Here is a 128,103-nt window from a genome sequence, read left to right as displayed (position 1 = left end):
TAATATGGTGTTTTCCAATACAAAAGCATCATTGCATTGACTAAAATTCCTTTAACCATTGAATATAGAGAGTAATAATAGGTCCTTGGTAGGACCAAAAATAAAAGAGGCCATTTTTTTCAAATGAATGATTTTTTAAAACACATTTTGTACACTCCCTCTCTCTCTCTCTCTCTCTCTCTCTCTCTCTCTCTCTCTCTCTCTCTCTCTCTCTCTCTCTCTCTCTCTCTCTCTCTCTCTCTCTCTCTCTCTCTCTCTCTCTCTCTCTCTCTGTGTGTGTGTGTGTGTGTGTGTAAAGATAATCATGTACAAAATGTGTTATCTCGAAATACCAAGGCACACGACGATAATATATGTTCGGCTGTGCAAGAGACGACACGTGCTCTCCAGCGCTACCTCCTGATACGTGGGAGAGGGTAGAAATGATCGTGGACATCTCTCTTCTCCTGGAGGAGCCACTCTTGAGGTGTAGATCTGGGTTACCGGGATCCCAAACCTCCTTGTAACTCCATTGCTCATTGGTTCAACTAAGTGGTGGCATGTGTTGCTTTAATGGTGGCAATGGATTTAAGTTACATTCAATGCCACCATTTGCTACCTTCCATCCAGTTGAGCTCACTACTAAACTTCGAGTTCACACAGGCCCTTTGTCACATCTATCTCTCAGTTGCATAACCTGATTTCTTGTTACCTTCTACTGCTCTATCGACATCCTACAGATGCCCGCCATCATCACCTTTACAACTGTTGAGGCCGTGTTGTTTGCTACACAAGGAGGGACCTTGCAATTGTTGATGTTGGCAACTGGTGTCTTCCTCAGACTGAGAACTAGGACTTTCAATGACCTATATACTGTGAAAGAGAGATTTCTTATTTCCATGTTTGCGATGTAGATGGGGGGGGGTGAGTAGCATATCTTCGACCTAGCTCATATTGTTCTTGATGATAATAGCACCTTGGTTGTCATTTGAACAATGGCGCAAGTTGCAAATCTAGTGGCAAAAGTACAAGTACGTGGCTCCATAATGATTAGTCTCTTGAATGTTCAGTGTAGGATTGAAGTAAGGCGAGTGTATGGAACTTTGGTAAGCTCAACTCTTACAAATTTTTGGTATGCTTTGAGCATTTGCATTTCATTAGTTTCCTATTTATTGACACTTGTGACCTACTTTAAGGTCTATACTCTCATTTGCACTACTTTCACAAACGTATTCATCCTCCACCACCCATGATTGATTTTATTTATTGACACTTGTGACCTACTTTAAGGTCTATACTCTCATTTGCACTACTTTCACAAACGTAGTGACAAGTATTCATCCTCCACCACCCATGATTGATTTTATTGTCGATAATAGTGTCCAACCTAACTGGGTGAGGCCAAGAGATGGATGTCATCGGTGAGATGTAAATTAGTTTGTTGTACTTATTTTATGTTTGGAATTGAAGGATCTTACCGTAATATGGTTATTCTAATTGATTGCTTGTAGGAGGCTATGACCGTGGAAGAGAGTTCTAGAATTCATCGTAAAGACATGCTTAAAAGAGGGAAATGTAGTTGTTGAACTATATTCAGGAGAGTAGGAGATTTTGCAAGCACTGGTGGCCCGTTATGCGAGCAGACATGTTATATGTATGGAACCTGATGAGGCTATTGTAGAGAGAGAGAGAGAGAGAGAGAGAGAGAGATTGCATGGGAGAATGAGAAGGGGAGAATAGAGTTAAAGAGACAGAGAGAGGGAGAGAGATAGACAGCAAAGGGAGAGCACCATGGTGGCAATGAGGGAGAGAGAGAGGGAGCACTACAGCACATCGGGAGCATAGCATCATTTTTTAGCAGCGTTTTTGTAGCATTTTTTGAAGAAAAATATCGGGGGTTTTCAAGATGCTCAGCAACGATATATCGCTGCTCCGTAGCGCTTTTTCGTTGCTAGGCAGTACATTTAGTAGCAAAAAATCGCTGCGGCTCAACAACCCAATATCGCTGCTTAGCACTATTTTGCTGCCCAGTAGGAAAAAGCATTGCTCAACAGCGTCTATAACAGCGAAAAAACGCTGCTATGCTGTAAAAATATCCCTCTTCTTTCCTTCTCATTGAAGCTTGACCCTAACCCCAGCTTCTACATAGAAACCCTACTAAAGAAATTTGATGGAGAGCTCTCCATCAAAGCTCTCTATTATGTTTTCTATTTAAAAGCTAGGGTTAGGGTTAAGCTATAATGAGAAGGGAAAAAGAAAGATTCAATAAGTTTTCTATGTTACGCAAAATCTTTCATTAAGATTTCTATTAAGATTAGGGTTTTGTATATGCTTTCTATTAGGGTTAAGAGTAGGGTTACTAATACTTTTTTTCTTTATTTGGTTTGATTCTGTAGGTTATCCACACATACAAGCCTCATAAGGTAAGAGATCTCTCCCTTTTATGTTTCCTCTCTTATGCTTTTACATGTTAGGGTTTGTAAGTTTTATGATTTGTTATTTTTTCTCCCCTACATGGATAGCATAGCTCCTCTAGAGGTGGCCATATGCCTTAGCCTCATGTATGAGGCTAGTGCGCATAAAGCTTATGCATTAGCCTTATGCATAAGCCTCATACATAAGGGTAGTGCATAAACCTCATGCATAAGACTTATGCATTACCAAATGTATAAGCCTCATGCATGAGGCTTATACTACATAAGGTTTATGCATGCGACTTTTGCATAAAGCCTCATGCATAAGCCTCATGTATAAAACTTATACATTAGCTACAAGCCTCTATGTAGCCTTATACATAAGCTTATGGATGAGGCTTATGTATTAGCCGTATGCATAAGCATCATGTACAAAGCCATATGCATAAGCCATGTATATAGCCATATGCACGTCTTATGTATAAAGCTTATGCATACGGCTAATGGATAAGCTCCGTACATAAGCTTTATGCATGAGGTTTTATGCATAAGCCTCACGCAATAGCCACATACATGAGGCTTATGTACAAGCTCATGCTTGCATAAGCCTCATGCATAAGTTGCATACATGAGGCTTATGTATTAGGCTTATCCATATGGCTAATATGTATAAGCCTCGTGCATGTGGTGGCTTGTGCATAAGGTTTATGCATGAGACTTATGCATAAGGTTTATGCATGAGGCTTATGCATAGCTTTATGCAGGCTATGAATGCGTAGCCTCGTGCAAGCTATGAATGCTATGCATAAACCTTATGCATAGTATGCATGAGACTTATGCATTAGGCGAGTGCTAGGCATGCACGTAGCTACCGAAATGCACCGAAAGCTTCCATGACATGCCAGGTGCTACCTAAGCATGCTGGTACTTACCGATATACCGATAGCTTACTATGCATGCCAGTAGTAACCAACACATGCCGATAGCAACTAATGCATGCCGGTAGCAACCTACGCATGCCGCTAGCTTCCAACACATGTTGATAGCTTCCTACGCATGCCGGTAGTTGACGCATGCCGGTGCTGCCGACGCATGCGTAGCATCCTACACATGCCGATAGTTTCCTACGCATGCCGGTAGCTCCCTACATATGCCGGTAGCTTCCTATGCATGCCGGTAGCTTCTTACATATGCATGCCAATAGCTTCCAACGTACGCTGGTATAGCAACCAACGCATGCCGGTAGCAACCATACGCATGATGCCAATAGCTTCCAACGTACATCGGTAACAACCAACGCATTTTGATAGCTTCCTATGCATGAGAGTTTTAAGTATTTATAGTTTTTCTTGGATAAATGGCAAATAACTTGAGGTGTGATGTGACACGTGGAGTCAATATCCCAATAATATTTGTAAGTATATATTAGCCTCAAATTGTATCTTATCTTTTAATTAAAGAAGGTTATCTTAAATAACAACTTTAAAAAATGTTCATTTGTTTGTATGTCTATAGCTTGAGCAGTGGACCGCTCCCCTATGCAAGAGGAATATGATTTTGCATTACAACAGGGTTTGCAAGCTCTATTTGATAAGGTGCAAGATAAAGGATATATTGTTATTATTAGAGGAGATGCTTGGCAAAGCATGGCAAGTAAGTACATTCCTAAACCCTAAGCCTCTTTGTTTTTGCAAAACTGATTCTCACTTGTGTTAGTTTTATTATGTTTTAGGATCATATAACTAGAAACGGTGGTGCAAATGTCCATGCCAATAGCAATGGAAATGTGAGAAGCAAAGGGGCTAGAGCCTCAAGGAACAATACCAATCGCACAGCATAAGATCTAGATAGCCCCTAGCTCCATAGGTTTTTATTACACTTTATCTTCTATGAGTTTTTTGGAAACATACACTTATGTAATCCGCTAAGTATTGTAACTGAATTTTGACATTCCTAAAACCATGGTTTGCAAATGTCTTTTCATTTTGGTATTTGTAAGTTTTACATTACACAAGTGTCCATGATGATGTAAAGTTGTGTTAGTTTTATTATGTCTACATTAGAAAAAAGAGGCAGACTGGGGAGTCCGTGCAGACTCCCCAGTGTGCCCTAGCTTTTTTTTATTATGCCAGTACCTTCACTGCTGAGCAGCGAAACTAACAACGCTATTTTGTTTGTTGAGCAGTGAAATAGCGCTACTAGTTTTTTTGCTGTGCAACGAACCTGTTGTTGCAGAAAATAGCAACGTGTTAAGCAACAATATAGGCCCAACATCTTTGCACCCTTCTAGGTTTAAAAGCGCTGATGTTTTTGCTGCTAAACCCTCATTCTATTGTAGTGGAGAAGGATAGGAGCATGCATGAGAGTGTGTAGGAGGTAGAGAGAGAGTGTGTGTGTGTAGAGGGAGAGGGAGAGGGAGAGTGTGTAAAGAGAGAGGGATAGGGAAGATAGAGACATGAGATTAGGCAAGAGAGGCGTTGTAGAGGAGAAGAGACATGATAGTAGGACATTAAAGAAATAAGCATAAGATAGGTGGAGAGAGGTGGAGAAAGAGAGAGGGAGAAGGATGGATAGAGGTGGAGAGAGCATGCATGAGGGTGTGGATTGAAAGAGGTAGTGAGAGAGGGAGAGAGTGTAGAGAGAGAGAGAGAGAGAGAGAGAGAGAGAGAGAGAGAGAGAGAGTAGAGGGAGAGAGAGTGTTGAGGGAGAGAGAGGGATAGAGACAGAGATGGAGATGGAGAGAGAGAAGGAGTTGGTTTCCGTGGGTTATAAATTGGCAGAAGGGGGGAGGAGGTGGTGAGAAAGTGATAAATGAGCATAAGACAGGTGGAGAGAGAGAGAGAGAGAGAGAGAAGGGAGAGTGTATGGTGGCAATGAAAGAGATAGGGATAGAGACACAAAGGGAAAGAGAGAGAGAGAGAGAGAGAGAGAGAGATCAAGTTGGTTGTTGCAGTGGGAGGAGGGGGGAGGAGGTGGGCTGGTGGGCTGTTAGGCTGAGCTGAGGTGGGAGTAGGGAGGAGGGGAGAGGAGGTGGGAGTAGGGAGGAGGGAGGGGAGAAGAGAGAGCAGACAAGGTTATAGAGAGATATTGGTCGTGAAAAAAGACCCTCTCCAAAGCTCGCTCAAAGAAACCCGCTTTGTGCTCACACTCGATGGAGCGCTACTACAGATTTCCCAGCCAAGGCTTCCCACCTCTTTACCAAATTTTATGATCCAATGGTAACGACCAAGGCCGCCGACCAAGGCCAAGTCTTCACCTCCATGTACCTGATCCTCCATCTATCCGCTTTTCCAAGGCACTCACGGATAGACGCATTCAAGCCATGCTCCCCTTTGGCCTCTTCACCAATGCCAAAGGTACCCTCTCAATATAATAGATTCTACAAGAATTTTGGGAATTGAGATTTGTATATAACCACAAGCTTGTAATCAAGTGTGTAAGAGTTCACTTATAACATAGGCACCTATAATGGTATGCCAACATGATCCATCTCAATATAAGATTTTAATGCCGATGGTGAGGCTTGCAAAGGTGAGCTCCAAATGGTTGTTTGCCAATATACAACTCTAAGCATTACCTTTGCATATTTTCCAATGCTATAGCCAATCCTCCAATACCAACTATGCAAACTCAAAATCAAATACATGCACAATTCCATGAAGAAGTCGTGTCTTTGATCAAATGAATGAGAGAGAATCATGCATTGATGTTCATTAAGCTTGATTAGGGCTGCGATCGCTGAAAGGATGAAGGGAAACCCCAATTTTTAAAGAAATGCCCCAAATTTATAAGTCTAGGGAATGCATATAATCAAAATCTTTTAAGATTTTCGCTTAATGGATCATTAATTGGTACTTAGCCAAGATTATGATGAAGAAAGCAAGATTAATGATCATGAGAATCCCCAAATCTCGATTCATTATCTTCAAATTTCTAAAGAAATACATCTACCTCAAAAGAGAGCATATGAACGCAATGCTCAAGATCTCTTTGGCTTAATAGATCATTAGTGTAGTTAATCCATGATTAAAATAATGAAGAAGCTTAATCTTCATGTGCAAAACCCATATTCTTGATGCAAGAAGTAATCATGTATTTCCAAACATGATGGAATCAGGGTATGAAGTAATCAATTAAGAGAATATGTGGTAAAGGAAACTTCATTACACCTAGATCTTCTCAAAAAGCCTAGTAAACATGGCATAGCCCGTTTTCCCTAATGTGAGCCAAAGTAATGCTACTCACAAGCATGATAGGTGTTTTATGCCTTGTGACATGAGTAAAAGACATAAGAAACCAAGCTTAAGTGATTATGGTAGCTAGGGTTTGAGAAAAGCACTCAAACAACACAGGCGGCAAAATTCACGAGCAACCGTGGAGGGAAATAACAGTAGCCTGCATCATTGTTTACTATAGAAGCCTCCAATCATTGCTAATAGACTCCTCGGTGCCTTTCCTGGTGGTTATTCTTGCTCCATATTTGCCATATCTTTAAAAACATGAGAGAGGGATGAAGGGGAAGAAGATGCGGGTCCATACCATGAATATTTGTCAATCGCACATCAAAAATTTTGGCCACACCATTCTGGCTATCAAAAATTGGTCCTATAATTTACTAAAAATTGAGACCAAATCATGTACTAATGCCATGGCCATCACTTGTAACGTACTCATATGTACGTATTTTTGGGTCCATTTGACTCGGCGATTTTTAGCATCTATATTTAATGTTGAAAAGTAGGAAATACTTAGAGGACATAAAATATTAAGTTTGGTCACAAATTTAGTAATTTAGATATGTCGATTTTGGGACTTTTTATGCATGTTTTTGTGGTGTTATTTGTATGTGATTTCTATTCTATACTTAACCATGTTAGATAATGTATAAGAGGGTCATAGTGAGTGGTTTAGCCTAAAGGAAACTCATATGGGGGTTTACATAATAAGTTATTTGTCTGTGATTTCTATTCTATACTTAACCATGTTAGATAATGTATAAGAGGGTCATAGTGAGTGGTTTAGCCTAAAGGAAACTCATATGGGGGTTTACATAGTAAGTATAACCACAACGAGCGTCCGAAACAGGGCTCAGATACCAAATTGACCCTTAATCTTTAGTAACGATCTCGCATGAGGGTGTAGATAACTTTATTTGTCACATGATGAATAAAGTCCATGTTCAGATAATTGGGAGATTCCGCATGGGGTGACCGGTATTCGTGAAACAAATCCAACACCACTTTCCAGTGTTTTTTTTTTAAATGTATCTTCTCTACTTTGGTTCGAATGCATGTTTTTAGAAGAGATTTTCTATCTTTGACGATTTTGTGCATCTACTAATTCTCGTGGGCTGTTTTTTTTTTTGGCTTATTCCAGAGCCTTGAGGATTTTTCCATACTTGCGTTCTAGCCACTCTAGAATCTATTCTTCCATAAACACCATAGAATTTATATTGCCATTAAACATGTTTTATTGCATGTATTGAAAATGTTGTTACAAAATCTCACGATAAAAATTCATCCCTGGCACTTTTAAATAACCTAATTAATGTATCCACCATCATTGGCAATATTTTAATCATTGATTGGTTGCACACTCATGAGAGCGTAGGAATCATTGATTTAGCAATATTTTAATCATTAATTGGTTGCACACTCATGAGAGCATAGGAATCATTCATTGGCAATATTTCAATAATTGATTGGTTGCACACTCGTAAGAGCATAGGAATCCCTCATTTAAAAATTTTTATCTCTATTCTCACACTCCACAATTTTTCTCCTTTACACATAAGGTCATAAATTATGGACAAGCCAAGCATGCACATGGATGATCCTCAATCACAATGGATTTATGAATGGTGTCAAACTTAGACCAAATTTATTTATAAAGTGTGACTTTCAGTCTACAAATTTTATGTAAGATACCTCTTACCATGTGATAATTTAATCGGAGGTATTGCCTTTTTTAAGTGCATATCCTAGAGAGAGACTAGAGAGAGAAGTGTCAAATTAATGAGGAAATCTCAAGACCCTGTTAGATTACACAAAGGATTAGGGTAAATTTTGAGCAAACTCGATTAAGGCAATGAGTGCACAATTTTATTTTAGGACACTCCCATGTGAACATGTGCACATTTGCACCCCCTAGTACAGAGGCAACATACTAAAGAGAAAATATGATAAATCAAATATTCCCTATGCACATTTAAAAAAAGTAAACCGATGTGTGGGTGTAAAATATTGGCCTTGGCGTTTGTAAATAGGAATGTGTAAATTGATTTCTCTATGGTTGAATGGGTAACATTAATAGCTTAAACGGGAATGTGTAAACTAATTTGTCTAAGTTTGAATGGGTAAGGTTAATAGCCTAAATGGAAATTTATAAATTGATTTATCTAAGGTTGAATGGGTAACGCTAATGGCCTAAATGGGAATGTGTAAATTAATTTGTCTAAGGTTAAATGGATAAAGGTTAATATCCTAAGGTTGAATTTTTTGGGCCAAATAAATTAATTAAATGAGAAGATAAGTATGGAAACTATCAGTTGGAGTGAATTGTGCATACGGAAGGCTAGTTCACTAAGAGTAAGGGTTAATTTCATGAGGAAAGGGTTAGTTGCATGGAAAATGGGTAGTTGCATGCATTTCTAGCTCTAGTTCATGTGGGTAGTTGTATGCATTTCTAGCTCTAGTTGCACACGGGATTTGGTGGACTACTCATCTTTACTTATGTAGAGGAGTAAATGGAGTAACTAGCCTTCACTTCCAAGCGTATAAAGGCCCCCTAGCCCTTGAGAAATACATGAAGTTTTTTACAAAGGAGAGGAGAGAGTACTGTGCATAGTTTCCAACACCTGCACATAATTTTACCTATAGTACAATCATTCTTTTGAACTTTGGTTATTTCAATTACATATGCACAAGAGCTTTCGGACCACTACAACACATTGGGGAGCTCTAGAAAAAATTGTCGACTTTTAGGGGCCTATGTAGCATATTTACTTCTCACAATTATAGTCTACTCCAACCCCAAAGCAAGGACTGAAAGGTACAGTCAACTATCATATTCAAAAATTATGATTTTTCTTGCTATTGCTTGCAATTAAATTGAGTTGATCATCTTGATTAAAATTGAATAATTAAATTATTAATTCTTAGTTTAATTTAGTACATTGTACCCTAGGAAGGTGTACCTACGCCTTATGGTAAGGTTTTATTAAGGCTATATGAATAGTAAGGCTTTAATAGCCTAAGTTGACACTTTATTCTCATAGAAAAATAAATTAGATTGAGGTAGATTAAGGGTGAGTATTTTATTAATTTTTTGGAATGGGACAAGGTTTTGCACATATCCCAAAACCAGATAATTAATTGACCTTTACTTAGCAAGTGAACCTTATGATTATTAAAGAATTAGTAATTTAGGACCATATAAAGCTATGTGGACCTAGATTAATCTAAGTAATGGCAATTAGGTTAAAAGAAATGATCCAACCTTAGAATTAAGAGGAATAGTCTAGGTGTGAATCAAAGAATATAGAGAGAGAAAACTATAATGCATATGCACATGTTGATTTAGTATTAATTTAGGGTGATTACAAAGGAGATTAGATTAATTTAGGGTGATTACAAAGGAGATTAGATTTTAACATGACTTTGAATACTTTGATTTTTTTAAAGGTAAATTGGATCAATAATTATCTTAGAGTTTAGAGAGAGAAAACCACTAATTATCCCATTAATTAAGGGCACATATACATAATATATTACCCTTAAGATGTGAAAGTTCATACCCTAATTTTTAAAAAGAAATGTACCCTAGGAAGGTCTATCTACACCTTAGGGTAAGGTTTTATTAAGGCTGTAATGAACAATAAGGCTTTAATAGCCTAAATTGATCCTTGATTCTCAAAGGAACATAAATTAGATTGAGATAGATTTATGTTGAGTATTTTTAAATTTTCTAAAATGGGATAAGGTTCTACATGTATCCCAAAACCAGAGAATTAATTGATCTTTACTTAACACTTAAACCTTAGGATTATTAAAGATATTAATTTTAGAACCATATAGATTAATATAAGTAAGGGTTAGGTTAAGAGAAATGACCCAACCTTAGAATTAGGAGGAATAGTCTTAGATTTGAATCAAATATTGTAGAGAGAGAAAACTATAATGCATATGCACATGTAGATTTAATATTAATTTAGGGTCCGAATTGGATAAAGAGAGATAATTCTAATGCATATGCACATGTATTTATGATTAATTTAGGGTCCAAATTGGATACATCATTACAAACAAGATTAGATATTTAAATGACTATATTTTTAAGGATAAATTGAATCAATAATTATCTTAGAATCTAGAGAGAGAAAGATACTAATTACCCCATTAATTAAGGGCATTGGTACATAATATATCAGCCTCGAGATGTGCAAGTCCATACCCTAATTTTTGAAGAAAAAAAACAAGGGATAAAAGACTCACGTCGTGAAACCAATTTTCCATTAGCAAAAATTGTTCAAGTTCACTATTTATCTATTTAGAAATCAGTGAAGAAAATAGTCTAACCCTAAGATGGAGGATACACTCTTATAGTTAGTCAAACCTAATGTAGTATTTCTCTAGCTTAAGTAGATCTCTAAGACTATGAACTTAGACCAAAAATGACTAAGGAAGGATCTTAATATGACCTTAGACAGAAATTATAATGATCGTATAAGATCGTAGTAGAAAATCGAGTACGACCCCAAGAACTTATAAAAAGGAATGCTTATAAAAGACCTCGAGGACCAGGATACATGCAGCTAAGTGCACATGTAAGTCTTCAAATAAGGATACTAGAAGAATACTCTTATTCTTGAAAATCTCACAGGGCACTACAAACACGTCGTGTTTTCTAGCAGCATTTCAACAGCGTTTATTTTGTCGAGATGTCAGGGATTCCATTCGCTACTCAGTACTGCTTCTAGCAGTGAAATTTTGCTACTCCACAGCGTTTATAGTAGCAAAATTTTACTGTGCTGGGAGGCAGCGCCTGTATACAGCAAAATTTCACTGCTATACTATAATTTTGCTGCTGTACAGTGAAAATAGCAGCGAAATTTTCGCTTCATGAAATTCCAAAGAGTTGTTGGATGCTGAATTTAAAAAATACATGTCACATACACACAGAAAATGATGTATAGTTTTCAAAAAACATCCATTAGAACCCTTGGAGCCATGTTTCGAGCAAAAAAAAAAGATAGTTAAAAACTTTTGAGAAGCAAAACAATGTCAAGATCGTGAATCTACCCTATCTTGTAATAAATTCATATATGTTGCTTCATCAATGTCTATATCTAATGGAAGCTTAATGAAAAGATGGAGTTCCATATCAATATATTAATATCACTATCATGATCCAATAAAGCATTGTCATAATCGATAGGTGACTCATCATCTTCTTCGGATTGATGTTCCTCATGCTCTTGATCAGCCCCTTGCAAAATGTTTTCTTCATCGTATTCTTCCAATGAGTCGATTTGAAGTAGTACTTTCACCTCATCCAAAGATTCGGCCTCCACATCTTGATCTTGAAAGATATGTTTTGAATAAGGGGAAACTTGTATAACATACCACCACTTTGGATCAATTCGATCGGTGTGAAACACAACCTAATATCACAAAGCAAAGGGGTTACATACTACATCAAGATTTAATTTGGGATTGGTTAGGTTAATAACCTATTGACAGTGTTGAGTAGTACGAAAGTATTTTTCTCATCATTCCAAAACTTGATGGAATCAATTTGAAAGAACCCATTTGGATGTTTCTTCACGGTTACTTGAGCACTTCTATATATCACCTTGAACTATTTGACATCAAAGATGAATAGAATAAATGCTCTAAATCCAACCTCAAGAATATCCTGAATAGTTCCACAATACTCAAGATTGTCCACTATGACATTGGTATCATGTCTACTAGCTCAACTTTCTTGCTCAAAAGTTGCCATCATACCATAATCAAATGTGTTTCTTTTATAATCCACTCGCTCCGTGCAAAAGTTCCTTCCCTCTAACCATATTGCATTATACAGTTTGTACTAACATTAAACAAAAGCATGACATTTAGTATGGTGCATTAAACAAGGTATATACGTGAGTTAGAGATGAAGAATGTACTTACTTGAGGGTCACATCCTCTTGCATACTCATGCTCTTCTCTTCTGATCATCTCTCCATTTTGCGATGCCATTGATATTGCCATACGAAGCCATTCTATATTGATCACATTTGGTAGAGGTTCCAAGCTAGGCAGGAATGGCAAGCATCTATTTTCTCTTCTGAAAACTCTTCTCTCATCCTTTTATCTATTGATTGCATCCTTGTATCTCTCAATCCACTTCTCCATGATGGGACTATTTAGAATGCAGAATGTATTCACCTTGCGGCGTAATGCTTCATCCAGTCTTTGTTGCCTTCCTTTTCCCTGAGACACATTAGTGATTAGTCAATCATCGTCCTCATTGCTCCACAATCGTGGCATGGAAGGATCTATATGAGACATATGTTTTGAGATATACACAAGAGACTCTTACATCAACCATCCCTCTGCCATGCTTTCTTTTGGCCTTGCTCTTTATCTCACAAAGTCCTTTAAGATTTTCATGAACCTTTCAAGGAAAAACATACATCGAACATGAACAACACCACACAACGCCACTTCATCAACCAAATGCACCATAAGATGAAATTGGCTAGCACTTGAGAATTGTTCTAGGAAAGTTTTTCTCGATCATACACACTACCTCAATAGCATTGAGACGAGCCATCACAATGGATGTAGTATCTATCTCCTTTAAGGATATGTACCTACATACATAGCAATCATGTGTACTATTTACCATTACATAACTTGTGAGCGTATGAGAATACCAAATAAGCAATATAACTTAGTGAATTGAAGAGAAGATTCATACATCACCAAGCTTCCCATTTTCTAAATAGACTCTCTCACCTTCTTGTCTCCACAACCAACTATAGAAATTGGAAGAATAAATTATGCATAGAAAAAAATGGAAGCTAGTATATGAGCTTACAAATTATGTACCACAAAGAGAAAATGAATAAGCAAATATTTATATACCTGTAATATCTTGTGCCAATCATGTGTCTTGAGGCCATATAATTGTTCCTCTCCTTTCTTTTTGGTCTTTGTAAGGCACCCTTCAATGAATGCATTACTCCTGTTGGTGTAAGAAATGAGGCAATCACACTTTTCACCTTATTGTCCTCCCTCTTGGTTAATACCCATGGTGCCTTTGGTAGGATTATGTTGCCACTCTCACTTTCAATTGGCCATGCACTTTGAAGGCATCCAATGTTTTGTAAGTCATCCCTTGCACCCTTTGTATCTCTTTACCAATTAAATGGTTCCAAATATTTGTTGCAACATTCTTGAAGATATGAATGGAATCTAAGAGATGATTGATCTTCATGTCACACCAATATGGAAGTCGAAAAAAGATTCTGTGTCTAGACATCCCATTTGGTGGTGGATTGGGAGTGCTTCTCCATGTCTCAAACCAATCTCTACCTCTCATCAGAAGTGGTGAGACATCATGTGGCACATACTTGGGTTGTGAAGGAGGGAGAAATCGATGATGTTTGTCTTACACCACCTTCTTAAGTGTGGAGAGTATTTTCGAAAACAAAGCTAGTAGTGAAATTTCGCTGCTAAGCAGCGACCTGCGAACTGTGACTTCCAGCTAAATCACCGCCGACGGGTTTCAATATCTACCTACTTCCCTATCATGCACATGCACAGGCTACGCTTGTATCCCGACTATTCCTCCCACTATACCTCTTCTCTCAAGGGTTTTGCATCAATCAACTCTCCCTCTCCAAGGTAAGCCCTCTTTCTTGCTTTATTCAAGTTTTAATGGAAAGCTTCAATCTTTACTTCATAGCTCAATGTGAGCTTTTCTTCCCCTTCCTCTCTCTTTCCTTCCCCTTTCTCCCTTCCCTTATCTTTCCTCTCCCTTGTCCTAACCCTAGTCTAATGCATAGAGCTCTAATAGAGAGCTTTGATGGAGAGCTCTCCATCAAAGCTTTCTATTAAGCATTCTATGCATAGAGCTAGGGTTTAGCTTAACATAAACTAATTGTTTCATTCACTTATGCATTAAAATTAGGGTTTAGGATACTCATCTCTTTTTGCTCTTGTTTTTCTTGCTTGCTAATGTGTTAATGAGGACTAACATTTTTATTTATTATGTTTTTCTTGCTTGCTAATGTGTTAATGAGGACTAACATTTTTATTTATTATGTTTTTTTTTGTAGGTTTATTCAAATGAACAAGGGTTTGGGCATAGTCTCTCATACGGTAAGCCCTCTTTCTTTATTTTAGCTTATGGTTATTGTCTTTGTGTTTTTGCACCCTTGGGTGCCGAGGATTAGGGTTAGGTTAATAGACCTCTTGCAATAGGGTAATGCATAGCCCTTATACAATAGGGCTTATGCATAAGCCCTATGCATAGGGATTATGCATAAACCTTATGTAATAGGTTCATGCATAGCCTTATGCTGCATAGGGCTTATGCATAAGCCCTATGCAATAACCTATTGTATAGGACTTATGCATATCCTTATGCAATGGGGCTTATGCAATAGGGATTATGCATAAGCCCTATGCAATAGGTTTATGCATAGCCTTATGCATAGGTCTTATGCATAAGGCTTATGTAATAGGTTATGCATAGCCTTATCACAATAGGGCTTATGCATAAGGCTTATAATATGTTAAAATGAACTAATTTTATGATTTTTTATGATAATCTTTTATAAGTCTATTCAAGCGAACAACCACCAAGGGTTTAGGCCGCGGGCGGCTCAAGATGTAAGCCCTCTTTTTTCATTATTTATTCATGCTTATCCTCTTTGTGTTTTTGCACCCTTGGGTGTCAGGGATTAGGGTATAGTGCCTATGCATACCTTATGCATAGTGTATACCCTATGTATAGGGCTTATGTATAGCCTATGCTAATGAACTAATGTTTTGATTTATTATGATAATTTTTTGTAGGTCTATTCAAGCGAACAACCACCAAGGGTTCTGGCCATGTAGCGGTTCATACGGATTCCGCTAAAAGAGATAAGACCTCTTTTTCCATTCTTTGTTTATGTTTCTTCTCTTTATGTTTTTGCACCCTTGGGTGCCAGGGAGATTAGGTTTAGGTCAAGAGCCTATAGCCCCATAGGCTATACATAGGCTATGAATAGGCTATGCATAACCTATGCATAGGGTATGCATAGGCTATGCATAGGGTATGAATAGAGTATGCATAGCCTATGCATAGGGTATGCACAACCTTATGCATAGAGATATGGAGCATTGTTATATGCCATCTAGAATGTTGCTTATGTTAAGCTAGGAGTGGCTATCCGGCGAGTAGGTGGTTATAGTGAAGGGGGAACCCTCGATCTTCTCACTATCCTTCTCTTGTAAAAGAGGAGTTGCCTTTGGCTTTAATAGTGAGGAGCGTGTGGAAAGTCCTCAGAAACTATCATTTGAAAGTGGCACTGTCCACCTTGCTTGTCGAAGCAGTATTGTAGGAGGTCTTAACAATGTTCTAATATCACATGTTACCTTTATTGTCTAAGCTTGTGTTGTTGTTTTCTCTTGGTTGGCTTGACATTGTCGAGGTAAGATCTCTTGTTCATTTAACCTCATGTTTATTGCACCCTTAGGTGCCGGGTTTAGGATTTAGACTTATGCATAGAGATATGGGGCATTGTTATATGCTATCTAGAATGTTGTTTATGTCAAGTTAGAAGTGGCTATCACGAGTAAGTGGTTATGGTGGAGGGGGAGCCCTCGATCTTCTCACTATCCTTCTCTTGTAATAGAGGAGTTGCCTTTGGCTTTAATACTGGGGAGCGTGTGGAAAGTCTTTATAAGCTATCATCCGAAAGGGGCACTGTCCACCCTGCTTGTCTAAGCAGTATTGTAAAGGTCTTAACAATGTTCTAATATTACATGTTGTTTTTTTTGTCTAAGCTTTAAGTATGGCTTTTGTTTGCAGGAATTTTTTATGGTCTGAAAATGCAGAAGAAGACAAATTCCCCAAAGTGGCTTGGAATGTATGTACACAACCGAAAAACCAGGGGGATCTGGGTCTGCTAAATATCACAGACATTGCTGATCGTATGGCAGCCAAGTGGATTGTTCAAAGTTTTTATATGCCAGAGGTGCTGATCGATCGGGCAATTTTGTTACGCCGTAATCTTGACCAATTCAGTCTGTCAGAGTTCCCTAGGTGGAAAAATTTACCTTTGATGATGCTTTTTTTAAATCCAATCCCCATCAAACCATAGGAAAGTGCACTGGTTAAATCCGTATGGCAAGCATGGAACAGATGCAAACCAGAAATTGTAGTGCATAGAAATACACGGAAACATACCCACATTGTACACTTGGACTCCATCTGGTTCTCTTCAGCGTTCTCTATGAACATTTTTGCAAAGCACTACAAACATGCCTTTAAGCTCCATAAAAAAGGCATACAGATATGGGATGATATATGGAACAGATCTGAATGCATCTGGCTTACATGACAAGAGCTAAAATCTCTCTTCAGAATATCACATGAAGACACTCTCCTGATTCAGAGTAGAATGCAGTTGTGGCCTAATGATAGAAAGGCTCAGATCCAACTCAGGGGACCTTTTACCCACAAAGATTTTGTGTGGAACATCCTCTGGGATAGGAAACAATGGGGTTTCAAATTCAAAGGCCCCCTGAGTTGGATTTGAGCCTTTTACCCACAAAGCTCAGATCCACAAAAAAATGAAGGCGTGTGAAGCGCATCACACAAAAAATGCAACAGAAGAGACCCTGCAGATGACCAAGGCTAAAGAGGACTTCCAAGAGAAAATCAGGGAAATCCAATATGAAAGGAAATTTCAGGATGGTCTGGTGGTTAATGAAGAAGTCGAGCTCTTGATTAAAGATTCAGATTTGGAGAGTTACTTTCTTAGCCTTTCTGAGATGAGGAATGTGTTAGCTTAAGTTAGAATTAAGCTTCTTCAAAGCTTGGATGTACTCCCTGACTAGACTTTTGGGCCTGATTTTGTTTTTTGCTATCTTGCTCCGTTAATATATTTACAGTTTCTCTTTTAAAAAAAAATTCTCACATAATATATATATATATTTAATGGAAATATATATATTTAATTCTCACATAATATATATTTATATTTAATGGAAATGCAAAAAACATTTATATTCGAACGAATTAGTGCCCTTCGAAGCTCTTTTTTTTTTTTTTGGGAGCCATGAGTGGTGGAGCAACTGATTTCTTCTACAGAGAGGCGCAGCGACTTCGCTATGTAGCCCGCTCTGCTTTTAAGGCAAGAACCTTTTGTCATGTTTATTACGATGTTCTGTGTAACAGTCTAGCATGGTGATTAAACAACCACATTTCGTTTTTGTTTATGGCATCTTTCATATACATAACTGGGATTTTTTTTCTCTCCTCAAAATTTTTAAAATAAAAAAATGAACATTTTAATCGTGCAGCTTCTGCAAATCCAAAAGCAACATCAATTAATAAGGCCAGGAGCCTCGATTCTTGATCTCGGATGCGCTCCAGGGGCCTGGATGCAGGTACACCCTAAACCTGTGTTAAACTTTTAATATCTCATTAATTCATTACCTTGTACCTAAGATAACTGCTTATTTCATTTTCAGTCATCTTTTAGTCGAAAACCTAGACATGCAGGGTTTAAGTCATGATTTTAATGTTTTAGTTTATATAATCAAAGATCATTGAAGTTTGAAAACGTTATGATCCGTAAATATGTTTGGCATGTTCAGTCATTGCAAGGGATTTTATTTACAATTTGTTTTCGATTCCTTTTCTTCTGTTGTGAGCTCCATATTATATTTAGTGGCTCTATCAAACGAGAGCAAAAGATTCTATGGTTATATTGGAGGTATTACATCCGAACAGTCATCTCAAAACGGAGTATTTTGAGGAGATACATGATAGCAAAAGACTTCATGCAGGCTGGTATCATGCAGTGATTCAGCCAATTCATGAACAGGTTCAGTGTACCCCATTAGCATGCCAACTTTAAGTTTATTATGTTTATTACATGGTTAAAACTTACGTCCCCTTTTGGGCAGCATTGTAAGATAGCCACATGTAAAGAGCTCGGACTTTTTATCGTTGTTGTACAACTCATTGTCCTTCAATAAACTTGTTGGGTTACAGGGTTAAAACTTACGTATGTAACGAACTCGGACTTTTTATCGTTGCTTGGTATAACTTGTTGTCCTTCGATAAATAAAACCCAAAAGAGTTCTTAGCACATGTGATTCCTTTGCAAGTGTGTACTCACCACTTGCCAAACCCAAAAGAGTTCTTAGCACATGTGTAATAAAGCATAAGCTAAGGTCTAAAACATGTAAATAATGGGCCATGAACAAGACAACTATAAATAGGGCCTTGGGTTCATTGTAGGGATCTTTTAGTCATTCATATCCTTGACATCTACATGTACTCTTGGCTCACTTCTTGGAGATGGCCACTCATGGTCTAGGACTCATATGGCAAGCTTGATAGCCATCCTCATCGTGAGAGGTTAAATCACTTAGGCCTTATACATATACCTCTTTTGCCGCATGTGCATATGGATTTTCTCTATTTCCATCATAATCTCATGTATTTCTCATGTGTGTTTTGTCATGTGCACAGTGTGTATCTACCGTGTGCTACACGCACGCAAGACTAGCTTCGAGGTTTAGGGAAGCTTGGAGCTAGGCAGGCTGATTGGCGAGCTGAGTTAAGGATAGACTAACGGGCGGACATCCAAGTATGGACGGGCCGACGTCCAAGTGTGGACGCCCGATGACCGGCTAAGAGCCTATAAAAGGGTGGCCAAGGTTAGTCATTAGTCATATAGAGTCTCGCATGTTTTGTGAGAGCTCTATGGTTTGGAGCCTGGATCTAGTGCAGACGTGCACCTGCTTTACGCAGCCGAGGCCGGCAGCAGTCTCGAGGCCCGCGAGGGTAGCTTCGTGGCGGTATGGGACGTCGCGAGGTAGAGATTGGTCGGTACGTCAACCTAGTTAGCTTAGCTCGTGGCTCGGTGGGGACAGTCAAGTCTGTGGGATTGCCCACGGCTGTCATGGTTGGGTGGTGAGTAAGGCTTGCACCCCCTTCTTGTTTGTTTGGTTTGTTTGCAGGTTTTGAGTCTCGTACCAGGAGCGTTCTACGAGGAGATCTATGGGGATTTGATAGTGGTATCAGAGCGTGCCTCGTGAACGAGCAAGTCGGTAGGTAGAGAAGATGAGGTCGAAGAAAAGGTATGAGTTCAAGAAGCTTGCTGTTTTTTGTCTATGCATACTTCTGTTTTTCAGATTAGTATGTGCTTTTTTCATCAAAGAAACCCGTGATGAGGGTGTAGGTGGTTAGCAGGGTTGTTTGCTTTGCAAGAAGAAGGCTGAAGATGTGTTTTGTAGTCGTATAAACTCTTGAGAGAGAAAAAAGAAAAAAGCATGTTCGCTTTTGTTGGAACGAGAGAGAGAGCGAGAGAAGTGATCGCCGGGTGTTTGCGGGTGCTGGTCGAGTACGGTTGGCCGGATACAAGCATTGCTACCGGTTGTTGTAGGCGCAAGCGTGTAGGCGGCCAGGCCTGCGCAGGCGGGCAGGCTGGCAGTCGGCCAGGCCTACGCAGGCGGTCAGGTTGGCGGGCGCCTAGGCCTACGCAGCCAGGCGCCCAGGCCTGCGCAGGCGTAGACTGGCGCAGGCCGCCCCGGACGCTTGAGCGAAGGCAGTGTCGGAGGAAAGCATGTGACGGCAGCCAGGTGGGCGACTGCAGCAACGCAGGCGCCGACAGCGCTAAATCCAGGAGGGGAGAGAAAAAAAAAACCAGTAAAAGCATTCACGCCAACTTTAGTTTGCTTTTGTTTTTTTTTTTTGTTTTTTTGTTTTTAAAGATTAAACTTTTTTTTAAAATAAAGGAGTTTAAAGGTCCCCTAAGGTTTAAAAGTGTTTTTTTAAAGAAAACAGAATATATATATATATATATATAAACACAAAAGCAAAAGCTCAAGTTGCTTTTGGGGAAGATTATATAAACCCCTTAAGTGGGCTTCTTGCCACACATCTCTCAAGTGTTTAAGCTCTCAAATTCTCTCGCACTTTTCTTGTGCGAGATCGAACTTTCTCTCCACTTGTCCTCACGATGTCGACCCAAGAATCCGAGTTGGAGTCCCTTGTCGAACGCGAAGGCTTGCTGGCTACGGAAGATACCGACGCCGATCTTTTTGACGATTATGTGTCAAAATCTGATTTCCAAGAGTTCAAAGTAGCTCTTGAAGCTTCTTTTTCAGAACGTCAGGCACAAATCGCCACGCAGATGCAAGCTTTCCAGAACTCCATCTCTCTTTTGACCACTACCCTATCTACTCTTTCGGATATGGATACCTTGGCCTCTGCTTTAGGCCCCAACATTACTCCGGAACAGTTCGGGGGCGAGCAAAAGCAGCGTACCAAGGAGATCGTGGACACTTGGCTACATAAGTGGCAAGTCCATTTTCAGTTTCATCCATATGATGATGGAAAAAAGATCCAGTTAGCAGCAGGTTTTCTCTCAGGCAAAGCTTTGCTTTGGTGGAAGGAACTCAACCCTAAGCCAACGACTTGGGTACAATTTGAAGATGTCTTCAAGAAGGAATTCCTCAAGAAAGAAGATGATTATGATGTTGCCCGGTTTACAGCTTTGACCATGACCTCGTAGCACCTCACTTATGAGGTCTACCTCCAGAAGTTTAGGGACTTGGAGATGAAAGCTACAAAGATGGATCCCACTACTCTTTTGGGGTTCTTCGTAGCCGGTTTACCAGACTCATACCGTTTACAGGTTAAGAATAACAAATGCAAAACCTTGGACGAAGCCATTCATTCAGCTCGTATCTATGATGATACAATGGTCTCTTCCAAGTCTAAACCCGTTACCGAGTAGGGGAACAAGCACAAAAGGAAGTTCTCCGCACTAATGGCTAACACGACTGAAGGAAAGTCTTCGGACTAACCTTCGAAGAATTCAAGTTCGACACCAGCGAAGAAGAAACGACTCCTTAAGGCTTTGAAGCTCAAGAAGGAGGGACGTTTCATCTGCGAAGAAAAAGGACACATGCGTAACAAGTGCCCGAAGCAAAAGGGTGCAAAGACCAACGCAGGACCCAAGCCAAAGGCAGCTAACTAGTTGTCTCTGACAGGTACGTCAGTTACTGTACTTTCTCACCCTAGTACATGTTCTGATTGTCTGTTCAACTCTAAAGTTTTTGGCTTGCATGATCTTCTCCGAGTTTATGGAGAAGTGAATGGCCATAGAATCCACATTCTTCTAGACCCTTGCAGCTCACACAACTTTGTTAACTACAAACTTGTGCAGAAATTGAGTCTTGATACGACACCCAACGATCATACCTATGAGGTACGCCTACCTGCGGGAAGGCAATTATGGGATCGAAAGGTGGAGATGCTACCAATCCGGATTCAGGATTACAAAGATACTCTGGAATGCTATGTTATGCACCTAGAACATGTAGACTTGTTATTAGGGATTGAGTGGTTTAAGACTCTTCAAGTCCAGATAGATTGGTCTAGTCATATTTTTTCTTTTCAGCCGAGGACATCTATGATTTCTTGAGTAACTAACTGGTTTGTTCCACCCAATACTTCCTTAAGTCTACTGACATGAAATACAGGATGAACTTTCACATGAGAAGGCAAATCCAATTCATATGTAACTGAACCAATCGATCGTGTAATACGAAACGGTCCACAGTATCTAGGGGATAGTTTCGGAGATCGACCTGTCCGTAAAGTCTCGGAATCTTTCGAAACTCGCAAATATACCATCGTTCCTTCAAAGTACTCTCTGGGTGAATAATGTCTATTAGTATAAAATGTGTCTCGGTCTTGAGCACTTCTAATAGATTCCTTCGCAACTTGTAACATTTCTTGCATACTTGCCAAAAATTACGTGCTGCATCATGCTGAAGTCCTGAGAAACCCACTGTAACAGGTGATCTAGGTTGAAAACCATACATAAGCATGAAAGGACTAAAACCTGTACTCGTATGCTTAGTACTGTTATATGCAAATTCTAACATAGGAAGATAATCCTCCCATGAACTCTGTCTTTTGGATACATATGCCCGAAGCATATCCTCCAAAATTTGATTCACTCTTTCAGTCTGGCCATCATATTGAGTCAGATTTGAGGAACTCAAATTCAAAGTTGTTTCCAACTTCTCAAAAACAAGTTTCCAAAAATCACTCGTAAACTTAGAGTTCCTATCACTGACTATGTCCTGCGGTAATCCGTACAGTCTAAACAATTGCTCGATAAACTGCCTTGCTAATTGCGTAGCTGTAATAGTCTTCCGGGTCGGTAAAAATCTAGCCATTTTTGTCCAGCGATCTACCACAACCTAAATAGGATCGTGGCCTTGATGTGTTCTTGGCAATCCGGTAATAAAATCCATGGAAATACTTTTCCATTTATTACCTGGGATTTGCAAAGGATGCAACAACCGAGCCTGTCTAAAGCGTTCAGCTTTATTTGCTTGACAAACTTGACACTTGAGAACATAATCTTGTACATACCCTTTCATCTTTGGCCAATAAAAAGTGTGTTTCACTAACGATAGTGTCCTGTGTACCCCAAGATGTCCAGCAGAAGGGGCGTCGTGACACTCCTTAAGAATCTTGGACCTAATGTCCGGGATCTGTGGTACATCCACTGGTAAACCATTCCGAATCATCCACTGGTCTCCTGCAGCCTGAATGGTAGGCTGTTCAGTCATTGAGTCTTGGTCAATCAATGAGCTCCCGTCCTGGATCTTCTGCCAAAATGGACCAAAATAACTATCAGTCCTGCAAAGCCCTCTCAATGACTAAAATAAGTCAGTAGAAATCTCGGTGAACGACAAAGTATTCACCTCTCTAATTCGACTAAGCGCATCTGCAACACTATTCATGGACCCTTTCCGATAACGAATCTCAAAATCAAAATCTTGCATTAACTCAGCCCAACTTCCTTCCTCTCAATTCACCCGCATCACACACATACTTGATTGACTGATGATCAGTCAATACCACAAACTTGGAGCCATATAAATAATGTCTCCAAACCTTGAGAGCGTGAATCACAGCATAAAGCTCCTTCTCAAGGGTTGGCCAACGAGATTGAGTGTCGTCTAGCTTTTTACTTTCAAAAGCAACAGGTCTACCATCTTGAAATAAAGCAGCCCCGATGGCATAGTCACTGGCATCAGTTTCAAGAACATAAGGCCGACTAGGATCGGGTAATGCCAAGATAGGTTCTTCTTTGACTTTATCTTTCAAAAGTCTGAAGGCCATATCCAAATCGTTATTCCAAGTGATAGGCTGATTTGACTTATGTCCATGACCTTTCAACAAGTCGGTCATTGGTAGTGTGAGCTGAGAGTACTCCCGCACAGATTTCCGAAGAAAAACAACAAAACCGAGAAAAGAACGAAGTTGTTTCACTGTTCTTGGTATAGGCTAGTCCAGAACCTTCTAAACTCGGTCATAGTCAATGCTTAATCCATCTCTAGTGATCTTGTGTCCCAAGTAAATGATGTCTGTCATAAAAAACTCGCATTTACTTAATTTAGCATATAGTCGATTCTGTCTTAAAATAGATAAGACAATCGTGAGGTGTCTAACATGATCCTCAAGAGTACGACTATATATCAAAATATCATCCAGGAACACCACCACAAATTTCCCCAAATGTTCACGAAAAAGATCGTTCATCATTTGCTGGAAAGTGGCTGGAGCATTGGTTAATCCAAAAGGTAATACGAGAAACTCGTAATGGCCATACCTAGTCCGAAAAGCGGTTCTTTCGACATGCCTTTCATCAATACGTATCTGGTGATAGCCAGTACGTAAATCTATCTTCGTGAAATATTTCGCTCTTGCTAACCGGTCAATCAGGTCATCTGATCTAGGGAGAGGATAACGGTTCTTAATTGTCAACTTGTTCAATCTCTTGTAATCTATACACATTCTCCAGGTGTTGTCCTTCTTTCTCCTAAGCAACACAGGTGCACCCCAAGGTGATTTACTTGGACGGATCTGGCCCATCCTGAAATAATCTTCGAGTTGTTTAGCCAACTCATCTTCCTCGGCTTGGCTTATCCTGTAAGGTGGAATACTAACATGTAAGGTGAAATACTAACAGGATGAGCACCAGGGATCAAGTCAATACGATGATCTACTGCCCTTTCAGGTGGTAAACCTGATGGCAGTTCTTTAGGAAATAGATCTTGAAACGAGTCAAGTATCTTCTGTAATTCTTTGCTTTCAAATACACTTAATTCATTGACATCCATGGAAGGAATGAGAAATGAAGAAAGTGGAATCAATACACAATGGAAAGCGGTATACAAAGAAGAATCCATTATATTTTCAAAATCAACAGTATTTACAAGAGGTCCCTGAAAGGGATGTATACAATCACCTAAAATACTATACTGGGTGTTCCTATGCTGAAAAGAAAAAATATGACTAGACCAATCTATCTGGACTTGAAGAGTCTTAAACCACTCAATCCCTAATAACAAGTCTACATGTTCTAGGTGCATAATATAGCATTCCAGAATATCTTTGTAGTCCTGAATCTGGATTGGTAGCATCTCCACCTTTCAATCCCATACTTGCCTTCGCGCAGGTAGGCGTACCTCATAGGTATGATCGCTGGGTGTCGTATCAAGACTCAATTTATGCACAAGTTTGTAGTTAACAAAGTTGTGTGAGCTGCCAGGGTCTAGAAGAATGTGGATTCTATGGCCATTCACTTCTCCATAAACTCGGAGAAGATCATGCAAGCCAAAAACTTTAGAGTTGAACAGACAACCAGAACATATACTAGGGCGAGAAAGTACAGTAACTGACGTACCTGTCAAAGACAACTGGTTAGCTGCCTTTGGCTTGGGTCCTGCGGTGGTCTTTGCACCCTTTTGCTTCGGGCACTTGTTACACATGTGAAAGTTCATCCTGTATTTCATGTCAGTAGACTTAAGGAAGTACTGGGTGGAACAGACCAGTTAGTTACTCCTCAAGAAATCATAGATGTCGAGGACATGACATTTGTTCCACACGAACCTGAAAAGATTCTTGGATTTTGTGAAAGAAGATTGCGTAATACGCTTATCACGGAATACAAGATCAAGTGGAAGGATCGTGTTGAGGAGGACGCTACATGGGAGACATTGACTACTCTTCAGAGAGATTACCCTGGCTTTTAGTTAGAGGAAGGCATGTGCACAGTGTGTATCTACGGTGTGCTACATGCACGCAAGACTAGCTTCGAGGTTTGGGGAAGCTTGGAGCTAGGCAGGCTGATTGGCGAGGTGAGTTAGGGATAGACTAACGGTGGGTGGGCACCCAAGTATGGACGGGCGGGCGCCCAAGTGTGGACGCTCGATGACCGGCCAAGAGCCTATAAAAGGGTGGCCAAGGTTAGTCATTAGTCATATAGAGTCTCGCATGTTTTGTGAGAGCTCTATGGTCTGGAGCGTGGATCTAGTGCAGACGTGCACCTGCTTTACGTAGCCGAGGCCGGCAGCAGTCTCGAGGCCCGCGAGGGTAGCTTCATGGCGGTATGGGACGTCGCGAGGTAGAGATTGGTCGGTACGTCAACCTAGTTAGCTCAGCTCGTGGCTCGGTGGGGACAGCCAAGTCTGTGGGATTGCCCATGATTGTCATGGTTGGGTGGTGAGTCAGGCCTGCACCCCCTTCTTGTTTGTTTGGTTTGTTTGTAGGTTTCGAGTCTCGTACCAGGAGCGTTCTAGGAGGAGATCTATGGGGATTTGACATGTTTATTACCCATCAAATGGATGCTAGATTTGGACTTTTGTGTGTTGATTTCTTGATTCTTGGTCTAGATCCATTTCAATTGGTATCAGAGCTTTGCTTTTGATTTTGAAAATCTTTTGAGTGTTCTTGATTTTCTTGATCAAGAAGATAGATATGGTGACTTTGGATGGTTGAATCCCTTTGTCTTTGTTTTATCCTTAGCTTTTGGGACCATGGGTTTGAACGGGGCCAAATTTTGGGAGAGCCGCACCAAAAATTTGAATCTCGGGACCAAAATTGGGAAAAACTTCACTAATCTTGATAAGTGTCTTTAATCCTAGTGTTTTTCTCTTTCTGCTTGATTTCAGGAGTGTAAGGTGCTTCAATCCTTGCCTTGAGCTTAGCCATAGCTTAGGGCTTTCATTTTGCATGGCAAAAGCATCATAAAGAGTCATTCAATGAGAAATTTCATGGTCGATTTCTACCCGTGAGAGGGCGTTGGACGGCTGGTCGATTTTCTCACCTGTTGGAGCTTAATTCTTACTATTGAAGCTTGCTATGGCTTATGGAAGGCACTTAGCTTTGAATTGATGGTCCAATGGAGAGAAATGGCGCTGATTTTTCTTTCCTACAGTCTCACGGCTACTCGCGCGCAGCGCCGCCTCATGGAGGTACTTCTTCTAGTCTTTGAGTCATTAATCATGGTGTTTGTCTTTTAAAACCTCAAACTATAAGCATAATATACTCCTAATTAGGGTTTTAATTCTCCTTCTTGCTCATAAGACAAAAACGGTTGCGTTTTTTTTTTCTTCTTCTAGGGTTCCATGGATATGAGAAAACACAATGGAGACTAATTAGCCGCTTATTAAATTTCTAATCATGATTAAGCTTTGATCAAGTTTCTACATTAGCTAACTCTCAATTTTTCCATCTTTCAAGTGATGGATTTGGGCTTTCATAACAGAAATCCTAATTTCATGTAATCGCTCAATTCCTCATGTCATTCACATGTATTGGGAGCTATTCCATATTCAATGATGATCATATGCAATCACTATGCATCAAATTTTGAGCTAAATCTTGATTTTCTTCATACTTTTAGAGGAGGTTTCTTGAAGGATTAGAATTTTGAGAGCCATAATCTATATTTGAATGCTTTGCTTCATTAAGCCTTGCGTAATCTTGATACCTTGCATTTGATCAACAATCCCATTTAATTGTATAGCTTCTATTTTTAGGCATTGTGCTTTTGGATTTAGTTGCATTTACATCTTGTATGCATATGCCACACTATGGTTATATTTGGGAGCTTACTTGCATTAAACGAAGACCTAAGCTTGCATCAAGTGGAGGTTTGAGAGTGTATAAGCCATTGGAGATAGTAACTTCAAGCGTTGGAGACAAGAATCATGAAGAAGTGGACTTGACATTGACCCAAACCTCATCACCGGCATGAACCTCTTGTATCGAGTGATTTGAGGCATGCAATTATGAGTGCCATGTTGTGAGGACCCTACACCATTTCTTGCAAATCAATTTTGTACTTCAATTGTGTGGCATGGTGATGATGTATGTGTGAGGGGTACCTTGGTAATTGGTGGAGAGGGCGACGGGAGAATGTCATGAATCTGGTGTGTCATGATTGTCTTGGGAAAGTGGTACATCGGAGGATTAGGTACACGGCGTGAAGATATGGTCTCAACTCTTATCTTTGAAATTCAAACTTTGGTAAGGGGGTGAGAAGGCTTGGCCTGGAGATCGGCAAGCAAAAGCTCTCGCATGGTAGTCAAATGGAAGATACTTTTGGTTTCGGGATAACTCTTTAGGACAGTGGTTGCTTACTCTTGGTACTAGTAGCATTGTTAGCTTCGAGTTACTCAGATGATCCATTTGCTCTGGATTTGGCTTTTGTGACTAGGAATTGACTCTCATGTCATGTTACTTGAGCAGGTCGATCTCTTAGTCGGATTGTCCTTGAGACTATTGGTTTCGACCGATAGAGGGTGTTGTGTTTCTCTAGTGTTGCGAGTGTGACAACTTCTCCTTGAGTTCTTTTTCTTGAGCTCAAGAGTGAGCTCTTTTGAGGAAGGGGAGTATGTCATGTGCACGCTAGGGGCAGGCAGATTGGCGAGCTAGAGTGTGATATGTTGTGGGTGGACATGTGCTTTTTGGTCCGCTATTGATAGCGTGTGTTTTTGGACGTTCCTTCCCTATTTATTGAGGGGAGGGGTACAAGTTGGGCACACACCACAGATGGAGCACGGGAGTGCAGAGCGCATGGAGCAGGAGCACCATCGCGCAGGAGACCGTCGTCCTTTGGAGGTCACTGGATGAGGACAATGGCAGGGCACTCATGAGAGTACGACACTCTAGCTCGTGGCTCGGTGGGAACGGCCAAGATTGTGAGCCTTGCTCACGGCTGTCATGGTTGGGTGGCGAGTATGCCTGCACCCCCTTCATAGTTTATGGTTTGTTTTTGTAGGTTTGCCTTACACGGAGATCTTGGAGGCTTTACACTTTTATAAGGGTTACCCATGAAAATCCTACAAAGAATGCTACAAGTGGAACTGAACCTGGAAAATTCTAGAACCCAGTTGGACTTGGTTAGTGGCCTTCCTCACCTATAAATAGATCAATGGGGTACACAGTGACACATTGGCATGATCATCAGTGTAGCATGGGCTGATTTGCTGGACAGCCACTTGCAGGTGTAAGTTCTTCTTTGTTCCCACCTACCCACCCTTTTTCAGAGTACATCCCCGCAACGGCAGATCTGTTAGAGATGGCCGAGAGGCATGTGAAGATCCCTACACTCTCAACGTTCCCGGTGGACCGTCAGTTGGACGGGAACAACTACAGCATATGGAAGGTTATGATGGAATCTGTTCTGGAGTCTTATGACCTTGCTGATTTCATTGTTGTTGGGGTTCCACGGCCGGAAGTAGAGGAAGGGGAGCTACCGTCGATCCGAAAGGACCGGGAGGCCCAAGCATAGATGTGGGATCGTGTCAACGCCAGGGTCCTTTCGTTTATCTTCCTCAACTGCACACCGCAGGTAATCAATCATGTAAAGCATATGACGCTAGCCAAAGGTATATGGCAGCATTTGGCTTCTCTCTACAACAGGGTATCGCCCATGAAGAGGATTTCCTTGGAAGTACAGATGCGGGTTATGAGCCCTGCAAAGTCGTCAGCATATTAACAAGCTGAAGGCTCTTCAGCAGGAAGTTCTTCAGGCTGGGAAGGAGATTGAAACCGATCTTGCAAGTGGGAAGAGTCCGTTGGACACCCACACGCTTAATAGCACAACTTTAAAACCACAATTTGAAATGGACAACTTAATACAACTTGAAATTGAAATGAAATGAAATGGAAAGATGGACACCAGCACTGGGGCCGGAACGAGCCGACCCCCCCCTCAATATATGATATATTTATTGGGAGTATTTAACAAATACAATGCTCCATGGGTTCCAAGAACTAGATGATGTCCATGTACATATGAAAACAGTACCAAACCAATAGGCTCAAAGTCGACGTTCGAAGTAGATACTCCAAGCAGAATGACCACTAGCGTGGTCCAGTCTCTACGGTCTTGTGCTCTCACTGGAATCCGCGGAGAGCGCCTCACTGGTGTTCCGAGACCACGCACAAACAGGCGCTCTCGTACTAACGCCTGGCTCTCCCAATCTCAGCACCTTTGGACCGAGGTTCTCCAATAGAGCTTGGACTACCCGGCACCGAACGGGTGTTGGCTGTATAGGGAGTCGGGAATCCCTTATCAGATTTAACACAAAATACTTTACTTAAATCTGAAATTCACTTACTTGTGGATGGCAGATAGAGGATCAATACCCGAGATCTCTGTCTGTGTGCAGCTATTAGTGGAGGATACCAAGGATGTAGCCGCCTGACTGTAAGAATTCACACACAGTCGCCTGGCTGTAGATGAACACCTTGGCTACAAATAGAAGATGGAGGCGGTGTAGTCACTTGCAGCCTGCTGGACAGAAGGAGCAGCCACGTACAGTCGCCTGCTGCTGGAGATGGCGTAGAGGAGCAGCTGACTGTGGAAGAACAGAGGCGTGGTCTGTTTGTAGAAGTCGTCTGCAGCCTCTGTTGCTTGTAGTGCAGGAAATTCAGCCACTTATATAGACCCCAGCCTGGTTGTGTGCAGTCATAAACAGCCGCCTGAGATAACTAGCGCTGGGGTAGGCGCCTGAGAGCATTAGCGTAGCCTGTTATGAAGGGAAAGCACACGCACAGCTGCCTGCAAGAGGAGGCAGCCCAGCCTGTTATGAAGGGACAGCACACGCCTGGCTGCAGCCGCCTGAGAAGAGGGAAGCATGCGCAGCCGTTCAATCGGAGATGGCAGCCGTCTGTCAGCAAGCAAAACGCAGAGATGGTCGCCGGTTCTTGATCTTCACGAAGATGGTGGAAGCGGGTGACAGTGGCGCACAAAAATAATCGTGTATCTCCAAGGTGGTCGCCGGCTTCTTTTATTAAGGTTGGGAAGAGGAGTAAACGAAATGTGCTGGCTGGCTCCCCACGCTTGCATGTGGGCGGCCAGCTCTTTAGGAGCGTGGGTAGGTGACCATGCACCCACCCCCACACACTCACTTAAGTGGGGCTCCCCACCTTGGCCCCTAAGTGGGTGCCCAAAGTGGTGCCCACATTTAAGTGTGTGAACAAAAGACCTTATAAATCAAAAGGGTTAGAAATATGAAACATTAAAATAACATGTGCCATATACTTACCACCTGTTCACATGCACTAAAACTCGTCAGAAGACAGAGCAGACTTCACGACTCACTGGCAGGCGTCCCCGCTCAGTAAGTAACACGTCAAGCAGGCAAACAAAAAAATACAAGTCATGCGAAAACAGTTTCAAACATGCAAATCTTGTGTGCATGTGCAAATAGTAACATGGACATATCTCCCGTTCATTGAACAAGTACAAAATATCTGTCGGCACAAAACTGGCACGACGTAAAACATAAAAGCTTGGTCTTCCTATGGAGTGACAGTCCCATAGGTAAGACACAGTTCCAGGCACGAGTCTCCCTATGGTGTGACAGTCCCATAGGCAAAACACGGCACGAAATACTGGCTCTTCCATGGCGTGACAATCCCATGGGTCGAACACAGTCTAGGTCATACACGGGTGGCACCAGTCTGGCTCCCGTCCATACGACACCATCCTGCTAACACACGGGTGGCACTAGTCTGGCTCCCGTCCATGTCAACAAAATACTGGCCTCTTCACATGAGACACCGGCCAGGCCTCAAGTGAATGAGACGCAAAAACTGGAGATGGACCAAATGGTCGGCTGTAACGGGAGGCGGACGCGTGTATTGGAATCGTATAAATGTGAACAAGGTTCTGAGCACTTAACACTTGAGCATTACAACCACAAAGCTGAAAATGACAGTACACCACATAAAGGGGGCGATGATAGGCTGACCCCCCCCCTTTAGGTTATATTACCAAAAGAGTCTGCAAGTACAAGTTTACGGGTGCTTGGGGATTCACCACCAGCCTGCACCTGATTCTTCCAAATACATCATGAATGAATACATTTCAAACAAGAGAATCTGTAGGTACATCCGCCCTACACACAGGTACATCCGCCCTGCACAAGCCTCTTCACAGGTACATCCGCCCTGCACAAGAGTATCACAATCCTCACAGGTACTCCGCCCTGCACAGGATGTAAATGGATCTTTAGGCCCTGTTTCCACGCGAGAAACTGATCCAGAAACCTGTGTTCTCCGCGAGCAAGTGTCCCCAATGCTTGCCCTAAGCACCTGCTATACCAGGAATCCTTGAGACACATCCATGCTCACATATTCCATTGCTGTCCGGCCTGTTTTGTGCAATAACCAGTCCAAAACAGCAACTTTCTATCGCGAGAAATCCACCTGTAAGGGGTCCTACAGCCCTGTGGAGGTCCCTAGAGCTGTCCTGTACTGTCCAAGTTGACTTTGGACACCTGAAACCAGCCCAAAACTCGCAATAACCAGAAATTACAGGTCTGAAATTTACCAACCAGCCCTTTAGAAGAGTGTGGGGATCATTATCCAAGCTTGTGTGAGTCCGGGAAGCAAGCAACCAGCCCTGTAGCAACTCCCAAAGCTTCAATCAGCTCTCCAATGTGTTGAGTTATGAATAAAACAGTCCAACAGGCCTCTTGAAGGAGGCGCCTTTCTCCAGTGCCACCTAAGGGGCTTGGTGGGTACTCAAACAGGCTGACAAGTGTCCCCATAAGGTGTCCAGGTAGGTGTCCAGCCCATAGTGCTCCATTTGTCCTGTTTGTATAAGTTTAGGTCCAACCAAATGGGAAATGGCTATAAGCTGTCCGGACTTCATTAATTTTGGTCCAACCAAATGCGAACGCATTATAAGTTGTCCGGCCACTTATTGATGAGTGTGGACCTGCAAACCAATAAACTTTAGTAGTAAATGAAATAAGCTGTAAATTGAGTGTGGACGCACTTACCACCTGCAAAACCCATAAGCCCACAATTTTAGGCCCAAACAGGAGTGCACACACGTGTCCACAAGGTACCCGGGCGTCCCCGGTCCCTCGGACTTCACAAGCCAAAATAACAAGCATTGTCCAGGCAGCAAGACAATGTCACACAAAGTAAAATAAAGTTATGGCATGCATCATTTATGCATTGTGCACATGTAAACTTGGAGAACCACCTATCATCATTCTTGTACTTGAAAATATTCCGCCTGCCATCATAACACACCATGTGTGCATGGCCGGAATCCACACGGGCACCGCCCGAAAGTCCACAAATGTCCTGCCATGTCCTTGGACTCATATGCATCCACTCATATGATCCATACACATGCCCAGGTATAATACATACATGCATCCGCATGTTTCTAGGCCTGACACGCATCCGCATGTCCCTAGAATATAGGGATTTGTGACATCCCCCCGGCTTCTAATCAGTTGACCGCAACTGAAAAGCCTCCAGATAGGCCTTCAAAAGATCTGGGTAATCCTCGAAGTAGGCCTCATCTATCCATTTCGCATCCAAAGCTGAATAATTCTTGAACTTCACAAGGTACCTACGAACAAGTTTGCCTCCCGCAAGCTTTCGTTCCTTGTGAAAAACAATCTGTTCAGGTTGAAGAATCTCTTCCAGCTCATCCACCTCGGGTGGGTCTTCCAAAACCGGCTCAAACGGTGTCGGTCCCACATAAGGCCTCAATAGGCTCACATGAAAAGCATTATGCATGTTCCAATGATCTGGGATTACAAGCCGAAATGCAACATCATTGATCTTCTCCAAGATCTGAAAAGGTCCATAGTACGTGTTGGAAAGTTTAGGATACTTTCCCTCTTTTCCTGGCCTCTTCCGAAGGTGTGCCTTTTCGAATTTCAGCAAGACCCAATCACCTTGTTTGAATTGTACATCCCTTCTATGCTTATCAGCTGCCTTTTTATTCTTGGTTTGAGACCTCTCTATGGCTGTCCGTACCTGTGCAAATGCAGTATCCAAGTCTCTGACATACTCATCTGCTGCAAAAATCTCATCCTTTGTACGAAGGATGGGTGGTAGTACCACCTTGCCATAGATAATCTCAAAGGGCGCCTTGCCCGTAGAAGTATGTACCGTATTGTTGTAGGCAAACTCCACAAGTGGCAAATACTTCTCCCAATCCGATTTGCGGTCGGATACATAAGATTTCAGCAAGTCGAGGACGGCTGAATTTGCTATTTCACTTTGCCCATCTGTCTGTGGATGGTAAGCTGATGAGAAGTTCAGCTTTGTACCCATATTGTCAAACAATGCGCGCCAAAATAAGCTTGTGGTTCTAGGATCTCTATCCCCCACAATAGATTTAGGCATGCCATGGTGTTTGAATATCTGTGCCAAAAACATCCTAGCCATATGATCTGGCTTTATTGTCTTGCGCACGGGAATGAAATGTGCCTGCTTGCTAAACCTGTCAATAATGGTCCAAATAGCATCATTTCCCTGTGGCGTCCTTGGCAAATCCATAGCAATGCTTTCCCATGGTTCATTTGGTATAGGCAAAGGTTGAAGCAATCCAGGTGTTTTATGTCTGTCAAATTTGACCTTTTGACATACCATACATTCACGTACATATGCTTCAATATCCTTGCGAATATGTGGCCAAAAGAAATACCTCTCCAAAGCTTGTGCTGTGGCCAAAATGCCTCTATGACCTGCATATGGAGGAGCATGGCACTCATCCATAATCTTATGGCGAAGGTTCTTTACCACACACATACGATTTTGCATCATGAGATATCCATCTCTTATGACATAAGATGGGACAGCAATACCCTCTTGCAAATCAGCCCATACATGTGCAAAATCCTCATCCAAATGATAAGTATTACGCATATCCGATAAGTCCTCATGGTATGCAACTGTAATAGCATGAACCTGTGGTCGTCTAGATAAGGCATCTGCCACCACATTCTTTTTCCCTGGAGTGTGTAAAATCTGAAAATGAAACATTGAGAGGAAATTTGCCCATCTCATATGCTTCTCTGAGAGCTTACTTTGAGTCAAAAAGTATCTCAAACTTTGATGATCAGTTTTGACCATAAAATCAGCCCCTAAAAGATAGTGTTTCCAAATAGTAAGGGCATGAATTACAGCCAACAACTCCTTCTCATAAACCTGTAAGTGAAGCTCTGCATGTTGCAAGCGTCTGCTCTCATAGGCAATGGCATGTCCTTCTTGGTTCAAAACAGTCCCTATGCAGTCCCCACTTGCATCACATTCCACAACAAAAGGTTTGTGCAAATCCGGAATAATGAGCACCGGTCCCGAGATGATTGCACTCTTCAACTTTTGAAAGGCATCTCTCTCTTCTTGTGTCCATTTAAAGATTGCTTTCTTCTTCGTTAAATCATGTAACGGAGCGGCAATGAAAGCAAAATGCTTGACGAACCTCCTGTAGTAAGCACATAAACCAAGGAAGCTCCTCACTTCATGGACTGATTTCAGCTCTGGCCATTCTTGCATGGCTTGTATCTTTGCGGGATCCATGCGCACACCATCCTTTGATACAATGTGACCAAGATAGTGAATCTCTGGGAGAAAGAATTCACTCTTTTTTGCATTTATGTAGAGCTGATTTTCCTTAAGCTCTTTAAACACAATAGCCAGGTGCTCACGATGTTGGGCTTCATTCTTTGAGAATACAATAATGTCATCAAAGAATATACCTGTGAACTTTCTATGCTTTCTGAACACCCTGTCCATCATCCTGTTGAAGGTAGCGGGTGCATTTGTAAGGCCAAAAGGCACCACCAAAAACTCATAAAGACCAAAGGCTGTCCTAAATGCAGTCTTGTGTACATCTTGAGGTACCACTCTCACTTGATGATATCCACTCTTGAGGTCTATTCGGCTGAAACATGCCGAACCTTCAAGCTTGTCCAAGATGTCATCAATGCGCGGAATGGGAAACCGATTCTTGCTGGTTATCTTATTGAGGGCACGGTAATCAACACACATCCTGTAAGTACCATCCTTCTTTTGAACAAGAAGTACCGGCGAACAATATGGCGAGGAACTAGGTCGAATCAAACCCTTTTCCAAAAGTTCATTCACCTGTGCCATAATCTCTTCTTGTTGACTAGCACTCACCCTGTATGGTCGCCTATTAGGTGGAGAGCTACCGGGAATTAGATCTATGCAATGATCTTCCGGCCTCTCTGGTGGCAACCTTGCTGGCAAAGCATTCGCAAAACAATCTTCGAACTCATTCAAAAAGTCAAGCTTGTCTTGATCTAATGTACTAACATCAACACTAGAATGTTCAATGGTATCACGTACAAAAACCAAGTAAGAACAAGCTGATTTCTTTATTGCCTTATTAATTTGTACATGGCTTACAAGAGGTATGGTACTTCCAGTAGTACCAGCATCTATAGAGTGCTCACGGCCTCTATGTACAAAGCTGATTTTCTTCTCTTTGTAAGCCTTAGTAGGCTCTAAACGGTGATGCCAGGGCATCCCCAACAAAACATCACAACCTGTAAGAGGAGCCACTAAAAAGCTCTCATAGTCGAGGTAGTCCTGTATATGTACACGGAGCTTACCAATGACCGGAGTTACATCAACCTGTTTGCCCTCAAAGGCGGCATCTGCATTCATTTGCATTCCCATGTCTTCCACATTAAGACCTATGGCGGCAGCCATCTGTACGGATATAAAGTTATCTGTGGAAGCATCATCAAAAAGAAACAAAGCCGGCTGATCCTTCAATTTGCCCCAAGCCTTGCATATGACTCTACTCTTGGGCTCATGCCCTGTATTACCCTGCACATCGGGTACAACATTCACAAGAGGCTTTTGCACATTAGGCTCAGCATTCTTAGGATTCTGTGGGCATTTAGGATATATATGATCTTTACTGCCACACTTAAAGCATTTTCCAGCCTTCCTGTACTCTTCCAATTGCTGTTTTGAGAGCCCAAAATTGTGGCGTTTACCCCCCGGCTTCTTTTCGGAGTCATCCTTTGCATCTCGGCCATCTTTGGGAGCATTCTTAGGTGGCTGTCCACCCTTTTTCTGGTCATAACCAGCCCTGAATTTGTCTTGTTTTGACCTGCAAATGGCTTATTTGTGGGTGCTTTTATGTGCAAGTTCTCCGCAATCATGGCTGAGTGTATAAGCTCTTGTATGGTCTTATTTGGGTACACTCCCAAGCTTTGTTGGATGATGTGATGGAGCCCCGATTCAAACTTTCTCTTCTTGTCGTCCCCTCCAATCTTCATGAAGGGAGTAACCTTGAGAAGAACTTTCCAAAACTTTGCTATGTATGAAGCAACGGACTCTCCCTCATCTTGGGACAGCCAATCCCACTCCTTGCGTACATCCTTTGCAAAGTTTGGTGGTAAGAATTGATCATAAAACTGAATTTTGAAAGAAGACCAAGTTGAGGCAGCACTTCCATCAAGTATTTTTGCAAGCCACCAATCACTTGCCGTATCCTTGAGATGCATTCCCACATGCCTGAGCATAGACTTTTCCGAAAAGTCTTCATTGCAAAAAGCTATCTCAAACTGTCTGATGAAAGCAAGTGCTTTGGTAGAGTCCATCCGTCCCTGAAAGTTTTCAAACTTTACATCCTTGTCACCGGACTTGAACTCTCGAGGCTTCTTCCTTCTATAAGCATCCCTATGTACATCCTGTTCATCTGCATGATGATGATGCCGCGATGAAGATTCACGATCCCTCTTCGTTCTCTCTTGAGTCACACTCTCCAAATGAGTGGAAAGCTCAACACGAGAATGGACATGTCTTCTTGGAGCAAAGCGGGAATGAGTAGAGGATCCCTCATCCTTACTCTTCTCTTGACCTGCATCAAGCCTAGCACCAGAGACTCTTGTCCTTTCAGCATTTGGCACTTGCTGTGCTCTTTCTGCTTGTTGTGTATCATGTGCATCACCACGGGCAGCCATGAGGGGTGGCTTCTTGAAAGCCAAACTACCATCTGCTTTGGTGTATACATCACCCTTAACCATTAGGTATGCAAGTGCAAGCTCTCGGGGTTTCTCAACGTCCATTTTCTTTGCAATTGCTTCAAAAGTGACTTCATGGACCGAAGCCTTTGCCTTCGCAGCCAACACCCTTTGTACATCCGGGTCATTTTTCAATGACCCTTAAAGCTCTTCGGTTTCAGCCCTATAGCGTCGCACTTGACGCCTCAAAGATTCCAAATCAGAATGCATAGTGTCATGAGTACCTGCATCTCCATAGACATCATTGCCTGCAGCATCTCTTGCATCCCTTGTACCATGAAATTCACGGTCCTGTGTGTTCTCCACACTGTCAGAAATGTGGCTGTCCATGATACTCAAATCAGGTCACCACTTATGATTCCAAGCCTCAGACCGTTTTCCAATGAGGGGAAAAACTGAGCTCTGATACCAATGTAACGGGAGGCGGACGCGTGTATTGGAATCGTATAAATGTGAACAAGATTCTGAGCACTTAACACTTGAGCATTACAACCACAAAGCTGAAAATGACAGTACACCACATAAAGGGGCCGATGATAGGCTGACCCCCCCCCTTTAGGTTATATTACCAAAAGAGTCTGCAAGTACAAGTTTACGGGTGCCTGGGGATTCACCACCAGCCTGCACCTGATTCTTCCAAATACATCATGAATGAATACATTTCAAACAAGAGAATCTGTAGGTACATCCGCCCTACACACAGGTACATCCGCCCTGCACAAGCCTCTTCACAGGTACATCCGCCCTGCACAAGAGTCACAATCCTCACAGGTACTCCGCCCTGCACAGGATGTAAATGGATCTTTAGGCCCTGTTTCCACGCGAGAAACTGATCCAGAAACCTGTGTTCTCCGCGAGCAAGTGTCCCCAATGCTTGCCCTAAGCACCTGCTATACCAGGAATCCTTGAGACACATCCATGCTCACATATTCCATTGCTGTCCGGCCTGTTTTGTGCAATAACCAGTCCAAAACAGCAACTTTCTATCGCGAGAAATCCACCTGTAAGGGGTCCTACAGCCCTGTGGAGGTCCCTAGAGCTGTCCTGTACTGTCCAAGTTGACTTTGGACACCTGAAACCAGCCCAAAACTCGCAATAACCAGAAATTACAGGTCTGAAATTTACCAACCAGCCCTTTAGAAGAGTGTGGGGATCATTATCCAAGCTTGTGTGAGTCCGGGAAGCAAGCAACCAGCCCTGTAGCAACTCCCAAAGCTTCAATCAGCTCTCCAATGTGTTGAGTTATGAATAAAACAGTCCAACAGGCCTCTTGAAGGAGGCGCCTTTCTCCAGTGCCACCTAAGGGGCTTGGTGGGTACTCAAACAGGCTGACAAGTGTCCCCATAAGGTGTCCAGCCCATAGTGCTCCATTTGTCCTGTTTGTATAAGTTTAGGTCCAACCAAATGGGAAATGGCTATAAGCTGTCCGGACTTCATTAATTTTGGTCCAACCAAATGCGAACGCATTATAAGTTGTCCGGCCACTTATTAATGAGTGTGGACCTGCAAACCAATAAACTTTAGTAGTAAATGAAATAAGCTGTAAATTGAGTGTGGACGCACTTACCACCTGCAAAACCCATAAGCCCACAATTTTAGGCCCAAACAGGAGTGCACACACGTGTCCACAAGGTACCCGGGCGTCCCCGGTCCCTCGGACTTCACAAGCCAAAATAACAAGCATTGTCCAGGCAGCAAGACAATGTCACACAAAGTAAAATAAAGTTATGGCATGCATCATTTATGCATTGTGCACATGTAAACTTGGAGAACCACCTATCATCATTCTTGTACTTGAAAATATTCCGCCTGCCATCATAACACACCATGTGTGCATGGCCGGAATCCACACGGGCACCACCCGAAAGTCCACAAATGTCCTGCCATGTCCTTGGACTCATATGCATCCACTCATATGATCCATACACATGCCCAGGTATAATACATACATGCATCCGCATGTTTCTAGGCCTGACACGCATCCGCATGTCCCTAGAATATAGGGATTTGTGACATCGGCCAATTGGTGACATCCCCCCGGGCTTCTAAAGAGTTGACCTCAACTGAAAAGCCTCAAGATATGCCTGCTACAACTGTGGATAATCAACAAAATAGTCTTCATTTACCCACTTGGCATCAATAGGCAAATAATTCTTAAACTTCACAAGGTATCTCCTGGAAAGCTTTCCTGCAGGTAGCTTTCTTTCCTTGTGAAAAACAATCTGTTCTGGCTGGAGGATCTCCTCAAGCTCTTCAATCTCTGGTGGATCTTCTGTGACAGGCTCATCAGGATCTGGCCCCACATATTTCCGAAATAGACTCACATGAAAAGCATTGTGAATCTTCCAATGACTAGGTAAAGCAAGCCTGTAGGACACTTCATTGATCTTGTGAATCACCTTGAAGGGTCCATAATAGCGAGGAGAAAGCTTAGGATATGATCCTTCTCGTCCTGGCCTCTTCCGAAGCCTAGCCTTCTCAAATTTCAGCAAAACCTAATCACCTTCTTTGACTTCCATGTCCCTTCTGTGCTTGTTAGCAGCCATTTTATGCTTATCCTGAGATCTTGCAATGGCTGTCCGCACCTGACCAAAGGTTACATCCAAGTCACGAACATATTCATGAGCTGCAAAAATCTCATCCTTTGTAGGAAGGATGGGTGGCAAGACCACTCTGCCATAGATAATCTCAAACGGAGCCTTTCCCGTGGAGGCATGGATTGTATTGTTGTAGGCAAACTCAACAAGTGGAAGATACTTCTCCCATGCAGTCTTTTGATCTGCCACATAACATTTCAACAAATCCAACACGGCTGAATTTGTAGCTTCACTTTGGCCATCCGTTTGGGGATGATAAGCTGATGAAAACTCAAGTTTAGTACCCATATTATCAAATAGAGTCCTCCAAAAGAGGCTTGTAGTCCTGGGATCTCTATCCCCAACAATGGATTTAGGCATACCATGATGCTTGAAAATATTAGCAAGAAAAAGCTTCACCATATGATCAGCTTTAATGGTTTTCTTGACGGGGAAGAAATGAGCTTGCTTGCTAAACCTGTCCACAATGGTCCAAATAGCATCATTCCCATGCTGGGATCTAGGCAAATCCATAATAAAATCCATAGTAATACTTTCCCAAGGTTGCGAGGGAATTGGCAATGGCTGAAGCAAACCTGGAGGTTTTTGCCTGTCAAATTTCACCTTTTGGCAAGTAATACATGCACGCACATAAGCCTCAATGTCTTTACGCATGCTCGGCCAAAAGAAATACCTCTGAATCATGCGAGTAGTAGGCATGATACCTCGATAACCAGCATATGGTGGAGCGTGACATTCGTCCATAACCTTTGGACGCAAATCCTTCACCACACACAGGCAATTATCTTTCATAAGATAACCCTCGTTGATAACATAAGAGGCATGTGAATGACCAGCCATCAAATCAGTCCATATATGGCAAAAATCAGCATCCAAATGATACAAATCTCGCATAGCAGATAAGTCTCCATGAGAGGCCACTGAGACTGTAGCAACATAAGGCCTCCTGGATAGTGCATCGGCCACTACATTTTTCTTTCCTGGAGTATGCACAATCTGAAAATGAAACATGGAAAGAAAGTTTGCCATTCTCATCTGCTTCTCTGAAAGCTTTGTTTGAGATAGAAAGTATCTCAAGCTTTGATGATCTGTCTTGACTACAAATTCAGCCCCAAGAAGATAATGTTTCCAAATCTTTAAGGCGTGAATTACAGCCAAGAGCTCTTTCTCATAGATATCCATATGAAGCTCAGCATCATGCAAACGACGGCTCTCGTATGCAACTGCATGCCTTTCTTGATTTAGGACAGCTCCTATGCAATCACCACAAGCATCACATTCAACTACGAATGACTTGTGCAAGTCAGGAACAATCAAAATTGGACCACATATGATAGCATGTTTGAGCTGCAAGAAAGCATCATGTTCCTTTGAAGTCCATTTGAAAGCAGTTTTCTTCTTCGTGAGATCATGTAGAGGAGCGGCAATCATAGCAAAATGCCTTATGAAACGCCTGTAATACGAACATAATCCCAGAAAACTACGTACTTGATGTACGTTTTGCAATTCGGGCCAATTGCGAATAGTCTCTATCTTTGTAGGATCCATTGTAACTCCATTCTTGGATACAATGTGTCCCAGATAATGAATCTCTGAACGGAAAAACTCACTTTTCTTGGCATTGATGAAAAGTTTATGCTTGCGCAACTCTTCGAACACTGTGACCAAATGAGTTCTGTGTTCCTGCTCATTCTTGGAGAAAACCAAGATATCATCAAAGAATACTCCTGTAAATTTGCGATGGGGTTGGAATATCCTATCCATCATTCGATTAAATGTAGCAGGAGCATTGAAAAGGCATTACCAAAAATTCATATAGTCCGAAGGCTGTCCTGAATGCAGTCTTATGGACATCTTGTGGCACCACGCGTATCTGGTGATAACCACTCTTCAAATCAAGTCTGCTAAAGCAAGCCGAACCATCAAGCTTATCCAAAATATCATCAATACGTGGAATTGGGAATCTGTTCTTGATGGTAAGCTTGTTTAAAGCTCTATAGTCCACACACATACGGAATGATCCGTCCTTCTTTTGAACAAGAAGCACAGGAGAGCAGTAAGGTGAGGAACTGGGCTGAACCAAACCTTTCTCTAAAAGCTCGTTTACCTGCTTCATGATTTCTTCTTGTTGTGTAGCACTCACTCGGTATGCGGGTTTGTTAGGTGGAGAACTACTTGGCACAAGATCTATGCGGTGATCTTCGGGCCTTTGGGGAGGTAATTCACCTGGCAACGAGTCAGCAAGACAGTCGTTGAATGCATGAAGAAAATTCAGCCTATCATTAGACATAGCATCCACATTTTGATGATTTGGTACAAGGCTATCACGAACAAAAACCAAGTACGCTGAAAGACTCTTTTTCATTGCTTTATTAATTTGGATGTGAGATACAAGTGGGATAGAATCCCCTTCTTTGCCAGCATCAATAAAATGCATGCGGCCTTTATGCATAAAAGAAATCATATTAGACTTGTAGTCTTTGCGGGGCTCAAGCCTATGATGCCACGGCTTGCCCAACAATACATCACATCCATTCAGTGGAGCAACTAGGAAATGTTCATTATCAAGGTAGCCCTGTATATGGATGCGCAACTTCCCTATCAATGGGGTAACCTGCACCTCTTTACCAATAAATGCAGCTTCGGCTTCAATCTGAGGTCCCATGTTCTCAACCTCAATACCCAATGCAGCTGCCATTTGCATAGAGATGAAGTTATCAGTTGCACAGTCATCAAACATGAATAAGGCGGGCTAATCCTTGATTTGCCCCCAAGCTTTGCAAACCATTCGCTCTTTTGCATCATGGCTTGTATTTCCTTGCACATCAGGAACTGCATGTACATTAGCCTTGCTCTGCTTGTCCTCGTGCTTTGGTTTGCGATCTGGGCATTGTCGAAACATGTGGTCTTTACTACCACAAGAAGAGCATTTTCCATCCTTGGCATATTGCTCTCTTTGCTCCGGGGTTAAGCCGAATTTGTTCTTCCTTGGGCCCTGATCTTTAGATGTGTTATTTTCAGCTTTGCCACCCTTGTAGGGCTCCCGGAAGTTCTTTTTAGGTGGCTGTCCACCCTTTTGCAGATTTGGGACAACCTTGTCCTTCCCCTTGGAACCTCCTTGATCCTGTTTAATCTTGAGCACCAATTGCTCCGTAGCAAGAGCAGAAGCTGTGAGTTGTTGCAAAGTATGTTTCGGGTGCAATTCAATGCCCGATCGATATGCTGGTTGCAGTCCAGAACGAAACTTCCTCTTTCTTTCATCCTCAGTGATTTGCATAAAGGGAGTCACTTCCAGCAACACTTTCCAGAACTTGTTAACATACTGTTGCACGCTTTCATTATCTCTTTGCTCCAGCCTGTCCCACTTTTGAGTGAGAGTTTGCTCCGCATTTGGTGGTAGAAACTGAGCATAGAATCTGTCTTTAAATTCCTTCCAAGTGTAAATGGGATCCTTGGTGATCTTTTCAATGATCCACCAATGAGCAGCGGTCCCTTTCAAAAACATGCTAGCATGGCGTACTTTAGACTTTTCAGTAAAGTCCTCATCGCTAAAAGCAATGTCGAACTGTGCCACAAATGCTAACACCTTAGAAGCATCATGTTCACCATGAAAAACTCAAGCATCACTGTCTTTCCTGGAGACAGTTGACCCTTTGATTCACTATCATTAACCCTTTCAAGGGGCTTGTGTCTTCCTCGCAGGGCATCAGACCCACGAGAGGCACTAGATGGACCCCTCGAATTAGGCACTTCCAAAGGGTTTCCTTGGCTGTCCATTGTGTTTAAAGTGTGCTAAAAGCGGGATGTCCAGTACACAGGTTCGTTTCCCCACTAGAAAGAGGGAAACAACCGTGCTCTGATACCAATGAAACCGATCCCGTCAAGTGGGAAGACTCCGTTGGACACCCACACGCTTAATAGCACAACTTTAAAACCACAATTTGAAATGGACAACTTAATACAACTTGAAATTGAAATGAAATGAAATGGAAAGATGGACACCAGCACTGGGGCCGGAACGGGCCGACCCCCACTCAATATATGATATATTTATTGGGAGTATTTAACAAATACAATGCTCCATGGGTTCCAAGAACCAAATGATGTCCATGTACATATGAAAACAGTACCAAACCAGTAGGCTCAAAGTCGACGTTCGAAGTAGATACTCGAAGCAGAACGACCACTAGCGTGGTCCACTCTCTACGGTCCTGTGCTTTCACTGGACTCCGCGGAGAGCGCCTCGCTAGTGTTCCGAGACCACGCACAAACAGGCTCTCGTACTAACGCCTGGCTCTCCCGATCTCAGCACCTTTGGACCGAGGTTCTCCAATAGAGCTTGGACTACCCGGCACCGAACGGGTGTTGGCCGTATAGGGAGTCGGGAATCCCTACAGATTTAACACAAAATACTTTACTTAAATCTGAAATTCACTTACTTGTGGATGGCAGATAGAGGATCAATACCCGAGATATCTGTCTGTGTGCAGCTATTAGTGGAGGATACCAAGGATGTAGCCGCCTGACTGTAAGAATTCACACACAGTCGCCTGGCTGTAGATGAACACCTTGGCTACAAATAGAAGATGGAGGCGGTGTAGTCACTTGCAGCCTGCTGGACAGAAGGAGCAGCCACTTACAGTCGCCTGCTGCTGGAGATGGCGTAGAGGAGCAGCTGACTGTGGAAGAACAGAGGCGTGGTCTGTTTGTAGAAGTCGTCTGCAGCCTCTGTTGCTTGTAGTGCAGGAAATTCAGCCACTTATATAGACCCCAGCCTGGTTGTGTGCAGTCATAAACAGCCGCCTGAGATAACTGGCGCAGAGAGGGCAGCCTGCTGGGTGTGCAGTTCAGCTACGCCTGGCTGCAACCTGCGCAGCCCGCCTGTAGGAGAGGAGATGGGGTAGGCGCCTGAGAGCATTAGCGCAGCCTGTTATGAAGGGAAAGCACACGCACAGCTGCCTGCAAGAGGAGGCATCGCAGCCTGTTATGAAGGGACAGCACACGCCTGGCTGCAGCCGCCTGAGAAGAGGGAAGCATGCGCAGCCGTTCAATCGGAGATGGCAGCCATCTGTCAGCAAGCAAAACGCAAAGATGGTCGCCGGTTCTTGATCTTCAGGAAGATGGTGGAAGCGGGTGACGGTGGCGCACAAAAATAATCGTGCATCTCCAAGGTGGTCGCCGGCTTCTTTTATTAAGGTTGGGAAGAGGAGTAAACGAAATGTGCTGGCTGGCTCCCCACGCTTGCATGTGGGCGGCCAGCTCTTTAGGAGTGTGGGTAGGTGACCATGCACCCACCCCCACACACTCACTTAAGTGGGGCTCCCCACCTTGGCCCCTAAGTCGGTGCCCAAAGTGGTGCCCACATTTAAGTGTGAACAAAAGACCTTATAAATCAAAAGGGTTAGAAATATGAAACATTAAAATAACATGTGCCATATACTTACCACCTGTTCACATGCACTAAAACTCGTCAGAAGACAGAGCAAACTTCACGACTCACTGGCAGGCGTTCCCGCTCAATAAGTAACACGTCAAGCAGGCAAACACAAAAATACAAGTCATGCGAAAACAGTTCAAACATGCAAATCATGTGTGCATGTGCAAATAGTAACATGGACATATCTCCCGTTCATGGAACAAGTACAAAATATCTGTCGGCACAAAACTGGCACGACGTAAAACATAAAAACCTGGTCTTTGTTACCATTTGGCCACCCAAATGGTTCACTCTTGCTTTCACACTATGTACATATTGGATTGGTGTCCATGGCTTATGGAATATGCCTATGCAGGTGATTGACACGTGTCATGCTGTATAGTTGGATATGATATTCCGCTGGGACTTGATGTTATCATGCTCGGAATATCTGGAGGACTTGGCTTTCCGCTGGGACTTGTGCCTGTGTACATGCCCGGAAACGCCTGGAGGATTGGCTTTCCACTGGGTCTGGTATTGCATATACTTGCCTGGAAACGCCTGGTCTTATATGGTTTCATGAACGGAAATTGCTCATGCCAATGCTGCATTGCATAGCATCTTTATGTGCTTGCCTGCAAATGAAATTGCATGCTGTTTTCATGCCTGCATGACCTATGTGTAGTTCCGGGTAAGGGGACGCCCGCCCGTGAACCGTGCGTGTGAAACTGTCTGCTGACATGGTTGTGTGGCATGTGAACAGGTGGTAAGTATTTCCCGATCTAGGCTCAAATAGCCCTTAGGACTTAGCCAATATTTATAAGTGAGTGCGTTCCCATTTCATTAAAGTTTGGGCGCCCAAAAGTCACTTATAAATTATGACCTCTTCCAAGTTCACACTCACTGAAGTCCCGAGGCGGACAAGACTCAATGTCCAGGACCTGATCCTCCCCTTTTACTCATAAATGGGCATCTCCCCATGTCCCTTCACCTGATTGGACCCCAATTCACTTACTTATTAAGAGAAATTCGTGTTTTCTCTTCATGAGGATTTTTGGAGACTGAAAACTCTGTTTTTCCACCATTTCTCTCCATTTCCAAGCTCTCCATAGCCATACCCAACTTGCTAGGGTGTTTTCCAAGCCTCCAAGAGTGTTTCCAAGTGCTAATCACTCTCCTACTCACTCTCCCAATGACTGAAATTCAGCAAAACAGCTCTCATTTTTGCTGTAATTTCTGGTCTTTTTGCTGAAAACCCTAATTTCAGCCTTCCTTTCTCAAGTTGAACCATAGGGGAAGCTTTCCCAAGGTTCCCTTCATCCTCTTGAAGACTTTTGTCGCGAAGGATTGCGGCAAATCGAAGATATCAACACTTCTAAAGCTTCCAACGCGAAGGCTTCCGCTTGCAACAACTTCTATGAAGACTGGTAAGCTAATTGGACAATGTGTTGTCATTACTTACTCAGTAGAAGGGCAGGACTCCTTGTTTAGCCGCCCTGTGTAGTATTTCTCTTGTCCTATGTGCTCTTGAAGATGTTGCTACCTTGCTTGGTAGAACATAGAGCCAATGGTAGAGAATATGGGCACTGAAGTCGGGCCGGGCATCAAGGCAGCTCCTTGGTGATCTACATCGACATACCATTGTTTTCTAAATGCTGAATTTCATATGCATTGGCATGGAGGATTTGGCAATGGATGCCCGTGAAGCTATGTATTGAATTTCTCCAATAGTAATACAATTTACTCAAGGGAGGGGTCGGCCGTTCCGGCTCATTGTGTGTCTCTTGTCAAATTCAGCAATTTTACTTCTTGTATATGAGCAAGTGTCCTTCAAATCTTAGTGTATTTAAGTGTATTGATTAGCATTGTGTTCAACCAAGTTACAGTCTTCCTATGGAGTGACAGTCCCATAGGTAAGACACAGTTCCAGGCACAAGTCTCCCTATGGTGTGACAGTCCCATAGGCAAAACACGGTACGAAATACTGGCTCTTCCATTGCGTGACAATCCCATGGGTCGAACACAGTCCAGGTCATACACGGGTGGCACCAATCTGGCTCCCGTCCATACGACACCATCCTGCTAACACACGAGTGGCACTAGTCTGGCTCCCGTCCATGTCAGCGAAATACTGGCCTCTTCACATGAGCTACCGGCCAGGCCTCAAGTGAATGAGACGCAAAAACTGGAGATGGACCAAATGGTCGGCCAATTGGTGACAGAGATATCGTCAGAGGACATGGCCATAATGTTGCTGTCGCATTTCAGTACGCAGCATTCTATTCGTCTTTGATTACGAGTGGCAGGCTCAGCACCATTACTTGGGAGGAGCTTGTGCCCATGGTCTTGGAGCAGGAGGAAAGATTCTCGAACCCTCCTCAGGGTGGAGGTTGGAAGGCCTTAACTGGCCAACGGTTGAAAGGCCGTAACACGGGCAAAGGGAAGGCTTCATCGAGAAGTCTTTTCGTAATATGCGGAAGCTTTGGAGAAGGATCGGTACTTCAAAACTCAGAAAACAGCACTCTTTTCGCGACGGAATTAACGCTCCAACTGAAAGACGATGTGCAGAAAATAGAGAGAGAAGGGGGAGATGGAGAAGGACACAGTATTGGGTCCCAATTACCCTCTGTAGGGCCCCCACCACGGATGGTGTATTTGCTTTATTAGAATGATGTAAAATCTGAAACAAATACAAGGTACTTGACCTTTTCTTGGCTGGAAAACCTGCCCTTGACCTTCAGTCCTAATGTTCTTGGCTGTCCTGGCCCTTGGTTGCTTGGAGCTCTTGGTGAATTATGAGATGGAAACATGGATTATGGGCTGGGGTATTTATACCACCTCTTGTCTCCAGTCGGCTGGCTTCAGGGAGCTCCACGACTGAGATATATTCAATAAAGTGTTTTCACACTCTATACTATGCTGTCCAGCCTGCGCATGCTTCTGGGGAGCACCTTGGCTGCTGGGCATGTTGCGCAGAGGTGTGGGACAGCTCCCTACACCTGGCCGACTAGGTGGGTAGGGTACTAGACCTGGTCGGCTACCTGTCCAGCAGTAGTACAGCTGGCCGACAGCCCCTCCAGCCCATGCCTTGGCTGGTGGGCAAATCTTGGGCCCTCCTGGCCCCTTGGGGGTGGTTCTACACCTCCCCCATGCCCAGACTAAGAATGCAAAATGCAAATCCTTGCACTGGGGTAGCCCTATGGGCTGGCCCCATCTCTACATGCAAACCTACATGCCTACAGAGGCCTGGCATCCAGTTGCAAACCAGATACACAGCACATCTGACATCATTCCAGAGGGAGACTCACAGCGCGGACTGGCACTGCTTCATGTGCAGGACAATGCACACCTGACCTTGGACTCATGTGCAGGACAATGCACACCTGACCTCGGACGACTGAGATGGATCCCTGGCTGACTCGTCCCGGACTGGGCTCACATGGGACCAGTTCACCATCCCAGGTCCTGCACCTTCTGTACAGAAATGTCTACGTGGCATCCAAGTGCGGGATGCACGTGACATCCCCTTCTGCTTAACTTGACGGAAGCTGCATAGCCTCCAAATAATCCGTCAATAAAGCCGGATAGTCTTCAAAAAATTCTTTGTCGAGCCATATCGCTTCATGAGTTCCTCGGTCTTGAAACTTCGTGAGGAACTGTCGTAGTCTTCGGCCTGAGCCATGCTTGAAACGGTGCAGAAGGATCTGTTCTGGAACCATTACTTCTGCTTCATCAATGATGTCTGGTTCCGCTTCGTCTTTGACCTCTGAAGGGGGTGGACCTGCATATGGTTTCAACCAACTGACATGAAATACATCGTGCATAGTCCAACTTGGAGGTAGCTTTAACTGCATAGAAACCTCATTAATCTTTTTCCGGATGGGAAATGGTCCGAAGCTCCTGAAAGACAACTTTGGGCATCGCTTGCCCACCTGCTTCAATCTTTGCTTCATAATCCGAAGATACACCCAATCTCCTTCCGAAAACTTCATGTCCCTTCGGTCTTTATTGGCCTGTCGAGTGTAGGCCTCTTGCGCTTTAGCCAATCTGTCTTTAACGGACTCTAGGATCTCCTGGTAAGACTCCGTTACTCTGTTCGCCTCCGGTACTGAAGACGAAGTCCTGGTTAACAACGACTGGAAAGGCCTTCCAAACGCTGCCTCATATGGAGTCCTGCCAATAGCTGAAGAAAAAGAGTCATTCAAAACAGCTTGAACTAAAGGCAAAAACGATTCCCACTTACCTTGCTGATCGTGGACATAACACTTCAGCACATCAAAGGCCAACTGGTTGTATATCTCTGTCTGGCCATCTGTCTGTGGGTGGAATGCACTGGAAAAATTCAACTTAGTACCAAAATTATCAAACAATGCCCTCCAAAAATGACTGGTAAACTTGGCATCTCGGTCTGACACTATGGTCCTAGGAATCCCACCAATCGGGTACCAATGTCGAATGAATAGCTGGGCAACATCCTCGGCGGTCACATTGGCCTTGCAAGGAATAAGCATAACAAATTTGCTGAACCTGTCAACAATAGTCAAACACTGTGTATTACGCTTACTCGGACTGGGAGGCAGATTTGTGACAAAGTCCATCGAAATGTCTTGGAAAGGACCCTCAGGAATTGGCAAAGGCTGTAACAACCCTATCTTCTTTCCACGAGGAGCTTTCACCTTTTGACAAATGTCACAGCGTTGTACATATGTAAACACATCACGCCTCATCTTTGGCCAATAGTATTGCCGTTCTAATTTCTCCAGAGTCGAATTCATGCCCCTATGACCACCTGTAATGGCGTCATGGGCATCATGGAGAAGAGCTGCCCGGAATGATTTCATGACACACAGTCGGCCTTTGTAGTAAAGCCAACCATCGCGTATCAAAAAATGGCATGGTCCTGTGGCATCCAATGCCTGTTCCCACTGAGTACCGAATTCCTCGGAATCCGCGTACGTGTGCTTCATGTCTTCTAGTCCAGTACCAACGAGGTCAAGTCTAGTGGTCTGAATCGCAGATACTTGTCCCTTCCTGCTCAAAGCATCGGCCACTGGATTGGCCTTTCCTGGAAGGTACTCAACCATGCCACCGAACTGCTGGAATATCTGACTCCAGCGGTGTTGTCGATCACTCCACTGTGCACTTGGCATTGTCTGAATCCAGCGCAATGCCTGATGGTCAGTGCGGACCTCGAAGTCACGGCCATACAGGAAATGTTTCCAATGTTTCAAGGCCTGAATGACTGCTAGGAGTTCACGATCATAGACTGAGTAATTCTTTTCGGCGGGCAATAACTTACGAGACATGTAAGCTACTGGATGACCATTCTGTTGCAATACACCTCCAATTGCGATGTTACTCGCATCGGTGATCACCTGAAATGGTTCGTCCCACGAGGCAAGGGCTAAACAAGGCGCTTCAGACAAAGCCACCTTGAGGTTCTGGAATGCCTCCAACGCTCGTGGAGTCATTCGAATCTTTTGCCTCCTTGTTTTCACTCCCTTTAGCAGATCAGTGAGGTCTGCCGAGAGATCAGAAAACTTGTCAATGTGGGTGGAATATGCCTGGCATATACCCACAAATGATCTAATGTCATAAGCGGTCTGAGGTACTTCCCAGTTAACAATCTCGGCTACTTTAGCCGGATCAAGTCGAATGCCTTCAGCACTAATTATATATCCCAAGTAATGTACCTGGAACAGATAAAATTCTGACTTCTTTTCATTGACATAGAGCTCGTTGCTTTCCAGCAACTTAAGGACTTTCTCCACATCAATGTCATGCTGCTCAACTGTAGCTGAAAATATGAGTATGTCGTCCAAAAATATGAACACACACACTCCAATCAACTCCCGGAAAATACGCATCATCATGCGGTTAAATGTAGCTGGGGCGTTCGTCAAACCAAATGGCATGACCACAAATTCATAGTGGGCCCGTTCTGTACGGAAAGCTGTCTTGGGGATGTCCCCCTCAACAATCCGAACCTGGTGGTACCCACTCTTTAAATCCAATTTAGAGAACACCTTAGCTCCATTCAGCCTCTCGAGAATATAGTCAATTCGAGGCATCGGGAATCTGCTCTTGATAGTCAGCTTGTTGAGTGCACGATAATCGACACACAACCGAGAAGACCCATCTTTCTTCTTGACAAATAAGATTGGTGCTGCAAATGGCGACACGCTGGGGCGGATGAAGCCAGCTTGCAACAATTCTTGGAGTTGGCGGTCCAACTCCGATTCCATTGCCTTAGAAAGGCGATACGGGAACTTGCTCGGGGGTTCCGAGCCTGGGAGGAGGTCAATCTTGTGATCCTCCGGTCTGGACGGGGGAAGCTGGGGAGGAAGACTGTCCCGAAGAAAAATCTTCTGGAACTTTTCATGGAGAACCGAGTACTTCTCGGAAGCACTGGCCACCGTCTGGGCTGTCTGGATGTAAATCATCGCACACTGTGTGCCTTTCCTGACTGCTCGCTTAGCCTGCAGTGGCTTATGAGCGGAAAGTTTGGAATACCTGGCTCACACTTAATGGTCACCGGGGTGTTTGACACATTCCGATCAATCTGGAACGTGTGCTTGTCCCACTTGACATCAGGAAGAAACTTGTGAAACCACTGGATACCCAAAATTATGTCTGCTCCTACAAGAGGGGCAACCATAAAGTCACGCACAAACTCTATGCCCTGAATCACTAACTTAGCACCTAGAGCTTCATACTTGACGCTCGTTGTCATACCTGTGCTAAAACCCTCAACTTGTTTGTCCACCGGAGTCAGCTGGAAACGGGCACGCCTAGCGGCCTCTTCCGTGAGATCACATCCTCCGTGCTGCCGCTGTCAAACAAGACAACGACTCTCTGGCCACCTATGTAGCCAAAGGACTTGAGCAATTCGTTGCGCTCATACTCCTGGTCATGGGCGCCCTTCTGCTTATCTTCGAGCTCCCGGCTAATAATTGCTCCAACTGAAGCACCGGGGGTTGAAGAACTAGGGGTAGCCACTGGGGTCTGTGTGGGAGCTGTGCTCACCATGGAAGCTGTGGAGGCGGCGGCGGCCTTTGGAGGCTTCTTCGGACAATCCCGAGAAGTATGTCCTTTTGTGTGACAAAAGTAACATCTACCCTCCTTCCTGTACTGAGCAAGCTCCTCAGCACTCAACTTGCCACCTGTCTTGCCTGCCTCCGCTTTCTGGTCTGGAGTAAGCTTAGACGCATTGTTCGAGTTCTTGGAGCCAGAGGCTCCCGGGCTCTGTCCTGGGGAAGACCCCGTCTGGTTCTGGCTTTTGCCCCCCGAGGCGTTAGCCTTGGGAGAAGCCGGCTGGGAAGTCTTGGGCTTGCCACCATTGTGTTTCATTTTTGCACTCTGCGCAAGCGAGAGTGCGTCCTCAAAGGTGGCTGGTCTAAACATACGCACCTCCCATTGGATTTGCGTGTCCAGGCCATACAAAAACTGCCCTTTCTTGTCCGTATCAGATAAGCCTAATTGCAGACACAAGGTCGAAATTCTATTGGCAAACTGAAGGACTGATTGCGCGTTCTGACGCGCTCCCCTGAACTCGTCTTCGAGTCGCTCAAGGTAGTGGGGCGGTAAAAACCGCTGCTTAAGGTCACGGACGAACTCGTCCCACACATAAGCTGCCATACCTGATCTGGTGTGGGCACGAGCCCACTGAGTCCACCAAGGAATGGCCTCACCTTCCAAGTACCAACTAGCCAAGATCACTTTGTCAGTATTTGTTTTCCTAACTGCGGCAAAGTAAGCTTCAAATTGATGTAACCATGAATACAGAGTAGTGGGATCGAGTTTACCATTATACTTACTGAAGTTCATTTTCTCGGGAAAATGATTCGAGGGCGCCGCCGGTGTCAATCTGGCGTCCAAGGCTCTGAGGTAACGCTCGTGTTCCACTCGTCGCATGGCGTCGTCTTCGCGTTGTCGAATCTCCAATGCGCGCATCTGCATCTCAAGCAAGGAGCTTGGCTGCGGCTGTGACCCCTCGAGAGGGTCCCTGTGACGAGGATCTGGTATCTGGGGTACGGAAGGAGAGGGAGGAGGAGATGGAAAACGCGACGCTGGAGAGCGAGAACGCTCCTCCAGAGCCAAAATCCGCGCCTTCTGCTCATCCAACTTGGTTGTCTGGTCTGCGATTGCTCGCATCATCTGCTGGAACATGTCTTGTACACTCAAGCCGGGTGCCCTAGCTGGGCTGCCTGGTGCACTCTGGTCCCATGGTTCTGGTTCTCTCTCGTCGCCAAAGTTCGCCATAGCGGGAAAATGCAGTTCCTTTCCGGAACGCAATCTGACCATCCACTATCTGTGTGGGAGACTTCCGGAGGCTTCCGGAGGCTAAAAACCAACCGTCCTTCGAGGGACAGGAGTCACTCCGAAAGGGGTAGTCCACCGGCGTCTAAAAACCAACCACACGAGCGAAAAAATTTTCTGGTTTTCTTTGCTGAATCTTCGTCCTTGAAGTAGGCTCTGATACCACTGTAATATGCGGAAGCTTTGGAGAAGGATCGGTACTTCAAAACTCAGAAAACAGCACTCTTTTCGCGACGGAATTAACGCACCAACTGAAAGACGATGTGCAGAAAATAGAGAGAGAAGGGGGAGATGGAGAAGGACACAGTATTGGGTCCCAATTACCCTCTGTAGGGCCCCCACCACGGATGGTGTATTTGCTTTATTAGAATGATGTAAAATCTGAAACAAATACAAAGTACTTGACCTTTTCTTGGCTGGAAAACCTGCCCTTGACCTTCAGTCGTAATGTTCTTGGCTGTCCTGGCCCTTGGTTGCTTGGAGCTCTTGGTGAATTATGAGATGGAAACATGGATTATGGGCTGGGGTATTTATACCACCTCTTGTCTCCAGTCGGCTGGCTTCAGGGAGCTCCACGACTGAGATATATTCAATAAAGTGTTTTCACACTCTATACTATGCTGTCCAGCCTGCGCATGCTTCTGGGCAGCACCTTGGCTGCTGGGCATGCTGCGCAGAGGTGTGGGACAGCTCCCTACACCTGGCCGACTAGGTGGGTAGGGTACTAGACCTGGTCGGCTACCTGTCCAGCAGTAGTACAGCTGGCCGACAGCCCCTCCAGCCCATGCCTTGGCTGGTGGGCAAATCTTGGGCCCTCCTGGCCCCTTGGGGGTGGTTCTACACCTCCCCCATGCCCAGACTAAGAATGCAAAATGCAAATCCTTGCACTGGGGTAGCCCTATGGGCTGGCCCCATCTCTACATGCAAACCTACATGCCTACAGAGGCCTGGCATCCAGTTGCAAACCAGATACACAGCACATCTGACATCATTCCAGAGGGAGACTCACAGCGCGGACTGGCACTGCTTCATGTGCAGGACAATGCACACCTGACCTTGGACTCATGTGCAGGACAATGCACACCTGACCTCGGACGACTGAGATGGATCCCTGGCTGACTCGTCCCGGACTGGGCTCACATGGGACCAGTTCACCATCCCAGGTCCTGCACCTTCTGTACAGAAATGTCTACGTGGCATCCAAGTGCGGGATGCACGTGACACTTTTGAGAAGAAGTCCGACGCTGACCGCGAGAAACTAAAGGCAGAGAGGACCTGTAATGATTGTGGCGAGAAAGGCCACTATTGGAGGCAGTGTCCCAAGCGGAAGACCGAAGATTCCTCAGCAGCAATCATGAAGACTCCGACTTTTGTGCACTTGGAGGCGATGGACACCGATGTTTCATTTTCTTCAGGCAGGGAGGAGGTTGGAGGACTCGCCGCAACGGATACTCGGGAGTGGATTCTAGACAGTGGTGCTTCCAGGCACATGACTCCTTCCCGTTCAGATTTACAGGATCTCTGTAGGTATTCTGGTCACATTCTTACTCGGGATACATCCACTATCCCAGTTCACAGTGAGGGCAGGTTGGAGATAGTTCCCGATGGCAGAGGGGGGAAGCATTCCTCCCAGGTGTTTATGTTTCGTCACTTGGTTTTCATCTGTTGTTAGTGCATCAGGTTTGCAAGACTGGCGTACGGGTGGAGTTTGATGAGCATTTTGTTGCTCTCCGAGACAAGGCAACATCCCAAGTAGTGTGGGAAGGCAGAGTGGAGAATGGAGTTTACAAGCTTTCAGCACTCTCTCCCAGGTCCTCAGTTTTGTGATAAGTGGCAGTCTGGTAATGGCCACTTAGGTGTGGATACGCTGTAGGTGTAGGCTTTCTTGGACCGGATAGCTTGCCAGTTGATGGCAGTAGTTGGCAGGAACTTTCCAGTACTGATGTTGGTAGTTCTTGTGTTCGTCAGTCAAAGTAAACTTTATAGGTAACCTATGCTCTGATGTCTCGTAGTATTCGGGATAGAGAAACTCTTGTAGATGAGGATGTTCTTTCCACGGGGACCTCTTGGAAAGCCAGGGAGGTGGCAGTTGCTTTCTTGTAGAAGGAGGTGGATCTTCCAGGCTTTGTGGTCCGGATTCCGAGGGGGTGGTTGACAGGTTTCAGAAGGCCTTTCGTGGTCTTCAACTGGTTTCCAGGACTTGGCTTTCCACCATAACAGGTGTTGACCTTGTGAGCAGTGTGATGCCTCTTTGACTCGGAAGCAAAATGGTTCATTGCTTTGGTTGATGGCTACCAGATTGGACGGGAGCTTCTTGATGAGGCAGTTGAGCTCATGGTTGCAGATGACTCTTTGGGAGGCAGGATTGCGTATCTTGTGGCTTCTGCGGCATGCGAAGGATCGTGGACTCTTTTACACAGGAGGGGGATTGATGGAAGGAGTCCGACTCCACGGTTGGAGTGAGGGAGGAGATCCAGATACGAGGAGATCTACTTTAGGCCCAGGAGCAGTTTTATGGAGCAGTAAGAGGCAGTCATCTTTTGCCTTGTCGTTGACAGAGGCAGAGTACTGGGCTGCTTGTGATGCTGCTTTCATAGCCAGGAGCTGAGAGGGGGTGTTAGAAGTCATCTCCTGTCTTTACTGAGACACCAGGGCCTTTGTTGTGGGTGTGCCCGCCCTTGTAGGTGGTGGTCTCATTTTTCCTCACTCCCCGTATTTTTCCCCCATTTTTCCCATTTTTCTTGTGGCTTCGGTGGCATTTCTGTGGTGGCAGGAGGTCTTGGTAGGTGGCTGACTGTAGTTGTGGGCCTATTGGTACTGGCCAACTGGGTGCTACAGGTCGTGGACACCTTTCTCCATGCTGGCCGATTGTACACCACTGGCCGACTGGTGTTTATGCTAGTTGTGGTGGACATGCCCTTGTCGGCTGTCATTTAGTTGGCCGACTGTTGTATGGGGGCCATATACAATGGCCCCACAGCCCCTTGCCAATCTTGTGTCTTGTATTCGGGATCTTCTTTGTGTATATAGAGCACAGTTACACGCCTCTATCTCTCTCTCTCTCTTGTGCTGTTTTTCTGCATTGCGTTTGCTCGTGTTCCCAGATTTGGTCATCATCTCCGCTGCGTATTCTGACAAGCGCACCCCTCTGAGTCACTAAGCCGCAGTGCAGTAATCAAAGGCTTCATAAATCTGACAATGCTCTTAGCATCATGCCAAAACACAGCCTCATAAATGATGTCCTCAAACTTCTTTCATTTTGGAGTCTGGCTGCCATCCTATGTAATCCACCTGTCATTTGTAATCATGCGGTGTAAACCATGGCGACATTTCACCAACTTTTGCAGCACTATGAAGAGGTAGGCAAAGCGAGTGCTTGAAGGCTTGGCTAGCTCTGTCTCACAATTTGCCCTATAAATCCCAAGAGTTCATTGCTTTCTGCATACAAAATTGACCATAAACTCTGCCTTCTTGACTACGTCAGCCACCCATCCAATCTTTCCCACATCCTCTATGAATAGGTCAAGAGAGTGTAATGCACAAGGCACCCAACAAATGTGTGGGTAATCCCTCTCCACGAGTACCTGCAGCCTTGCAATTGCTTGCATTGTCTGTGATGACTGTGACCACATTTGCGCTTCCCACCTCCTCAATTGCCGCCTTCAGTTGGGCACAAATGTATTGAGCTGAATGAGTCTTTGCGGAACCATCAATGCTAGTCAAGAAAGTACTGCCTATGCAGCAAGACACGAGGATGTTGTTGATAAGAGGTCGTCATTTTGTGTTTGACCATCCATCACATAGTATTAGAGAGAATATGAGAGAAATTGAATAAGGAATTGATGAAAGAGGAGGAGAAAGGAAGGGGAAAAGTAGAGAGAGAGAGAAAATGAAATGATATATTAACGTCTTTAAGAGGCCATAGTGGCCTACGAGACCAAAAATGAGAGTACATCTGAAGTTGGTGTCTCATCAAAGAGAACAACTAAATGAGACTAAAAAGTACAATAAATTGATTGTCCTATAGTTATAAGAAGAGAACTGTAAGACTCCGAGATGATACTGAGTAGAAAATACTGAAAAATGTATATCAAGTAGATCCATGTATGCTGATCAGTTGAAGTGTTGCCCTCTCCTTAGATCAAGTATCTCCGCCATGGGGCTGTCTAGAATGGAGAGGTCGTAGAAGCAAGGTAGGCTCTGATCTGGCGATGGTGAGGATGCCGTGGTCGGGATCTTGGTGGGCATGGCCGACGAGCACGACATAAGATAACTGCTCTATCAGTGGTGACTCTCTGGGAGCGTGGTCGGTGCCCTGATGGCCCAATGGAGGAGGTATCAGGAGGTGTGTGGGCTGGGTTGCTGGTGCTGGTGCCGTAAAAACAATCCCATGCATCTCTGATCCTCAAACTCCATGACCCTGCGTAACGGCCCAAAACCCTCTCGGAAGAGGCAGTGATATCTCCCTCGGATCTCATAATAGACTGCTGACAAATGCGGTCATCCAAGATCTGATGCACATATCGCCCTGTCTCAATCCGCAGCTGGTGTGATGAGGTCCGGATCTGTCCAATGGCACAATGTATCCCATGTGACAGGTGTACATCCATGTACGCCGGGCGGGTGATAAAATCATCCGGTGAGAGGTGTAGAAAATGGCTCTTGTAATGAGCCATTTTCGTGCCCAAGGGCTCAAGGGGGCTAGTCCATGTCCTCTCTGTGTCCACTCTGATGATATCCAACCTGATCACGCGGTTTTGCTCTGAGCGAGTGAGATCCAAAAATGGACAATCCACACTGTAGTGAAAGGGTGGTAGTGCCTCTATCCGCAAACCATGTAGGTCAAACCATGATCTCATCTGAGCGTACCAACAATGAGTATCTCCATCCTCTGCCAACTGTATGGATGAGGTCAATGCCAATCGGGAGTACCTCTGCTGAGGGAGCTCCCATAGCCGCCTCGGTTACTACTGGTGGGGCACCCAGCTCAGCCCGAACAATCTCATGTGGTACTGATGATTTGCTCTGAATCATGCGGGCAATCATCATAATCAGTGGTCTCTCCATTTGCCTCCATCCTTCATTAGTCCCTCTCTGAGATCTGTGATGTATACTGGGCCCCCAAATTGGAGCTCAGTACAGGAGGGTCGGTGTGACAAGCGTATCAAATAGCCACAATTTGGTGCGTGGCTCCTGAAACTGTATGTGTGCACACTGCCTCTCAAGTGTCCCCAAGGCTGCATGCCCTCGAGCTAATCTAGCTGCTGCTGCCTCCTTCAGGGAGAAACGCGGTCTTGTGAAAGTAACTCCCAAGTAGACATATGACCTGATGTACTCTACCGGCTCCCCTCGGAAAGTGAACTGAGGCTCTGATCTCGTCACCCATGCCTGTGTGGTGTTAAACACCATAACCTTGGTTTTCCCAAGGTTCACTGTCAGATATCTCTGTAATCCCTCCGGAGAGTTTGTGTCACAAACCCCTATATTCTAGGGACATGCGGATGCGTGTCAGGCCTAGAAACATGCGGATGCATGTATGTATTATACCTGGGCATGTGTATGGATCGTATGAGTGGATGCATATGAGTCCAAGGACATGGCAGGACATTTGTGGACTTTCGGGCGGTGCCCGTGTGGATTCCGGCCATGCACACATGGTGTGTTATGATGGCAGGCGGAATATTTTCAAGTACAAGAATGATGATAGGTGGTTCTCCAAGTTTACATGTGCACAATGCATACATGATGCATGCCATAACTTTATTTTACTTTGTGTGACATTGTCTTGCTGCCTGGACAATGCTTGTTATTTTGGCTTGTGAAGTCCGAGGGACCGGGGACGCCCGGGCACCTTGTGGACACGTGTGTGCACTCCTGCTTGGGCCTAAAACTGTGGGCTTATGGGTTTTGCAGGTGGTAAGTGCGTCCACACTCAATTTACAGCTTATTTCATTTACTACTAAAGTTTATTGGTTTGCAGGTCCACACTCATTAATAAGTGGCCGGACAACTTATAATGCGTTCGCATTTGGTTGGACCAAAATTAATGAAGTCCGGACAGCTTATGGCCATTTCCCATTTGGTTGGACCTAAACTTATACAAACAGGACAAATGGAGCACTATGGGCTGGACACCTACCTGGACACCTTATGGGGACACTTGTCAGCCTAGTATGTGTACCCACCAGGCCCCTTATGTCACCAGGAGGTGAAACTTTTTGCAGTTGTTTTCTTTATTTACATTTCTTTATAAATATATATTTTTCTTTTCTTTCTCTTTGGTTGCTGTTGTTTTCCCCCGGGATCTCTTGGAAGGGCTTGGGCCATTGCAATGTCAGAATGGGTCAGCCAGTGGGACTTTGGACCAGTGGTTGGCTACGCCTGAGAACTGCACTGAAAGATGAATGACAGTGTCCAGGACATGGCCACTGAATGAGGGCATAGGCCGGTTTACACTAGTAAGTGGCCGCCACCGAAATGTGAATGTATCTTGAATTCTAAGCAAATTCTGAAGTGACCATAGTGGTCAAAGATGGTCAGGAGACCAGAAGGAATGCAGATGACATCATCTCTAAAATCTAGGGAACTGCTATTTTTGGCAGTGTCGGAATTGAAAAGTGTTCGCGTCAGTTTGTGTGGAATGTCAAGGGGACCAAAAGCTGACAAAGGACTGTTGTGAGAATGTGAACCAGTCAGGAGATTTTTAGCCTGGAAGATTGCATGTGGAAAAGGCTTAAAAATGTGCCAAGTGTCAAATTTTGGTGCATTTTCCTCATTGAGAAGAGGGAAGCGTGGGAATTTGGGAAGAGGAGGCTCATTTTGTAGCCATCGTGTGGTTTTGTTGCAGGAAAAACAGCTATGGTGGTGCACTCCCTTGCCCTACAACTCATGAATTGAGGGTTGAGCTTGCTCCCCACAGCCTCTCTCTCTCTTTCTCTCTCTTGCAGACTATGGAAATGCTCTCATCAGATAAAATCAGGTACAGTTGTGTGAATTTCATGTTTACATGCAAAGGTTAGTTGCCTCCTTGAACAGGAACAGGTGTAGTTGGTTCCTACACCAAAGCAAGGACGGAAGAGGGTAATAACCTCTTCAATACAATGCTGTTTCAGCACTGTTTAGGTGCTGTTTTTGGGCTGTTATGTTGCCCGGTTGATGCCAAAATGCAGTAGGACCTTGCTTTAGTCCTCCAGGACAGTACAAGGGTTATTTTGGGCTGAAAACAGAGCTGAAAACAGAGCTGAAAACAGGTCTGTGCAGAAAATTACAGCAAGCTGAATTGTGATGTTTTGGACTCCATTGGGTAGCTTGATGCCTATGGAAGTGAGCCTGTCAGTTGGGACTCATTCTGAGATGTTATGGAACAGTTTTAGTGCAGTTATGCTGGCAAATTTCTCCCAGAATTTGTAAAACTCAGCTGATGTAAGTAGAGTGCTTTGTTGCACTTGTGCTTTGTAATTTCCAACCTTTTAACAATAAAGAAATACCGCAAGGGGCGCCGGACTTCGGGGCCAATGTGTTGTTGAGCGAGGGAGCGAGGATTCTGTGATTGTGTGTCTGAGTAAGTCCAGGTTATTTGTGAATGAATTACCGCTTTATGTGTCCATAGACCGGTTTCATGGTTCCGTTGCCGGGACAGGGTCCTCTTTTCTGCAAGAGCCCGGACACGGATTGGATTGGGTGAACAGGAGACACACATAGTGAGGTACAACTGATTACAGGTGAGAAAGAGTACGGTCTCTTTCTTTGGATACAGGTTCCCTTAAACTTTCAGTTGACAGTATGACAGACAAAGGGAAAGGCAAGCTCCCTGCCGAAGAGAGTTCCTCTTCTACTCGCAGACAGCATATAGAGGTGACAGGTGCCCAGGTGTCAGCCTCTGCTCGGATGGAGCCAGTAGTAGAGCCAGCCTTGTTAGAGGAATTAAGGGGGTCACCAGGAATGATGCCTATGGAAGCTGTGAACCCTCTTTATGCCAATATAGGTGTGCAGCCCGGATTTCAAACTTATTTTAGTCCAGCTTTGGGGCCCGCAGCACCTGTCAGTGTGGCTGAATTTCCTCAACCTAGTGGACAAAGAGCAGTAAGGACTGATGCAGAAAAGGTGCAAAAGGATTACAAAGAAGGAGGTCAAGCAGTAAAGTTTGAGACTTTCAGTGGGATGCAGGACAAATTGAAAGCGCTGACTTTTATTCAGCAGTTTGATGCAGCATACACTGGGGGTAACTTTACAAAGTCTTCTATGGTGCGGAAGGCTGCTACTTTCTTGAAAGGTAATGCATTGCAGTGGTGGACCTCACTGTTGATGCAAGGACAGGCACCTGCTACATGGGTCCAATTCAAGCAGCAGTTCTCTTTTGCATGGCTGACAAACACCTTCGAAGTGGATGTGATGACAGCATGGCACAAACTGGATGCAGCTAATTGTGCAAATCTGGAAGAGTACAATAAGAAGTTTTGGGATGCACTCTTGCCAGTAACTTTTTACAGGACAGTGCCATTGTCAGAGCAAATAGAGAAGTATTGCTATGGTTTGCCCAAAGAAATCAGGGATTATTGCATTAAGACCAATGTGTCTAATATGACTCAGCTCATTGAGAATGCAAACATGGCTAATGCATTGCTACAGGGAGGTTCACGTGGCTTTAAGAGCACAGTGAAGAAGGAACCTCAAGACAAAGGACAGAAGAGGCCACTATATGGCAAGTCATTTGAAGAGAGAAAGGCTTTGATGCAAGCTGGGAAATGTTTCATCTGTGAACAGAAAGGGCATATGGCTGCAAAATGTCCACAACAGCCAGTAAAAGATGCGGAGGATAAACAAGGGCCACCCAAGAAGAAGACAATGCCGAGTGCAGGATTGATACCTGACATGGTTGGTGACCAGCCATGTGATGATGCGACAGAATTGTGCAGAGCATGGGGTAAAATCAGAGATGCTACAGTGCTGATTTTCTTTGACCCTGGTGCTCGAGCCAACTTTATTTCACTAGCATTGGCAGCCAAGTTGGGAATTCGTGCTGAAGAGATGGGACCAGTTGGACAGGCTGATTTGGCATGCCCTGGGCATTCAGTTCCTGTCACTCCCATACTTGGCAAACTTCACATGCATATACAGAGTTATGTCGACACAGAGGAGTTTCTTATCATGCCCTTGGAAGGATGTGATGTCCTATTGGGAATTCCATGGTGTCATAGGAAACATGCAGTGTTGGATGCTTTCAACAGGAAAATCACAATTGTACATAGGGACAAGACTCATGTTCTGGATGTGAAGCTGAAAGGAGAGTCTGTCCCAGTTATTTTTGCTTTTTGAACCTGAATTCTGAATGACCTGTACATTTGTATTATATGTTTGGCAATGTACAGTTTTGACGTTTGTTGTCAATGACTTAATCAATGAATGAACTTTCAGTGCTTTGAAGTTGTATCTGTTACGCTTCAAATGAATGATTTACATGTTGTGACACTAATAGTACAAGATATATGCTATCGCCCTGTGTTGCATCCGGAAACATGTATTTGAAAGGCTTGAACCTTCGATGGCACAAATGGTAGTGGGGAATCCCTATCATCGCCCCGTGTCATCCGTTGGCAGGAGATACATGCGATGACACTAATCACCTGCGGAGTCTTGTGATCGTCCTGTGTCATCCGTTTGCATGTGGACTTGCAATCGAGGTCGCTTGCTTCTTTCAAGGGGGGGTATGTCACCAGGAGGTGAAACTTTTTGCAGTTGTTTTCTTTATTTACATTTCTTTATAAATATATATTTTTCTTTTCTTTCTCTTTGGTTGCTGTTGTTTTCCCCCGGGATCTCTTGGAAGGGCTTGGGCCATTGCAATGTCAGAATGGGTCAGCCAGTGGGACTTTGGACCAGTGGTTGGCTACGCCTGAGAACTGCACTGAAAGATGAATGACAGTGTCCAGGACATGGGCACTGAAAGATGAATGACAGTGTCCAGGACATGGCCACTGAATGAGGGCATAGGCCGGTTTACACTAGTAAGTGGCCGCCACTGAAATGTGAATGTATCTTGAATTCTAAGCAAATTCTGAAGTGACCATAGTGGTCAAAGATGGTCAGGAGACCAGAAGGAATGCAGATGACATCATCTCTAAAATCTAGGGAACTGCTATTTTTGGCAGTGTCGGAATTGAAAAGTGTTCGCGTCAGTTTGTGTGGAATGTCAAGGGGACCAAAAGCTGACAAAGGACTGTTGTGAGAATGTGAACCAGTCAGGAGATTTTTAGCCTGGAAGATTGCATGTGGAAAAGGCTTAAAAATGTGCCAAGTGTCAAATTTTGGTGCATTTTCCTCATTGAGAAGAGGGAAGCGTGGGAATTTGGGAAGAGGAGGCTCATTTTGCAGCCATCGTGTGGTTTTGTTGCAGGAAAAACAGCTATGGTGGTGCACTCCCTTGCCCTACAACTCATGAATTGAGGGTTGAGCTTGCTCCCCACAGCCTCTCTCTTTCTCTCTCTTGCAGACTATGGAAATGCTCTCATCAGATAAAATCAGGTACAGTTGTGTGAATTTCATGCTTACATGCAAAGGTTAGTTGCCTCCTTGAACAGGAACAGGTGTAGTTGGTTCCGACACCAAAGCAAGGACGGAAGAGGGTAATAACCTCTTCAATACAATGCTGTTTCAGCACTGTTTAGGTGCTGTTTTTGGGTTGTTATGTTGCCCGGTGTTGGGTTACAGGCCTAAATGACCCCCTCTATGTACTCTTGTATATCTTTGTACATGGCCCTTTTTGAAGGCTTAGGATTTCTTTTTTAAAAGGTCCTTGGCCAAGTTCACATTGAACTTGGGCCAAAGACTATTTTTTTTTAAAAGGTCTCAAGACCTTACTTTTAATAAAAGGGAACACAAGGGCAAAATGCCCTAACGATTTCCCCCAAAATCGTACGATCTCTCTCTCTCTCTTTTCCGAACCTCTACGCCTCTCTCTCTGTGTGCTCACGCCTCTTTGCTGCAGCCCCCAGACCACACTATTGGACCTTGTGCATCACCTGCCACCTTCCCTGCTCCCTTTCAACTGGTATCAGAGCCTCTAGGGTTTCCCAAATTTCTGAGCAGGTGGCTGGACAGCAAGTAAAAAGGGTTTCTATCGCGACAAAATTGCTTTCCATCGCGAAGCCCCTTGTTTCCCGGGTCCCTACGGGTGCCGGCATTGACAAAACAGCCCAAAACAGGCTGTTTTTAGGTCAAAAACAGGTTATTACAGCGAAGTGCAGGTTTTATCTTGATGTATTAAGTTGTGGGAACACTTGTACATGGTCCCTACTACCCTACATCGGCCAAATTTGCTGAAAAACAGGTCAAAAACAGGGTTTTTACAGCAAATTACAGATTTGCGCAGGTTTATGCAAATGTACATGTGATGTATTTCGATTGGGGAATGTATTAATTGATGTAATTTGCGAGCATTAAGCAAGTTTTGGATGCGAAATGCCTATTTCGAGTCAATTTGCTGCACATTTATGCTAAAAATTGGGGCTTTTGCCTACATATGCTCCCAAAGGCTGTGCTTTTGCATTATGTACGCTTTGTGAGGTAGAAAACAACAATTTTTGTTGTTTTTGGGCAAAAATCAGCTTGCTGAATTTTCTGCGCAGAAAATTCAGAATTGATTATTCTTGCCTAAACTTGCATATTTTGGCTCGATTTGCTCCTGTGACCCTTTGGAGTTGCTGTGCACATTGCGGTGAGGCTACAGTTTGGTTTTGGTGCAGTTTGCCCAAAAAATTTCAGCACTTAAGCCCTCTCGTTTGTGCAACTATGGCATCGACTTCCTCTGACGTCAAGAATCTCTTTGAGATCAAGCGGTTTGAGGGAATAGGTTTTGATCTTTGGAAGGATAGGATTCAAGGAATCCTCTTCCTTAAAGATTGTGACAAGGCACTTGAAGCAGAGAAGCCAGAAGATATGTCAGATGCAGCATGGCTTACATTGAACAAGAAAGCGATTACCTACATTAAAATGGCCGTCTCTGACGAGATCTTGGTAGACCTCAAGGGTCTTGTCAATGCGTTTGAGTTGTGGGAGAAATTGAAGGCAATGTATGAGAATACGACCCCAGTTAATCAGGTGCATTTGATGCGGAAACTTGTTGGCATGCAGTTAGATGAGTCCAAGAGCGCTGTAGAGCACTTGTCGTTGTTTACAGGTACTTTATCTCAGTTACAGGACTCAGGTTTGCCCCCTTTTGATGATAAGCTCAAAGCTATCTTCTTGCTGATGACTCCTCCTGATTCTTGGGAGACATTGGTGGTCTCATTGTCAAACAATCCCAATTTGACCTTTGATGGTGTTAGGGGTTCTATATTGAACGAAGAAATCAGGAGGAAAGCAAGTGGAGAGGGTGGCAGTTCAGCCAACATGGTTAGAGGCAGGACAGAGAAGAAGACTGCTTATGCACAGAGGAGTAAGAGTAAGAGTAAAGAAAGGGGAAATGCCAGCAAAGGCAAGGGTGATGTGACATGCTATCAATGTGGCAGGAAAGGTCACAAGAAACCCGAATGCAGGTACTACAAAGCAGAGTTGGAAAGGAAGAAGAGCGGTGGAGACAAAAAGAAAGAGAAGAAGGAAGTCAAGACAGACACACAGGACAGCTCAAAGGACAAAGAGAAGGCCAATGTGGCTTCTAGTGTTATTATTGAGGAGTTGTCAGATGTAGAGGACATCCTATGTGCCACTTTGTCAGCCGACGATGCTCATGAGTTTGATGTCTCTCTCAATGTTCATGCACAGGACATGCAGATCACCAAGAGTGATCTCATTGATGCTTTGTTGACTGTTAATGATGCATTATCTCAGACTTGGATAGTCGATTCCGGTGCTTCGTTTCATGTGACTCCTATCAAGGAGTGTTTCTCTACTTTTAATGCAGGCAGCCATGGTCATGTATACCTTGGAAACAATCATGCATGTTCCATTGAGGGTATTGGCACTGTGCATCTTTCTATAGATGGCACAAATGAGCTTGTCTTGCATGATGTTAGATATGTGCCGGGAATCAAGAAAAGTCTGCTTTCTGTTGGCCAGATGGATATGCATGGTTATAGCATTTTGTTTGAGAAAGGATCATGGAAGATGACCAAAGGCTCAAGGCTGATTGTGAAAGGTACAAAGAAAGGGACACTTTACTGCTTGCATGGAAAGGCCTTGTTGGGCAAATTTATTGCTTTGGCTGAAATTAACTCACATATGGAGTTGTGGCATAAGAGGCTTGGCCATATGAGCCAAAAAGGCCTTACTAAGCTTGGTAATTTGAATAAGCTTGATGCTAAAGGCACAAAACTTGACTTTTGTAATGAATGTCAATATGGTAAGCAAGTGAAGAGTTCTTATTACTCCGGTGTCTCTCGCAAATCTAATGTGCTTGATCTTGTACATTCTGATGTTTGTAGCATGCCTACCAAATCTATGGGGGGTGCACACTACTTTGTTTCCTTTGTTGATGATCATTCTAGAAAAACTTGGGTTCATTTGCTCAGATCTAAGGATGAAGCCTTTGCTGCGTTTAAGAAGTTTCATGCATTTGTGACCACCCAAACAGGTAGAAAGCTGAAATGCTTGCGTACGGATAATGGGGGTGAGTTCACAAGTGGTGAATTTAATAAATTTTGTGAAAATTTGGGCATTAAGAGGGAGCTTACTGTTCCATACAGCCCCTCTTCTAATGGTGTGGCTGAAAGATATAATAGGACTCTATGTGAGAGGGTGAGATGCATGCTGTCCGCAGCTAATCTCCCTCATGGATTTTGGGGAGAAGCTCTAAAAACTGCAGTGCATATATGTAATCGATCCCCTCACATGTCTTTGAAAGGTGACATCCCTGAGGAGGTTTGGTCTGGCAAACCTGCTTCATATGATCACTTACGCGTCTTTGGTTGCGAAGCGTTTGTGCATATAAGACCTGAGTTGAGGAGTAAGTTGGATGCAAAGTCCATTAAAGGCCTCTTCATGGGATATGGTGAAGAAGGTGAAATGGGCTACAGGATTTGGTTACCTCAACTCAAAAGGGTTGTGCGCAGCCGGGATGTTGTTTTTAATGAGGCAAGGCTCCTTAAAAACAATTGTGCCTCTAAGGATGACCATAAAAAGGTTAAATTTCAGCATGTACAGCCACCTGTTAGGCCTGATTTTGACCCTCAGGATGCACCACATATGACTGAAAATGTTGATGAACCAGTGGTGTTTGAGCCAGATGATGTTGGACAGCAAAATGAGGCTCCTGAAGGGCATTTGCAGCCACATAACAATGCTGAAAACGGGGCTGAAAATGATGTACAGCAGCCCCTTGTTGATGATTTGATTGTGCCACCTGATGTAGACCCATTGCCAGAGAATGTGGATCATTGGGTAAGGCGGTCGACTCGTCCAAGGCGGAATGTGAGTAGATATGATCCCTCTTTGCATTATATTATGCTGACAGATGAGGGGGAGCCTCTTACTTATAAAGAGGCAAAGACATGTGAGCACAGTAAGAAGTGGAAGCTTGCTATGCAGGAAGAGATCAAAGCTTTGCATTCGAATGATACTTGGGACTTGGTGGAATTGCCCAAGGGAAGGAAAGCCATTCCTAACAAATGGGTGTATAAAATCAAGACAGTTGATGCAAAACCCAAGTATAAAGCAAGGCTGGTTGCAAAGGGATATGCCCAAACGAAGGGCATAGACTTTCAGGAAGTGTTCTCTCCTGTAGTGAAGATGACCACTTTGCGTGTATTGTTTGCCATAGCGGCTGCCCTTGATTTGGAATTAGACCAAATGGATGTGCATACAGCTTTCTTGCATGGCGATGTTGATGAGGAACTTTACATGAAGCAGCCCGAGGGCTTTGTTATTCCTGGAAAGGAACATTTGGTATGTAGGCTTAAAAGAAGCTTGTATGGGCTGAAACAAGCCTCTAGACAATGGTACAAAAAGTTTGATGCTTTCATGCTCAAACATGGGTACAAAAGGAGCCATGCAGATCACTGTTTGTACACAAAATTTGATGAGGATGGCAGCCCTATCATTCTTGTGCTCTATGTAGATGATATGTTGATTGCTGGGAAGAAAAGAAGCACTGTTGATGCTCTTAAACAGCAGCTGAAATCTGCGTTTTCCATGAAAGACCTTGGGGCAGCTGAACATGTTCTTGGAGTAAGGATTAGAAGGCAAAGGGACCAGCGCATATTGTATTTGTCTCAAGAAAAATACATTGAAAAGGTGCTGGACAGGTTTAACATGGCTAATGCAAAGCCTCTTGGTGTGCCATTACAGCCATATGTTAAGTTCTCCAAGGATGATTGCCCCAAATCTGATCAGGCAACCAATGATATGCAAGGTGTTCCTTATGCATCAGCTTGTGGTTCACTTATGTATGCTATGGTTGCTACTAGGCCTGACATAGCCCATGCAGTGGGAGTTGTGAGCCGATTTATGGCTAATCCAGGCAAATTGCATTGGGATGCAGTAAAGTCCATTATGAGGTATTTAAAAGGGACTAAAAACAAATGCCTTTGTTATGGTAAGGGTCCTTTGGAATTGAAGGGATTTTGTGACTCTGACATGGCTGGTGATGTGGATACACGCAAATCCACAAGTGGTTATGTATATACTCTTGCAGGAGGTGCTGTCTCATGGTGCTCTAGACTACAAAAGATAGTTGCACTGTCTACTACAGAGGCTGAATATATTTCAGCCACTGAGGCTTCCAAAGAAGCCATATGGTTGGCACGTTTATGCAGTGAGTTTGGTTTGCCTGACAAGGCACCTATGCTTGGTTGTGATAGCCAGAGTGCCATATGTCTGGCAAAGAATGCCATGTTCCATGCGCGCACAAAGCATATTGACGTGCGGTATCACTTCATTAGGGAAGTGCTTGAGGATGGCCTTATCACAGTTGTTAAGGTACATACGTCACAAAACCCTGCAGATGCTCTCACTAAGTGCTTACCCAAAGCACAACATCAGCTATGCATACAGATGGTGGGAGTGACTTAGCTTAAAGGCGCCATTTATGCCTTTAAGTGGGAGGTTGTTGGGTTACAGGCCTAAATGACCCCCTCTATGTACTCTTGTATATCTTTGTACATGGCCCTTTTTGAAGGCTTAGGATTTCTTTTTTAAAAGGTCCTTGGCCAAGTTCACATTGAACTTGGGCCAAAGACTATTTTTTTTTAAAAGGTCTCAAGACCTTACTTTTAATAAAAGGGAACACAAGGGCAAAATGCCCTAACGATTTCCCCCAAAATCGTACGATCTCTCTCTCTCTCTTTTTCGAACCACTACGCCTCTCTCTCTGTGTGCTCACGCCTCTTTGCTGCAGCCCCCAGACCACACTATTGGACCTTGTGCATCACCTGCCACCTTCCCTGCTCCCTTTCAGCCCGGTTGATGCCAAAATGCAGTAGGACCTTGCTTTAGTCCTCCAGGACAGTACAAGGGTTATTTTGGGCTGAAAACAGAGCTGAAAACAGGTCTGTGCAGAAAATTACAGCAAGCTGAATTGTGATGTTTTGGACTCCATTGGGTAGCTTGATGCCTATGGAAGTGAGCCTGTCAGTTGGGACTCATTCTGAGATGTTATGGAACAGTTTTAGTGCAGTTATGCTGGCAAATTTCTCCCAGAATTTGTAAAACTCGGCTGATGTAAGTAGAGTGCTTTGTTGCACTTGTGCTTTGTAATTTCCAACCTTTTAACAATAAAGAAATACCGCAAGGGGCGCCGGACTTCGGGGCCAATGTGTTGTTGAGCGAGGGAGCGAGGATTCTGTGATTGTGTGTCTGAGTAACTCCAGGTTATTTGTGAATGAATTACCGCTTTATGTGTCCATAGACCAGTTTCACCTTAGGTGGCACTGGAAAAAGGCGCCTCCCTCAAGAGGCCTTTTGGGCTATTTTATTCATTATTCAACACATTGGAGAGCTGGTTGGAGCTTTGGGAGTTGCTACAGGGCTGGTTGCTTGCTTCCCGGACTCACACAAGCTTGGACAACGATCCCCACACTCTTCTAAAGGGCTGGTTGGTAAATTTCAGACCTGCAATTTCTGGTTATTGCGAGTTTTGGGCTGGTTACAGGTGTCCAAAGTCAACTTGGACAGTACAGGACAGCTCTAGGGACCTCCACAGGGCTGTAGGACCCTTTACAGGTGGATTTCTCGCGATAAAAAGTTGCTGTTTTGGACTGGTTATTGCACAAAACAGGCCGGACAGCAATGGAATATGTGAGCATGGATGTGTCTCAAGGATTCCTGGTGTAACAGGTGCTTAGGGCAAGCATTGGGGACACTTGCTCGCGGAGAACACAGGTTTCTGGATCAGTTTCTCGCGTGGAAACAGGGCCTAAAGATCCATTTATATCTTGTGCAGGGCGGAGTACCTGTGAGGATTGTGATACTCTTGTGCAGGGCGGATGTACCTGTGTGTAGGGCGGATGTACCTACAGATTCTCTTGTTTGAAATGTATTCATTCATGATGTATTTGGAAGAATCAGGTGCAGGCTGGTGGTGAATCCCCAGGCACCCGTAATCTTGTACTTTGCAGACTCTTTTGGTAATATAACCTAAAGGGGGGGGGGGGGGGGGGGGTCAGCCTATCATCGGCCCCTTTATGTGGTGTACTGTCATTTTCAGCTTTGTGGTTGTAATGCTCAAGTATTAAGTGCTCAGAATCTTGTTCACATTTATACGATTCCAATACACGCGTCCGCCTCCCGTTACATTGGTATCAGAGCTCAGTTTTTCCCCTCATTGGAAAACGGTCTGAAGCTTGGAATCATAAGTGGTGACCTGATTTGAGTGTCATGGACAGCCACATTTCTGACAGTGTGGAGAACACACAGGACCGTGAATTTCATGGTACAAAGGATGCAAGAGATGCTGCAGGCAATGATGTCTATGGAGATGCAAGTACTCATGACACTATGCATTCTGATTGGAATCTTTGAGGCGTCAAGTGCGACGCTATAGGGCTGAAACCGAAGAGCTTAGGTCATTGAAAAATGACCCGGATGTACAAGGGTGTTGGCTGCGAAGGCAAAGGCTTCGGTCCATGAAGTCAGCCTCAAGAGTTCAAGTCCGGTGACAAGGATGTAAAGTTTGAAAACTTTCAGGGACGGATGGACTCTACCAAAGCACTTGCTTTCATTACACAGTTTGAGATAGCTTTTTGCAATGAAGACTTTTCGGAAAAGTCTATGCTTAGGCATGTGGGAATGCATCTCAAGGATACGGCAAGTGATTGGTGGCTTGCAAAAATACTTGATGGAAGTGCTGCCCAACTTGGTTTTCTTTCAAAATTCAGTTTTATGATCAATTCTTACCACCAAACTTTGCAAAGGATGTACGCAAGGAGTGGGACTGGCTGTCCCAAGATGAGGGAGAGTCCGTTGCTTCATACATAGCAAAGTTTTGGAAAGTCCTTCTCAAGGTTACTCCCTTCATGAAGATTGGAGAGGACGAGAAGAAGAGAAAGTTTGAATCGGGGCTCCATCACATTATCCAACAAAGCTTGGGAGTGTACCCAAATAAGACCATACAAGAGCTTATACACTCAGCCATGATTGCGGAGAACTTGCACATAAAAGCACCCACAAATAAGCCATTTGCAGGTCATAACAAGAGCAAATTCAGGGCTGGTTATGACCAGAAAAAGGGTGGACAGCCACCTAAGAATGCTCCCAAAGATGGCCGAGATGCAAAGGATGACTCTGAAAAGAAGCCGGGGGGTAAACGCCACAATTTTGGGCTCTCAAAACAGCAATTGGAAGAGTACAGGAAGGCTGGAAAATGCTTTAAGTGTGGCAGTAAAGATCATCTATATCCTAAATGCCCACAGAATCCTAAGAATGCTGAGCCTAATGTGCAAAAGCCTCTTGTGAATGTTGTACCCGATGTGCAGGGTAATACAGGGCTTGAGCCCAAGAGTAGAGTCATATGCAAGGCTTGGGGCAAATTGAAGGATCAGCCCGCTTTGTTTCTTTTTGATGATGCTTCCACAGATAACTTTATATCCGTACAGATGGCTGCCGCCATAGGTCTTAATGTGGAAGACATGGGAATGCAAATGAATACAGATGCCGCCTTTGAGGGCAAACAGGTTGATGTAACTCCGGTCATTGGTAAGCTCCGTGTACATATACAGGACTACCTCGACCATGAGAGCTTTTTAGTGGCTCCTCTTACAGGTTGTGATGTTTTGTTGGGGATGCCCTGGCATCACCGTTTAGAGCCTATTAAGGCTTACAAAGAGAAGAAAATCAGCTTTGTACATAGAGGCCGTGAGCACTCTATAGATGCTGGTACTACTGGAAGTACCATACCTCTTGTAAGCCATGTACAAATTAATAAGGCAATAAAGAAATCAGCTTGTTCTTACTTGGTTTTTGTACGTGATACCATTGAACATTCTAGTGTTGATGTTAGTACATTAGATCAAGACAAGCTTAACTTTTTGAATGAGTTCCAAGATTGTTTCGCGAATGCTTTGCGAGCAAGGTTGCCACCAGAGAGGCCAGAAGATCATTGCATAGATCTAATTCCCGGTAGCTCTCCACCTAATAGGCCACCATGCAGGGTGAGTGCTAGTCAACAAGAAGAGATTATGGCACAGGTGAATGAACTTTTGGAAAAGGGTTTGATTTGGCCTAGTTCCTCGCCATATTGCTCGCCGGTACTTCTTGTTCAAAAGAAGGATGGTACTTACAGGATGTGTGTTGATTACCGTGCCCTCAATAAGATAACCATCAAGAATCGGTTTCCCATTCCGCGCATTGATGACATCTTGGACAAGCTTGAAGGTTTGGCATGTTTCAGCCGAATAGACCTCAAGAGTGGGTATCATCAAGTGAGAGTGGCACCTCAAGATGTACACAAGCTTGCATTCAGGACAGCCTTTGGTCTTTATGAGTTTTTGGTGGTGCCTTTTGGCCTTACAAATGCACCCGCTACCTTCAACAGGATGATGGACAGGGTATTCAGAAAGCATAGAAAGTTCACGGGTATATTCTTTGATGACATTATTGTATTCTCAAAGAATGAAGCCCAACATCGTGAGCACCTGGCTATTTTGTTTAAAGAGCTTAAGGAAAATCAGCTCTACATAAATGCAAAAAAGAGTGAATTCTTCCTCCCAGAGATTCACTATCTTGGTCACATTGTATCAAAGGATGGTGTGCGCATGGATCCCGCAAAGATACAAGCCATGCAAGAATGGCCAGAGCTGAAATCAGTCCATGAAGTGAGGAGCTTCCTTGGTTTATGTGCTTATTACAGGAGGTTCGTCAAGCATTTTGCTTTCATTGCCGCTCCGTTACATGACTTAACGAAGAAGAAAGCAATCTTTAAATGGACACAAGAAGAGAGAGATGCCTTTCAAAAGTTGAAGAGTGCAATCATCTCGGGACCGGTACTCATTATTCCGGATTTGCACAAACCTTTTGTGGTGGAATGTGATGTTTGTGGGGACTGCATAGGGGCTGTTTTGAACCAAGAAGGACATGCCATTGCCTATGAGAGCAGACGCTTGCAACATGCAGAGCTTCACTTACAGGTTTATGAGAAGGAGTTGTTGGCTGTAATTCATGCCCTTACTATTTGGAAACACTATCTTTTAGGGGCTGATTTTATGGTCAAAACTGATCATCAAAGTTTGAGATACTTTTTGACTCAAAGCAAGCTCTCAGAGAAGCATATGAGATCGGCAAATTTCCTCTCAATGTTTTATTTTCAGATTTTACACACTCCAGGGAAAAAGAATGTGGTGGCGGATGCCTTATCTAGACGACCACAGGTTCATGCTATTACAGTTGCATACCATGAGGACTTATCGGATATGCGTAATACTTATCATCTGGATGAGGATTTTGCACATGTATGGGCTGATTTGCAAGAGGGTATGGCTGTCCCATCTTATGTCATAAGAGATGGATATCTCATGATGCAAAATCGTATGTGTGTGGTAAAGAACCTTCGCCATAAGGTTATGGATGAGTGTCATGCTCCTCCATATGCAGGTTATAGAGGCATTTTGGCCACAGCACAAGCTTTGGAGAGGTATTTCTTTTGGCCACATATTCGCAAGGATATTGAAGCATATGTACGTGAATGTATGGTATGTCAAAAGGTCAAGTTTGACAGACATAAAGCACCTGGATTGCTTCAGCCTTTGCCTATACCAAATGAACCATGGGAAAGCATTGCTATGGATTTTATTATGGATTTGCCAAGGACGCCACAGGGAAACGATGCTATTTGGACCATTATTGACAGGTTTAGCAAGCAGGCACATTTCATTCCCGTGCGCAAGACAATAAAGCCAGATCATATGGCTAGGATATTTTTGGCACAGATATTCAAACACCATGGCATGCCTAAATCTATTGTGGGGGATAGAGATCCTAGAACCACAAGCTTATTTTGGCGCGCATTGTTTGACAATATGGGTACAAAGCTGAACTTCTCATCAGCTTACCATCCACAGACAGATGGGCAAAGTGAAATAGCAAATTCAGCCGTCCTCGACTTGCTGAAATCTTATGTATCCGACCGCAAATCGGATTGGGAGAAGTATTTACCACTTGTGGAGTTTGCCTACAACAATACGGTACATACTTCTACGGGCAAGGCGCCCTTTGAGATTATCTATGGCAAGGTGGTACTACCACCCATCCTTCGTACAAAGGATGAGATTTTTGCAGCAGATGAGTATGTCAGAGACTTGGATACTGCATTTGCACAGGTACGGACAGCCATAGAGAGGTCTCAAACCAAGAATAAAAAAGCAGCTGATAAGCATAGAAGGGATGTACAATTCAAGCAAGGTGATTGGGTCTTGCTGAAATTTGAAAAGGCACGCCTTCGGAAGAGGCCAGGAAAAGAGGGAAAGTACCCTAAGCTTTCCAACAGGTACTATGGACCTTTTCAGATCTTGGAGAAGATCAATGATGTTGCATTTCGGCTTGTACTTCCAGATCATTGGAACATGCATAATGCTTTTCATGTGAGCCTATTGAGGCCTTATGTGGGACCGACACCGTTTGAGCCGGTTTTGGAAGACCCACCCGAGGTGGATGAGCTGGAAGAGATTCTTCAACCTGAACAGATTGTTTTTCACAAGGAACGAAAGCTTGCGGGAGGCAAACTTGTTCGTAGGTACCTTGTGAAGTTCAAGAATTATTCAGCTTTGGATGCGAAATGGATGGATGAGGCCTACTTCGAGGATTACCCAGATCTTTTGAAGGCCTATCTGGAGGCTTTTCAGTTGCGGTCAACTGAAAAGAAGCCGGGGGGATGTCACAAACCCCTATATTCTAGGGACATGCGGATGCGTGTCAGGCCTAGAAACATGCGGATGCATGTATGTATTATACCTGGGCATGTGTATGGATCATATGAGTGGATGCATATGAGTCCAAGGACATGGCAGGACATTTGTGGACTTTTGGGCGGTGCCCGTGTGGATTCTGGCCATGCACACATGGTGTGTTATGATGGCAGGCGGAATATTTTCAAGTACAAGAATGATGATAGGTGGTTCTCCAAGTTTACATGTGCACAATGCATAAATGATGCATGCCATAACTTTATTTTACTTTGTGTGACATTGTCTTGCTGCCTGGACAATGATTGTTATTTTGGCTTGTGAAGTCCGAGGGACCGGGGACGCTCGGGCACCTTGTGGACACGTGTGTGCACTCCTGCTTGGGCCTAAAACTGTGGGCTTATGGGTTTTGCAGGTGGTAAGTGCGTCCACACTCAATTTACAGCTTATTTCATGTACTACTAAAGTTTATTGGTTTGCAGGTCCACACTCATTAATAAGTGGCCGGACAACTTATAATGCGTTCGCATTTGGTTGGACCAAAATTAATGAAGTCCGGACAGCTTATAGCCATTTCCCATTTGGTTGGACCTAAACTTATACAAACAGGACAAATGGAGCACTATGGGCTGGACACCTACCTGGACACCTTATGGGGACACTTGTCAGCCTAGTATGTGTACCCACCAGGCCCCTTAGGTGGCACTGGAAAAAGGCGCCTCCCTCAAGAGGCCTTTTGGGCTGTTTTATTCATTATTCAACACATTGGAGAGCTGGTTGGAGCTTTGGGAGTTGCTACAGGGCTGGTTGCTTGCTTCCCGGACTCACACAAGCTTGGACAACGATCCCCACACTCTTCTAAAGGGCTGGTTGGTAAATTTCAGACCTGCAATTTCTGGTTATTGCGAGTTTTGGGCTGGTTACAGGTGTCCAAAGTCAACTTGGACAGTACAGGACAGCTCTAGGGACCTCCACAGGGCTGTAGGACCCTTTACAGGTGGATTTCTCGCGATAAAAAGTTGCTGTTTTGGACTGGTTATTGCACAAAACAGGCCGGACAGCAATGGAATATGTGAGCATGGATGTGTCTCAAGGATTCCTGGTGTAACAGGTGCTTAGGGCAAGCATTGGGGACACTTGCTCGCGGAGAACACAGGTTTCTGGATCAGTTTCTCGCGTGGAAACAGGGCCTAAAGATCCATTTATATCTTGTGCAGGGCGGAGTACCTGTGAGGATTGTGATACTCTTGTGCAGGGCGGATGTACCTATGAAGAGGCTTGTGCAGGGCGGATGTACCTGTGTGTAGGGCGGATGTACCTACAGATTCTCTTGTTTGAAATGTATTCATTCATGATGTATTTGGAAGAATCAGGTGCAGGCTGGTGGTGAATCCCCAGGCACCCGTAATCTTGTACTTTGCAGACTCTTTTGGTAATATAACCTACAGCCTATCATCGGCCCCTTTATGTGGTGTACTGTCATTTTCAGCTTTGTGGTTGTAATGCTCAAGTATTAAGTGCTCAGAATCTTGTTCACATTTATACGATTCCAATACACGCGTCCGCCTCCCGTTACAGTTTGAGATTAGAACAATATCATCAGCATATAACAAGATGGGTATCAACACCCTTGCAAGGCATGCCCCTGGGCCTCCCAATCTGTCTACATAATTAGAGACCGCATCAATGTACAGTCTAAAGAGGGTGGGCGATAGCAGGCATCCCTGCTTCACCCCTATTGTGCTGGTCACCCTATGAGATAGTCCGCCTGGAGCTCGGACTCTGCCTGTCTCACAGACTCATACAAAGCATATATCCCCCACTGCATATCCTTGGGTACCTCAATGTCATGCAATCTGTGCATAAGCTTGGCATGTGGTACGGTATCGAAGGCTTTGCGGAAGTCCACAAAGCAGCAGTATATCCTTCTCTTCTGTGCCCTGCCTTCTTCAATAAGTGCCCGAAGTGTCAGTATGTGATCCAAGGTAGTAAATCCTCTCCTGAAGCCAGCCTGTCCATGTGCTCGATGACCATGCCTCTCTGCCCATCGACTCAGCTCCGACTCCAATATAGAGCCATATAATTTGGCGTAGTAACGACCAATCATGATCGTCCTGTAGTTGCCTGGTACCATGGGTTCCCCACTCTTAAAGAGTGGTACAATGATCTGCTCTTCCAGCTTGTTGGGAAACCCTCACAAATGGCACGATTAAACACATGTACGATGAGCGGAGCCAAAGTGTCTCGTGCATATGAGAAGTGCTCTCCAACTAGCCCATCATGATCCTGAGCCTTTCCATTCTGTAACCTGTCTATCGCATCTAGCACCATCCGCATAGTAAAAAAGTTGCTGCTAGCCGGTCTAGCTCCCAATGGAGGGGGGGTGCGGGGCTGTCCTAGTGCATCATATAGCTCTCTAGCATAAGTATGCCATGCCTCAGGTGCAGTAATCGGAGTACCAGGCTATCTCTCCTGAAACATCTTCCATGCCCTCTTGCTGTCCTTCCCCAGGAAGAGTTGGTAGATCTCCTCCTCTAGCTTAGCGAGATAGGCTCGTTTCTTCCTCCGCACAAGGCGCCGAAAGATCATCCTGGCCTGTTTATGCGTGTGAGACCCAATGGCAAAATCACGTTGTAGCTGTGCTCGTGTCTCACGACACTCATCATCATACTAACTGTTATGTGGGGCAGTGTTGCGGGGGTGGGTGGAAGGGATCATAGTGCAGGGAAACACATATGAGGCGGATGCATGTAGTACACCTGCCAATCACGCATATGAGGCGGATGCATGAGAGAGAGAGAGAGAGAGAGAGAGAGAGAGAGAAAGAAAGAAAGAAAGATATATTAACGTCTACAAGAGGCCAAAGTCGGCCTATGAGACAAAAAATACAACTGTGTTCTTCCGGTCATCGGAAGACAAGGAAAAGAAAGAAAAGAAAAAAGTGTGCATGTGTTTGGATACAAATGTGAATCATCATGGATCGGTGGAGCCCATATACAAACAATATAAAGGGGTGTGGGGATGTGGATGGAGTGCTAAGGCAAGATGCATCTCTATATGCTGAAGGGGTAGTACAAGCATGCTATGTAGATCTATGTCTAACTCTCTCTCTCTCTCTCTCTCTCTCTCTCTCAGCATATAGAGATATGCTGAGAGAGAGAGAGCTTGTGCGCAGAGAAGACAACGGCCACACGACACACGACAACTCCCAGCCACATGACATGCAGCCAGTTTTAGAACCTTAACAAATCGATTTTTTTGGAAGACTACAAAGGCTCACGTTTTTTATCATATAGACGTTTTTTATTCAAAAAAACGTGACGTAGTGTACTTTATATAACAGACGCGTGCTTTAGCTTCTATGAGTCCAAGGACAGTTAGGCACGAGCTACGTAGGTCATTCTCTGAGCTTTAGAGGTCAATCAGATGTCAGTTCTCTTAACCCACTTGGAGAAAGCATCATTCAGAAGCATGTAGTTGTCAGCCTTAGCATTAGATGCATGTAGGCATGTTTAGGTTCATTACACATAGAAGGGGCCAGCCCCAACTTGGGCTAGCCTTTGCAAAAGGCATCCAAGCCTTTGCCAAGTAGTTGGCCAAGCTGGTGGCTTTTGTTCCTAGTCGGCCAGCAGCCAACTAGGCATACAGCCTAACCAGCACTTTGGGCAACCGACAGGTATTTTGCAGCAGCCGACTTGGGCTTATTCAGTCGTGAGCCTGTGCAAATAACTGACTGTCATATTATGTAGTCGTGGGCATTTTTGCAGCAGCCGACTGTCAATATTCAGTCGTGTGGACATGTTTTGCAGGCCGATAGCCCTTTCTAGTAGCCGACCAGCAGTAAGAGGACATATATATGTTAGAATGCACAAGATACAAAAGGTGTGGGGGGCAGGGCCTGTTAGAAGTCATCTCCTGTCTTTCTGTAGACACTAGGGCCTTTGTTGTGGGTGTACCCACCCTTGTAGGTGTTTTCTCATTTTTCCTCACTCTCCGTATTTTTCCTCCATTTTTCCCTATTTTTATGTGGCTTGGGTGGCAGCCCTATGGTGGAAGGAGGACCTTTGATGCTAGCCGACTGCATTTGTACATGCTGGTGCTGGCGATTGTTTTGCTTCAGGTCCACGACCTCCCACATGAGCTGGTCGACACCCCTGCAGAGTAGGCCGACTGTTTTTTGGCTGGTCGTGGAGGTTTAGTGCCAGTCGGCTGCCTCTGAAACAGGCCGACTGCACTATGGGGGCCCCCAGTCCCTTGTCACATTTGTATCACTTCGGGATCTTCTTTGTGTATATAGAGCAGAGTTACACGCCTCTATCTCTCTCCCTCTATTGTGCTGTTTTTTCCTGCATTGCATTTGCTCGTGTTCCCAAATTTGGTCATCATCTCCGCTGTGCATTTTGACATGGTATCAGAGCCCCGGCGTGTGTGGTCCTGGGCGGCTCAGGCGTGTGTGGTCCTGGGCGGCTCAGGCGTGTGGTCCTGGGGGCGACCCCCTCGCGCCTCAGTGGCTTGCAGATTTCGAATCGAGGGAGGGTGTTGGAAGGTTGGCGATTTTGAGCGTGTGATCTATGGCTAGAAGGTGCCTTGGACTATCCCATAAGTGGAAGCATGGGAAGTTGAAGAGCCATATATAGGCTACAGTGGCACCTTGTCATAATCATCTCCTCCGGCCGGTGTTTTGGGAGGCAGCTCACCGGGAGATGGGAGCTCGGTGGAGGGATGTTGGAGTGCCCGTTGGGGGTGTTTGTGGAGCTCGATGGTGATACGTCTTCTACGTGCGTTAGTCTTCCGCTGCGCATTCTGACATGGTATCATAGCACGAGGCTGCTTGAAGATCTTGGAGACGTGGAGAGCAAAAGATGACATGGTATCAGAGCCATAGGCTGTTGATAGTTCTTGGGATTTGTGTGAGCAAGAGGGGGACTGTTGTGTTGCTGATTGGTGGACTGTACGGGACTGTTTGAGAAGAGGACAAGCAAGAGGACAACGGGCTGATTTGCTGGACAACCACTTGCAGGTGTAAGTTTTTCTTTGTTCCCACCCACCCACCCTTTTTCAAAGTACATCCCCGCAATGGCAGATCTGTTAGAGATGGCCGAGAGGCATGTGAAGATCCCTACACTCCCAACGTTCCCGGTGGACCGTCAGTTGGACGGGAACAACTACAGCATATGGAAGGTTATGATGGAATCTGTTCTGGAGTCTTATGACCTTGCTGATTTCATCGTTGTTGGGGTTCCACGCCAGAAGTAGAGGAAGGGGAGCTACTGTCGATCCGAATGGACCGGGAGGCACAGGCACAGATGTGGGATCGTGTCAACGCGAGGGTCCGTTCATTTATCTTCCTCAACTGCACACCGCAGGTAATCAATCATGTAAAGCATATGACGCTGGCCAAAGGTATATGGCAGCATTTGGCTTCTCTCTACAACAGGGTATCGCCCATGAAGAGGATTTCCTTGGAAGTACAGTTGCGGGTTATGAGCCTTGCAAAGTCGTCGACGATGCAGAAGCATATTAACAAGCTGCAGGCTCTTCAGCAAGAAGTTCTTCAGGCTGGGAAGGAGATATCGTCGGAGGACATGGCCATAATATCTCCAAAGTTCCAACGTTTCTCTCTAAGTCAAAATCAATTTCCAAAGATCCAGTACCAGAAGTCATTGAGAAAGAGGAGGAAGTTCCAGCAATTCTCTCCAAATCCATTGAGGAGGATGAGTTAAGTGTTTCAGTAGTTCCAGAGGAGGTAGATCTCTCCAAATCCTATTCCGAGGAGGATGAGGTCAACCCCACAGTTTCCATGGAGTCTACCGTGCCAACAGAGCATCCTAAGTTAGAGGGGCCGGTTCCAGCGCGTGGAGTTTCCAAGCAGGCAATGGCAAAGCCATCCAAGAAGCAAGCAGATTCGGTAGCCGTGCTACCTAAGTCAGTTTCGAAGATTGTGTGGGTGCCTCCACAACAACAAAGTTCCCGCATTTTTGAGGACCCATACGGGAGTAGAGCAAAGGCACATCATGTGCCCCAGTGTTCCAAGTTCAGCAGGAGGGAACACCGCAGAGCTCTCGCATGGACTCGCGAGACTCTAACCAATTGACTGACCTTGGCCACCCTTTTATAGGCTCTTGGCCGGTCACCGGGCGTCCACACATGGGCGCCCGTGCGTCAATCCATCCCTAGCCCAGCTCGCCAATCAGCCAACCTAGCTCCAAGCTACCCCAAGCCTCGAAGCTAGTCTTGTGTGCGTGCTGCACACGGTAGATACACTCAGTGCACATGACACATGGCCACTACGAATTTGTGGTGATGCTCTTTGGCCTCACCAATGCACCAGCGACGTTCAACAAAATGATGTCTTGGGTTTTTCAAGATCTCATTGGCAAATGTGTCTTCATCCTATTAGATGACATTCTTATCTTTTTAGGGATTGTAGAGCAGCATGAGCGAGATGTGGTACAGGTTTTGCAACTCTTGCAGGACAACGAGTTGTTTATCAATGCCAAGAAGAGTGAGTTTGGAGTACAAGAAATCCATTACCTAGGATACATCATCAGTTCTTGAGGTAGTAGCCTCGACCCTGAAAAGGTACTTTCTCAGTTGGGATGTTTCCACTACAGCTCGAGAAATCCGCTCATTCGTGGGTCCTTGTTATGTCTGCGGCACCCACATGGATAAGTTTTTTGACCTTGCAGCACCTCTTACTGAGTTGCTCAAGGGCGTGAAGACTCGTTGTTAGAAAGTGTCCGTCACGGGCAAGGCTCTAAGGGCATTCCAGGCAATGAAGAAAGTTGCCTCTCAGTCACTAGTTTTGAAGTTGGCATCATGGGATGATTCTTTCAAGGTGATTATCGATGCCAGTAACCTTGCCATTGGAGCTGTTTTACAGCAAGATGGTAGGCCAGTGGCTTATTATAGCCACAAATTGAATAACGTCAAAAAGAATTATTCAGTGTATGACAAAGAGTTCTTGGGGGTGATGAAACCGATCCCGTCAAGTGGGAAAGACTCCGTTGGACACCCACACGCTTAATAGCACAACTTTAAAACCACAAATTTGAAATGGACAACTTAATACAACTTGAAATTTAAATGAAATGAAATGGAAAAATGAACACCAGCACTGGGGCCGGAACGGGCCGACCCCCCCCTCAATATATGATATATTTATTGGGAGTATTTAATGAATACAATGCTCCATGGGTTCATTTACATATGAAAACAGTACCAAACAAATAGGCTCGAATTTCGATGTAGAAGCTCGAAGCAGTACGACCACTAGTGTGGTCCAATCTCTACGGTCCTGTGCTTTCACTGGACTCCGCGGAGAGCGCCTCACTGGTGTTCCGAGACCACGCACAAACAGGCGCTCTCGTACTAACGCCTGGCTCTCCCGATCTCAGCACCTTTGGACCGATGTTCTCCAATAGAGCTTGGACAACCCGGCACCGAACGGGTGTTGGCTGAGCGGGATGAATCCTTTATCAGATTTAAACATAAAATACTTTATTCAAATTTGAAAGTCACTTACTTGTAGATGGGTGATAGAGAACCAATACTTGTGGTGTTTGTGTAGAATTTGAAGCCACCCAGGAGATATGAGATCCTCTTGTAGCCGGTTGAGAGGATGTGCAGCCTTCTTGTGGAGGAGGAAACGTTGGAGAAGTGGTCTTTGGATAGTTTGAATCATCCACGGGAAGAATACAACTGCGGAAAGAGAAGCATGTCTAGTCGCCTGCTGTGAGTAGGCGCAACCACCCGATGAAGGTTCAGCCGCCTGAGAGGATGAGAGAAACAGCCACTAGGAAGCGCCTGGCTGCTGTGTACTGCCCCCTGGCTACAACCTGCGCAGCTACCTGTAGTGGGCTGCCTGCTGAAGGTTAGGCGTAGCTTGCTGCAAATGAGGCGCACAGCCTGTTGGAGGTGGCCCACGACTGAGTGCAGAGGAGAAAGGTAGCGCAGCCTTCAAGTATGCTGCCGCCTGTAGGAGCAGCTCGCTGGGGTACTGCAGGTCTGCTGCCGCCTGTAGGAGCAGAACGTACAGCCGCCAAGAATGGTGTACATGCGCCGCTTGTAGAGATGGTAGCCGGCAGCTGGTTTCCACGAAGCGGATGATGATCACGCTTGAAGAAGGGAGCTTTTTTTAATAAAATTAATGTGGAGTTTACTTTAGTGAATTCCACGCATGCATGTGGGGGGACTAGTGTGGGTAGGTGACCATGCCCACCCCCACACTCACTTAAAGTGGGGCTCCCCACCTTGGCCCCTAAGTGGGTGCCCACTTTTAAATAAATGTGAACACCTAACCTTATAAAATAAAAGGTTAGAATATAAAGCATTAAAACAACAAGTGTGACATACTTACCACCTGTTCACATGCACCAAAACTTGTCAGAATACAGAGCAGACTTCACGACTCACTGGCAAGCGTCCCCGCTCAGTAAGTAACACGTCAAGCAGGCAAACACACAAATACATGTCATGCGAAAACAGTTTCAAATAGCAAAATATGTGTGCATGTGCAAATAGTAACATGGACATATCTCCCGTTCATGGAACAAGTACAAAATATCTGTCGGCACAAAACTGGCACGACATAAAAACATTAAAACCTGGTCTTCCTATGGAGCGACAGTCCCATAGGTAAGACACAGTTCCAGGCACGAGTCTCCCTATGGTGTGACAGTCCCATAGGCAAAACACGGCACGAATACTGGCTCTTCCATGGCGTGATAATCCCATGGGTCGAACACAGTCCAGGTCATACACGGGTGGCACTGGTCTGGCTCCCGTCCATACGACACCATCCTGCTAACACACGGGTGGCACCAGTCTGGCTCCCGTCCATGTCAGCAAAATACTGGCCTCTTCACACGAGACACTGGCCTGGCCTCAAGTGAACGAGACGCAAAAACTGGAGATGGACCAAATGGTCGGCCAATTGGTGACATCCCCCCAAGCTTCTAAAGAGTTGACCTCAACTGAAAAGCCTCAAGATATGCCTGCAACAACTGTGGATAATCTGCAAAATAATCCTCATTTACCCACTTGGCATCAATAGGCAAATAATTCTTAAACTTCACAAGGTATCTCCTGGAAAGCTTTCCTGCAGGTAGCTTTCTCTCCTTGTGAAAAACAATCTGTTCTGGCTGGAGGATCTCCTCAAGCTCTTCAATCTCTGGCGGATCTTCTGTGATAGGCTCATCAGGATCTGGCCCCACATATTTCCGAAATAGACTCACATGAAAAGCATTGTGAATCTTCCAATGACTAGGTAAAGCAAGCCTTGAAGGGTCCATAATAGCGAGGAGAAAGCTTAGGATATGATCCTTCTCGTCCTGGCCTCTTCCGAAGCCTAGCCTTCTCAAATTTCAGCAATACCCAATCACCTTCTTTGACTTCCATGTCCCTTCTATGCTTGTCAGCAGCCATTTTTTGCTTATCCTGAGATCTTGCAATGGCTGTCCGCACCTTACCAAAGGCAACATCCAAGTCACGAACATATTCATCAGCTGCAAAAATCTCATCCTTAGTACGAAGGATGGGTGGCAAGACCACTCTGCCATAAATAATCTCAAACGGAGCCTTTCCTGTGGAAGCATGGATTGTGTTGTTGTAGGCAAACTCAACAAGTGGAAGATACTTCTCCCATGCACTCTTTTGATCTGCTACATAACACTTCAATAAATCCAACACGGCTGAATTTGCAGCTTCACTTTGGCCATCCGTTTGGGGATGATAAGCTGATGAAAACTCAAGCTTAGTACCCATATTATCAAATAAAGCCCTCCAAAATAGGCTTGTAGTCCTGGGATCTCTATCCCCAACAATGGATTTAGGCATACCATGATGCTTGAAAATATTAGCAAGAAAAAGCTTTACCATATGATCAGCTTTGATGGTTTTCTTGACAGGCAAGAAGTGAGCTTGCTTGCTAAATCTGTCCACAATAGTCCAAATAGCATCATTCCCATGTTGGGATCTAGGCAAATCCATAATAAAATCCATAGTAATGCTTTCCCAAGGTTGCGAGGGAATAGGCAATGGCTGAAGCAAACCTGGAGGTTTTTGCCTATCAAATTTCACCTTTTGGCAAGTAATACATGCACGCACATAAGCCTCAATGTCTTTACGCATGCTTGGCCAAAAGAAATATCTCTGAATCATGCGAGTAGTAGGCATAATACCTCTATGACCAGCATAAGGTGGAGCGTGACATTCGTCCATAACCTTTGGACGCAAATCCTTCACCACACATAGGCAATTATCCTTCATGAGATAGCCCTCGTTGATAACATAAGAGGCATGTGAATGACCAGCCATCAAATCAGTCCATATATGGCAAAAATCAGCATCCAAATGATACAAATCTCTCATAGCAGATAGATCTCCATGAGAGGCCACTGAGACTGCAGCAACATAAGGCCTCCTAGATAGTGCATCGGCCACCACATTTTTCTTTCTTGGAGTATGCACAATCTGAAAATGAAACATGGAAAGAAAGTTTGCCATTCTCATCTGCTTCTCTGAAAGCTTGGTTTGAGATAGAAAGTATCTCAAGCTTTGATGATCTGTCTTGACTACAAATTCAGCCCCAAGAAGGTAATGTTTCCATATCTTTAAAGCGTGAATTACAGCCAAGAGCTCTTTCTCATAGATATCCATATGAAGCTCAGCATCATGCAAACGACGGCTCTCGTATGCAACTGCATGCCCTTCTTGATTTAGGACAGCTCCTATGCAATCACCACAAGCATCACATTCAACCACGAATGACTTGTGCAAGTCAGGAACAATCAATACTGGACCACATATGATGGCATGCTTGAGCTGCAAGAAAGCATCCTGTTCCTTTGAAGTCCATTTGAAAGCAGTTTTCTAGTTCGTGAGATCATGTAGAGGAGTGGCAATCATAGCGAAATGCCTTATGAAACGCCTGTAGTACGAACATAATCCCAGAAAACTACGTACTTGATGTACGTTTTGCAATTCGGGCCAATTCCGAATAGTCTCGATCTTTGCAGGATCCATTGTAACTCCATCTTTGGATACAATATGACCCAGATAATGAATCTCTGAAAGGAGAAACTCACTTTTCTTAGCATTAACGAAAAGTTTATGCTTCCGCAACTCTTCGACCACTGTGACCAAATGAGTTCTGTGTTCCTGCTCATTCTTGGAGAAAACCAAGATATCATCAAAGAAAACTCCTGTAAACTTGCGATGGGGTCGGAATATCCTATCCATCATTCGATTAAAAGTAGCAGGAGCATTGGTGAGACCAAAAGGCATTACCAAAAATTCATATAATCCGAAGGCTGTCCTGAATGCAGTCTTATGGACATCTTGTGGCACCACGCGTATCTGGTGATAACCACTCTTCAAATCAAGTCTGCTAAAGCAAGCCGAACCATCAAGCTTATCCAAGATATCATCAATACGTGGAATTGGGAATCTGTTCTTGATGGTAAGCTTGTTCAAAGCTCTATAGGCTACACACATACGGAATGATCCGTCCTTCTTTTGAACAAGAAGCATAGGAGAGCAGTAAGGTGAGGAACTGGGCTGAACCAAACCTTTCTCTAAAAGCTCGTTTACCTGCTTCATAATTTCTTCTTGTTGTGCAGCACTCACTCGGTATGCGGGTTTGTTAGGAGGAGAACTACCTGGCACAAGATCTATGTGGTGAATCTTCGGGCCTTTGGGGAGGTAATTCACCTGGCAACGAGTCAGCAAAACAGTCGTTGAATGCATTAAGAAAATTCAGCCTATCATTAGACATAGCATCCACATTTTGACGATTTGGCACAAGACTATCACGCACAAAAACCAAGTACGCTGAAAGACTCTTTTTCATTGCTTTATTAATTTGGATGTGTGATACAACTGGGATGGAATCCCCTTCTTTGCCAGCATCAATAAAATGCATGCGGCCTTTATGCATAAAAGAAATCATATTGGACTTGTAATCTTTGCGGGGCTCAAGCCTATGGTGCCACGGCTTGCCCAACAATACATCACATCCATTCAGTGGAGCAACTAGGAAATGCTCATTATCAAGGTAGCCCTGGATATGGATGCGCAACTTCCCTATCAAAGGGGTAACCTGCACCTCTTTACCAATAAATGCAGCTTCGGCTTCAATCTGAGGTCCCATATGCTCGACCTCAATACCCAATGCAGCTGCCATTTGCATAGAGATGAAATTGTCAGTTGCACAGTCATCAAACATGAAGATGCGGGCTGATCCTTGATTTGCCCCCAAGCCTTGCAAACCATACGCTCTTTTGCATCATGACCTGTATTTCCTTGCACATCAGGAACTGCATTAGCTTTGGTGTGCTTGTCCTCGTGCTTTGGTTTGCGATCTGGGCATTGCCGAAACATGTGGTCTTTGCTACCACAAGAAAAACATTTTCCATCCTTGGCATATTGTCCAGGCTGGTGATATCCTCCCCAGCTTCTTAAAAGTCCATATATTCAAGATATAATCATGTCCCATCGAGTGGGCGAGACAAAAATCCAATATAACTGAAAAATCCATGTCCCAAAGAAATGGGTGAGACTAAATAAGTCTCCATAATACCAATATCAAAATCATGTCCCAAAGTAAATGGGCGAGAATTCCATGGAAGATATGCTAGACACAGGCACAAGAGCCGATTGTGTATCAATGAGATAATCATATGCCAATGAAAATTACCAACTAGGTGCTAAGACACTTAAATAAGTGCCATGCACAAGAAACTAGTTCCTCGCACAGAAACATGTGCTATGCACACAAACTGGTGCCATTCAAGAGCACAAACCATGGTGACAGAAAAGGTGGTTCTCCATAGTTTTGGCAATCCTTTCTCCCAATCCCAACAGTTCCCATGTTCTCCCATACAATCCCAACTCTGATCAACAAGCATGGTGTGGAAACAATGAAACACTCACTCCATAATCGCAACACGAATCCACGTGTATGGTGGAGTGTTCATTGAATTGCCCTCTCACAATCCCAACATGAATCCACATGCATGGTGAGATGAACAATGAACCTCTTGGCCTCTGTATAGGGAGATAGTGATTCTAATATGGCATAAAGATAAATAAATCCATGTCCCAAATAAACGGGCGAGACGAAACAGTCCCATAAGTCCAGATATCATAATCATGGCCCAAGTAAATGGGCGAGACATATCAGTCCCATAAGTCCAGATATCATAATCCATGTCCCAAGTAAATGGGCAAGACAAATCAGTCTCATGAGTCCAGATATCATAATCCATGTTCCAAGTAAATGGGCGAGACAAAATAAGTCTCCTGCCAACAAGGCATCGGTCCACATGACCCTTGGCATAGACATAAGTCCCGTGCCAACCAGGCGTCATGTCCACTTTACCACTTGCACTCCGTGTTGGTACTCTGACCACACCTTGGATGAGAGGTGGGCTCAAGTAACAAGATAAAACAATCACTCGCAGGCATAGATAACCTAGTGTTCCATAAGCATTTCTGTTACACATAGTTTATAGGCATTTCGGCCACCAACTCACACTACCCTCGCAAGTGCCCATGTTCCCTTCCATCTGCTCTCTATTGTTCCACCCACACATGGTAGAAACAATCTTCAAGAGAGTACATAGGACAAGAGAACACTACACAGGGTATGTTGTGCTTGTCACTACCCTTTGATGTGCCCATGTTCCCTTCCATCTTCTCTCTATTGTTCCACCACACATGGTAGAAACAATCTTCATGAGAGCACGTAGGACAAGAGAACACTACACAAGGTATGTGAACCATGAGTTCCATAAGTCCAATTCATGCCAAATAAAGGGAGCCATAAAGAATAATCCATCCTAGTAAAAGGGAGTCATAAACATAATCCATAAACCTGAGGATGGATCCGAATCCCTAGAAAAGAAGTCCAGGAATCCATAGACCTCTATACCATAATCCTTGTATACCATAACTCTTACCACATACTCCGTGCCAACCACACACCTTGGAGTAGAGGTGGACTTTCCATAAAAGCATCATATCCATGAGATATCCAAATATTTCTTCTCTATAAACTGGGACAGATTCGTCCATAGAAATTGCTTGTAAAGCCCAATACCTATATAAATCTCGTCCAAGAAAGAAATCTCCATAGATATAATCCATCCCAATAAAGGGAGCCATAAACAATGTTTCCCTGAAACCATCTCAAGGCAAACAACACCACCTTTCTCGTTGCATGGCTATACAAGGGTTAGTGAACATCAAAAACACTTCATAGTAAATAGCAAAAGCACCAACTTTGCAAACTCAAAGTATACTTTGCTTTTCTTTGCCAAGTTGGTCATGAAGCCAAAAAAAATATCTCCTCACCATATCCTTAAGATATCCCGAGATATATCTCCATATAGCTTGCCTGTAAGCTTGATAATATAATCCACAATATCCATATGGAAAGAGTGCTAAACGTGTGCACATAAAGCCAGCTCCACACTTCCAAGATAAAATTTTGTGTATCCATAAATCCTTAGATCAACAAGCTGTCTATTGCTCATGCTCTTGCTTCAGAAGCTATGAAGCAGCTGGCCATGCTTAACAGCAATGATGGTAAGTGTGGTCCCCACTTGAGATCTTTTCTCTTCCTTATTGATAGAAGGAAGCCTCCGCTTCTTCCAAGAAAGCCTATGCTCTGATACCAATGTAACTCGCGGTGGGTTCCCGGGAGACTAGGGCCTTTGACACTTGTTGATACCATCAATGCATATTAAAACATTTAAACATGGCCACAGCCTTAATACATATCCATCATCACTTTGCATAAAACATAAAACATGGACAAAACATCTACCAATGTTGAAAATGGAGCTTGCACGTGTGACACCGCATAGAGGCTGGAATGGGCCGACCCCCCCCCCCCCCTCCCCTTGGAGTATTTTATTGCCCAAGGAGAATAATATCATGTACAAGCTTTGAGGACCTTACTCTTCGCACGGGAGATGCCGGATTATCCATGTACAAATGCCATAACACAGCCCAACACAAGGCTACCAAGCCGGAACATAGGTTGTAGAAATGTTGAACCAACAATATAATCCATATACCTCCGTGTGGGTACTGATTCTTCCCCAAAAACCATGGATCTTCATGCAATAGAGTTGGTACAGCAAGTACAACTCTCCATTCAGTCGGTACAGTAGGTACAATGGCTGGTACAGCAAGTGCAAAAGCTGGTACAGTCGGCACAGTGGCTGGTACAGCAGGTATAACAAGTACAAGGATTGGTACAATCAGTACAGTGGCTGGTACAAGGAGTGGTACAACAAGTACAATGGCTAGAAATCATAATAAATGATTAAATACCCTTGCCTTCAGTATTTCTTCGCGATGGAAGCCTCCAAAACAGTCCCCAACAGCGGGTATTCTTCATGGGCAGCCTTCAAGAGAGAGAGAAAGAGAGTAGCCATCATTAGGGTAGCCTGTAACGGTGGTAGAGGCTAGTGTGTAACAAGAGAGCCTCCTTTAATGAAGAGAGGGCTCCAATTTATAGATTTGGGACTCCCATGAGTGAAAATGGAAAGAGAAGGCTATGATGACAAGTGGAGAGCCACACAATAGCTGGAGTGACAAGTGTGAGGCCACTTGTCTCACTTTGATCCACTTTCTTGCCACATGTCCCAATCTAAGAGATGGGTTCTCCCATAATCTTTACCTCTAAAAATATCCCAACTAGTAGACATTCTATCATAGGCACTTTGCCAACTCTTGGTATCTGCTCAGTTCCAGATGTAATGACGCGAACAGAATTTCCATCAGAGTTGGGCCAAAAATAGCAACTCTCCTAAATTTTAGGAGTGTGGTCCTTTGTATTCTAGGATAATCCCCCATTCCCAAAGCTTGTACTTTCCAAATATTTAGACATCCTGGAGTCCACCAAACCCCTTCTATACTGGGAAATGTCCAGGTTGGTGACATCAACTCTATCTTGGAGAAGTTAGAGAGGTCATTCTATTGGCCTAAGATGCGATGGGATGTCTACCAACATGTCCAATCATGCCAGATATGTCAAAAAGTGAAAGTTCCTCATACTAAACAGGCAGGGTTGCTTCAGCCTTTGCCTATGCCTATGCCTATGCCTATGCCTAAGGGACTCTTTCATGACTTTAGTATGGAGTTCGTAGGCCCTCTTCCCGCCTAAGCTGGTTCTAGTAACACACAGTGTATGACAATTGTTGACAAATTCAGTAAGTTTTGCATGCTCATTCCATGCAAGCAGACAGCCACATCAGAGGACATAGCTCGCTTGTTCATTCGGTTTTGGTACTCCATTGGTGGTTTGCCACGGACTATCACATCAGATAGAGATTCAAAATTTACGTTCCATTTTTGGAGAGCATTCTTTGACAATTTTGGGACTAAGTTGCAGTTGTCCAGCGCTTTCCATCCTCAAACAGATGGCCAAAGAGAAATATACAATCAATTGGCTTTTGACGTTCTCAGATCATACTGCCATCACCAGCAGTCGAAATGGGAACAATATCTTTCTTTGGTTCAGCCAATCCTAAACGATACTCACTCATCGAGTATTGGTCGGACGCCGTATGAGGCACCATTTGGTCGCCGGTTCTCATCTCAACTCATCAATGCCACGGCACCACCGCTACTGTTACGTCCCGACAAGCCTAGGATTAGGGCTAGGGGCGTGTGCTAACCCAAGATTAGGATTAGAGTTAACCTGAGATTAGGATTAAGGTTTATCGAGGGAGTGGGAACCTGGAGGGTTCACGCATGGGCTAAGGGCGCTAGCAAGAAGAGGTCAAGATTGGCTAAGAGCTTATAAATAAAGCATGAAAGCTTATAAATAAGCAAGGGCCAATAATAGTAGCTGGATTATTACTATATAAATGACCTTGGGATCACTTATTAGACACAAGAGGTCATGTAGTCACGCGGTGGCATAGGGCTACCAAGGAAGCGTGCAAGATCTCCTGGCCATGGAGCTGCAAGGTGGGTGGTTCAGCCTAGTGGTATGGAACACTAGGTTGGGGCCATTGGTACCACGTAGGCTTGCAGCAATTAGACCTCAGGCTCAAGGGTGGTTCGAGGTCATGCGATGCGCACGATGATGTTGGATCTATGAAACCTCGTTAGGGTTTCGGTTCTAGGTTAGATAATCCTTGGGTGTGGTTTGTGGAGACCTTACATTGGTATCAGAGCCTGGGTCTGACAAGTGCTAGAAACCGAGGCATGAGGAATGTACAAGATAGTACCCTTGTGCGGGCTGTTTTGGCAAGAAAGCCATGGTTTCTCCACAAAGCAAGAAGGAGAGAAATCCCTTGCGCAGATGCGCACGGATCTGAGAGGGTTAAAAAAACACCCTTGGTATGGTCGCTGAAACTACCCTTGGTGCGGGGAAGGTGTGACGGCCTAAAGTATCTCTTTGTGCAGCCTGATTTTTTCCCTTGTGATGGATTGTGGCTAGCCACTCACCACCCAACCATAGGTTCGCCACCTCGAGCAACCCGCGAGTCTAAGGTCTGATTGCCACGAGCCTGCTTGGTACCGATGGCCCCACTAGGCCAATGGCCCCAACCTAGAGTCCCATACCACTGGGCCCAACCACCCACCTTGTAGCTCCATGGCCATGAGATCATGCACACTTCCTCGGTAGCCCCAGGCCACCACGTGACTACGTCTAATAAGTGACCATAAGGTCACTTATGTAGTAATAACAAGGCTATTATTGGCCCTTACTTTATTTATAAGCTCTTAGCCATTATTACGTCTAGGCTATTAATTACGTGGTAGTAGGGTAGAGCTAGCCGAGAGCAATACTACTGGCCGACTAGGAGCATTGGTGCATATATATACGTGGGTAGCCAAATTGTCATATTCATCTGTTTTCCTCAATGTTGAACTTCGTAGAGTGTTTCTCTATAGGAAAAGTGCTAGCCAATAGTGTACAGTAGGTCACATGGCTGTGATTTGACGTCTTCATTCTCAGCCACATCTTGTACTTGAATTTTAGTTGTATTACTTCTTTCTTGTACATAATACAGAGCAGTAGGTTAGGACTTGTGTGTATGCTAAATGTGTGATTCCGCCGCACTCTTCTTTCTCTCTTGAAAACCCTAGCACGTAGGTGCAAGTGTTCTACAAGAACTGTTTTGGAAGTCAAACCGTGGTCCTTGGGCTGTCTGAGCTGCTCCTGGGCTGAGCTCTTTATGCTAGATTCTTGCTCCTTGATGCTTCACTTGCAGATATGAGAGATGAGGAAGAAAAGAGAGGGGGGGGGGGGGGGGGGGGGTGCTATAAATATGACACTCTGTGTGACCTGATTTAGGCTGCCAACTTGCCCTGCCTCCTGCCCGTGCTGTCTGGCCTGCCCAGATAGTCCAGATCTGCCCAAACAGCTGCCCACGCTGCTTGGCATCTGCATTTGGGTTGTCCATCAATGTATTTGGCCTATAAACTGTCCACGCACGTTTGGCACTCATGTCTTGGCCAAATTAACTGTCTGGGCGATTGTAGACTTCATTTGTGTGTGACTTCACATTGATTGATTGATTTCTTGACCTGTCTGGCTTAGCCTGACTGGCCCTTGGACTAGGGCTCACAAATATGCCTAGTGCACATTTCTAGCCCAAAAGGTAACTCACATTCATGCAGTTATGGTACAGATATGTCCACTTGGCACACAATGAAACACACACAACTGGCACCCAACTGCTGTTGGTGCCATGGTCACACACACACACACACGCACACACAATGAAATACAATTAACCAAGAAGAAACTAGCAATGGCACCAATTGGTTATCCTTGATAGAGCACAAGTACTAGTAGCATTAGAGGTGATTAACCCCCTTGGACTGGGTCACTTTTCATTTTCATTTGCTCCTTGACCCTAGGCAAAAGTTTACCTTTCGATCCCAATATAGATCAAGTGGTAAAGGTGTTTGTCTAGGACCAGGAGGTCTTGGGTTCCAAAACCCCACAAGGTGCTTCCTTGGCGGCATTGCCTACGGGCGGATTATAAAGCACCTACAGGCAGTGAAAAATGATAACTACAGGAGGATCTTGGGCCTAAGGCTAGTCGCGGGGGGGGGGGGGGGGGGGGGGGGGGGGGGGGGGGGGAAGCTTACCTTTTGAGTGAGCACGATACAGTTGACTCTTGTGCCTTTTTCACGTCATTGATTGCATGACATGAGCTACTAAGAGTAGTTGGGCGTTAAATAAAAACATACCATTGCTTATTTGCACTTGTTTTTTAAAAGGTCTTAGGGCACTGTATTTGGATCTTGTATGATCACATCAGTTGTTCACTGACTGAGTTTTGATTCTTGTACTGTAGGTAGCTTGCCAAAGTCTTGGTCCGCCAGAAAAAGGAGGCTTTGTTCTCGGTGTCGATGTCAAGGTGGTAAAATCTGAAAAAACTATTTTAGCAAGTGGGCTTGAATACCTTATCTTTCTAGCCTGCTGCTGAATGGCTCATTGGCTGTGCAGAGCAGAAAGTAAAAGTGCCATCAGATCATTGTGATGTGCGTGTCCAGACATTGTGTGCAGATGTCTTGAGGATTGATCCACATGGTTTAATGCCTTACATCCGTTCGGTAAGATGCCAAGTCCTTCAAAACAACATCCAACCACCTACTTCTTAGCTCTGAATTGGATCGAGTTGCATTCATGCATCATAATCAAAGCTCAAGGGTGGAAACCAAGTGACCATTTTGCTTAATGACTTTTTTTTTTGCACTCGTTGCTTGGCTCAAAGGGCAGGGCAAAGGATTTTCCGTGATACTTTCAGACATGTGTCCGCCTGTCTCGGGTATTGGATCTAAAGATGCAGCTCTCTCTGGTGAGCTTGGCTTTAAGGCTTTACAATTGGCTTTAGGGGGCCGTATCTGTAAGCATGAAAACAGAGATGGTTGTGATGATCAATCTGAGTTGGAGAGCCAAGGAGAACAAGGGTTACTTTTGCCTGGCGGTAGCCTTGTGATTAAATTGTTGGAGGGTGAGGAAAGCCAAGGTATGCATTTTCCTTCTTGAATCTCGGTCTTGTGATGGATTTGCACTTGGTAAGAACTGATTGTGTGCTCTTTTATAGGTTTTCCCAAGCTTTGCAAGGGGAGGTTCAAGTCTACGTCTTGGCTAAGACCGAAAGCCACTAGGCCTACTTCTAGAGAGATCTATTTCATAGCCAAAGGTCTTAAATGATGCATTTCACACTTTTGTGCAGAGGGGGGGGGGGGTGCGGGCAGGAAGCATCTATCTAGTCATTACATGGATAAAGGGTTTTCTCACAAGGAGTTTTTCTTATAGAGCTACCCTTTTGACTGTATGAATCCGCTTCTCCCCATATTAGCTTATTCACTGAAAAATGCATTGTTTATTGTAAAGAAAGTCTGAAGAGTAGCTGTAGTGCATACACTCCTTCCCCAAGGTAATGTACATTAGTTCCATATATCCGTAATGTATATTAGTTCCATATATTCACTTGAGCTTCGAGCCCACCCCGCTCTACCATAATATCATTTTGAAATAGAACAATGGGACATACATGATGTTAGAATCTTAAGCCCTTTTTCTAATCATGGCTTCATTATTCCGTATGCATAGTATGCAAATTTAAATAAGACAGGTTTTGACCTATCAAAGAGACTATAACATACTTGGCATTTCTATATTTTGATTTTTTTTTTGGACAATCTCTATTAACCATTCCGTAGGCTAACATGGTTTTACCCGTTGGAGCTACCATAAGGTGTTTTGTCATTTTATGCGCTCAAACGGGCACTTATCCTTTGTAAGATGACGTTGAAAACGACCTTACCTTATGCTTAATGTAAAAGAGGAAAAGTTGAAGGACTTCGTGTGCATACTTACTTAAGACTAATAATAGAGGTTGGTCCATTTTTAACTTTGGCCAGCCTGGTGTGAAAACTAATCACTTATATAGTCATTTTTTCCAATAAGCAATATACAATCATTCCCTTCTCATTTCTACTCTTACATGCTTGTATGCTATTGTATTCATGCATGCTAGATGGATACTTGCTTGAATAGCTTTGCTTGTAGGTATCCCTCTTTTATTAGATTATTCTTCACCCACCTTGTGTGAGAGAGAACCATCACAAAGGACCGTCCCTATTTGTCTCCATCCGGGCAAAGAGAGCTCTCGCTTCACCTCATCAGCAAGGAGCATGCTGGTGTGACAATGGAGTGAGGGCGGACATATAAGCTAGTGTACCCACATTGAGAAGTTGCAATTGCATCTCTAAGGCAAGGCCCAACGACATATGCTTTGGCAAGGCTAAGGTAAGCTCTTGACACGAGCAGCCTCCAACAATTGTTCCTTAAGCTGCAATTCTCTCCATTTTTCTTCTTGGCCAAAATCTATTGCTTCTTCTTGAGCTCCTTTTTTTTAATCTCATCCAAATTGTGTGAGGATTTTAAATTCAACTTGCACTCACCCTCTCCATGCATCTCACACTTCTCTTTTTGATCTTCTATAAATGTACCTTTCTTTCATATCTATCCACCATGCACAAATTTTATTTTAAATCCAGCGAAATACTTCGATCATTAGATACTAAGATTATGCTAATTTAGATCGTGCTGTTCATAGATCGTCTAACGTTTAGATTGTCCACCTATCATCCCAATTGTCAATCTGACTAGATTCCAAAGAGTGGAAAAAACTCTCAGTTTGCATTGTGCATCTACATTTATGTATGTTATTCCCTTTCTTTTTAGGTTATTGTTTTCTTGGAAGAGGGTGGATTGCTAAGCATGACTGCAGCATTGACTAGAAGAAAAGGATGTAACTCTCAAGTTTGAGAAAAGAACCATGAAACTTCTTGCAGAATGAGAACCCATCAAACTCTCTCATAGTTCTCTTCAGATCAACATACCCGCTTGGTCTATCTTGGGTAGCTTTGATGTCCTTGGAGATCCTAAAATTTCTCTCGTTATTACAAGTAGGTCTGATCGAGCTGATAAGTTTGATTATTCAAAAACTACATATCTTACCAAAAAAAACCCTAACCCTTCCCAACTCTAACAGAAAAAGGGTCCAACAACAATAGAGAAGTGTTGGGATATTCACCAATATTCATGCCCATATTCTAAGGATAATTGGGGCACATAACACCTTGGCTCTACTCTTGTAAAAGGGCCCCATATCTACCTAGAAGAAGGTGCCTATTTCCCATGCATCTAGGAGACCACCAATGTTAACTTTGGTAAGAGATTCTAGAAAGAGCATCTAGAGAACATAGGAGCTGATTAAGGAGTACCTTGACATCATCCATGACTCACTCTATGCCTTGTACTCGGCCTATTCAAGTGGCACATCTTCATGAATGATACATGAGTGGTTACTTCTCTCTTGAAGTTATGATTATGCTAATTATGTGTGTTTAACATTTTACTCTTGATTTACTCATAATCACCCTTCATTATGTTCAACCATGAGCTTTCTTGTGGTCTATGAGTCTCCATGATTATTCAACAGTTGGTATCAGACCCTTGTTACCTTCCTAAGCTCCATCATTGCTGATTGATCCCCTATATTAGTTATGATTAAATACTAATCAATTTTTAGCTCTCTTTTCTCATTCTATTAAACCTACCTACACTGGAGGAATGATTCCTCACTCCACAAGGCATCATTGGCAAAGCTTTCGAGTGTAGATACTTCCTGACTCAAGCGCACACATGGCTTGTTGGAATTGAAGAAAGGCATCAAGAATTGCCGACGAGAGCGACTATACTAGACGCTTGTGTTTTTGGGAGAAATCAAGATCTCGACCATGAATACACAACAAATGGGTGCCATTCCAACTAGACGGGGGTTTTTGACCCTGCGAATTTGGCTGCAGCGTCCATTTTGAGAGTAGAAGCCTGTAGAGCAGCTGGTTCACAACTTTGTGCGTCACAGAGAGTTCCTTTGGTAATATGGTTTTTAATTCATGTTCATTAAGTTTAATGACATGCTTTATAGACTTAATCACAAGTCAACAACAGCTCAACGCTACTCTTGAAGCATTTTAACATTGGACAAGTGCAAGGTGTTCATTTACATCCTCCAAGTGGGTACTCTTCTCTACACTTTGAATAGTGAAATGGTAGGATGGAACCATTAATTGTACCAAGACAATAAGATATAAGGTTGATTAGGCCTTAATTAGCGAGATTAGGAAGTTGCTACAAGCTCCTATCAGCTCACATTGTATTTTCCTTTGGTTTGGTGCATCAGTTGCTTACTCTAAGGATTAATCATTTCCCATCATAATCATAATCACCGCTATTAATCATTGTGATACTCGACCAAAAAAGGAAAATATTAGGCCCAAGATAAATATCCACAAATCACATCCCAAGCCTCACTACTAATATCATCCTAAAGCCATGATTTTGCTGAATTCCTATGTACTCACAGTGAATTATCCTAAAGCCATGATTTTTTCTAAATTCCTATGATTTTTTCCTATGTACTCACATGCATTTATATGGTGAAGGAAATTAAGGTCATTGCATTTATACCTGTATCAAGCATTAGACACTACTTGGGAGAGTCTCCTAAGTAATACCTTGCTATTCATCATCATGGCTACTTGAAAGGTTTAATGGAGTAGGCTTTCATACATGGCAAGTAAGGGTAAATTTTATCCTCATGAAAAAGGGACTATGGGCAATTAAAAATGGGAAAGAAGAAAAACCAAGGCAAGGGAGGCCGAGATTACATGGGAAACTAAGGATGAGAAGGCTTTTACCATCATTTCTTTGGGACTTAGTGATAATTACATTCATCGCATCTCAGATGCAAAGTCCTCTTTCGAGGCATGGGAGACTATCAAAAATTTATTTGGGGAAAAAGGGAAACATTCAAAAGTTAGCCTTAAAATTCAAATTTTTAAACCTGAAATGAAAGCATCTAACCTGTTTCCAACTCAAGAGTCTGATGTCCCAACAAGCAGCTCTGTCGAAGCAGGAATAGATGATGAAGATGCAGTAGTTGTCTTATTAAAAAGTATGCCTGATGAGGAGTATGGACATTTAGTCACTACTCTAACAAATCTTCTAGAACCTTCTCTAGAGGACATTGAAGTTGTACTCCTTGAGGAGTACAAGAAGAAGCAAGAGAATACCAGTGCCTCCACTGGTATCTATGAAGGAGCATACTACACCAAGAGCAAGTTCTCCACCAATAGGAACTTCATCAACAAGAAGAGCTTCACCGACTCAAAATCAAAGAAATCTTGTGGATTTTGTGGCAAATATAATCACATTGAGGAGAATTGTTTCTTTAAGAAGAAGGCCCAGAAGGCATACCTTGCAACTCAAGAAGAGGAAGATCATCTTAAGAGGTCTCTGAGGAGGCCAACTGTATTGAAGCAGATTGGGCTTTTTAAGTAGCCTAAGTTTTTTTTACCCGTACCATGTTAAAACCTCACCTTTCTAAACATAACTGTCTAACTCTGAAGCTTTGTAAGCATCATTAGATTCACTCACATGACTATCTCGAATTTTCTCATCATAACTACTAAGACCTATGGGCATGGCATTATAAACATAACCAGTAAGTCTAATGAGCCCTATAAGTGTCATCATAGCTAGGGAGGATGTAGCATTGTCATGAATAATTGGTTGAGGTGGGATTTGTTAGGATATTCACCGAATATTCATGCCCATATTCTAAGGTTAATTGGGGCACATAACACCTTGGCTTTACTCTTGTAGAAGAGCCTCATTTCCATCCTAGAAGAAGGTGCCTATTTCCCATGCATCTAGGAGCCCACCAATGTTGACTTTGGTGAGAGATCCTAGGAGAGCATCTAGAGAATGTAGGAGATGATTAAGGAGTACTCCATGCCTTATACTCAGCCTAATTAAGAAGCACATTTTCATGAATGATACACAAGTGATTACTCCTCTCTTGAAATTGTGATTATGCTAATCATAATACTAATTATATGTGTTTAACATAGTACTCTTGGTTCACTCACAATATCCCTTCATTATATTCAACCATGAACTTTCTTGTGGTCTATGAACCTCCATGATTATTCAATGAGAAGCCTAAGCCTAAACCAAGGAGAAATCATCGAAGAAAATTAAAACTTGCCAAGAAAATAACCATCCCTGCTACCTTCACTTCACCACCAAAATGTAGCCCACTCCAAGCTCGTCGGAGTCCAAAATGTGTAAGGGTTTAAGAGTCAAGAGTCGGGTTACTCCCAATGTAAATCCTAAACACAAAACACACATACTTGATCACATGGTCCTTTTATATCAAGTTGCTTATGCTGGAGAGACAAGCATATAATGGTCAAGTCAAATGATCAAGTCAAGTTGCCTATCCGAGATGATGTGATAGGCATAAAGGTCAAATTTTGATCCTGGGTTGATAGTCCCACTCCTAATCACCATAAGATACATTTAAGTGAAACCTTGACCTCAAGAGCCTCTCAAGTACATTCATAGATGAGGGGGCACTAGCGATGAGAGGGTGGAAGGAAAACCTTCCTTTGCTTGGTCTAGTGTATGACCCATCACCTGGCAACTCCCCACTCAATTCCTTTTTGCAACGTATATATTTTTCAATCTAGCCTCTGATGTATCACAGGGTGTCACATGACAAGGCACATGATGCAATAGGTACGCTTTAACTATTTTATTAGTGTACTTGCATGATAGCACATCATTCACACATTGAGCACCCAAGATAGAAATCTCATTGTTGATAGTCCATGGAACGAGCTCTCTTGCACAGCATGCAATGAACGCATTGAGAATATCTAGGGCACTATATTATAAGGTGCAACATTAGGCACAAGAAGTCTATACTCAATTTTTTGGATCATGCCGATCGAACTCCTGGATGATCCCACTTTCTTGACAATTCAACATCTTCAATTGTCAATATCACTTCTACGCTCCTTACCAATCTCACATCTTCAATTTTTTATCTCACTTCTACAATTGCCATATGTCCTCTCCAATCTCACATCTTCAATCCTTGAACTCACTTCTATGATCTTGCGATCTAGCTTGACTGATCTCACATCTTTCACCATCAATGCTACTTCTTAAATCTGCGATCCAAGTTGAAGCCCAATCGACAATCCAAGTCAAAGCCCAATCGGTGATCTAAGGGCCATGTTATCATAAATCGGTAATCTAATTTGAAGCTAAATCGACGATCCAAGTGTGCCACATCATTATAATATGAAGAGGGTACATTTCCTAGTGACTCCTCATTGTCAAACTGCACAAGCAATCTATGCAAAAAATGAAAAATTTCAAAAGAACAATCAATTAACCTCTTTACTTCCAAGATGTTACCATTATGAAAACTTGATCACACAAAGAATGAATATCACAACAAACACAAACCAAAGCTTGTGTGTGATTTTTGCGGGTAAAAATGGTCACCTAGAAGAAGATTGCTACCATAAGGAGAATCAAGCAAACTACATCAAGCTCAAAGATGTTGCGATGAATGAAGATTAAGAAAGAATCTTCTAGAGAAAGAACCATGGTGTTTTGCATCCCTCTTATCTCTACAAAAAGTGTTGTAATTAGCCTCCTCTGAGGCCATATGATGTACTCAGGTTGAAATTTCATACCAAAGTAGGCAAACACAAGGGGAGAGAGAGGAAGAGTGAAGGCCTAAAAGTTGTACACAATCTAGCATCAAGGGGGGGTGTCAAAATAAGTGATGCTAGAGTGCCAAGTCACCCAGCCAAAGAAATCTCATAATCTCAAAGCAAACCCTTGTTGTACCTACCTCATATAAAAGGGGTCACTTTCAAGCAATGAAATGAAGCAAGCTTTCAAGCCTCTTTATGAGTACAAGTCTTAATCTTGTAACGTAATTGTGCTTGAGTCTAAAGCTTAATTAGTTTAGTTTATTCATCATTATGATTATAATTAGGTATCATTCACCCTAGCTTAGCTTAGCACTAATCACATTATAATTAGGTATCATTCACCCTAGCTTAGCTTAGCACTAATCACATTGTAATTAGGTATCATTCACCCTAGCTTACCTAATCACATTGTAATTAGGTATCATTCACCCTAGCTTAGCTTAGCACTAATCACATTGTAATTAGGTATCATTCATCCTAGCTTAGCACTAATCACATTATAATTAGGTATCATTCACCCTAGCTTAGCTTAGCAATGATACTTAATTACAATGTGATTAGTGCTAAGCTAAGTTAGGGTGAATGATACCTAATCACATTGTAATTAGGTATCATTCATCCTATTAGTGCTAAGCTAATCTAGGGTGAATGATACCTAATCACATTGTAATTAGGTATCATTCACCTTAGCTTAGCACTAATCATATTGTAATTAGATATCATTCACCTTAGCTTAGCACTAATCACATTATAATTAGGTATCATTCACCTTAGCTTAGCACTAATCACATTGTAATTAGGTATTATTCACCTTAGCTTAGCTTAGCTAATTAGGTATCATTCACCCTAGCTTAGCTTAGCACTAATCACATTGTAATTAGGTATCATTCACCCTAGCTTAGCTTAGAACTAATCACCCTAGCTTAGCTTAGCACTAATCACATTATAATTAGGTATCATTCACTTTAGCTTAGCACTAATCACATTATAATTAGGTATCATTCACCTTAGCTTAGCTTAGCACTAATCACATTGTAATTAGGTATCATTCACCTTAGCTTAGCTTAGCACTAATCACATTGTAATTAGGTATCATTCACCTTAGCTTAGCTTAGCACTAATCACATTGTAATTAGGTATCATTCACCTTAGCTTAGCACTAATCACATTGTAATTAGGTATCATTCACCTTAGCTTAGCTTAGCACTAATCACATTGTAATTAGGTATCATTCACCTTAGCTTAGCTTAGCACTAATCACATTGTAATTAGGATTAATTCATCCTCAACATCACCATCTCCATGGGAGCTTGTATCCTCAAGTTTCAACATGTATGTATCCTACACATAATCACATTGTAATTAGGATAGGATTAATTCATCCTCAACATGTATGTATCCTATACTAATCACATTGTAGGATTAATTCATCCTCAACATGTATGTATCCTATACTAATCACATTGTAGGATTAATTCATCCTCAGCATCACCATCTCCATGGGAGCTTGGATCCTCAAGTTTCAACATGTATATGTTAAGTGAAAATTTATTGCTCTTCTCATCTCCCTCTCTATTCATGTCCATATCTACCCCCATTCTTTGCACTCATGTTCGCATAAGGTTGAGGACCCTTGCTTCTCCACAAGAGAGGGTTGTTTAATATGGACCATCTAGCATTCATTGCCTTCATTCTCTCATGCAAGGCACAAGGATTCCCATTTTGGTCAGAACAAGATCCACCTTCCCAAAATAGCACACTTTTAAAAAAACAACTTTCCAAAACAAAAATAGAAACTTTGAGAATTATTAAGCAATTATTTTCTCACAAAATTTCTTAAGGCACAAACTCACTTCTTCTAATTGTCACATCTTGGAGCCTTGTTGACTTTCCACATGAAATGAAGTGATCATAAAGTTGAGATAAGGGACAATCACCATGGATTAATATAGAATTAAGGAGATAATCTCATACAATGACTATGATGCCTAAGTGGGTTAACCTCCCACCAAGAAATAGCCTTCCACCACAAGCCAAGGTATGAAAACCATGAGGCTCCAAGAGTCAAGATGACCAATATCAAAAGATGTTAAAAGAAGATATCAAAAGGTATCAAAAAGGTACAATAGTAGTCCATTAGCCCCCTTCTATACTTAGACCTAGACCTAATCTAAAGTTGTTGCTTCATTACAAACCATCCCCTCCTATAATGATTTCATCCTCAAAATCAAAGGGTGGTCATGCAAAAATCAAACATATACAAAAGGCTATCTATGAAAGCCAAAAATCATGACCAAGGCACTATCATGGAAGACCAAAATACCATAACATGAAGAGTATGACTCCCAGGGTTAAATGGAAAGGATGAGGGCCTCCCATCTTGATGATGAAGCTAATCAATCTCCCACCTGAATCAAAGGGGAAGTGTGAGAGACCATTGTCGATGATGAAAGTAGCCGAATATCCCCCAGGGTCAAAAGTATAATGCAAGAAGCCAATGTCGATGAGAGGCTAGGTATGAATCCTCATGGGTCGAATGGATAAATGAAGTATACATCACGAACCCTCAAATCCAATGTGACAATAGCTCCTAGGTCAAAAGGAAAGCTCAAGTCCAAGGGGTACCTCATAAGTCCATCCTTGTGAGACTAAAACATGGAACTGACATCCAAGGTATCCGCCAACAAATGGAAGCAAAACTCCTAACTAGAATGTCAAATGGTCCATGTATATCAAGACCAAGAGATTTCACAAGTACATTGGAATGGTATGCATACATACCAAGTGGCATATGATGCACCCAAAGATAAATTTCCCAGCTTCAGAGAAACTAGGGTCATGTAGACACTCATGGACACCAAAGAAACACATCTCAAAGCCAGCATCATACAAGAACTCATGTGAATCATGCCATCATCCATTATAGCATAGCTCAAATCATCTGGGGCATGATCCACTGTATCAACGTGTGTATAGGCATGATCCAAAATATGTAACATGCCCTCATGTGTGAAATCCTCTGCATATGTGTGGTCCTCCAAAACAAAAGCATGATCAATAGGATCACCATAAGCATCATCATCATTGAATGCTGATAGTGTATCTGCACATTAGATGAAAGAGGCATCATCCATCAAATTACTAACCATGTCATCCTCACAATCTCTAAAGTCATCATCATGATCATGGTATGTGTCTATCAATGGAATCCATATATAACCTGTATCCCAAGATAGGTCAACCTCATAATTGGATCTAAGAAAATGTCTAAATCAAATATAAAGCTCTCTCTAGATCCATCTGCACAATTTTACCTCTCTTACAAGGTCTAATCTCAAAAAAACATCACTACTCTCATGCACTATCCTTGACTGCTCAAATACAAGCACTCTATCCACACAAACGCTGCCAGGAATGCTATGAATACTAGGAGTAGTGGTCATATCAGTGATATTTCCACAAATAGAAATCCTAGAAAAATAGCCTAATACATCTAACACTAGAAACTCATGTCTATGCTCATAGGTGTCTCTGTCACCCATATGCAGAGTATCACAAACCTCAAATGTGCTAATAGATACATCACTAATCAAATGCACACTATCCTCTTGAACATCACCACGATCAACTAGAGTGTCCACATGATCCGTACTACGAAAGACAATAGGCATAGCAATGTCGATGCTTGGTATGCTACCCTCGAGATCATGTCCACATGATCTAACTCACACACTTCACTATCACATATATCATCATCATGTGCCCGTATATCACTATGACCATGTGCATTTGTGTGTGATACATCAATGTCATCATGTGCGTGTATGTACAATACAACATCATCCGCATCATAATACAATGAATGAGTTGGTCTAAGTAAATGAGAATCAACAATGAGATGATTGCCCCCGACATGTTGTAGTGTTCTGAACCACCATGTTTAGTCTTAAACTTGCCAGACATGTTAGAATACTCCACTAGAATTATTTCTAACAAACACAGTCACGATTTACAAAACTATGTTGGATCTAATCACAATAAATAACTGTGCTCGTCTAGAGTGAAGTACTTCTCACTTTAACCAGGTAGTAACCCTATCACATACTGATAATGATCCACTCATTTCCCAGTGCCTTGAAATTGGTAGGTTCTACAAGGTCATGAACTTTGCAACACTTAATAAACCAAGCAAACTAAGAATTTACTTTAATTTATGAAAGTCATTCCATACTTCCATAATTTGTACGGTAGCATAGGCAAAATTAAACTCCTTGAATGTTGTAGGGCAGCTCCCACATATCAAAACCATCACATCTTTATGAGATTAAGTCTTCGGGTCGGATTTTGGCGTTAGAAAAGCAGCTTATGAACTTGTTAGTTTCTACCTTTCCATCTTCATCTACTTTCAGATGAAAGATCTCTCGGACGAGCTTGCTATGTGTGGTAAGGATATCTCTACAGAGGATATGGCTATTCGGCTTCTCTCCAAGCTTCCAGAGAGCTTTCAGAGAGGTTTGATGTTTATTTTCAGTCTCTTGTTTCTTCTGCTCATCCTGTTCTAGTTACTTGTTTCTTTTGCTCATCCTGTTCTAGTTACTTGTTTCTTTTGCTCATCCTGTTCTAGTTACTTGGGAGGAAGTCTCCCCTCCATTATGCAGATTGAGTCTCGCTTTGAGGAGCAGGCTAGCACCTCTGGTGGTTCTGATATGAAGCTTTGGCTGCACGAGATAAAGGGAAGAATCAAGAGAAGAAAGGGAAAGGGGGTTCTGACAAGAACGACAAGAATAAAGATAAAGACAAAAGCAGATCTTCTAAAAACAAGGACATTAAGTGTCATTATTCTAGCAAGAAGGGTCATAAATCGCCCCAATGTTCACAAGAAGAAGCGGGATGAAGAAGCAAAGAACTCTTCCTCTACAACGGTGTCTCAGACCAAGAAGAATGATGGTATTCTTCTATTAGCAGGTACTCATCGTGTACTTGCTCTTGTGACTTCTCATCTCCCCAGATTCTGCTCATCATTGGAGTCCTAAGGACTTTTTGGTCCTTTTTCATGGCCCTTGGTTGTGGGCTGGCCACTCTATTTTTGTATATTTTTTTGGCATTTTTCCCAGGTCGTGAATCTTTTTCCCAGTCGGCCAGCTGCCCCATGTCCAGTTGGCCAGGTTCAGATGTCCAGTCGGCTAGCCCCTCTTACCTATAAATAGGTGGGCTGGCCTCCCTCTTTTCTCATAGTCTAGTCTTCCTTTTGCTCCCTCACTTATGACACTCTTCATGTCTCTTGCTTGGGATTGTATCACTTCAGTATATTCAACATAGTTACTTCATATCTCTCTCTCTCTCTTGCACTCTCTCTCACCACACTCTAGTGCTTGTTTTTTTTCGCTCTCTGCACTCATTCATAGACAAAGCAAGCAACACATGTGTCTGCGCATCTCTTCCTCTTCGTGCGTAGGAGGTATGCTATGCTGTGGTAATGCACCATGTGAAACTGAGTCCATGTTTGCAGATGTGCCTTCTACATCATCTTCATCAAAGGAACCAGGACGTTTCTCAATACCAACCACAACATTCCACAACCCTTTGGCTACTAATACGTGCTGCATCATATAGGACCACAACGAGTATTTGGTCTCGTGAAGCTTATTCTCATTGGGGATAACATCTAAAATACATCACTGTCTGCCATTTCTAATAATACCCAAGTAAGTAATCACACAGCCTCTAAGTGATAAGTGCTACTTTGATACAACCAAGGTGGCTGCTAAAATAAGGTTGCACTGACAATGGAGACTGGGATGGTGTATGAAAGAAATGTTAAGTGAGTAGAAATTTTACTCATAAGATATAGAGATTGATGTCACTAAAGTGAGTAGAAATTTTACTCGTAAGATATAGAGATTGATGTCACTAAAGCATAGCTCGTAGACAAGTTTCGGCGTGGTGAGTGTCTATTGTTTATAAACTCTCCCATGGCGATTCCCGCTTCAAGAGCATGTCGTAGCATGTAGGATGAATTCCCAAGTGATGTACTTCATGGATATATTATGAGGGTAGTCATTGTAATAGCATTAGGCCTCTTATGAGCCTAAATTGCCTGGCCGACCACAGTTTAAGTGAGTGTGAACACTTATGGCCATGTATATAAGTGAATTTCTCTCATAATGTAATACACTCTCCTATTGTGCAATTGAGTCTTGCTCTTGCTAATCCTTTTACTAATCTCTCTCTCTCTAATGCATGCTAGTGAGTGTGTGTGAGTGATGTGAGGTGAGGTGAGAGGAGGGACGAGTACCCGTAGTGCAACGCGGCAGTGCCACAATGCTCGCGGGAGGCATGGTGAAATTGCTTCTCAAGGAGTTGTACATCTTGGAGACCTCAAGGGTTACAAGCTCAACCATTAGAAAGATGCTCATGACAGTTGCGGTTCATCAGGTAATCTCTTATTGGATGTGTTTCAAGGGGGGTTAGGGTGAGCCATACATTTTTTGCACCATTGCCGAGGACCCATCCCTTGGTTTTTTCCATTGTTTTTCTCTAATCTACGCATTACCCATTGCCCATTATCTTGGTTTATGGTTTCCCATCAAAAATATGTGGATTTGATGGTGATTTGGGTGTGATTGTGTGAAAAATAGCTCTCTTTTTTGGTTTATAAAGAATGCCTTTTTGCTTAATTTCTAGCTTAATTTGTTGTTTTTGTTGTTTTTTATGTTCCTAGGGCTTGCACATAGAGTGTATTAGGCTTAGTTTGCATTCATTGCATTAAACAATGCATTAGAATGCAATTTTTAGTGAATGTTAGCTCTCTTCATAGAACTAGAATCATTAATTTTCGCTTGATTTGTGTGTTTTTTGTTGGAATTGTATGCATTAGAGTGTTAGCAACCATTAGGAGTAGCTGAATCCTTTCAAAATTTCTCAAAAGCATCAGAAAACTCTTGAAATCGACTAATTTCTCTTAATGGACTCGTTTTTATCATTAAGGGTGATTAATCTTATTCAAGATACAGATAATTTAGAAAATGTGTTATTCGGGGGGTCTAAATTGATCATGTAAATAGTCAAAATTAGTTTCTTTAGGGCATCTTGATGCATCAAAACACCTATTTACATCAATTTCTTCATCAATTGGAGAAATTTGACTCTATTTTGCTTAATTTTGCCTTAAAAGAAGAGACCAAAATTAAGAGTGTGATTAATCTCTAATTATACGATTTACACATTAGTTGATGCACATAGCTTAGAAATTCCTTGCTCTATCCAATGATGTGCTCAATTGTGTGAATTAATTAGGGAATAGTGGTTAATTAAAGTCCTTGAGTGATTAGTGTAAAAGAGGGAAAGATTCGTGAAAAGATTAATTCTTAATCATTTTTTTTACATAGCTCATTAACGCTAATGAGCAATCAATGAGTAGATGCCCATGAGTTGTCAAATTGTCCATTTTGGGGATCAGTTATGAAGGGTGTAAGGGGGTGTCATAAAAAGGTTTTGTGTAGATAAGCAACACGTGCTTTATTACATACCTAGTACAATGATGCTTAGGGTTCTTGCATGACCAAATGTGAGGAATGATACTCTTCTTGAGATGAGCAGACTATTGGCACATTCATCCCCATATTCTGCTCATCATTAGAGTCCCCTTTTTAGTCCTTTTTCATGGTCCTGGCCACCCTATTTTTGTATATTTTTCTGGCATTTTTCCCAGGTCGGGTACCTTTTTCCCAATCGGCCAACTGCCCCATGTCCAATCGGCCAAGTTCAGATGTCCAGTCGGCCAGCCCCTCTTACCTATAAATAGGTGGGCTGGCCTCCCTCTTTTCTCATAGTCTAGTCTTCCTTTTGCTCCCACTTATGAGACTCTTCATGTCTCTTGCTTGGGACTGTATCACTTTAGTATATTCAGCATAGTTGCTTCATATCTCTCTCTCTCTCTCTCTCTCTTGCACTCTCTCTCAGCACACTTTAGTATATTCAGCATAGTTGCTTCATATCTCTCTCTCTCTCTCTTGCACTCTCTCTCAGCATAGTTGCTTCATATCTCTCTCTCTTGCACTCTCTCAGCACACTCTAGTGCTTGTTTGCTTCCGCTCTGTGCACTCATTCATGGTATCATCACTCCAAGTTTAGTGTTAATCTGCTGCCCCAGTCAACGTTAACTTTCTACCCCCCAAATCTACCTCAATTTTCAGCACCTTAACATATGCATTTTCTTCTCAATTCTGTTGCTAGTCAGTTGGCTTCTTTCGGCGCCTCTCCACTGTAGATTCAGGTCTTCCCTCATTGGTTTGATCTCTAAGATCCCCCTTTTTCACCTATCGACTGCTCCTTTTTAGGGCTGCAACATTTGTCATGCTGCATTTTCTTCCCTACTACGGGTGGTTCTTGCAGTTTTTGGTGTTCTGAGTTGAGGATTGGTGGCTTCTGATACCTGTGGTGGTGGACACTCCTTCTGAGATTGTGCATTTTTTTCTAAGATTGAGCCCAAGCTCTTGTCATGGGTGCCCCGACTACACTTCATATGTTCTTTGAGTCTGCAAAGTTAGATGGCTCCAACTACACTTTGTGGAAGGTGAAGGTGAAATCAGCCTTACGTGGCGTGGATCTCTCGGATTGGCTTGTTACACCTGCCAATGCCACTCCTCCCACCATTACTTCCAGTGGTGTGACTCACGCACAGATTGATATTTGGTAAGCAAATGATTATCGTGTTTTCTCTTTTGTGATGTTGAATTTTCAGGATTCTGTTCTCTCTCATATGCGTATAGCAGACGCTGCACATGAAGTTTGAAGGGCATTTTCACATCTTTACAAGATTAAGTCTTCGGGTCGGATTTTGGCATTGGAAAAGCAGCTTATGAACTTGTCAGTTTCTACCTTTCCATCTTTATCTACTTTCATCTCTTTTGGGACAAGCTTGCTATGTGTGGCAAGGATATCTCTACAAAGGATATGGCTATTCGGCTTCTCTCCAAGCTTCCAGAGAGGTTTGATGCTTATTTTTAGTCTCTTGTTTCTTCTACTCGTCTTGTTCTAGTTACTTATTTCTTCTGCTCATCCTGTTCTAGTTACTTGGGAGGAAGTCTCCCCTCCATTATGCAGATTGAGTCTCGCTTTGAGGAGCAGGCTAGCACCTCTGGTGTTTCTGATATGAAGCTTTGGTTGCACAAGATAAAGGCAAGAATCAAGGGAAGAAAGGGAAAGGGGGTTCTGACAAGAACTCCAAGAATAACGACAAGGATAAAGACAAAGACAAAAGCAGATCTTCTAAAAACAAGGACATTGAGTTTCATTATTGTGGCAAGAAGGGTCATAAATCGCCCCAATGTTCACAAGAAGAAGCGGGATGAAGAAGCAAAGAACTCTTCCTCTACAACAATGTCTCAAACCAAGAAGAATGATGGTATTCTTCTATTAGCAGGTACTCATCGTGTACTTGCTCTTGTGACTTCTCATCCCCAGATTCTACTCATCATTGGAGTCCTCTTTTTGGTCTTTTTTCATGGCCCCTTGTTGTGGGCTGGCCACCCTATTTTTGTATACTTTTCTGGCATTTTTCCCAGGTCGTCGAGAATCTTTTTCCCAATCGGCCACCAGCTGCCCCATCTTGAGTCGGCCAGGTTCAGATGTCCAGTCGACTAGCGCTTCTTACCTATAAATAGGTGGGCAGGCCTCCCTCTTTTCTCATAGTCTAGTCTTCCTTTTGCTCCCTCACTTATGAGACTCTTCATGTCTCTTGCTTGGGACTATATCACTTCAGTATATTTAGCATAGTTACTTCATATCTCTCTTTCTCTCTTGCACTCTCTCTCACCCCACTCTAGTGCTTGTTTTCTTCTGCTCTGTGCACTCATTCATAGACAAAGCAAGCAACACATGTGTCTACGCATCTCTTCCTCTTCGTGTGTAGGAGGTATGCTATGCTGTGGTAATGCACCATGTGAAACTGAGTCCATGTTTGCATATGTGCCTTCTACATCATGTTCATCAAAGGAACCAGGACGTTTCTCAATACCAACCACAACATTCCATAGCCCTCTTGCTACTAATACGTGCTGCATCATATAGGACCACAACGAGTATTTGGTCTCCTGAAGCTTATCCTCCTCATTGGGGATAACATCTGAAATACATCATTGTCTACCATTTCTAATAATACCCAAGCAAGTAATCACACAGCCTGTAAGTGATAAGTGCTGCTTTGATACAACCAAGGTGGCTGCTAATAAGGTTGCACTAACAATGGAGACTTGGAAGGTGTATGAAAGAAATGTAAAGTGAGTAGAAATTTTACACGTAAGATATAGAGATTGATGTCACTAAAGCGTAGCTCGTATACAAGTTTCGGCATAGTGAGTGTCTATTGATGATTTCTTGTGTATCTACACACTTGTTGTTATTAACCCATCCATCCCTAGGGTTAACAAGAACTACCACCATTATCTTACATCAAGAAGTCAAGGTAGATACACCAAAGGGTCATATATTCAAGATATGGAGCAATGGTGTCCAAATCTACAATTTGGACGGGTGCCCGTATTGGTGTGACGCAGTATGTTAACCCATTCCTAGGGTTAATAATAATTACCACCATTATCTTATATCAAAGAGTCAAGGTAAATACACCCAAATGTCATATATTCAAGATATGAAGCAATGGTGTCCAAATCTACAATTTGGACGGGTGCTCGTAATGGTGTGATAGAGTATTATGGCGATTCTCGCTTCAAGAGCATGTCGTAGCATGTAGAATGAAGTCCCAAGTGATGTACTTCATGGATATATTATGAGGGTAGTCATTGTAATAGCATTAGGCCTCTTATGAACCTAAACTGCCTGGCCGACCACAGTTTAAGTGAGTGTGAACACTTATGGCCATGTATATAAGTGAATTTCTCTCATAATGTAATACACTCTCCCATTGTGCAATTGAGTCTTGCTCTTGCTAATCCTCTTACTAATCTCTCTCTTTCTAATGCATGCTAGTGAGTGTGTGTGAGTGATGTGAGGTGAGGTGAGAGGAGGGACAAGTACCCGTAGTGCAATGCGGCAGTGCCACAATGCTCGCAGGTGGCGCAGTGAAATTGCTTCTCAAGGAGTAGTACATCTTGGAGACCTCAACAAGGGTTACAAGCTCAACCATCAGAAAGATCCTCTCATGACAGTTGCGGTTCATCTAGTAATCTCTTATTGAATGTGTTTCAAGGGGGATTAGGGTGAGCCATACATTTTTGGCAACATTGCCGAGGAGCCATCCCTTGGTTTTTTCCATTGTTTTTCTCTAATCTACGTGGTACCCATTGCCCATTATCTTGATTAATGGTTTCCCATCAAAAATATGTGGATTTGATGGTGATTTGGGTGTGATTGTGTGAGAAATAGCTCTCTTTTTTGGTTTATAAAGAATGCCTTTTTGCTTAATTTCTAGCTTAGTTTGTTGTTTTTGTTGTTTTTTATGTTTCTAGGGCTTGCACATAGAGTGTATTAGGCTTAGTTTGCATCCATTGCATTAAACAATGCATTAGAATGCAATTTTTAGTGAATGTTAGCTCTCTTTAGAGTTAAACATAGAACTAGAATCATTAATTTTAGCTTGATTTGTGTGTTTTTTGTTGGAATTGTATGCATTAGAGTGTTAGCAACCATTAGGAGTAGTTGAATCCTTCCAAAAATTTCTCAAAAGAATCAAAAAACTCTTGAAATTGATTGATTTCTCTTAATGGACTGGTTTTTGTCATTAAGAGTGATTAACCTTGTTCAAGATACAAAAAATTTAGAAAATGTGTTATTGGGGGTCTAAATTGATCATGTAAATAGTCCAAATGAGTGTTTGGAGGGCATCTTGATGCATCAAAACACCTAGTTACATCAATTTCTTCATCAATTGGAGAAATTTGACTCTCTTTTGCTTAATTTTGCCTTAAAAGAAGAGACCAAAAATAAGAGTCTGATTAATCTCTAATTATACATTGATTTACACATTAGTTGATGCACATAGCTGAGAAATTCCTTGATCTATCCAATGATGTTCTCAATTGTGTGAATTAATTAGGGAATAGTGGTTAATGAAAGTCCTTGATTAGTGTAAAAGAGGGAAAGATTAGTGAAAAATTTAATTCTTAATCACTTTTTTTACATAGCTCATTAACGCTAATGAGCAATCAATGAGTAGATGCCCATGAGTTGTCAAATTGTCCATTTTGGGGATCATTTATGAAGGGTGTAAGGGGGTGTCAAAAAAAGGTTGACTTGTGTAGATAAGCAACACGTGCTTTATCACATACCTAGTACAATGATACAAGTGCATCCCAAGTATGTTTAGGGGTCTTGCATGACTAAATGTGAGGAATGATACTCTTCTTGATGAGCAGACTATTAGCACATTCATCCCCAGATTCTGCTCATTGGAGACCCCTTTTTGGTCCTTTTTCATGGTCCTTTTTTGGTCCTTTTTCATGGTCCATGGTTGTGGGCTGGCCAACTTTCTGGCATTTTTCCCAAGTCGAATACCTTTTTCCCAATCGGCCAACTGCCCCATGTCCACTCGGCCAGCCCCTCTTACCTATAAATAGGTGGGCTGACCTCCCTCTTTTCTCATAGTCTAGTCTTCCTTTTGCTCCCTCACTTATGAGACTCTTCATGTCTCTTGCTTGGGACTGTATCACTTCAGTATATTCAGCATAGTTGCTTCATATCTCTCTCTCTCTCTCTCTTGCACTCTCTCTTAGCACACTCTAGTTCTTGTTTGCTTCCGCTCTGTGCACTCATTCATGGTATCATCGCTCCCGGTTAATCGGTTGCCCTAGTCAGCGTTAACTTTCTGCCCCCCAAATCTACCTCAGTTTTCAGCACCTTAACATATGCGTTTTCTTCTCAGTTCTTTGGCTAGTTCCTTTCGGCGCCTCTCCACTGCAAATTTAGGTCTTCCCTCATTGGTTTGATCTCTGAGATCCCCCTTTTTCACCTATCGGCTGCTCCTTTTTAGGGCTGCAGCATTTGTCTTGCTGGATTTTCTTCCCTACGGGTGGTTCTTGCAGTTTTTGGTGTTCTTAGTTGAGGATTGGTGGCTTCTAATACCTGTGGGGACACTCCTTCTGAGATTGTGCATTTTTTTCTAAGATTGAGCCCAAGCTCTTGTGATGGCTGCCCCAACTACACTTCATATGTTTTTTGAGTCTGCAAAGTTGGATGGTTCCAACTACACTTTGTGGAAGGTAAAGGTGAAATCAGCCTTGCGTGGCATGGATCTCTCGGATTGGCTTGTTTACACCTGCCAATGCCACCTCTCCCACCCTTACTTCCAGTGGTGTGACTTAGGCACAGATTGATATTTGGTAGGCAAATGATCGTCGTCGTGTTTTCTCTTTTCTGATGTTGAATTTTTAGGATTCTGTTGTCTCTCATGTGCGTATACTAGACGCTGCACATGAAGTTTGGAAGGCATTTTCACATCTTTACGAGATTAAGTCTTCGCATCGGATTTTGGCATTGGAAAAGCAGCTTATAAACTTGTCAATTTCTACTTTTCCATCTTTATCTACTTTCATCTCGAAGATGAAAGATCTCCGAGATGAGCTTGCTATGTGTGGCAAGGATATCTCTACAGAGGATATGGCTATTCGACTTCTCTCCAAGCTTCCAGAGAGGTTTGATGCTTATTTTCAGTCTCTTGTTTCTTCTGCTCGTCTTGTTCTAGTTACTTGTTTCTTCTTCTCATCCTGTTATAGTTACTTGGGAGGAAGTCTCCCCTCTATTATGCAAATTTAGTCTCGCTTTGAGGAGCAAGCTGGCACCTCTGGGGTGGCTCTGATGGAGCTTTGACTACACGCGATAAAGGGAAGAATTAAGAGAAGAAAGGGAAAGGGGGTTCTCACAAGAACTCCAAGGATAACGATAAGGATAAAGACAAAGACAAAAGCATATCTTCTAAAAACAAGGACATTGAGTGTCATTATTGTGGCAAGAAGGGTCATAAATTGCTCCAATGTTCACAAGAAGAAGCGGGATGAAGAAGCAAAGAACTCTTCCTCTATTCTTGTATTAGCAGGTACTCATTGTGTACTTGCTCTTGTGACTTCTCATCCCCAGATTCTGCTCATCATTGGAGTCCTCTTTTTGGTCCTTTTTCATGGCCCTTGGTTGTGGGCTGGCCACCCTATTTTTGTATATTTTTCAGGCATTTTTTCCAAGTCAGGAATCTTTTTCCCAGTCGGCCAGTTGCTCTATGTCCAATCGGCCAAGTTCAGATGTCCAGTCGGCTAGCCCCTCTTACCTATAAATAGGTGGGCTGGCCTCCCTCTTTTCTCATAGTCTAGTCTTCCTTTTACTCTCTCACATATGAGACTCTTCATGTCTCTTGCTTGGGACTATATCACTTCAGTATATTCAGCATAGTTACTTCATATCTCTCTGTCTCTTGCACTCTCTCTCACCACACTCTAGTGCTTGTTTTCTTCCACTCAGTGTACTCATTCATAGACAAAGCAAGCAACACATGTGTCCACGCATCTCTTAATTTTCGTGCGTAGGAGGTATGGTATGCTGTGGTAATGAGTCCATGTTTGCAGATGTGCCTTCTACATCATGTTCATCAAAGGAACCAGGACGTTTCTCAGTACCAACTACAACATTCCATAGCCCTTTGGCTACTAATACGTGCTGCATCATATAAGACCACAATGAGTATTTGGTCTCTTGAAGCTAATCCTCATTGGGGATAAAATCTGAAATACATCAGTGTCTGCCATTTCTAATAATACCCAAGCAAGTAATCACACAGCCTGTAATTTATAAGTGCTGCTTTGATACAACCAAGGTGACTGCTAATAAGGTTGCACTGAGAATGGAGACTTGGAAGGTGTATGAAAGAATGTAAAGTGAGTAGAAATTTTACTCGTAAGATATAGAGATTGATGTCACTAAAGTGTAGCTCGTAGACAAGTTTCGGCGTGGTGAGTGTCTATTGATGATTTCTTTAATCATGGCTATGATGATACACAGAGCTTCTCCGAACTCTGTCGTTGGATTTCTTCCCAACAAAAGGCTATAAGTACGTGAGTCTCAAACTCAATCTTATCCAAATACTTGATCACTACAGAACTAGCGTGTACAAGCAATCAAAGGGTCAACGTATGCGCATAAGCTTTGGTGTGCCACACCACCAAGACCACCATGACCTTCATTGACATTTGATGTCCCATACCATCAAATGAGCATGAACCTCATCGTGACACACAAGCAGACTCTTTTCCTCTCCTTGTGAAATAAAATCATATGGATGACTACGCACCCATGAGTGTTTGCACTAGACGAATCATACACAGTCTGCTCCAAAGTTTAACATAGCTATAATTTTAGGAACTATATCAAGTCCCATAGCCCCAGATACTTAATCTAGAGTATTTTTGGAAAAAATACGACAACATCCCAATGGCCCACTACATAAACTACTGATCAAGTTAGTATATGAAGTAACAAGGGAAGGTCTATAGACTAGCCACCACAAGGTAGCTTTTAGAGAGACCTCTTAGTTCCTATTAAATGAAAGGAGCAATGACATACTCCAAAGGTGAGTAGAGTATCTCCATACTCTATTACAAGCCGCGTTGAACAATTAGACAGTTAATATCATGAACATCCAGGTTTTGGTAAACTCCGAATTGAAAGATCACTATGGACCTCACTCTAAGATTACTACAAATCTTAGTATAATTGATCTCTAGGACCATGCACAAGTGCTTGCATCTCTACAGACCAAGCATCATACACTTTGATTGTTTAGCAACAAAGATTGTAGTTATCATACTCTCAAGAAACTTATTTGTAGTGATCATACTCTCAAAGTATCTACACACTTGTTGTTAACCCATTCCTAGGGTTAACAAGAACTACCACCATTATCTTACATCAAGAAGTCAAGGTAGATACACCAAAGGGTCATATATTCAAGATATGAAGCAATGGTGTCCAAATCTACAATTTGGACGGGTGCCCGTAATGGTGTGACGTAGTATGTTAACCTATTCCTAGGGTTAATAATAATTACCATCATTATCTTACATTAAGGAGTCAAGGTAAATACACCCAAAGGTCATATATTCAAGATATGAAGCAATGGTGTCCAAATCTACAATTTGGACGGGCGCTCGTAATGGTGTGATAGAGCAATTATGGCGATTCCCACTTCAAGAGCATATCGTAGCATGTAGGATGAAGTCCCAAGTGATGTACTTCATGGATATATTATGAGGGTAGTCATTGTAATAGCATTAGGCCTCTTATGAGCCTAAACTGCCTGGCCGGCCACAGTTTAAGTGAGTGTGAACACTTATGGCCATGTATATAAGTGAATTTCTCTCATAATGTGATACACTCTCCCATTATGCAATTGAGTCTTGCTCTTGCTAATCCTCTTACTAATCTCTCTCTAATGCATGCTAATGAGTGTGTGTGAGTGATGTGATGTGAGGTGAGAGGAGGGACGAGTACCAGTAGTGCAACACGACAGTGCGACAATCCTCGCGGGAGGCACGGTGAAATTGCTTCTCAAGGAGTTGTACATCTTGGAGACCTCAAGGGTTACAAGCTCAACCATTAGAAAGATCCTCATCATGACAGTTGCGGTTCATCAGGTAATCTCTTATTGGATGTGTTTCAAGGGGGGTAAGGTGAGCCATACATTTTTGGCACCATTACCGACGGGGAGCCATCCCTTTGCTTTTTCCATTGTTTTTCTCTAATCTACGCATTACCCATTGCCCATTATCTTGATTAATGGTTTCCCATCCAAAATATGTTGATTTGATGGTGATTTGGGTGTGATTGTGTGAGAAATAACTCTCTTTTTGGTTTATATAGAATGCCTTTTTGCTTGATTTCGAGCTTAATTTGTTGTTTTTGTTGTTTTGATAATGTTGTTTTGATAATGTTGTTTTTTATGTTCCGAGGGCTTGCACATAGAGTGTATTAGGCTTAGTTTGCATTTATTGCATTAAACAATACATTAGAATATAATTTTTAGTCAATGTTAGCTCTCTGTTGAGTTAAACGTAGAACTAGAATCATTAATTTTAGCTTGATTTGTGTGTTTTTTTGTTGGAATTGTAAGCATTAGAGTGTTAGCAACCATTAGGAGTAGCTGAATCCTTCCACAAATTTTCTCAAAAGTATCAAAAAATTCTTGAAATCGACTAATTTCTCTTAATGGACTGGTTTTTGTCATTAAGGGTGATTAATCTTGTTCAAGATACAAAAAATTTAGAAAATGTGTTATTCGAGGTCTAAATTGATCATGTAAGTAGTCAAAATTAGTGTTTTGAGAGCATCTTGATGCATCAAAACACCTAATTACATCAATTTCTTCATTAATTTGAGAAATTTGACTCTCTTTTGTTTAATTTTGCCTTAAAAGAAGAGACCAAAATTAAGAGTCTAATTAATCTCCAATTATACATTGATTTACACATTAGTTGATATACATAGCTTAGAAAATTATGTGAATTAATTAGGGAATAGTTAATTAAAGTCCTTGATTAGTGTAAAAGAGTTAGTGAAAAGATTAATTCTTAATCACTTTTTTACATAACTCATCAAGGCTAATGAGCAATCAATGAGTAGATGCCCAGGAGTTGTCAAATTGTCCATTTTGGGGATCATTTATGAAGGGTGTAAGGGGGTGTCATAAAAAGGATAACTTTTTTTATTCCCACTTACCTTTTTGGGAAATGCCCATATCTCCTTATTAAAATTCAAAAAATATCCCCCCCCCAAACAAGGAAATTCGAATTTCCCACTAGACTCCAAAAGAGAGAGGAATTTCCCACTCTCATGCCTTAAGGTCTCACGGCCTAAGGGTTGGCGCCCAAAAAAAGAAAAAAGAAAAAATAGTTCACGCATGAACCATTTTTTGCACTCTCACGCCTTAAGGTCTCACGAACTAGGGGTCTGTGCCCCAAAAAAATAGAAGATCGATTCACATCCTAAGCGATTCACGGTGTGAATCCTTAAACAGTCCCACACAAATATATATATATATATATATTCATGAAGTTCAATTTATGGCGTAAAACCTTAAGCATTTCATGGCATGAAGCACCAGGCATCTCATGACGTGAAACAATCCAAAAATGATAATAATAATAATAATAATTTTTTTTTCGTAAAGTCCAGTTCACGGCGTGAAACCCTAAGCATTTCACGGCATGAAGCACGAGGCATCTTACGACGTGAAACACCAAAAAAAATCAATCAAATAAAATTTAATAAAATCCGTGAAGTCCGCTTCACGCCATGAACTACACCATGCTAGTTCACGACGTGAAAGGGGGTCCGTCGGCCAAAAAAAAAAGACTCTGGAAAACACTCCTGTTTGGAGGCTCGTATCTCCTAAACTGTGAATCGGATGAAGGTGCTCTAGTACTTATCGGAAAGCTAACATCGAGCTCTTCGAATTTGGTCTTGACCATCCGAAGACAAAATCAATCGTTTTGGCCTCTGACCAGCAGCCTCAAAATTCAACCCAAAAATCAAGGCAAAAAAACAGCTCGAAAAGCACTAAAAATCACCTCCCAAAAAAAACAACGTGAAAATGACTTTGAAGCATATTTGGGCTACTTTTTGAGGGTCTAAACGACAAAATCACGAATGACTTAGAGAGACAAAGTTGTAGTGCTCCAAAAATACTACAACTCTCTCATAGAGAGTTTTTCCAAATCCCTTTTGGAACACCTTCAAAAATGGTCTGCGAAATATTAAAAAAATTCGTAAGAAAATTTTTCATCTTGAGACAATGATGGATTTCTTTCATAATACAATACACTCTCCCATTGTGCAATTGAGTCTTACTCTTGGTAATCTCTCTCTCTCTCTAATGCATGCTAGTGAGTGTGTGAGTGATGTAAGGTGAGAAGAGGGACAAGTACCCGTAGTGCAACGCGACGGTGTGACAACGCTCGTGGAAGGCACGGTGGAATTACTTCTCAAGGAGTTGTAGAGCTTATAGACCTCAAGGGTTACGAGCTCGGCCATTGGAAAGATCCTCAATGATAGTTGCGGTTCACCAAGTAATCTCTTGTTGGATATGTTTCAAGGGGGGTTAGGGTGAGCCATAACACTCGTCTATAGTAGATCTGACAATACTACTCCAAAATTGATGAAGAATAGTGCAAATCTGGTCCCCAAAGATGTTTATAGAAAATCAAAAAGTGCACGAACAGCCCTCAAAACGTTTCTGGAATGAAAATCAAATCAAAAAACTATAATAGAAAGTATTGCATACTTCATGGTCCTCTTTCTTCTCCTAGAAGGGCTCCTTGATCTGATTGAAGAAGACATGCGACTTGGGATGAAGGGTAGGAAGCAACAATAAGGATAAGGAGTATATGCTCTAATACCAAATTTCGAAAATAGGGTTACAGGAATGCGCGTGCGCATGCACACACACACAGTGGAGAAGCTCAACTGAGCACACAATGAAATGATAGATAATGAATATGTGATGTACAAAGATGATATATGGCTACAAACCCTCCTAGAGTGAGAAATAAAAAAGTTAACAAAAATCAACATCATGCTCAAGGACCTTGCATCATAAGTCGCACCAAAGCAGGTATGGCTACCCAAAAAGCAAGATAAGGGGAAAGCTAAGATAAAGCACACATGGACTATGGAAGAGCAAGAGTAGGTTTGAAAGAAAAACTAAGAACTACCCTCTTCTTTAGAGCTCTGTGAAATCCTAGTTTCTCTACCTGTTGAACCCTCTAATAAGCACGATGTCAAGACTATCCCATCACAATGCGGCCCAAAGATAATCATTCCTAAGCTAGGCAGAAACCAAACTCATCAAGATGATGCAGACTCCCTTTACTCGAGTAACAAAGCTAAAGATATTGTTGCATAAAGCATAATAATAGGAAAGAAAAAAGGAATGACACCAGGTATGTATCCGACTCAAAGGTCAAGTCGTCGGAGGCTAAAATGTGCCAATGCCACAAGAGGTTCAAAAATCAAGTTACCGAGGACCAAAACAAGCCTAAGGTGTAAGAGTCAAGAGTGGGGTTATAAAAGGCCAAAACATGCCTAATCATATTTCCTAAAAAGGTTCACATCACTTGTACACATGAACATAATTGATATTTCACACAACTAAAGTCATTTTTGAAATGCTGGAGAGACAAGCATAAGAGCTTAGTTAAGTCACTTATGCGAGATGAACTAGGTATAAGAGTTAAGTCCAACTAAGTCACGAGAAGTGATGGAGCTAAGTCCTTAAAATACAAAAAAATCATGGTAGGAACACTTTTAGTAAACCTTGCCATCATCAGAAGCCCGACCCTATGCTCACAACTTTGCTTGCACCGCATGCTTGTTCGGCACGTTATTTTAAAAGCATTTAGGTGTCACACCTAACTGACACAAGCATTAGGCACTCTTCTATTCATTGATCTCCTGAGCACTTTTAAATTCCACATCACTCACACACTAAATACGTAAGCTACAAAACCTCAACTTTGAAAGCCCATGGACCCTCATTGAGTGTCTTACACAACATGATAAAACTACATGGAGCATACTACATTGTGCTGCATTAGGCACAAAAACTTGTTGAGACCTAAGCATTAACACTTCAAAACTCCCAAAGGTAAATTCTTGGATCGTAATAATCTTGGAATACATATACAAGCATTTGAGAAGTCTGGCAGCCTGAAAAAATGGAAGAGGAAGAGTTGGTGGAGATTTTTTCACAATCATTAAATTTAAATGCACAAAAATGGTATTATGTATACCTGCCGAAGAAGCTACCAACATATAGGCAAACAAAGAAGGCTTTTGTGAAGAGGTTTAGATAAATAGGCGATAATAAATTAAGGATCTCCTATACCAATAAATGACATAGGCTTTTGTGAAGAGGTTTAGAGAAATAGGCAAGAATAATAAATTAAGGATCTCCTATACCAATAAAGGAAATTAAGTAAAGGAAAAGCTCAGTCATGGAGTTTGTTGCAAGGATCAAGGAGCTATGTGGAGGAATGACTACCCACGCATAGTCAAAGCTCAAAGACTTTGGTGCATGAATGGTTGAAGGACTAATAAGCAAAGGAGTATAAGTGTTTTGTATATAAATCATTTTTAACAATAAGCAATACACATTTATTCCCTAGCACTAGGATACTTGTGAGCTCTTTTCTTCTCTATTCTTACTTGCATGTATGCTTGTGTTGCTTGCTTGAATAAGTATGCTCGTAGGTTACTCCCGCTTGTGGGGCAACCTAATGATTATGAGGACTGGTTCACGTTTTGGCAACCATGGACATGCTTCTGCAAAATCTTAATGTGTGCTTTGGTGTGATAAATTTTTCCATTGTATTGGAACAACCTAGGCAATATAAATTAGACCAAGACTCTTGAGGATATAGTCAAAAGAGTTTAAAGATGGAAAATACAACCAATAAGATAAATAAATACAAGAAAAAAAACTCTATTTCAAAACAATCTACGGTCATGGGTTGGGAATTATTTACCATGGTGATGGTAGCTGTAGATGGTATGAGAGGTTGGGTGGCCTAAAAAGGTCCACGTCTCCTAAGACAAAATATTATGACTAGCCGCCCCAGTGTTAACTAAGGCTGGCTATGGAGTTAAGAGGTCTTTCTAAGGGAACTCCAACTCAAGGCAAGCATGTTCCACTGTTGGTCTTGTTTCAACTACTTGTAACACAAACATGGATGTGATTTTGGAACCATCCAATTATGCACCCTAGATGTGATGTCAAGGTTATCATGAGGTACTTTTGGTGTGTGGATGGTAGCCAGGTTGACCACAGCTGCCCTTACATGAGACAATAGTAGACACCCTTGTATTGCATTCTTTTAAGAGTAGAACTTGCATGAGTAACCCCATGATCTTCACACAATGGTTTCCATGCTCGTGTGGAGTATGTATTGGATGGTGACTTGGATGATTGCACCATGTCACGATGGGTAAATCCTTGGCCACAAGTAGGTCTTAAACCTTGAGCATCCTTCACACACAATGTAGTCCACAGAGCATGTTGGTCATGTTTTATGGTAGACTATGAAACACTGAGGGTAACAACGAGGGGGTGAACTACTATTTGAAAAGATGTGCTAGGTCAAAGTGCATCCCTGAGACAAGGATATAGTGGATGGTCATGGATTTTCTTTTGATGCCTTGAAAGTCAAAATCTCATCTCATGGTAAGAAGACTTTGCAAGGGTGTGGAAGGGATCCCCGCCCATACTCGTATAAAGTCTCATCACCATCGGAGGAGATTTGGGTATGATGACAAGGGGATGAGTCCAATTTTACGAGAGCTTTCAAGGCACGTGAGACTCTAGAAAATGGTACTTGGGCCAGTTAAATGCTCATACCTTATCCAATGGTCATGAGACTTTGCACGGGTGCAGAGGGGGCCTCCACACTAACGCAAAGTATCATCGCCCCATAATTTGACAAGGTTTGGAGGTTTAATAGGGGCCAATGCCATTTTCTAGAGTCTTATCACACCACCATTGGATGAGGTTTGGATGTTCAACAGGTCCCATATGAGGTTTGCGTGTGATGACATGGCAAAGATTCCAATTACTTGAGAGGTCTTAAGGTACATGAGACCCTAGAAAATGGATTGCAATCCCTCTCCCTCCACACTTGTGGAAAGTCTCATCACCACCAGACGAGGTTTGTACATTCAATAGGGTTGTGACACTGTTTTCTAGAGGCTTATGTACATGCCTTGAGGCTTATGTACATGCCTTGAGATTCTCATTTTCTAGAGTCTCGTGTACCTTGAGAGCTCTCATAGATTTTTTTACGAGAGCTCTCACGAGACTCTAGAAAATGGTGTTTAGCCTTGTTGAAAATGGGGTTTCCCAAAATTTTCAAAGGGTTCTAATGACATGGATACATGTGTATGCTCAAGCCTAAACAACTAACCATGGCCATGAGACCTTGCTAGCAAAGTTTCGTGGCCATGAGAGAGAGAGAGAGAGAGAGAGAGAGAGAGAGAGAGAGAGAGAGAGAGATTAAACATTATAGGAGCTAAAATAGAAATGCATAAATGTAAGAGGGCAAGGATATATCTCAATATATCATGATCAACTAAGTACAAAAAGCATAGGTGCTAACCCAGGTACTCTGGATTTAGTCACTTGAAGACAAAAATAGATATTGATTTTTCATCATGTGCTGTGCTGTAGCCCAAGGATGGTCCCTTTCGCTTGCGGGAATGTTGTTTGTAACAGAGTGAAGGGGTGGCCCCCCTGGGTGGCTGGGGTTGCCCCTCAAGCAAAGAGAGAGAGAGAGAGAGAGAGAGAGAGAGAGAGAGAGAGAGAGAGAGAGAGAGAGAGAGAGAGAGAGAGAGAGAGAGAGAGCTTAAGCTAGTTGCTCCCCCCTATGCTCATGTTGGCTCACAAAACGAGCGCAAGAGAGAGGTGGGCTTGGCTGCCAGCTGCCCAGCCCCCTACTGCGCTTTGTTGAGCGAGTTGAGTATGGAGTCTTGGCTTTGTTGGGTGCGCTTGCTTTTCTTGTTGCGCCTCTCTAGGCTGCTTTGCTTTTGAAACACATTGTGCATACTCTAGAAAACGGTGAAAGCCTATTGCTTAACCCCCCATGGTGTTGCGCACACTATGAAAGATGGCGAGAGCTTGTTGCTTACCCCCCCATGGTGCTGCACACACTGTGAAAGATGGGGAGCCCATTGCTTACCCCCCCATACTTGTGCTACAACCAAGAATGGGAGAGAGAGAAGAAGTTTTAACACCCCTAGTCGCCCACGCTTCCTTGCTTCTTGGATTGCTACAACCAAGGTCAAAAGAGAGATAAGGTTCACCACCTCCAGTCACCCACGCCTCCTTGCTTCTTGCGATCGTTGCAACCAAGGTCAGCTCCAAAATCGATGGTGACCTTCCTTTCTTGTTTTAGTGCACTCTTTGGAACATATGGTTGTTTCTTCCTCCACCACACAGTTCTACAGATAAGATTCCTTGCTACACCACACTCGTGCCCACACAAGCCCAAACAAAAAACGATGAAGAGTGTTTGCAGCTATGGTGGCTCCTATCCACACAGTCGAGAGGTCTGCATATAAAATTTTGGATAAGATCTTTAAATTTTTTTTGAATGGTTGAAAAACCTTTGAGTGGGTCTAGCCCCTAGTCACGCACGGACCCCGATGACCGGAATGTTGGCTCTGATACCAAATGTTATGCTATTGTAACGATGGAGGGAAGAGAGCTCTGGATCACCACCCAACCATAGAGGGAATGAGGATACGGATTCTCACCGTCGGACATATATAGTGGCCTCCCTGCTCACACATGTCCGATCGCCCCCATGGGACTACGTCGGGGTGCCCTCTCCCCTGAACCCCGGCTCGCTCGCTACCCATGCTTTGATGGATGTCTCGGAGGCCAGTCGAGCTCCTTGTAACTGCTACGAGCTACGTAATAAGTCGTTAATATCGCTGTAACCATTGAGTGTAATCCCGCTAAACACATGTCTCTCCCGCCCACCCATGTAAGCTCCTCTGTAGTGAGTACACTCTCTCGGTAGCTCCACAATGGTGACGAACTTCTAGGTCTAGCACCACCCACACACTTAAGTGTTGTCCACCTACTCTCCTCATCAAGGATACACTCCAAATCCTCCTTGCTTTACTCCATGTGGACATGCTCCTCAAAACCAAGTGAAAACTATTGACATTAACACCCAAATCGTGTGCAATAGGTCAGTGTGAGAGACCGGCATGCCTGTACTAGGGTAGAGGCCCAAGACCTTGCATGTGGCTATATCTATAATGTATCTTCAAACTGGGCAACTTGCACGTCAAGCTAACCCGAGACTAATGTAGGACAAGTGCATGCATCCTAGTCCATAGTATTAATTAATCCATCCTAGATTAACTAGCAAACAGTGGGGCTAAGTAGGTGGTTCCGTGTGGTTTTATTTCAGATAAATAGAAAGCAAGGAAATACTT

At 43.2% G+C, this 128,103-nt stretch overlaps 1 protein-coding gene across 4 annotated transcripts; it reads left to right on the top strand.

Annotated features, from left to right (window-relative positions):
* The first annotated feature begins 17,654 nt into the window (after positions 1 to 17,654).
* Positions 17,655 to 97,321, top strand: LOC147618236 (FtsJ-like methyltransferase family protein). 4 transcript variants are annotated; one of them, XM_086775106.1, is made up of 6 exons: positions 17,655 to 17,793; positions 17,963 to 18,049; positions 95,808 to 95,870; positions 95,965 to 96,066; positions 96,233 to 96,482; positions 96,561 to 97,321. In XM_086775106.1, the coding sequence occupies exons 1-6, from the start codon at positions 17,719 to 17,721 to the stop codon at positions 96,668 to 96,670; spliced, it is 687 nt and encodes a 228-aa protein (XP_086631232.1). In that variant the 5' UTR covers positions 17,655 to 17,718; the 3' UTR covers positions 96,671 to 97,321. The 4 variants fall into 4 exon arrangements, with proteins under 4 accessions (XP_086631232.1, XP_086631235.1, XP_086631233.1 ...); XM_086775109.1 differs by having other exon boundaries at positions 95,960 to 96,066; XM_086775107.1 differs by lacking the exons at positions 17,655 to 17,793; positions 17,963 to 18,049 and adding an exon at positions 26,536 to 26,959 and having other exon boundaries at positions 95,960 to 96,066.
* The last annotated feature ends 30,782 nt before the right edge of the window (positions 97,322 to 128,103 follow it).

Source organism: Cibotium barometz, chromosome 35 (assembly GCF_041138505.1).
Source record: "Cibotium barometz isolate CiBa-2024 chromosome 35, ASM4113850v1, whole genome shotgun sequence".
NCBI lineage: Eukaryota > Viridiplantae > Streptophyta > Polypodiopsida > Cyatheales > Cibotiaceae > Cibotium > Cibotium barometz.
Note: the sequence above shows the minus strand (reverse complement) of the source record. Positions and strands in the feature narration are given on the sequence as shown.

Coding starts and splice junctions, on each gene's coding strand:
- LOC147618236 (XM_086775106.1), top strand. CDS start 17,719: ATGAGTGGTGGAGCAACTGATTTCTTCTACAGAGAGGCGCAGCGACTT. Junction 95,871..95,964: donor TTCTCGGTGTCGATGTCAAG/GTGGTAAAATCT, acceptor TGTGCAGAGCAG/AAAGTAAAAGTGCCATCAGA. Junction 96,067..96,232: donor TAATGCCTTACATCCGTTCG/GTAAGATGCCAA, acceptor CTCAAAGGGCAG/GGCAAAGGATTTTCCGTGAT.